This window comes from Osmia lignaria, unplaced genomic scaffold (assembly GCF_051020975.1).
Source record: "Osmia lignaria lignaria isolate PbOS001 unplaced genomic scaffold, iyOsmLign1 scaffold0011, whole genome shotgun sequence".
Taxonomy (NCBI): domain Eukaryota; kingdom Metazoa; phylum Arthropoda; class Insecta; order Hymenoptera; family Megachilidae; genus Osmia; species Osmia lignaria.
The window spans coordinates 3,126,750-3,270,928 of NW_027478165.1; positions in this window are offsets into that span (position 1 = coordinate 3,126,750).

The window sequence follows — 144,179 nt, forward strand, 5'->3', positions numbered from 1 at the left end:
CAAGAAGAAGAAATATCTCGAAATATGTCCGTTAGGCCCCTTCCCTTGAGATAAATCTGCAAATATCTCGGAAACGAAGCGAGCTATGGCAAAATGTTAAGAGACCTTTTTTGTAGAGAATTAAGTTTCCTACTTTTTATGTTGTATGATATTTTTTGATCAGAAGCGTAGTTTTCGAGATATATCGAGATATTTAAAAGTTCCGAAGCCGCACCAACATAATAGAGATACAGAAACACCCTGGCCCCTTTCTTTGAGATAACTCTGCACTAGTGCGAGCCGCAAATGCCACTTCCAGCTTAGCTGTGCAGAAGAAGAACAACAAGAAGAAGAAATATCTCGAAATATGTCCGTCAGGCCCCTTCCCTTGAGATAAATATGCAAATATCTCGGAAACGAAGCGAGCTGTGGCAAAATGTTAAGAGACCGTTGTTGTAGAGAATTAAGTTTCCTACTTTTTATGTTCTATGATATTTTTTGATCAGACGCGTAGTTCTCGAGATATATCAAGATATTTAAAAGTTCCGAAGCCGCACCAACATAATAGAGATACAGAAACACCGTGGCCCCTTTCTTTGAGATAACTCTGCACTATTGCGAGCTGCAAATGCCACTTCCAGCTTAGCTGTGCAGAAGAAGAACAACAAGAAGAAGAAATATCTCGAAATATGTCCGTCAGGCCCCTTCCCTTGAGATAAATCTGCAAATATCTCGGAAACGAAGAGAGCTATGGCAAAATGTTAAGAGACCTTTTTTGTAGAGAATTATGTTTCCTACAATTTATGTTCTATGATATTTTTTGATCAGAAGCGTAGTTTTCGAGATATATCGAGATATTTAAAAGTTCCGAAGCCGCACCAACATAATAGAGATACAGAAACACCGTGGCCCCTTTCTTTGAGATAACTCTGCACTAGTGCGAGCCGCAAATGCCACTTCCAGCTTAGCTGTGCAGAAGAAGAACAACAAGAAGAAGAAATATCTCGAAATATGTCCGTCAGGCCCCTTCCCTTGAGATAAATATGCAAATATCTCGGAAACGAAGCGAGCTGTGGCAAAATGTTAAGAGACCGTTGTTGTAGAGAATTAAGTTTCCTACTTTTTATGTTCTATGATATTTTTTGATCAGACGCGTAGTTCTCGAGATATATCAAGATATTTAAAAGTTCCGAAGCCGCACCAACATAATAGAGATACAGAAACACCGTGGCCCCTTTCTTTGAGATAACTCTGCACTATTGCGAGCTGCAAATGCCACTTCCAGCTTAGCTGTGCAGAAGAAGAACAACAAGAAGAAGAAATATCTCGAAATATGTCCGTCAGGCCCCTTCCCTTGAGATAAATCTGCAAATATCTCGGAAACGAAGAGAGCTATGGCAAAATGTTAAGAGACCTTTTTTGTAGAGAATTATGTTTCCTACAATTTATGTTCTATGATATTTTTTGATCAGAAGCGTAGTTTTCGAGATATATCGAGATATTTAAAAGTTCCGAAGCCGCACCAACATAATAGAGATACAGAAACACCGTGGCCCCTTTCTTTGAGATAACTCTGCACTATTGCGAGCTGTAAATGCCACTTCCAGCTTAGCTGTGCAGAAGAAGAACAACAAGAAGAAGAAATATCTCGAAATATGTCCGTCAGGCCCCTTCCCTTGAGATATATCTGCAAATATCTCGGAAACGAAGCGAGCTATGGCAAAATGTTAAGAGACCTTTTTTGTAGAGAATTAAGTTTCCTACTTTTTATGTTGTATGATATTTTTTGATCAGAAGCGTAGTTTTCGAGATATATCGAGATATTTAAAAGTTCCGAAGCCGCACCAACATAATAGAGATACAGAAACACCGTGGCCCCTTTCTTTGAGATAACTCTGCACTAGTGCGAGCCGCAAATGCCACTTCCAGCTTAGCTGTGCAGAAGAAGAACAACAAGAAGAAGAAATATCTCGAAATATGGCCGTCAGGCCCCTTCCCTTGAGATAAATATGCAAATATCTCGGAAACGAAGCGAGCTATGGCAAAACGTTGAGAGACCTTTTTTGTAGAGAATTAAGTTTCCTACTTTTTATGTTCTATGATATTTTTTGATCAGATGCGTAGTTCTCGAGATATATCAAGATATTTAAAAGTTCCGAAGCCGCACCAACATAATAGAGATACAGAAACACCGTGGCCCCTTTCTTTGAGATAACTCTGCACTATTGCGAGCTGGAAATGCCACTTCCAGTTTAGCTGTGCAGAAGAAGAACAACAAGAAGAAGAAATATCTCGAAATATGTCCGTTAGGCCCCTTCCCTTGAGATAAATCTGCAAATATCTCGGAAACGAAGCGAGCTATGGCAAAATGTTAAGAGACCTTTTTTGTAGAGAATTAAGTTTCCTACTTTTTATGTTGTATGATATTTTTTGATCAGAAGCGTAGTTTTCGAGATATATCGAGATATTTAAAAGTTCCGAAGCCGCACCAACATAATAGAGATACAGAAACACCGTGGCCCCTTTCTTTGAGATAACTCTGCACTAGTGCGAGCCGCAAATGCCACTTCCAGCTTAGCTGTGCAGAAGAAGAACAACAAGAAGAAGAAATATCTCGAAATATGGCCGTCAGGCCCCTTCCCTTGAGATAAATATGCAAATATCTCGGAAACGAAGCGAGCTATGGCAAAATGTTGAGAGACCTTTTTTGTAGAGAATTAAGTTTCCTACTTTTTATGTTCTATGATATTTTTTGATCAGAAGCGTAGTTTTCGAGATATATCGAGATATTTAAAAGTTCCGAAGCCGCACCAACATAATAGAGATACAGAAACACCGTGGCCCCTTTCTTTGAGATAACTCTGCACTAGTGCGAGCCGCAAATGCCACTTCCAGCTTAGCTGTGCAGAAGAAGAACAACAAGAAGAAGAAACATCTCGAAATATGTCCGTCAGGCCCCTTCCCTTGAGATAAATATGCAAATATCTCGGAAACGAAGCGAGCTATGGCAAAATGTTAAGAGACCTTTTTTGTAGAGAATTAACTTTCCTACTTTTTATGTTCTATGATATTTTTTGATCAGATGCGTAGTTCTCGAGATATATCAAGATATTTAAAAGTTCCGAAGCTGCACCAACATAATAGAGGTACAGAAACACCGTGGCCTCTTTCTTTGAGATAACTCTGCACTATTGCGAGCTGCAAATGCCACTTCGAGCTTAGCTGTGCAGAAGAAGAACAACAAGAAGAAGAAATATCTCGAAATATGTCCGTCAGACCCCTTCCCTTGAGATGAATCTGCAAATATCTCGGAAACGAAGCGAGCTATGGCAAAATGTTAAGAGACCTTTTTTGTAGAGAATTAAGTTTCCTACTTTTTATGTTCTATGATATTTTTTGATCAGAAGCGTAGTTTTCGAGATATATCGAGATATTTAAAAGTTCCGAAGCCGCACCAACATAATAGAGATACAGAAAGACCGTGGCCCCTTTCTTTGAGATAACTCTGCACTAGTGCGAGCCGCAAATGCCACTTCCAGCTTAGCTGTGCAGAAGAAGAACAACAAGAAGAAGAAATATCTCGAAATATGTCCGTCAGGCCCCTTTCCTTGAGATAAATATGCAAATATCTCGGAAACGAAGCGAGCTATGGCAAAATGTTAAGAGACCTTTTTTGTAGAGAATTAAGTTTCCTACCTTTTATGTTCTATGATATTTTTTGATCAGATGCGTAGTTCTCGAGATATATCAAGATATTTAAAAGTTCCGAAGCCGCACCAACATAATAGAGATACAGAAACACCGTGGCCCCTTTCTTTGAGATAACTCTGCACTATTGCGAGCTGTAAATGCCACTTCCAGCTTAGCTGTGCAGAAGAAGAACAACAAGAAGAAGAAATATCTCGAAATATGTCCGTCAGGCCCCTTCCCTTGAGATATATCTGCAAATATCTCGGAAACGAAGCGAGCTATGGCAAAATGTTAAGAGACCTTTTTTGTAGAGAATTATGTTTCCTACAATTTATGTTCTATGATATTTTTTGATCAGAAGCGTAGTTTTCGTGATATATCGAGATATTTAAAAGTTCCGAAGCCGCACCAACATAATAGAGATACAGAAACACCGTGGCCCCTTTCTTTGAGATAACTCTGCACTAGTGCGAGCCGCAAATGCCACTTCCAGCTTAGCTGTGCAGAAGAAGAACAACAAGAAGAAGAAATATCTCGAAATATGTCCGTCAGGCCCCTTCCCTTGAGATAAATATGCAAATATCTCGGAAACGAAGCGAGCTATGGCAAAATGTTAAGAGACCTTTTTTGTAGAGAATTACGTTTCCTACTTTTTATGTTCTATGATATTTTTTGATCAGATGCGTAGTTCTCGAGATATATCAAGATATTTAAAAGTTCCGAAGCCGCACCAACATAATAGAGGTACAGAAACACCGTGGCCCCTTTCTTTGAGATAACTCTGCACTATAGCGAGCTGCAAATGCCACTTCGAGCTTAGCTGTGCAGAAGAAGAACAACAAGAAGAAGAAATATCTCGAAATATGTCCGTCAGACCCCTTCCCTTGAGATGAATCTGCAAATATCTCGGAAACGAAGCGAGCTATGGCAAAATGTTAAGAGACCTTTTTTGTAGAGAATTATGTTTCCTACAATTTATGTTCTATGATATTTTTTGATCAGAAGCGTAGTTTTCGTGATATATCGAGATATTTAAAAGTTCCGAAGCCGCACCAACATAATAGAGATACAGAAACACCGTGGCCCCTTTCTTTGAGATAACTCTGCACTAGTGCGAGCCGCAAATGCCACTTCCAGCTTAGCTGTGCAGAAGAAGAACAACAAGAAGAAGAAATATCTCGAAATATGTCCGTCAGGCCCCTTCCCTTGAGATAAATATGCAAATATCTCGGACACGAAGCGAGCTATGGCAAAATGTTAAGAGACCTTTTTTGTAGAGAATTAAGTTTCCTACTTTTTATGTTCTATGATATTTTTTGATCAGAAGCGTAGTTTTCGAGATATATCGAGATATTTAAAAGTTCCGAAGCCGCACCAACATAATAGAGATACAGAAACACCGTGGCCCCTTTCTTTGAGATAACTCTGCACTAGTGCGAGCCGCAAATGCCACTTCCAGCTTAGCTGTGCAGAAGAAGAACAACAAGAAGAAGAAATATCTCGAAATATGTCCGTCAGGCCCCTTCCCTTGAGATATATCTGCACATATCTCGGAAACGAAGCGAGCTATGGCAAAATGTTAAGAGACCTTTTTTGTAGAGAATTATGTTTCCTACAATTTATGTTCTATGATATTTTTTGATCAGAAGCGTAGTTTTCGTGATATATCGAGATATTTAAAAGTTCCGAAGCTGCACCAACATAATAGAGGTACAGAAACACCGTGGCCTCTTTCTTTGAGATAACTCTGCACTATTGCGAGCTGCAAATGCCACTTCCAGCTTAGCTGTGCAGAAGAAGAACAACAAGAAGAAGAAATATCTCGAAATATGTCCGTCAGGCCCCTTCCCTTGAGATAAATATGCAAATATCTCGGAAACGAAGCGAGCTATGGCAAAATGTTAAGAGACCTTTTTTGTAGAGAATTAAGTTTCCTACTTTTTATGTTCTATGATATTTTTTGATCACAAGCGTAGTTTTCGAGATATATCGAGATATTTAAAAGTTCCGAAGCCGCACCAACATAATAGAGATACAGAAAGACCGTGGCCCCTTTCTTTGAGATAACTCTGCACTAGTGCGAGCCGCAAATGCCACTTCCAGCTTAGCTGTGCAGAAGAAGAACAACAAGAAGAAGAAATATCTCGAAATATGTCCGTCAGGCCCCTTCCCTTGAGATAAATATGCAAATATCTCGGACACGAAGCGAGCTATGGCAAAATGTTAAGAGACCTTTTTTGTAGAGAATTAAGTTTCCTACCTTTTATGTTCTATGATATTTTTTGATCAGATGCGTAGTTCTCGAGATATATCAAGATATTTAAAAGTTCCGAAGCCGCACCAACATAATAGAGATACAGAAACACCGTGGCCCCTTTCTTTGAGATAACTCTGCACTATTGCGAGCTGTAAATGCCACTTCCAGCTTAGCTGTGCAGAAGAAGAACAACAAGAAGAAGAAATATCTCGAAATATGTCCGTCAGGCCCCTTCCCTTGAGATATATCTGCACATATCTCGGAAACGAAGCGAGCTATGGCAAAATGTTAAGAGACCTTTTTTGTAGAGAATTATGTTTCCTACAATTTATGTTCTATGATATTTTTTGATCAGAAGCGTAGTTTTCGTGATATATCGAGATATTTAAAAGTTCCGAAGCCGCACCAACATAATAGGGATACAGAAACACCGTGGCCCCTTTCTTTGAGATAACTCTGCACTAGTGCGAGCCGCAAATGCCACTTCCAGCTTAGCTGTGCAGAAGAAGAACAACAAGAAGAAGAAATATCTCGAAATATGTCCGTCAGGCCCCTTCCCTTGAGATAAATATGCAAATATCTCGGAAACGAAGCGAGCTATGGCAAAATGTTAAGAGACCTTTTTTGTAGAGAATTAAGTTTCCTACTTTTTATGTTCTATGATATTTTTTGATCAGATGCGTAGTTCTCGAGATATATCAAGATATTTAAAAGTTCCGAAGCCGCACCAACATAATAAAGATACAGAAACACCGTGGCCCCTTTCTTTGAGATAACTCTGCACTATTGCGAGCTGGAAATGCCACTTCCAGTTTAGCTGTGCAGAAGAAGAACAACAAGAAGAAGAAATATCTCGAAATATGTCCGTTAGGCCCCTTCCCTTGAGATAAATCTGCAAATATCTCGGAAACGAAGCGAGCTATGGCAAAATGTTAAGGGACCTTTTTTGTAGAGAATTAAGTTTCCTACTTTTTATGTTGTATGATATTTTTTGATCAGAAGCGTAGTTTTCGAGATATATCGAGATATTTAAAAGTTCCGAAGCCGCACCAACATAATAGAGATACAGAAACACCGTGGCCCCTTTCTTTGAGATAACTCTGCACTAGTGCGAGCCGCAAATGCCACTTCCAGCTTAGCTGTGCAGAAGAAGAACAACAAGAAGAAGAAATATCTCGAAATATGGCCGTCAGGCCCCTTCCCTTGAGATAAGTATGCAAATATCTCGGAAACGAAGCGAGCTATGGCAAAATGTTGAGAGACCTTTTTTGTAGAGAATTAAGTTTCCTACTTTTTATGTTCTATGATATTTTTTGATCAGAAGCGTAGTTTTCGAGATATATCGAGATATTTAAAAGTTCCGAAGCCGCACCAACATAATAGAGATACAGAAACACCGTGGCCCCTTTCTTTGAGATAACTCTGCACTAGTGCGAGCCGCAAATGCCACTTCCAGCTTAGCTGTGCAGAAGAAGAACAACAAGAAGAAGAAATATCTCGAAATATGTCCGTCAGGCCAGTTCCTTTGAGCTGAATCTGCAAATATCTCGGAAACGAAGCGAGCTATGGCAAAATGTTAAGAGACCTTTTTTGTAGAGAATTAAGTTTCCTACTTTTTATGTTCAATGATATTTTTTGATCAGATGCGTAGTTCTCGAGATATATCAAGATATTTAAAAGTTCCGAAGCTGCACCAACATAATAGAGGTACAGAAACACCGTGGCCTCTTTCTTTGAGATAACTCTGCACTATTGCGAGCTGCAAATGCCACTTCGAGCTTAGCTGTGCAGAAGAAGAACAACAAGAAGAAGAAATATCTCGAAATATGTCCGTCAGACCCCTTCCCTTGAGATGAATCTGCAAATATCTCGGAAACGAAGCGAGCTATGGCAAAATGTTAAGAGACCTTTTTTGTAGAGAATTAAGTTTCCTACTTTTTATGTTCTATGATATTTTTTGATCAGAAGCGTAGTTTTCGAGATATATCGAGATATTTAAAAGTTCCGAAGCCGCACCAACATAATAGAGATACAGAAAGACCGTGGCCCCTTTCTTTGAGATAACTCTGCACTAGTGCGAGCCGCAAATGCCACTTCCAGCTTAGCTGTGCAGAAGAAGAACAACAAGAAGAAGAAATATCTCGAAATATGTCCGTCAGGCCCCTTCCCTTGAGATAAATATGCAAATATCTCGGAAACGAAGCGAGCTATGGCAAAATGTTAAGAGACCTTTTTTGTAGAGAATTAAGTTTCCTACCTTTTATGTTCTATGATATTTTTTGATCAGATGCGTAGTTCTCGAGATATATCAAGATATTTAAAAGTTCCGAAGCCGCACCAACATAATAGAGATACAGAAACACCGTGGCCCCTTTCTTTGAGATAACTCTGCACTATTGCGAGCTGTAAATGCCACTTCCAGCTTAGCTGTGCAGAAGAAGAACAACAAGAAGAAGAAATATCTCGAAATATGTCCGTCAGGCCCCTTCCCTTGAGATATATCTGCAAATATCTCGGAAACGAAGCGAGCTATGGCAAAATGTTAAGAGACCTTTTTTGTAGAGAATTATGTTTCCTACAATTTATGTTCTATGATATTTTTTGATCAGAAGCGTAGTTTTCGTGATATATCGAGATATTTAAAAGTTCCGAAGCCGCACCAACATAATAGAGATACAGAAACACCGTGGCCCCTTTCTTTGAGATAACTCTGCACTAGTGCGAGCCGCAAATGCCACTTCCAGCTTAGCTGTGCAGAAGAAGAACAACAAGAAGAAGAAATATCTCGAAATATGTCCGTCAGGCCCCTTCCCTTGAGATAAATATGCAAATATCTCGGAAACGAAGCGAGCTATGGCAAAATGTTAAGAGACCTTTTTTGTAGACAATTAAGTTTCCTACCTTTTATGTTCTATGATATTTTTTGATCAGATGCGTAGTTCTCGAGATATAGCAAGATATTTAAAAGTTCCGAAGCCGCACCAACATAATAGAGATACAGAAACACCGTGGCCCCTTTCTTTGAGATAACTCTGCACTATTGCGAGCTGCAAATGCCACTTCCAGCTTAGCCGTGTAGAGGAAGAACAACAAGAAGAAGAAATATCTCGAAATATGTCCGTCAGGCCCCTTCCCTTGAGATATATCTGCAAATATCTCGGAAACGAAGCGAGCTATGGCAAAATGTTAAGAGACCTTTTTTGTAGAGAGTTATGTTTCCTACAATTTATGTTCTATGATATTTTTTGATCAGAAGCGTAGTTCTCGAGATATATCGAGATATTTAAAAGTTCCGAAGCCGCACCAACATAATAGAGATACAGAAACACCGTGGCCCCTTTCTTTGAGATAACTCTGCACTAGTGCGAGCCGCAAATGCCACTTCCAGCTTAGCTGTGCAGAAGAAGAACAACAAGAAGAAGAAATATCTCGAAATATGTCCGTCCGGCCCCTTCCCTTGAGATAAATATGCAAATATCTCGGAAACGAAGCGAGCTATGGCAAAATGTTAAGAGACCTTTTTTGTAGAGAATTAAGTTTCCTACTTTTTATGTTCTATGATATTTTTTGATCAGATACGTAGTTCTCGAGATATATCAAGATATTTAAAAGTTCCGAAGCCGCACCAACATAATAGAGATACAGAAACACCGTGGCCCCTTTCTTTGAGATAACTCTGCACTATTGCGAGCTGGAAATGCCACTTCCAGTTTAGCTGTGCAGAGGAAGAACAACAAGAAGAAGAAATATCTCGAAATATGTCCGTCAGGCCCCTTCCCTTGAGATATATCTGCAAATATCTCGGAAACGAAGCGAGCTATGGCAAAATGTTAAGAGACATTTTTTGTAGAGAATTATGTTTCCTACAATTTATGTTCTATGATATTTTTTGATCAGAAGCGTAGTTTTCGAGATATATCGAGATATTTAAAAGTCCCGAAGCCGCACCAACATAATAGAGATACAGAAACACCGTGGCCCCTTTCTTTGAGATAACTCTGCACTAGTGCGAGCCGCAAATGCCACTTCCAGCTTAGCTGTGCAGAAGAAGAACAACAAGAAGAAGAAATATCTCGAAATATGTCCGTCAGGCCCCTTCCCTTGAGATAAATATGCAAATATCTCGGAAACGAAGCGAGCTATGGCAAAATGTTAAGAGACATTTTTTGTAGAGAATTATGTTTCCTACAATTTATGTTCTATGATATTTTTTGATCAGAAGCGTAGTTTTCGAGATATATCGAGATATTTAAAAGTCCCGAAGCCGCACCAACATAATAGAGATACAGAAACACCGTGGCCCCTTTCTTTGAGATAACTCTGCACTAGTGCGAGCCGCAAATGCCACTTCCAGCTTAGCTGTGCAGAAGAAGAACAACAAGAAGAAGAAATATCTCGAAATATGTCCGTCAGGCCCCTTCCCTTGAGATAAATATGCAAATATCTCGGAAACGAAGCGAGCTATGGCAAAATGTTAAGAGACCTTTTTTGTAGAGAATTAAGTTTCCTACTTTTTATGTTCTATGATATTTTTTGAGCAGATGCGTAGTTCTCGAGATATATCAAGATATTTAAAAGTTCCGAAGCCGCACCAACATAATAGAGATACAGAAACACCGTGGCCCCTTTCTTTGAGATAACTCTGCACTAGTGCGAGCCGCAAATGCCACTTCCAGCTTAGCTGTGCAGAAGAAGAACAACAAGAAGAAGAAATATCTCGAAATATGTCCGTCCGGCCCCTTCCCTTGAGATAAATATGCAAATATCTCGGAAACGAAGCGAGCTATGGCAAAATGTTAAGAGACCTTTTTTGTAGAGAATTAAGTTTCCTACTTTTTATGTTCTATGATATTTTTTGATCAGATACGTAGTTCTCGAGATATATCAAGATATTTAAAAGTTCCGAAGCCGCACCAACATAATAGAGATACAGAAACACCGTGGCCCCTTTCTTTGAGATAACTCTGCACTATTGCGAGCTGGAAATGCCACTTCCAGTTTAGCTGTGCAGAAGAAGAACAACAAGAAGAAGAAATATCTCGAAATATGTCCGTTAGGCCCCTTCCCTTGAGATAAATCTGCAAATATCTCGGAAACAAAGCGAGCTATGGCAAAATGTTAAGAGACCTTTTTTGTAGAGAATTAAGTTTCCTACTTTTTATGTTCTATGATATTTTTTGATCAGAAGCGTAGTTTTCGAGATATATCGAGATATTTAAAAGTTCCGAAGCCGCACCAACATAATAGAGATACAGAAACACCGTGGCCCCTTTCTTTGAGATAACTCTGCACTAGTGCGAGCCGCAAATGCCACTTCCAGCTTAGCTGTGCAGAAGAAGAACAACAAGAAGAAGAAATATCTCGAATTATGTCCGTCAGGCCCCTTCCCTTGAGATAAATATGCAAATATCTCGGAAACGAAGCGAGCTATGGCAAAATGTTAAGAGACCTTTTTTGTAGAGAATTAAGTTTCCTACTTTTTATGTTCTATGATATTTTTTGAGCAGATGCGTAGTTCTCGAGATATATCAAGATATTTAAAAGTTCCGAAGCCGCACCAACATAATAGAGATACAGAAACACCGTCGCCCCTTTCTTTGAGATAACTCTGCACTAGTGCGAGCCGCAAATGCCACTTCCAGCTTAGCTGTGCAGAAGAAGAACAACAAGAAGAAGAAATATCTCGAAATATGTCCGTCCGGCCCCTTCCCTTGAGATAAATATGCAAATATCTCGGAAACGAAGCGAGCTATGGCAAAATGTTAAGAGACCTTTTTTGTAGAGAATTAAGTTTCCTACTTTTTATGTTCTATGATATTTTTTGATCAGAAGCGTAGTTTTCGAGATATATCGAGATATTTAAAAGTTCCGAAGCCGCACCAACATAATAGAGATACAGAAACACCGTGGCCCCTTTCTTTGAGATAACTCTACACTATTGCGCGCTGCAAATGCCACTTCCAGCTTAGCTGTGCAGAAGAAGAACAACAAGAAGAAGAAATATCTCGAAATATGTCCGTCAGGCCCCTTCCCTCGAGATAAATCTGCAAATATCTCGGAAACGAAGCGAGCTATGGCAAAATGTTAAGAGACCTCTTTTGTAGAGAATTAAGTTTCCTACTTTTTATGTTGTATGATATTTTTCGATCAGATGCGTAGTTCTCGAGATATATCAAGATATTTAAAAGTTCCGAAGCCGCACCAACATAATAGAGATACAGAAACACCGTGGCCCCTTTCTTTGAGATAACTCTACACTATTGCGCGCTGCAAATGCCACTTCCAGCTTAGCTGTGCAGAAGAAGAACAACAAGAAGAAGAAATATCTCGAAATATGTCCGTCAGGCCCCTTCCCTCGAGATAAATCTGCAAATATCTCGGAAACGAAGCGAGCTATGGCAAAATGTTAAGAGACCTCTTTTGTAGAGAATTAAGTTTCCTACTTTTTATGTTGTATGATATTTTTCGATCAGATGCGTAGTTCTCGAGATATATCAAGATATTTAAAAGTTCCGAAGCCGCACCAACATAATAGAGATACAGAAACACCGTGGCCCCTTTCTTTGAGATAACTCTGCACTATTGCGAGCTGCAAATGCCACTTCCAGCTTAGCTGTGCAGAAGAAGAACAACAAGAAGAAGAAATATCTGGAAATATGTCCGTCAGGCCCCTTCCCTTGAGCTAAATCTGCAAATATCTCGGAAACGATGCCAGCTATGGGAAAATGTTAAGAGACCTTTTTTGTAGAGAATTAAGTTTCCTACTTTTTATGTTCTATGATATTTTTTGATCAGATGCGTAGTTCTCGAGGTATATCAAGATATTTAAAAGCTCCGAAGCTGCACCATCATAATAGAGGTACAGAAACACCGTGGCCCCTTTCTTTGAGATAACTTTGCACTATTGCGAGCTGCAAATGCCACTTCCAGCTTAGCTGTGCAGAAGAAGAACAACAAGAATAAGAAATATTTCGAAATATGTCCGTCAGGCCCCTTCCCTTGAGATAAATCTGCAAATATCTCGGAAACGAAGCGAGCTACGGCAAAATGTTAAGAGACCTTTTTTGTAGAAAATTAGGTTTCCTACTTTTTATGTTCTTTGATATTTTTTGATCAGATGCGTAGTTCTCGAGATATATCAAGATATTTAAAAGTTCCGAAGCCGCACCAACATAATAGAGATACAGAAACACCGTGGCCCCTTTCTTTGCGATAACTCTGCACTATTGCGAGCTGCAAATGCCACTTCCAGCTTAGCTGTGCAGAAGAAGAACAACAAGAAGAAGATATATCTCGAAATATGTCCGTCAGGCCCCTTCCCTTGAGATAAATCTGCAAATATCTCGGAAACGAAGCGAGCTATGGCAAAATGTTAAGAGACCTTTCTTGTAGAGAATTATGTTTCCTACAATTTATGTTCTATGATATTTTTTGATCAGAAGCGTAGTTTTCGAGATATATCAAGATATTTAAAAGTTCCGAAGCCGCACCAACATAATAGAGATACAGAAACACCGTGGCCCCTTTCTTTGAGATAACTCTGCACTATTGCGAGCTGCAAATGCCACTTCCCGCTTAGCTGTGCAGAAGAAGAACAACAAGAAGAAGAAATATCTCGAAATATGTCCGTCAGGCCCCTTCCCTTGAGATAAATCTGCAAATATCTCGGAAACGAAGCGAGCTACGGCAAAATGTTAAGAGACCTTTTTTGTAGAGAATTATGTTTCCTACAATTTATGTTCTATGATATTTTTTGATCAGAAGCGTAGTTTTCGAGATATATCGAGATATTTAAAAGATCCGAAGCCGCACCAACATAATAGAGATACAGAAACACCGTGGCCCCTTTCTTTGAGATAACTCTGCACTAGTGCGAGCCGCAAATGCCGCTTCCAGCTTAGCTGTGCAGAAGAAGAACAACAAGAAGAAGAAATATCTCGAAATATGTCCGTCAGGCCCCTTCCCTCGAGATAAATCTGCAAATATCTCGGAAACGAAGCGAGCTATGGCAAAATGTTAAGCGACCTTTTTTGTAGAGAATTAAGTTTCCTACTTTTTATGTTCTATGATATTTTTTGATCAGATGCGTAGTTCTCGAGATATATCAAGATATTTAAAAGTTCCGAATCCGCACCAACATAATGGAGATACAGAAACACCGTGGCCCCTTTCTTTGAGATAACTCTGCACTAGTGCGAGCCGCAAATGCCACTTCCAGCTTAGCTGTGCAGAAGAAGAACAACAAGAAGAAGAAATATCTCGAAATATGTCCGTCAGGCCCCTTCCCTTGAGATAAATCTGCAAATATCTCGGAAACGAAGCGAGCTATGGCAAAATGTTAAGAGACCTTTTTTGTAGAGAATTAAGTTTCCTACTTTTTATGTTCTATGATATTTTTCGATCAGATGCGTAGTTCTCGAGATATATCAAGATATTTAAAAGTTCCGAAGCCGCACCAACATAATAGAGATACAGAAACACCGTGGCCCCTTTCTTTGAGATAACTCTGCACTAGTGCGAGCCGCAAATGCCACTTCCAGCTTAGCTGTGCAGAGGAAGAACAACAAGAAGAAGAAATATCTCGAAATATGTCGGTCAGGCCAGTTCCTTTGAGCTGAATCTGCAAATATCTCGGAAACGAAGCGAGCTATGGCAAAATGTTGAGAGACGTTTTTTGTAGAGAATTATGTTTCCTACAATTTATGTTCTATGATATTTTTTGATCAGAAGCGTAGTTTTCGAGATATATCGAGATATTTAAAAGTTCCGAAGCCGCACCAACATAATAGGGATACAGAAACACCGTGGCCCCTTTCTTTGAGATAACTCTGCACTAGTGCGAGCCGCAAATGCGACTTCCAGCTTAGCTGTGGAGAAGAAGAACAACAAGAAGAAGAAATATCTCGAAATATGTCCGTCAGGCCCCTTCCCTTGAGATAAATCTGCAAATATCTCGGAAACGAAGCGAGCTACGGCAAAATGTTAAGAGACCTTTTTTGTAGAAAATTAGGTTTCCTACTTTTTATGTTCTTTGATATTTTTTGATCAGATGCGTAGTTCTCGAGATATATCAAGATATTTAAAAGTTCCGAAGCCGCACCAACATAATAGAGATACAGAAACACCGTGGCCCCTTTCTTTGCGATAACTCTGCACTATTGCGAGCTGCAAATGCCACTTCCAGCTTAGCTGTGCAGAAGAAGAACAACAAGAAGAAGATATATCTCGAAATATGTCCGTCAGGCCCCTTCCCTTGAGATAAATCTGCAAATATCTCGGAAACGAAGCGAGCTACTGCAAAATGTTAAGAGACCTTTTTTGTAGAAAATTAGGTTTCCTACTTTTTATGTTCTATGATATTTTTTGATCAGATGCGTAGTTCTCGAGATATATCAAGATATTTAAACGTTCCGAAGCCGCACCAACATAATAGAGATACAGAAACACCGTGGCCCCTTTCTTTGAGATAACTCTGCACTATTGCGAGCTGCAAATGCCACTTCCAGCTTAGCTGTGCAGAAGAGGAACAACAAGAAGAAGAAATATCTCGGAATATGTCCGTCAGGCCCCTTCCCTTGAGTTAAATCTGCAAATATCTCGGAAACGATGCCAGTTATGGGAAAATGTTAAGAGACCCTTTTTGTAGAGAATTAAGTTTCCTACTTTTTATGTTCTATGATATTTTTTGATCAGATGCGTAGTTCTCGAGATATATCAAGATATTTAAAAGTTCCGAAGCCGCACCAACATAATAGAGATACAGAAACACCGTGGCCCCTTTCTTTGAGATAACTCTGCACTATTGCGCGCTGCAAATGCCACTTCCAGCTTAGCTGTGCAGAAGAAGAACAACAAGAAGAAGAAATATCTCGAAATATGTCCGTCAGGCCCCTTCCCTTGAGATAAATCTGCAAATATCTCGGAAACGAAGCGAGCTACGGCAAAATGTTAAGAGACCTTTTTTGTAGAAAATTAGGTTTCCTACTTTTTATGTTCTATGATATTTTTTGATCGGATGCGTAGTTCTCGAGATATATCAAGATATTTAAAAGTTCCGAAGCCGCACCAACATAATAGAGATACAGAAACACCGTGGCCCCTTTCTTTGCGATAACTCTGCACTATTGCGAGCTGCAAATGCCACTTCCAGCTTAGCTGTGCAGAAGAAGAACAACAAGAAGAAGAAATATCTCGAAATATGTCCGTCAGGCCCCTTCCCTTGAGATAAATCTGCAAATATCTCGGAAACGAAGCGAGCTACTGCAAAATGTTAAGAGACCTTTTTTGTAGAAAATTAGGTTTCCTACTTTTTATGTTCTATGATATTTTTTGATCAGATGCGTAGTTCTCGAGATATATCAAGATATTTAAACGTTCCGAAGCCGCACCAACATAATAGAGATACAGAAACACCGTGGCCCCTTTCTTTGAGATAACTCTGCACTATTGCGAGCTGGAAATGCCACTTCCAGTTTAGCTGTGCAGAAGAAGAACAACAAGAAGAAGAAATATCTCGAAATATGTCCGTTAGGCCCCTTCCCTTGAGATAAATCTGCAAATATCTCGGAAACGAAGCGAGCTATGGCAAAATGTTAAGAGACCTTTTTTGTAGAGAATTAAGTTTCCTGCTTTTTATGTTCTATGATATTTTTTGATCAGAAGCGTAGTTTTCGAGATATATCGAGATATTTAAAAGTTCCGAAGCCGCACCAACATAATAAAGATACAGAAACACCGTGGCCCCTTTCTTTGAGATAACTCTGCACTAGTGCGAGCCGCAAATGCCACTTCCAGCTTAGCTGTGCAGAAGAAGAACAACAAGAAGAAGAAATATCTCGAAATATGTCCGTCAGGCCACTTCCCTTGAGATAAATCTGCAAATATCTCGGAAACGAAGCGAGCTATGGCAAAATGTTAAGAGACGTTTTTTGTAGAGAATTATATTTCCTACAATTTATGCTCTATGATATTTTTTGATCAGAAGCGTAGTTCTCGAGATAGATCAAGATACTTAAAAGTTCCGAAGCCGCACCAAACATAGTAGAGATACAGAAACACCGTGGCCCCTCTCTTTGAGATAACTCTGCACTATTGCGAGCGGCAAATGCCACTTCCAGCTTAGCTGTGCAGAAGAAGAACAACAAGAAGAAGAAATATCTCGAAATATGTCCGTCAGGCCCCTTCCCTTGAGATATATCTGCAAATATCTCGGGAAGGAAGCGAGCTATGGCAAAATGTTAAGAGACCTCTTTTGTAGAGAATTAAGTTTCCTACTTTTCATGTTCTATGATATTTTTTGATCAGATGCGTAGTTCTCGAGATATATCAAGATATTTAAAAGTTCCGAAGCCGCACCAACATAATAGAGATACAGAAACACCGTGGCCCCTTTCTTTGAGATAAGTCTGCACTAGTGCGAGCCGCAAATGCCACTTCCACCTTAGCTGTGCAGAAGAAGAACAACAAGAAGAAGAAATATCTCGAAATATGTCCGTCAGGCCCCTTCCCTTGAGATAAATCTGCAAATATCTCGGAAACGAAGCGAGCTATGGCAAAATGTTAAGAGACCTTTTTTGTAGAGAATTAAGTTTCCTGCTTTTTATGTTCTATGATATTTTTTGATCAGATGCGTAGTTCTCGAGATATATCAAGATATTTAAAAGTTCCGAAGCCGCACCAACATAATAGAGATACAGAAACACCGTGGCCCCTTTCTTTGAGATAACTCTGCACTATTCCGAGCTGTAAATGCCACTTCCAGCTTAGCTGTGCAGAAGAAGAACAACAAGAAGAAGAAATATCTCGAAATATGTCCGTCAGGCCCCTTCCCTTGAGATATATCTGCAAATATCTCGGAAACGAAGCGAGCTATGGCAAAATGTTAAGAGACCTTTTTTGTAGAGAATTATGTTTCCTACAATTTATGTTCTATGATATTTTTTGATCAGAAGCGTAGTTCTCGAGATATATCGAGATATTTAAAAGTTCCGAAGCCGCACCAACATAATAGGGATACAGAAACACCGTGGCCCCTTTCTTTGAGATAACTCTGCACTAGTGCGAGCCGCAAATGCCACTTCCAGCTTAGCTGTGCAGAAGAAGAACAACAAGAAGAAGAAATATCTCGAAATATGTCCGTCAGGCCCCTTCCCTTGAGATAAATCTGCAAATATCTCGGAAACGAAGCGAGCTATGGCAAAATGTTAAGAGACCTTTTTTGTACAGAATTATCTTTCCTACAATTTGCGTTCTCCGATATTTTTTGATCAGAAGCGTAGTTTTCGAGATATATCGAGATATTTAAAAGTTCCGAAGCCGCACCAACATAATAGAGATACAGAAACACCGTGGCCCCTTTCTTTGAGATAACTCTGCACTATTGCGACCTGCAAATGCCACTTCCAGCTTAGCTGTGCAGAAGAAGAACAACAAGAAGAAGAAATATCTCGAAATATGTCCGTCAGGCCCCTTCCCTTGAGATAAATCTGCAAATATCTCGGAAACGAAGCGAGCTATGGCAAAATGTTAAGAGACCATTTTTGTAGAGAATTATGTTTCCTACAATTTATATTCTATGATATTTTTTGATCAGAAGCGTAGTTTTCGAGATATATCGAGATATTTAAAAGTTCCGAAGCCGCACCAACATAATAGAGATACAGAAACAGCGTGGCCCCTTTCTTTGGGATAACTCTGCACTATTGCGAGCTGGAAATGCCACTTCCAGTTTAGCTGTGCAGAAGAAGAACAACAAGAAGAAGAAATATCTCGAAATATGTCCGTCAGGACCCCTCCCTTGAGATAAATCTGCAAATATCTCGGACACGAAGCGAGCTATTGCAAAACGTTAAGAGACCTTTTTTGTAAAGAATTAGGTTTCCTACTTTTTATGTTCTATGATATTTTTGGATCAGATGCGTAGTTCTCGAGATATATCAAGATATTTAAAAGTTCCGAAGCCGCACCAACATAATAGAGATACAGAAACACCGTGGCCCCTTTCGTTGAGATAACTCTGCACTAGTGCGAGCCGCAAATGCCACTTCCAGCTTAGCTGTGCAGAAGAAGAACGACAAGAAGAAGAAATATCTCGAAATATGTCCGTCAGGCCCCTTCCCTTGAGATAAATCTGCAAATATCTCGGAAACGAAGCGAGCTATGGCAAAATGTGAAGAGACGTTTTTTGTAGAGAATTATGTTTCCTACAATTTATGTTCTATGATATTTTTTGATCAGAAGCGTAGTTTTCGCGATATATCGAGATATTTAAAAGTTCCGAAGCCGCACCAACATAATAGAGATACAGAAACACCGTGGCCCCTTTCTTTGAGATAACTCTGCACTAGTGCGAGCCGCAAATGCCACTTCCAGCTTAGCTGTGCAGAAGAAGAACAACAAGAAGAAGAAATATCTCGAAATATGTCCGTCAGGCCCCTTCCCTTGAGATAAATCTGCAAATATCTCGGAAACGAAGCGAGCTATGGCGAAATGTTAAGAGACCTTTTTTGTAGAGAATCCAGTTTCCTACGTTTTATCTTCTATGATATTTTTTGATCAGATGCGTAGTTCTCGAGATATATCAAGATATTTAAAAGTTCCGAAGCCGCACCAACATAATAGAGATACAGAAATACCGTGGCCCCTCTCTTTGAGATAACTCTGCACTATTGCGAGCTGCAAATGCCACTTCCAGCTTAGCTGTGCAGAAGAAGAACAACAAGAAGAAGAAACATCTCGAAATATGTCCGTCAGGCCTCTTCCCTTGAGATAAATCTGCAAATATCTCGGAAACGAAGCGAGCTATGGCAAAATGTTAAGAGACCTTTTTTGTAGAGAATTAAGTTTCCTACTTTTTATGTTCTATGATATTTTTTGATCGGATGCGTAGTTCTCGAGATATATCAAGATATTTAAAAGTTCCGAAGCCGCACCAACATAATAGAGATACAGAAACACCGTGGCCCCTTTCTTTGAGATAACTCTGCACTATTGCGAGCTGTAAATGCCACTTCCAGCTCAGCTGTGCAGAGGAAGAACAACAAGAAGAAGAAATATCTCGAAATATGTCCGTCAGGCCAGTTCCTTTGAGCTGAATCTGCAAATATCTCGGAAACGAAGCGAGCTATGGCAAAATGTTAAGAGACATTTTTTGTAGAGAATTATGTTTCCTACAATTTATGTTCTATGATATTTTTTGATCAGAAGCGTAGTTTTCGAGATATATCGAGATATTTAAAAGTTCCGAAGCCGCACCAACATAATAGAGATACAGAAACACCGTGGCCCCTTTCTTTGAGATAACGCTGCACTAGTGCGAGCCGCAAATGCCACTTCCAGCTTAGCTGTGCAGAAGAAGAACAACAAGAAGAAGAAATATCTCGAAATATGTCCGTCAGGCCCCTTCCCTTGAGATAAATCTGCAAATATCTCGGAAACGAAGCGAGCTATGGCAAAATGTTAAGAGACCTTTTTTGTAGAGAATTAAGTTTCCTACTTTTTATGTTCTATGATATTTTTTGATCAGATGCGTAGTTCTCGAGATATATCAAGATATTTAAAAGTTCCGAAGCCGCACCAACATAATAGGGATACAGAAACACCGTGGCCCCTTTCTTTGAGATAACTCTGCACTAGTGCGAGCCGCAAATGCCACTTCCAGCTTAGCTGTACAGAAGAAGAACAACAAGAAGAAGAAATATCTCGAAAGATGTCCGTCAGGCCCCTTCCCTTGAGATAAATCTGCAAATATCTCGGAAACGAAGAGAGCTATGGCAAAATGTTAAGAGACCTTTTTTGTAGAGAATTAAGTTTCCTACTTTTCATGTTCTATGACATTTTCTGATCAGATGCGTAGTTCTCGAGATATATCAAGATATTTAAAAGTTCCGAAGCCGCACCAACATAATAGAGATACAGAAACACCGTGGCCCCTTTCGTTGAGATAACTCTGCACTAGTGCGAGCCGCAAATGCCACTTCCAGCTTAGCTGTGCAGAAGAAGAACGACAAGAAGAAGAAATATCTCGAAATATGTCCGTCAGGCCCCTTCCCTTGAGATAAATCTGCAAATATCTCGGAAACGAAGCGAGCTATGGCAAAATGTGAAGAGACGTTTTTTGTAGAGAATTATGTTTCCTACAATTTATGTTCTATGATATTTTTTGATCAGAAGCGTAGTTTTCGCGATATATCGAGATATTTAAAAGTTCCGAAGCCGCACCAACATAATAGAGATACAGAAACACCGTGGCCCCTTTCTTTGAGATAACTCTGCACTAGTGCGAGCCGCAAATGCCACTTCCAGCTTAGCTGTGCAGAAGAAGAACAACAAGAAGAAGAAATATCTCGAAATATGTCCGACAGGCCCCTTCCCTTGAGATAAATCTGCAAATATCTCGGAAACGAAGCGAGCTATGGCGAAATGTTAAGAGACCTTTTTTGTAGAGAATCCAGTTTCCTACGTTTTATCTTCTATGATATTTTTTGATCAGATGCGTAGTTCTCGAGATATATCAAGATATTTAAAAGTTCCGAAGCCGCACCAACATAATAGAGATACAGAAATACCGTGGCCCCTCTCTTTGAGATAACTCTGCACTATTGCGAGCTGCAAATGCCACTTCCAGCTTAGCTGTGCAGAAGAAGAACAACAAGAAGAAGAAACATCTCGAAATATGTCCGTCAGGCCTCTTCCCTTGAGATAAATCTGCAAATATCTCGGAAACGAAGCGAGCTATGGCAAAATGTTAAGAGACCTTTTTTGTAGAGAATTAAGTTTCCTACTTTTTATGTTCTATGATATTTTTTGATCGGATGCGTAGTTCTCGAGATATATCAAGATATTTAAAAGTTCCGAAGCCGCACCAACATAATAGAGATACAGAAACACCGTGGCCCCTTTCTTTGAGATAACTCTGCACTATTGCGAGCTGCAAATGCCACTTCCAGCTCAGCTGTGCAGAGGAAGAACAACAAGAAGAAGAAATATCTCGAAATATGTCCGTCAGTCCAGTTCCTTTGAGCTGAATCTGCAAATATCTCGGAAACGAAGCGAGCTATGGCAAAATGTTAAGAGACATTTTTTGTAGAGAATTATGTTTCCTACAATTTATGTTCTATGATATTTTTTGATCAGAAGCGTAGTTTTCGAGATATATCGAGATATTTAAAAGTTCCGAAGCCGCACCAACATAATAGAGATACAGAAACACCGTGGCCCCTTTCTTTGAGATAACGCTGCACTAGTGCGAGCCGCAAATGCCACTTCCAGCTTAGCTGTGCAGAAGAAGAACAACAAGAAGAAGAAATATCTCGAAATATGTCCGTCAGGCCCCTTCCCTTGAGATAAATCTGCAAATATCTCGGAAACGAAGCGAGCTATGGCAAAATGTTAAGAGACCTTTTTTGTAGAGAATTAAGTTTCCTACTTTTTATGTTCTATGATATTTTTTGATCAGATGCGTAGTTCTCGAGATATATCAAGATATTTAAAAGTTCCGAAGCCGCACCAACATAATAGGGATACAGAAACACCGTGGCCCCTTTCTTTGAGATAACTCTGCACTAGTGCGAGCCGCAAATGCCACTTCCAGCTTAGCTGTACAGAAGAAGAACAACAAGAAGAAGAAATATCTCGAAAGATGTCCGTCAGGCCCCTTCCCTTGAGATAAATCTGCAAATATCTCGGAAACGAAGAGAGCTATGGCAAAATGTTAAGAGACCTTTTTTGTAGAGAATTAAGTTTCCTACTTTTCATGTTCTATGACATTTTCTGATCAGATGCGTAGTTCTCGAGATATATCAAGATATTTAAAAGTTCCGAAGCCGCACCAACATAATAGAGATACAGAAACACCGTGGCCCCTTTCGTTGAGATAACTCTGCACTAGTGCGAGCCGCAAATGCCACTTCCAGCTTAGCTGTGCAGAAGAAGAACGACAAGAAGAAGAAATATCTCGAAATATGTCCGTCAGGCCCCTTCCCTTGAGATAAATCTGCAAATATCTCGGAAACGAAGCGAGCTATGGCAAAATGTGAAGAGACGTTTTTTGTAGAGAATTATGTTTCCTACAATTTATGTTCTATGATATTTTTTGATCAGAAGCGTAGTTTTCGCGATATATCGAGATATTTAAAAGTTCCGAAGCCGCACCAACATAATAGAGATACAGAAACACCGTGGCCCCTTTCTTTGAGATAACTCTGCACTAGTGCGAGCCGCAAATGCCACTTCCAGCTTAGCTGTGCAGAAGAAGAACAACAAGAAGAAGAAATATCTCGAAATATGTCCGACAGGCCCCTTCCCTTGAGATAAATCTGCAAATATCTCGGAAACGAAGCGAGCTATGGCGAAATGTTAAGAGACCTTTTTTGTAGAGAATCCAGTTTCCTACGTTTTATCTTCTATGATATTTTTTGATCAGATGCGTAGTTCTCGAGATATATCAAGATATTTAAAAGTTCCGAAGCCGCACCAACATAATAGAGATACAGAATCACCGTGGCCCCTTTCTTTGAGATAACTCTGCACTATTACGAGCTGCAAATGCCACTTCCAGCTTAGCTGTGCAGAAGAAGAACAACAAGAAGAAGAAATATCTCGAAATATGTCCGTCAGGCCCCTTCCCTTGAGATAAATCTGCAAATATCTCGGAAACGAAGAGAGCTATGGCAAAATGTTAAGAGACCTTTTTTGTAGAGAATTAAGTTTCCTACTTTTCATGTTCTATGACATTTTCTGATCAGATGCGTAGTTCTCGAGATATATCAAGATATTTAAAAGTTCCGAAGCCGCACCAACATAATAGAGATACAGAAACACCGTGGCCCCTTTCGTTGAGATAACTCTGCACTAGTGCGAGCCGCAAATGCCACTTCCAGCTTAGCTGTGCAGAAGAAGAACGACAAGAAGAAGAAATATCTCGAAATATGTCCGCCAGGCCCCTTCCCTTGAGATAAATCTGCAAATATCTCGGAAACGAAGCGAGCTATGGCAAAATGTGAAGAGACGTTTTTTGTAGAGAATTATGTTTCCTACAATTTATGTTCTATGATATTTTTTGATCAGAAGCGTAGTTTTCGCGATATATCGAGATATTTAAAAGTTCCGAAGCCGCACCAACATAATAGAGATACAGAAACACCGTGGCCCCTTTCTTTGAGATAACTCTGCACTAGTGCGAGCCGCAAATGCCACTTCCAGCTTAGCTGTGCAGAAGAAGAACAACAAGAAGAAGAAATATCTCGAAATATGTCCGACAGGCCCCTTCCCTTGAGATAAATCTGCAAATATCTCGGAAACGAAGCGAGCTATGGCGAAATGTTAAGAGACCTTTTTTGTAGAGAATCCAGTTTCCTACGTTTTATCTTCTATGATATTTTTTGATCAGATGCGTAGTTCTCGAGATATATCAAGATATTTAAAAGTACCGAAGCCGCACCAACATAATAGAGATACAGAAATACCGTGGCCCCTCTCTTTGAGATAACTCTGCACTATTGCGAGCTGCAAATGCCACTTCCAGCTTAGCTGTGCAGAAGAAGAACAACAAGAAGAAGAAACATCTCGAAATATGTCCGTCAGGCCCCTTCCCTTGAGATAAATCTGCAAATATCTCGGAAACGAAGCGAGCTATGGCAAAATGTTTAGAGACCTTTCTTGTAGAGAATTAAGTTTCCTACTTTTTATGTAGTATGATATTTTTTGATCAGATGCGTAGTTCTCGAGATATATCAAGATATTTAAAAGTTCCGAAGCCGCACCAACATAATAGAGATACAGAAACACCGTGGCCCCTTTCTTTGAGATAACTCTGCACTATTGCGCGCTGCAAATGCCACTTCCAGCTTAGCTGTGCAGAAGAAGAACAACAAGAAGAAGAAATATCTCGAAATATGTCCGTCAGGCCCCTTCCCTTGAGATAAATCTGCAAATATCTCGGAAACGAAGCGAGCTATGGCAAAATGTTAAGAGACCTTTTTTGTAGAGAATTATGTTTCCTACAATTTATCTTCTATGATATTTTTTGATCAGAAGCGTAGTTTTCGAGATATATCGAGATATTTAAAAGTTCCGAAGCCGCACCAACATAATAGAGATACAGAAACACCGTGGCCCCTTTCTTTGAGATAACTCTGCACTATTGCGAGCTGCAAATGCCACTTCCAGCTTAGCTGTGCAGAAGAAGAACAACAAGAAGAAGAAATATCTCGAAATATGTCTGTCAGGCCCCTTCCCTTGAGATATATCTGCAAATATCTCGGAAACGAAGCGAGCTATGGCAAAATGGTGAGAGACCTTTTTTGTAGAGAATTAAGTTTCCTACTTTCTATGTTCTATGATATTTTTTGATCGGATGCGTAGTTCTCGAGATATATCAAGATATTTAAAAGTTCCGAAGCCGCACCAACATAATAGAGATACAGAAACACCGTGGCCCCTTTCTTTGAGATAACTCTGCACTATTGCGCGCTGCAAATGCCACTTCCAGCTTAGCTGTGCAGAAGAAGAACAACAAGAAGAAGAAATATCTCGAAATATGCCCGTCAGGCCCCTTCCATTGAGATAAATCTGAAAATATCTCGGAAACGAAGCCAGCTATGGCAAAATGTTAAGAGACCTTTTTTGTAGAGAATTAAGTTTCCTACTTTTTATGTTCTATGATATTTTTTGATCAGATGCGTAGTTCTCGAGATATATCAAGATATTTAAAAGTTCCGAAACCGCACCAACATAATAGAGATACAGAAACACCGTGGCCCCTTTCTTTGAGATACCTCTGCACTACTGCGAGCTGCAAATGCCACTTCCAGCTTAGCTGTGCAGAAGAAGAACAACAAGAAGAAGAAATATCTCGAAATATGTTCGTCAGACCCCTTCCCTTGAGATAAATCTGCAAATATCTCGGAAACGAAGCGAGCTATGGCAAAATGTTAAGAGACCTTTTTTGTAGAGAATTAAGTTTCCTACTTTTTATGTTCTATGATATTTTTTGATCAGATGCGTAGTTCTCGAGATATATCAAGATATTTAAAAGCTCCGAAGCTGCACCAACATAATAGAGGTACAGAAACACCGTGGCCCCTTTCTTTGAGATAACTCTGCACGATTGCGAGCTGGAAATGCCACTTCCAGTTTAGCTGTGCAGAAGAAGAACAACAAGAAGAAGAAATATCTCGAAATATGTCCATCAGGACCCTTCCCTTGAGATAAATCTGCAAATATCTCGGAAACGAAGCGAGCTATTGCAAAACGTTAAGAGACCTTTTTTGTAGAGAATTAGGTTTCCTACTTTTTATGTTCTATGATATTTTTTGATCAGATGCGTAGTTCTCGAGATATATCAAGATATTTAAAAGCTCCGAAGCTGCACCAACATAATAGAGGTACAGAAACACCGTGGCCCCTTTCTTTGAGATAACTCTGCACTATTGCGAGCTGCAAATGCCACTTCCAGCTTAGCTGTGCAGAAGAAGAACAACAAGAAGAAGAAATATCTCGAAATATGTCCGTCAGGCCCCTTCCCTTGAGATAAATCTGCAAATATCTCGGAAACGAAGCGAGCTATGGCAAAATGTTAAGAGACCTTTTTTGTAGAGAATTATCTTTCCTACAATTTACGTTCTCTGATATTTTTTGATCAGAAGCGTAGTTTTCGAGATATATCGAGATATTTAAAAGTTCCGAAGCCGCACCAACATAATAGAGATACAGAAACACCGTGGCCCCTTTCTTTGAGATAACTCTGCACTATTGCGACCTGCAAATGCCACTTCCAGCTTAGCTGTGCAGAAGAAGAACAACAAGAAGAAGAAATATCTCGAAATATGTCCGTCAGGCCCCTTCCCTTGAGATAAATCTGCAAATATCTCGGAAACGAAGCGAGCTATGGCAAAATGGTAAGAGACCTTATTTGTAGAGAATTAAGTTTCCTACTTTTTATGTTCTATGATATTTTTCGATCAGAGGCGTAGTTTCCGAGATATATCAAGATATTTAAAAGTTCCGAAGCCGCACCAACATAATAGAGATACAGAAACACCGTGGCCCCTTTCTTTGAGATAACTCTGCACGATTGCGAGCTGGAAATGCCACTTCCAGTTTAGCTGTGCAGAAGAAGAACAACAAGAAGAAGAAATATCTCGAAATATGTCCATCAGGACCCTTCCCTTGAGATAAATCTGCAAATATCTCGGAAACGAAGCGAGCTATGGCAAAATGTTAAGAGACCTTTTTTGTAGAGAATTATGTTTCCTACAATTTATGTTCTATGATATTTTTTGATCAGAAGCGTAGTTTTCGAGATATATCGAGATATTTAAAAGTTCCGAAGCCGCACCAACATAATAGAGATACAGAAACAGCGTGGCCCCTTTCTTTGGGATAACTCTGCACTATTGCGAGCTGGAAATGCCACTTCCAGTTTAGCTGTGCAGAAGAAGAAGAACAAGAAGAAGAAATATCTCGAAATATGTCCGTCAGGACCCCTCCCTTGAGATAAATCTGCAAATATCTCGGAAACGAAGCGAGCTATTGCAAAACGTTAAGAGACCTTTTTTGTAGAGAATTAGGTTTCCTACTTTTTATGTTCTATGATATTTTTTGATCAGATGCGTAGTTCTCGAGATATATCAAGATATTTAAAAGCTCCGAAGCTGCACCAACATAATAGAGGTACAGAAACACCGTGGCCCCTTTCTTTGAGATAACTCTGCACTATTGCGAGCTGCAAATGCCACTTCCAGCTTAGCTGTGCAGAAGAAGAACAACAAGAAGAAGAAATATCTCGAAATATGTCCGTCAGGCCCCTTCCCTTGAGATAAATCTGCAAATATCTCGGAAACGAAGCGAGCTATGGCAAAATGTTAAGAGACCTTTTCTGTAGAGAATTAAGTTTTCTACTTTTTATGTTCCATGATATTTTTTGATCAAATGCGTAGTTCTCGAGATATATCAAGATATTTAAAAGTCCTGAAGCTGCACCAACTTAATAGAGATACAGAAACACCGTGGCCCCTTTCTTTGAGATAACTCTGCACTAGTGCGAGCCGCAAATGCCACTTCCAGCTTAGCTGTGCAGAAGAAGAACAACAAGAAGAAGAAATATCTCGAAATATGTCCGTCAGGCCCCTTCCCTTGAAATATATCTGCAAATATCTCGGAAACGAAGCGAGCTATGGCAAAATGTTAAGAAACCGTTTTTGTAGAGAATTAAGTTTCCTACTTTTTATGTTCTATGATATTTTTTGATCGGACGCGTAGTTCTCGAGATATATCAAGATATTTAAAAGTTCCGAAGCCGCACCAACATAATAGAGATACAGAAACACCGTGGCCCCTTTCGTTGAGATAACTCTGCACTAGTGCGAGCCGCAAATGCCACTTCCAGCTTAACTGTGCAGAAGAAGAACAACAAGAAGAAGAAATATCTCGAAATATGTCCGTCAGGCCCCTTCCCTTGAGATAAATCTGCAAATATCTCGGAAACGAAGCGAGCTATGGCAAAATGTTAAGAGACCTTTTTTGTAGAGAATTAAGTTTCCTACTTTTTATGTTCTATCATATTTTTTGATCAGATGCGTAGTTCTCGAGATATATCAAGATATTTAAAAGTTCCGAAGCCGCACCAACATAATAGAGATACAGAAACACCGTGGCCCCTTTCTTTGAGATAACTCTGCACTATTGCGAGCTGCAAATGCCACTTCCAGCTTAGCTGTGCAGAGGAAGAACAACAAGAAGAAGAAATATCTCGAAATATGTCCGTCAGGCCAGTTCCTTTGAGTTGAATCTGCAAATATCTCGGAAACGAAGCGAGCTATGGCAAAATGTTAAGAGACGTTTTTTGTAGAGAATTATGTTTCCTACTTTTTATGTTCTATGATATTTTTTGATCCGACGCGTAGTTCTCGAGATATATCAAGATATTTAAAAGTTCCGAAGCCGCACCAACATAATAGAGATACAGAAACACCGTGGCCCCTTTCTTTGAGATAACTCTGCACTATTGCGAGCTGCAAATGCCACTTCCAGCTTAGCTGTGCAGAAGAAGGACAACAAGAAGAAGAAATATCTCGAAATATGTCCGTCAGGCCCCTTCCCTTGAGATAAATCTGCAAATATCTCGGAAACGAAGAGAGCTATGGCAAAATGTTAAGCGACCTTTTTTGTAGAGAATTAAGTTTCCTACTTTTTATGTTCTATGATATTTTTTGATCAGATGCGTAGTTCTCGAGATATATCAAGATATTTAAAAGTTCCGAAGCCGCACCAACATAATAGAGATACAGAAACACCGTGGCCCCTTTCTTTGAGATAACTCTGCACTATTGCGAGCTGGAAATGCCACTTCCAGTTTAGCTGTGCACAAGAAGAACAACAAGAAGAAGAAATATCTCGAAATATGTCCGTTAGGCCCCTTCCCTTGAGATAAATCTGCAAATATCTCGGAAACGAAGCGAGCTATGGCAAAATGTTAAGAGACCTTTTTTGTAGAGAATTAAGTTTCCTACTTTTTATGTTCTATGATATTTTTTGATCAGATGCGTAGTTCTCGAGATATACCAAGATATTTAAAAGTTCCGAAGCAGCACCAACATAATAGAGATACAGAAACACTGTGGCCCCTTTCTTTGAGATAACTCTGCACTATTGCGAGCTGCAAATGCCACTTCCAGCTTAGCTGTGCAGAGGAAGAACAACAAGAAGAAGAAATATCTCGAAATATGTCCGTCAGGCCAGTTCCTTTGAGCTGAATCTGCAAATATCTCGGAAACGAAGCGAGCTATGGCAAAATGTTAAGAGACGTTTTTTGTAGAGAATTATGTTTCCTACAATTTATGTTCTATGATATTTTTTGATCAGAAGCGTAGTTTTCGAGATATATCGAGATATTTAAAAGTTCCGAAGCCGCACCAACATAATAGGGATACAGAAACACCGTGGCCCCTTTCTTTGAGATAACTCTGCACTAGTGCGAGCCGCAAATGCCACTTCCAGCTTAGCTGTGCAGAAGAAGAACAACAAGAAGAAGAAATATCTCGAAATATGTCCGTCAGGCCCCTTCCCTTGAGATAAATCTGCAAATATCTCGGAAACGAAGCGAGCTATGGCAAAATGTTAAGAGACGTTTTTTGTAGAGAATTATGTTTCCTACAATTTATGTTCTATGATATTTTTTGATCAGAAGCTTAGTTTTCGCGATATATCGAGATATTTAAAAGTTCCGAAGCCGCACCAACATAATAGAGATACGGAAACACCGTGGCCCCTTTCTTTGAGATAACTCTGCACTAGTGCGAGCCGCAAATGCCACTTCCAGCTTAGCTGTGCAGAGGAAGAACAACAAGAAGAAGAAATATCTCGAAATATGTCCGTCAGGCCAGTTCCTTTGAGCTGAATCTGCAAATATCTCGGAAACGAAGCGAGCTATGGCAAAATGTTAAGAGACGTTTTTTGTAGAGAATTATGTTTCCTACAATTTATGTTCTATGATATTTTTTGATCAGAAGCGTAGTTTTCGAGATATATCGAGATATTTAAAAGTTCCGAAGCCGCACCAACATAATAGGGATACAGAAACACCGTGGCCCCTGTCTTTGAGATAACTCTGCACTAGTGCGAGCCGCAAATGCCACTTCCAGCTTAGCTGTGCAGAAGAAGAACAACAAGAAGAAGAAATATCTCGAAATATGTCCGTCAGGCCCCTTCCCTTGAGATAAATCTGCAAATATCTCGGAAACGAAGCGAGCTATGGCTAAATGTTAAGAGACGTTTTTTGTAGAGAATTATGTTTCCTACAATTTATGTTCTATGATATTTTTTGATCAGATGCGTAGTTCTCGAGATATATGCAGATATTTAAAAGTTCCGAAGCCGCACCAACATAATAGAGATACAGAAACACCGTGGCCCCTTTCTTTGAGATAACTCTGCACTATTGCGACCTGCAAATGCCACTTCCAGCTTAGCTGTGCAGAAGAAGAACAACAAGAAGAAGAAATATCTCGAAATATGTCCGTCAGGCCCCTTCCCTTGAGATAAATCTGCAAATATCTCGGAAACGAAGCGAGCTATGGCAAAATGTTAAGAGACCTTTTTTGTAGAGAATTAAGTTTCCTACTTTTTATGTTCTATGATATTTTTCGATCGGAGGCGTAGTTCCCGAGATATATCAAGATATTTAAAAGTTCCGAAGCCGCACCAACATAATAGAGATACAGAAACACCGTGGCCCCTTTCTTTGCGATAACTCTGCACTATTGCGAGCTGCAAATGCCACTTCCAGCTTAGCTGTGCAGGAGAAGAACAACAAGAAGAAGAAATATCTCGAAATATGTCCGTCAGGCCCCTTCCCTTGAGATAATTCTGCAAATATCTCGGAAACGAAGCGAGCTATGCCAAAATGTTAAGAGACCTTATTTGTAGAGAATTAAGTTTCCTACTTTTTATATTCTATGATATTTTTTGATCAGATGCGTAGTTCTCGAGATATATCGAGATAATTAAAAGTTCCGAAGCCGCACCAACATAATAGAGATACAGAAACACCGTGGCCCCTTTCTTTGAGATAACTCTGCACAATTGCGAGCTGCAAATGCCACTTCCAGCTTAGCTGTGCAGAAGAAGAACAACAAGAAGAAGAAATATCTCGAAATATGTCCGTCAGGCCCCTTCCCTTGAGATAAATCGGCAAGTATCTCGGAAACGAAGCGAGCTATGGCAAAATGTTAAGAGACCTTTTCTGTAGAGAATTAAGTTTTCTACTTTTTATGTTCCATGATATTTTTTGATCAGATGCGTAGTTCTCGAGATATATCAAGATATTTAAAAGTTCCGAAGCCGCACCAACATAATAGAGATACAGAAACACCGTGGCCCCTTTCTTTGAGATAACTCTGCACTATTGCGAGCTGCAAATGCCACTTCCAGCTTAGCTGTGCAGAAGAAGAACAACAAGAAGAAGAAATATCTCGAAATATGTCCGTCAGGCCCCTTCCCTTGAGATAAATCTGCAAATATCTCGGAAACGAAGCGAGCTATGGCAAAATGATAAGAGACGTTTTTTGTAGAGAATTATGTTTCCTACAATTTATGTTCTATGATATTTTTTGATCAGAAGCGTAGTTTTCGAGATATATCGAGATATTTAAAAGTTCCGAAGCCGCACCAACATAATAGGGATACAGAAACACCGTGGCCCCTTTCTTTGAGATAACTCTGCACTAGTGCGAGCCGCAAATGCCACTTCCAGCTTAGCTGTGCAGAAGAAGAACAACAAGAAGAAGAAATATCTCGAAATATGTCCGTCAGGCCCCTTCCCTTGAGATAAATCTGCAAATATCTCGGAAACGAAGCGAGCTATGGCAAAATGTTAAGAGACGTTTTTTGTAGAGAATTATGTTTCCTACAATTTATGTTCTATGATATTTTTTGATCAGAAGCGTAGTTCTCGAGATATATGCAGATATTTAAAAGTTCCGAAGCCGCACCAACATAATAGAGATACAGAAACACCGTGGCCCCTTTCTTTGAGATAACTCTGCACTATTGCGACCTGCAAATGCCACTTCCAGCTTAGCTGTGCAGAAGAAGAACAACAAGAAGAAGAAATATCTCGAAATATGTCCGTCAGGCCCCTTCCCTTGAGATAAATCTGCAAATATCTCGGAAACGAAGCGAGCTATGGCAAAATGTTAAGAGACCTTTTTTGTAGAGAATTAAGTTTCCTACTTTTTATGTTCTATGATATTTTTCGATCGGAGGCGTAGTTCCCGAGATATATCAAGATATTTAAAAGTTCCGAAGCCGCACCAACATAATAGAGATACAGAAACACCGTGGCCCCTTTCTTTGCGATAACTCTGCACTATTGCGAGCTGCAAATGCCACTTCCAGCTTAGCTGTGCAGGAGAAGAACAACAAGAAGAAGAAATATCTCGAAATATGTCCGTCAGGCCCCTTCCCTTGAGATAAATCTGCAAATATCTCGGAAACGAAGCGAGCTATGCCAAAATGTTAAGAGACCTTATTTGTAGAGAATTAAGTTTCCTACTTTTTATGTTCTATGATATTTTTTGATCAGATGCGTAGTTCTCGAGATATATCGAGATATTTAAAAGTTCCGAAGCCGCACCAACATAATAGAGATACAGAAACACCGTGGCCCCTTTCTTTGAGATAACTCTGCACAATTGCGAGCTGCAAATGCCACTTCCAGCTTAGCTGTGCAGAAGAAGAACAACAAGAAGAAGAAATATCTCGAAATATGTCCGTCAGGCCCCTTCCCTTGAGATAAATCGGCAAGTATCTCGGAAACGAAGCGAGCTATGGCAAAATGTTAAGAGACCTTTTCTGTAGAGAATTAAGTTTTCTACTTTTTATGTTCCATGATATTTTTTGATCAGATGCGTAGTTCTCGAGATATATCAAGATATTTAAAAGTTCCGAAGCCGCACCAACATAATAGAGATACAGAAACACCGTGGCCCCTTTCTTTGAGATAACTCTGCACTATTGCGAGCTGCAAATGCCACTTCCAGCTTAGCTGTGCAGAAGAAGAACAACAAGAAGAAGAAATATCTCGAAATATGTCCGTCAGGCCCCTTCCCTTGAGATAAATCTGCAAATATCTCGGAAACGAAGCGAGCTATGGCAAAATGATAAGAGACCTTTTCTGTAGAGAATTAAGTTTTCTACTTTTTATGTTCCATGATATTTTTTGATCAGATGCGTAGTTCTCGAGATATATCAAGATATTTAAAAGTCCTGAAGCTGCACCAACTTAATAGAGATACAGAAACACCGTGGCCCCTTTCTTTGAGATAACTCTGCACTAGTGCGAGCCGCAAATGCCACTTCCAGCTTAGCTGTGCAGAAGAAGAACAACAAGAAGAAGAAATATCTGGAAATATGTCCGTTAGGCCCCTTCCCTTGAGATAAATCTGCAAATATCTCGGAAACGAAGCGAGCTATGGCAAAATGTTAAGAGACCTTTTTTGTAGAGAATTATGTTTCCTACTTTTTATGTTCTATGATATTTTTCGATCAGACGCGTAGTTCTCGAGATATATCAAGATATTTAAAAGTTCCGAAGCCGCACCAACATAATAGAGCTACAGAAACACCGTGGCCCCTTTCTTTGAGATATCTCTGCACTATTGCGAGCTGCAAATGCCACTTCCAGCTTAGCTGTGCAGAGGAAGAACAACAAGAAGAAGAAATATCTCGAAATATGTCCGTCAGGCCAGTTCCTTTGAGTTGAATCTGCAAATATCTCGGAAACGAAGCGAGCTATGGCAAAATGTTAAGAGACGTTTTTTGTAGAGAATTATGTTTCCTACAATTTATGTTCTATGATATTTTTTGATCAGAAGCGTAGTTTTCGAGATATATCGAGATATTTAAAAGTTCCGAAGCCGCACCAACATAATAGGGATACAGAAACACCGTGGCCCCTTTCTTTGAGATAACTCTGCACTAGTGCGAGCCGCAAATGCCACTTCCAGCTTAGCTGTGCAGAAGAAGAACAACAAGAAGAAAAAATATCTCGAAATATGTCCGTCAGGCCCCTTCCCTTGAGATAAATCGGCAAGTATCTCGGAAACGAAGCGAGCTATGGCAAAATGTTAAGAGACCTTTTCTGTAGAGAATTAAGTTTTCTACTTTTTATGTTCCATGATATTTTTTGATCAGATGCGTAGTTCTCGAGATATATCAAGATATTTAAAAGTTCCGAAGCCGCACCAACATAATAGAGATACAGAAACACCGTGGCCCCTTTCTTTGAGATAACTCTGCACTATTGCGAGCTGCAAATGCCACTTCCAGCTTAGCTGTGCAGAAGAAGAACAACAAGAAAAAGAAATATCTCGAAATATGTCCGTCAGGCCCCTTCCCTTGAGATAAATCTGCAAATATCTCGGAAACGAAGCGAGCTATGGCAAAATGATAAGAGACCTTTTCTGTAGAGAATTAAGTTTTCTACTTTTTATGTTCCATGATATTTTTTGATCAGATGCGTAGTTCTCGAGATATATCAAGATATTTAAAAGTCCTGAAGCTGCACCAACTTAATAGAGATACAGAAACACCGTGGCCCCTTTCTTTGAGATAACTCTGCACTAGTGCGAGCCGCAAATGCCACTTCCAGCTTAGCTGTGCAGAAGAAGAACAACAAGAAGAAGAAATATCTGGAAATATGTCCGTTAGGCCCCTTCCCTTGAGATAAATCTGCAAATATCTCGGAAACGAAGCGAGCTATGGCAAAATGTTAAGAGACCTTTTTTGTAGAGAATTATGGTTCCTACTTTTTATGTTCTATGATATTTTTCGATCAGACGCGTAGTTCTCGAGATATATCAAGATATTTAAAAGTTCCGAAGCCGCACCAACATAATAGAGCTACAGAAACACCGTGGCCCCTTTCTTTGAGATATCTCTGCACTATTGCGAGCTGCAAATGCCACTTCCAGCTTAGCTGTGCAGAGGAAGAACAACAAGAAGAAGAAATATCTCGAAATATGTCCGTCAGGCCAGTTCCTTTGAGTTGAATCTGCAAATATCTCGGAAACGAAGCGAGCTATGGCAAAATGTTAAGAGACGTTTTTTGTAGAGAATTATGTTTCCTACAATTTATGTTCTATGATATTTTTTGATCAGAAGCGTAGTTTTCGAGATATATCGAGATATTTAAAAGTTCCGAAGCCGCACCAACATAATAGGGATACAGAAACACCGTGGCCCCTTTCTTTGAGATAACTCTGCACTAGTGCGAGCCGCAAATGCCACTTCCAGCTTAGCTGTGCAGAAGAAGAAGAACAAGAAGAAGAAATATCTCGAAATATGTCCGTCAGGCCCCTTCCCTTGAGATAAATCTGCAAATATCTCGGAAACGAAGCGAGCTATGGCAAAATGTTAAGAGACCTTTTTTGTAGAGAATTAAGTTTCCTACTTTTTATGTTCTATGATATTTTTTGATCAGATGCGTAGTTCTCGAGATATACCAAGATATTTAAAAGTTCCGAAGCCGCACCAACATAATAGAGATACAGAAACACTGTGGCCCCTTTCTTTGAGATAACTCTGCACTATTGCGAGCTGCAAATGCCACTCCCAGCTTAGCTGTGCAGAGGAAGAACAACAAGAAGAAGAAATATCTCGAAATATGTCCGTCAGGCCAGTTCCTTTGAGCTGAATCTGCAAATATCTCGGAAACGAAGCGAGCTATGGCAAAATGTTAAGAGACGTTTTTTGTAGAGAATTATGTTTCCTACAATTTATGTTCTATGATATTTTTTGATCAGAAGCTTAGTTTTCGCGATATATCGAGATATTTAAAAGTTCCGAAGCCGCACCAACATAATAGAGATACGGAAACACCGTGGCCCCTTTCTTTGAGATAACTCTGCACTAGTGCGAGCCGCAAATGCCACTTCCAGCTTAGCTGTGCAGAGGAAGAACAACAAGAAGAAGAAATATCTCGAAATATGTCCGTCAGGCCAGTTCCTTTGAGCTGAATCTGCAAATATCTCGGAAACGAAGCGAGCTATGGCAAAATGTTAAGAGACGTTTTTTGTAGAGAATTATGTTTCCTACAATTTATGTTCTATGATATTTTTTGATCAGAAGCGTAGTTTTCGAGATATATCGAGATATTTAAAAGTTCCGAAGCCGCACCAACATAATAGGGATACAGAAACACCGTGGCCCCTTTCTTTGAGATAACTCTGCACTAGTGCGAGCCGCAAATGCCACTTCCAGCTTAGCTGTGCAGAAGAAGAACAACAAGAAGAAGAAATATCTCGAAATATGTCCGTCAGGCCCCTTCCCTTGAGATAAATCTGCAAATATCTCGGAAACGAAGCGAGCTATGGCAAAATGTTAAGAGACGTTTTTTGTAGAGAATTATGTTTCCTACAATTTATGTTCTATGATATTTTTTGATCAGAAGCTTAGTTTTCGCGATATATCGAGATATTTAAAAGTTCCGAAGCCGCACCAACATAATAGAGATACAGAAACACCGTGGCCCCTTTCTTTGAGATAACTCTGCACTAGTGCGAGCCGCAAATGCCACTTCCAGCTTAGCTGTGCAGAAGAAGAACAACAAGAAGAAGAAATATCTCGAAATATGTCCGACAGGCCCCTTCCCTTGAGATAAATCTGCAAATATCTCGGAAACGAAGCGAGCTATGGCGAAATGTTAAGAGACCTTTTTTGTAGAGAATTAAGTTTCCTACTTTTTATGTTCTATGATATTTTTTGATCAGACGCGTAGTTCTCGAGATATATCAAGATATTTAAAAGTTCCGAAGCCGCACCAACATAATAGAGATACAGAAACACCGTGGCCCCTTTCTTTGAGATATCTCTGCACTATTGCGAGCTGCAAATGCCACTTCCAGCTTAGCTGTGCAGAAGATGAACAACAAGAAGAAGAAATATCTCGAAATATGTCCGTGAGGCCCCTTCCCTTGAGATAAATCTGCAAATATCTCGGAAACGAAGCGAGCTATGGCAAAATGATAAAAGACCTTTTTTGTAGACAATTATGTTTCCTACAATTTATGTTCTATGATATTTTTTGATCAGAGGCGTAGTTCTCGAGATATATCGAGATATTTAAAAGTTCCGAAGCCGCACCAACATAATAGAGATACAGAAACACCGTGGCCCCTTTCTTTGAGATAACTCTGCACTAGTGCGAGCCGCAAATGCCACTTCCAGCTTAGCTGTGCAGAAGAAGAAGAACAAGAAGAAGAAATATCTCGAAATATGTCCGTCAGGCCCCTTCCCTTGAGATATATCTGCAAATATCTCGGAAACGAAGCGAGCTATGGCAAAATGTTAAGAGACCTTTTTTGTAGAGAATTATGTTTCCTACTTTTTATGTTCTATGATATTTTTTGATCCGACGCGTAGTTCTCGAGATATATCAAGATATTTAAAAGTTCCGAAGCCGCACCAACATAATAGAGATACAGAAACACCGTGGCCCCTTTCTTTGAGATAACTCTGCACTATTGCGAGCTGCAAATGCCACTTCCAGCTTAGCTGTGCAGAAGAAGGACAACAAGAAGAAGAAATATCTCGAAATATGTCCGTCAGGCCCCTTCCCTTGAGATAAATCTGCAAATATCTCGGAAACGAAGAGAGCTATGGCAAAATGTTAAGCGACCTTTTTTGTAGAGAATAAAGTTTCCTACTTTTTATGTTCTATGATATTTTTTGATCAGATGCGTAGTTCTCGAGATATATCAAGATATTTAAAAGTTCCGAAGCCGCACCAACATAATAGAGATACAGAAACACCGTGGCCCCTTTCTTTGAGATAACTCTGCACTATTGCGAGCTGGAAATGCCACTTCCAGTTTAGCTGTGCACAAGAAGAACAACAAGAAGAAGAAATATCTCGAAATATGTCCGTTAGGCCCCTTCCCTTGAGATAAATCTGCAAATATCTCGGAAACGAAGCGAGCTATGGCAAAATGTTAAGAGACCTTTTTTGTAGAGAATTAAGTTTCCTACTTTTTATGTTCTATGATATTTTTTGATCAGATGCGTAGTTCTCGAGATATACCAAGATATTTAAAAGTTCCGAAGCCGCACCAACATAATAGAGATACAGAAACACTGTGGCCCCTTTCTTTGAGATAACTCTGCACTATTGCGAGCTGCAAATGCCACTTCCAGCTTAGCTGTGCAGAGGAAGAACAACAAGAAGAAGAAATATCTCGAAATATGTCCGTCAGGCCAGTTCCTTTGAGCTGAATCTGCAAATATCTCGGAAACGAAGCTAGCTATGGCAAAATGTTAAGAGACGTTTTTTGTAGAGAATTATGTTTCCTACTTTTTATGTAGTATGATATTTTTTGATCAGATGCGTAGTTCTCGAGATATATCAAGATATTTAAAAGTTCCGAAGCCGCACCAACATAATAGAGATACAGAAACACCGTGGCCCCTTTCTTTGAGATAACTCTGCACTATTGCGCGCTGCAAATGCCACTTCCAGCTTAGCTGTGCAGAAGAAGAACAACAAGAAGAAGAAATATCTCGAAATATGTCCGTCAGGCCCCTTCCCTTGAGATAAATCTGCAAATATCTCGGAAACGAAGCGAGCTATGGCAAAATGTTAAGAGACCTTTTTTGTAGAGAATTAAGTTTCCTACTTTTTATGTTCTATGATATTTTTTGATCAGACGCGTAGTTCTCGAGATATATCAAGATATTTAAAAGTTCCGAAGCCGCACCAACATAATAGGGATACAGAAACACCGTGGCCCCTTTCTTTGAGATAACTCTGCACTAGTGCGAGCCGCAAATGCCACTTCCAGCTTAGCTGTGCAGAAGAAGAACAACAAGAAGAAGAAATATCTCGAAATATGTCCGTCAGGCCCCTTCCCTTGAGATAAATCTGCAAATATCTCGGAAACGAAGCGAGCTATGGCAAAATGTTAAGAGACGTTTTTTGTAGAGAATTATGTTTCCTACAATTTATGTTCTATGATATTTTTTGATCAGAAGCTTAGTTTTCGCGATATATCGAGATATTTAAAAGATCCGAAGCCGCACCAACATAATAGAGATACGGAAACACCGTGGCCCCTTTCTTTGAGATAACTCTGCACTAGTGCGAGCCGCAAATGCCACTTCCAGCTTAGCTGTGCAGAGGAAGAACAACAAGAAGAAGAAATATCTCGAAATATGTCCGTCAGGCCAGTTCCTTTGAGCTGAATCTGCAAATATCTCGGAAACGAAGCGAGCTATGGCAAAATGTTAACAGACGTTTTTTGTAGAGAATTATGTTTCCTACAATTTATGTTCTATGATATTTTTTGATCAGAAGCGTAGTTTTCGAGATATATCGAGATATTTAAAAGTTCCGAAGCCGCACCAACATAACAGAGATACAGAAACACCGTGGCCCCTTTCTTTGAGATAACTCTGCACTATTGCGAGCTGCAAATGCCACTTCCAGCTTAGCTGTGCAGAAGAAGAACAACAAGAAGAAGAAATATCTCGAAATATGCCCGTCAGGCCCCTTCCCTTGAAATATATCTGCAAATATCTCGGAAACGAAGCGAGCTATGGCAAAATGTTAAGAGACCGTTTTTGTAGAGAATTAAGTTTCCTACTTTTTATGTTCTATGATATTTTTTGATCAGACGCGTAGTTCTCGAGATATATCAAGATATTTAAAAGTTCCGAAGCCGCACCAACATAATAGAGATACAGAAACACCGTGGCCCCTTTCGTTGAGATAACTCTGCACTAGTGCGAGCCGCAAATGCCACTTCCAGCTTAGCTGTGCAGAAGAAGAACAACAAGAAGAAGAAATATCTCGAAATATGTCCGTCAGGCCCCTTCCCTTGAGATAAATCTGCAAATATCTCGGAAACGAAGCGAGCTATGGCAAAATGTTAAGAGACCTTTTTTGTAGAGAATTATGTTGCTTACTTTTTATGTTCTATGATATTTTTTGATCAGACGCGTAGTTCTCGAGATATATCAAGATATTTAAAAGTTCCGAAGCCGCACCAACATAATAGAGATACCGAAACACCGTGGCCCCTTTCTTTGAGATATCTCTGCACTATTGCGAGCTGCAAATGCCACTTCCAGCTTAGCTGTGCAGAAGAAGAACAACAAGAAGAAGAAATATCTCGAAATATGTCCGTCAGGCCACTTCCCTTGAGATAAATCTGCAAATATCTCGGAAACGAAGCGAGCTATGGCAAAATGTTAAGAGACCTTTTTTGTAGAGAATTAAGTTTCCTACTTTTTATGTTCGATGATATTTTTTGATCAGATGCGTAGTTCTCGAGATATATCAAGATATTTAAAAGTTCCGAAGCTGCACCAACATAATAGAGGTACAGAAACACCGTGGCCTCTTTCTTTGAGATAACTCTGCACTATTGCGAGCTGCAAATGCCACTTCGAGCTTAGCTGTGCAGAAGAAGAACAACAAGAAGAAGAAATATCTCGAAATATGTCCGTCAGACCCCTTCCCTTGAGATGAATCTGCAAATATCTCGGAAACGAAGCGAGCTATGGCAAAATGTTAAGAGACGTTTTTTGTAGAGAATTATGTTTCCTACAATTTACGTTCTATGATATTTTTTGATCAGAAGCGTAGTTCTCGAGATATATCAAGATATTTAAAAGATCCGAAGCCGCACCAACATAATAGAGATACAGAAACACCGTGGCCCCTTTCTTTGAGATAACTCTGCACTAGTGCGAGCCGCAAATGCCACTTCCAGCTTAGCTGTGCAGAAGAAGAACAACAAGAAGAAGAAATATCTCGAAATATGTCCGTCAGGCCCCTTCCCTTGAGATAAATATGCAAATATCTCGGAAACGAAGCGAGCTATGGCAAAATGTTAAGAGACCGTTGTTGTAGAGAATTAAGTTTGCTACTTTTTATGTTCTATGATATTTTTTGATCAGACGCGTAGTTCTCGAGATATATCAAGATATTTATAAGTTCCGATGCCGCACCAACATAATAGAGATACAGAAACACCGTGGCCCCTTTCTTTGAGATAACTCTGCACTATTGCGAGCTGCAAATGCCACTTCCAGCTTAGCTGTGCAGAAGAAGAACAACAAGAAGAAGAAATATCTCGAAATATGTCCGTCAGGCCCCTTCCCTTGAGATAAATCTGCAAATATCTCGGAAACGAAGAGAGCTATGGCAAAATGTTAAGAGACCTTTTTTGTAGAGAATTATGTTTCCTACAATTTATGTTCTATGATATTTTTTGATCAGAAGCGTAGTTTTCGAGATATATCGAGATATTTAAAAGTTCCGAAGCCGCACCAACATAATAGAGATACAGAAACACCGTGGCCCCTTTCTTTGAGATAACTCTGCACTAGTGCGAGCCGCAAATGCCACTTCCAGCTTAGCTGTGCAGAAGAAGAACAACAAGAAGAAGAAATATCTCGAAATATGTCCGTCAGGCCCCTTCCCTTGAGATAAATATGCAAATATCTCGGAAACGAAGCGAGCTGTGGCAAAATGTTAAGAGACCGTTGTTGTAGAGAATTAAGTTTCCTACTTTTTATGTTCTATGATATTTTTTGATCAGACGCGTAGTTCTCGAGATATACCAAGATATTTAAAAGTTCCGAAGCCGCACCAACATAATAGAGATACAGAAACACTGTGGCCCCTTTCTTTGAGATAACTCTGCACTATTGCGAGCTGCAAATGCCACTTCCAGCTTAGCTGTGCAGAGGAAGAACAACAAGAAGAAGAAATATCTCGAAATATGTCCGTCAGGCCAGTTCCTTTGAGCTGAATCTGCAAATATCTCGGAAACGAAGCTAGCTATGGCAAAATGTTAAGAGACGTTTTTTGTAGAGAATTATGTTTCCTACTTTTTATGTAGTATGATATTTTTTGATCAGATGCGTAGTTCTCGAGATATATCAAGATATTTAAAAGTTCCGAAGCCGCACCAACATAATAGAGATACAGAAACACCGTGGCCCCTTTCTTTGAGATAACTCTGCACTATTGCGCGCTGCAAATGCCACTTCCAGCTTAGCTGTGCAGAAGAAGAACAACAAGAAGAAGAAATATCTCGAAATATGTCCGTCAGGCCCCTTCCCTTGAGATAAATCTGCAAATATCTCGGAAACGAAGCGAGCTATGGCAAAATGTTAAGAGACCTTTTTTGTAGAGAATTAAGTTTCCTACTTTTTATGTTCTATGATATTTTTTGATCAGACGCGTAGTTCTCGAGATATATCAAGATATTTAAAAGTTCCGAAGCCGCACCAACATAATAGGGATACAGAAACACCGTGGCCCCTTTCTTTGAGATAACTCTGCACTAGTGCGAGCCGCAAATGCCACTTCCAGCTTAGCTGTGCAGAAGAAGAACAACAAGAAGAAGAAATATCTCGAAATATGTCCGTCAGGCCCCTTCCCTTGAGATAAATCTGCAAATATCTCGGAAACGAAGCGAGCTATGGCAAAATGTTAAGAGACGTTTTTTGTAGAGAATTATGTTTCCTACAATTTATGTTCTATGATATTTTTTGATCAGAAGCTTAGTTTTCGCGATATATCGAGATATTTAAAAGATCCGAAGCCGCACCAACATAATAGAGATACGGAAACACCGTGGCCCCTTTCTTTGAGATAACTCTGCACTAGTGCGAGCCGCAAATGCCACTTCCAGCTTAGCTGTGCAGAGGAAGAACAACAAGAAGAAGAAATATCTCGAAATATGTCCGTCAGGCCAGTTCCTTTGAGCTGAATCTGCAAATATCTCGGAAACGAAGCGAGCTATGGCAAAATGTTAACAGACGTTTTTTGTAGAGAATTATGTTTCCTACAATTTATGTTCTATGATATTTTTTGATCAGAAGCGTAGTTTTCGAGATATATCGAGATATTTAAAAGTTCCGAAGCCGCACCAACATAACAGAGATACAGAAACACCGTGGCCCCTTTCTTTGAGATAACTCTGCACTATTGCGAGCTGCAAATGCCACTTCCAGCTTAGCTGTGCAGAAGAAGAACAACAAGAAGAAGAAATATCTCGAAATATGCCCGTCAGGCCCCTTCCCTTGAAATATATCTGCAAATATCTCGGAAACGAAGCGAGCTATGGCAAAATGTTAAGAGACCGTTTTTGTAGAGAATTAAGTTTCCTACTTTTTATGTTCTATGATATTTTTTGATCAGACGCGTAGTTCTCGAGATATATCAAGATATTTAAAAGTTCCGAAGCCGCACCAACATAATAGAGATACAGAAACACCGTGGCCCCTTTCGTTGAGATAACTCTGCACTAGTGCGAGCCGCAAATGCCACTTCCAGCTTAGCTGTGCAGAAGAAGAACAACAAGAAGAAGAAATATCTCGAAATATGTCCGTCAGGCCCCTTCCCTTGAGATAAATCTGCAAATATCTCGGAAACGAAGCGAGCTATGGCAAAATGTTAAGAGACCTTTTTTGTAGAGAATTATGTTGCTTACTTTTTATGTTCTATGATATTTTTTGATCAGACGCGTAGTTCTCGAGATATATCAAGATATTTAAAAGTTCCGAAGCCGCACCAACATAATAGAGATACCGAAACACCGTGGCCCCTTTCTTTGAGATATCTCTGCACTATTGCGAGCTGCAAATGCCACTTCCAGCTTAGCTGTGCAGAAGAAGAACAACAAGAAGAAGAAATATCTCGAAATATGTCCGTCAGGCCACTTCCCTTGAGATAAATCTGCAAATATCTCGGAAACGAAGCGAGCTATGGCAAAATGTTAAGAGACCTTTTTTGTAGAGAATTAAGTTTCCTACTTTTTATGTTCGATGATATTTTTTGATCAGATGCGTAGTTCTCGAGATATATCAAGATATTTAAAAGTTCCGAAGCTGCACCAACATAATAGAGGTACAGAAACACCGTGGCCTCTTTCTTTGAGATAACTCTGCACTATTGCGAGCTGCAAATGCCACTTCGAGCTTAGCTGTGCAGAAGAAGAACAACAAGAAGAAGAAATATCTCGAAATATGTCCGTCAGACCCCTTCCCTTGAGATGAATCTGCAAATATCTCGGAAACGAAGCGAGCTATGGCAAAATGTTAAGAGACCTTTTTTGTAGAGAATAATGTTTCCTACAATTTACGTTCTATGATATTTTTTGATCAGAAGCGTAGTTTTCGAGATATATCGAGATATTTAAAAGTTCCGAAGACGCACCAACATAATAGAGATACAGAAACACCGTGGCCCCTTTCTTTGAGATAACTGTGCACTAGTGCGAGCCGCAAATGCCACTTCCAGCTTAGCTGTGCAGAAGAAGAACAACAAGAAGAAGAAATATCTCGAAATATGCCCGTCAGGCCCCTTCCCTTGAAATATATCTGCAAATATCTCGGAAACGAAGCGAGCTATGGCAAAATGTTAAGAGACCGTTTTTGTAGAGAATTAAGTTTCCTACTTTTTATGTTCTATGATATTTTTTGATCAGACGCGTAGTTCTCGAGATATATCAAGATATTTAAAAGTTCCGAAGCCGCACCAACATAATAGAGATACAGAAACACCGTGGCCCCTTTCGTTGAGATAACTCTGCACTAGTGCGAGCCGCAAATGCCACTTCCAGCTTAGCTGTGCAGAAGAAGAACAACAAGAAGAAGAAATATCTCGAAATATGTCCGCCAGGCCCCTTCCCTTGAGATAAATCTGCAAATATCTCGGAAACGAAGAGAGCTATGGCAAAATGTTAAGAGACCTGTTTTGTAGAGAATTAAGTTTCCTACTTTTTATGTTCTATGATATTTTTTGATCAGACGCGTAGTTCTCGAGATATATCAAGATATTTAAAAGTTCCGAAGCCGCACCAACATAATAGAGATACAGAAACACCGTGGCCCCTTTCGTTGAGATAACTCTGCACTAGTGCGAGCCGCAAATGCCACTTCCAGCTTAGCTGTGCAGAAGAAGAACAACAAGAAGAAGAAATATCTCGAAATATGTCCGCCAGGCCCCTTCCCTTGAGATAAATCTGCAAATATCTCGGAAACGAAGAGAGCTATGGCAAAATGTTAAGAGACCTGTTTTGTAGAGAATTAAGTTTCCTACTTTTCATGTTCTATGATATTTTTTGATCAGATGCGTAGTTCTCGAGATATATCAAGATATTTAAAAGTTCCGAAGCCGCACCAACATAATAGAGATACAGAAACACCGTGGCCCCTTTCTTTGAGATAACTCTGCACTGTTGCGAGCTGTAAATGCCACTTCCAGCTTAGCTGTGCAGAAGAAGAACAACAAGAAGAAGAAATATCTCGAAATATGTCCGTCAGGCCAGTTCCTTTGAGCTGAATCTGCAAATATCTCGGAAACGAAGCGAGCTATGGCAAAATGTTAAGAGACGTTTTTTGTAGAGAATTATGTTTCCTACAATTTACGTTCTATGATATTTTTTGATCAGAAGCGTAGTTCTCGAGATATATCAAGATATTTAAAAGATCCGAAGCCGCACCAACATAATAGAGATACAGAAACACCGTGGCCCCTTTCTTTGAGATAACTCTGCACTAGTGCGAGCCGCAAATGCCACTTCCAGCTTAGCTGTGCAGAAGAAGAACAACAAGAAGAAGAAATATCTCGAAATATGTCCGTCAGGCCCCTTCCCTTGAGATAAATATGCAAATATCTCGGAAACGAAGCGAGCTATGGCAAAATGTTAAGAGACCGTTGTTGTAGAGAATTAAGTTTGCTACTTTTTATGTTCTATGATATTTTTTGATCAGACGCGTAGTTCTCGAGATATATCAAGATATTTATAAGTTCCGATGCCGCACCAACATAATAGAGATACAGAAACACCGTGGCCCCTTTCTTTGAGATAACTCTGCACTATTGCGAGCTGCAAATGCCACTTCCAGCTTAGCTGTGCAGAAGAAGAACAACAAGAAGAAGAAATATCTCGAAATATGTCCGTCAGGCCCCTTCCCTTGAGATAAATATGCAAATATCTCGGAAACGAAGCGAGCTATGGCAAAATGTTAAGAGACCTTTTTTGTAGAGAATTAAGTTTCCTACTTTTTATGTTCTATGATATTTTTTGATCAGAAGCGTAGTTTTCGAGATATATCGAGATATTTGAAAGTTCCGAAGCCGCACCAACATAATAGAGATACAGAAACACCGTGGCCCCTTTATTTGAGATAACTCTGCACTAGTGCGAGCCGCAAATGCCACTTCCAGCTTAGCTGTGCAGAAGAAGAACAACAAGAAGAAGAAATATCTCGAAATATGTCCGTCAGGCCCCTTCCCTTGAGATAAATATGCAAATATCTCGGAAACGAAGCGAGCTATGGCAAAATGTTAAGAGACCTTTTTTGTAGAGAATTAAGTTTCCTACCTTTTATGTTCTATGATATTTTTTGATCAGATGCGTAATTCTCGAGATATATCAAGATATTTAAAAGTTCCGAAGCCGCACCAACATAATAGAGATAAAGAAACACCGTGGCCCCTTTCTTTGAGATAACTCTGCACTATTGCGCGCTGCAAATGCCACTTCCAGCTTAGCTGTGCAGAAGAAGAACAACAAAAAGAAGAAATATCTCGAAATATGTCCGTCAGGCCCCTTCCCTTGAGATAAATCTGCAAATATCTCGGAAACGAAGCGAGCTATGGCAAAATGTTAAGAGACCTTTTTTGTAGAGAATTATGTTTCTTACTTTTTATGTTCTATGATATTTTTTGATCAGACGCGTAGTTCTCGAGATATATCAAGATATTTAAAAGTTCCGAAGCCGCACCAACATAATAGAGATACAGAAACACCGTGGCCCCTTTCTTTGAGATATCTCTGCACTATTGCGAGCTGCAAATGCCACTTCCAGCTTAGCTGTGCAGAAGAAGAACAACAAGAAGAAGAAATATCTCGAAATATGCCCGTCAGGCCACTTCCCTTGAGATAAATCTGCAAATATCTCGGAAACGAAGCGAGCTATGGCAAAATGTTAAGAGACCTTTTTTGTAGAGAATTAAGTTTCCTACTTTTTATGTTCGATGATATTTTTTGATCAGATGCGTAGTTCTCGAGATATATCAAGATATTTAAAAGTTCCGAAGCTGCACCAACATAATAGAGGTACAGAAACACCGTGGCCTCTTTCTTTGAGATAACTCTGCACTATTGCGAGCTGCAAATGCCACTTCGAGCTTAGCTGTGCAGAAGAAGAACAACAAGAAGAAGAAATATCTCGAAATATGTCCGTCAGACCCCTTCCCTTGAGATGAATCTGCAAATATCTCGGAAACGAAGCGAGCTATGGCAAAATGTTAAGAGACCTTTTTTGTAGAGAATTATGTTTCCTACAATTTATGTTCTATGATATTTTTTGATCAGAAGCGTAGTTTTCGAGATATATCGAGATATTTAAAAGCTCCGAAGACGCACCAACATAATAGAGATACAGAAACACCGTGGCCCCTTTCTTTGAGATAACTGTGCACTAGTGCGAGCCGCAAATGCCACTTCCAGCTTAGCTGTGCAGAAGAAGAACAACAAGAAGAAGAAATATCTCGAAATATGTCCGTCAGGCCCCTTCCCTTGAGATAAATCTGCAAATATCTCGGAAACGAAGAGAGCTATGGCAAAATGTTAAGAGACCTGTTTTGTAGAGAATTAAGTTTCCTACTTTTCATCTTCTATGATATTTTTTGATCAGATGCGTAGTTCTCGAGATATATCAAGATATTTAAAAGTTCCGAAGCCGCACCAACATAATAGAGATACAGAAACACCGTGGCCCCTTTCTTTGAGATAACTCTGCACTATTGCGCGCTGCAAATGCCACTTCCAGCTTAGCTGTGCAGAAGAAGAACAACAAAAAGAAGAAATATCTCGAAATATGTCCGTCAGGCCCCTTCCCTTGAGATAAATCTGCAAATATCTCGGAAACGAAGCGAGCTATGGCAAAATGTTGAGAGACCTTTTTTGTAGAGAATTAAGTTTCCTACTTTTTATGTTCTATGATATTTTTCGATCAGAGGCGTAGTTCTCGAGATATATCAAGATATTTAAAAGTTCCGAAGCCGCACCAACATAATAGAGATACAGAAACACCATGGCCCCTTTCTTTGAGATAACTCTGCACGATTGCGAGCTGGAAATGCCACTTCCAGTTTAGCTGTGCAGAAGAAGAACAACAAGAAGAAGAAATATCTCGAAATATGTCCATCAGGACCCTTCCCTTGAGATAAATCTGCAAATATCTCGGAAACGAAGCGAGCTATGGCAAAATGTTAAGAGACCTTTTTTGTAAAGAATTATGTTTCCTACAATTTATGTTCTATGATATTTTTTGATCAGAAGCGTAGTTTTCGAGATATATCGAGATATTTAAAAGTTCCGAAGCCGCACCAACATAATAGAGATACAGAAACACCGTGGCCCCTTTCGTTGGGATAACTCTGCACTATTGCGAGCTGCAAATGCCACTTCCAGCTTAGCTGTGCAGAAGAAGAACAACAAGAAGAAGAAATATCTCGAAATATGTCCGTCAGGCCAGTTCCTTTGAGCTGAATCTGCAAATATCTCGGAAACGAAGCGAGCTATGGCAAAATGTTAAGAGACGTTTTTTGTAGAGAATTATGTTTCCTACAATTTACGTTCTATGATATTTTTTGATCAGAAGCGTAGTTCTCGAGATATATCAAGATATTTAAAAGATCCGAAGCCGCACCAACATAATAGAGATACAGAAACACCGTGGCCCCTTTCTTTGAGATAACTCTGCACTAGTGCGAGCCGCAAATGCCACTTGCAGCTTAGCTGTGCAGAAGAAGAACAACAAGAAGAAGAAATATCTCGAAATATGTCCGTCAGGCCCCTTCCCTTGAGATAAATCTGCAAATATCTCGGAAACGAAGCGAGCTATGGCAAAATGTTAAGAGACCGTTGTTGTAGAGAATTAAGTTTGCTACTTTTTATGTTCTATGATATTTTTTGATCAGACGCGTAGTTCTCGAGATATATCAAGATATTTAAAAGTTCCGATGCCGCACCAACATAATAGAGATACAGAAACACCGTGGCCCCTTTCTTTGAGATAACTCTGCACTATTGCGAGCTGCAAATGCCACTTCCAGCTTAGCTGTGCAGAAGAAGAACAACAAGAAGAAGAAATATCTCGAAATATGTCCGTCAGGCCCCTTCCCTTGAGATAAATCTGCAAATATCTCGGAAACGAAGAGAGCTATGGCAAAATGTTAAGAGACCTTTTTTGTAGAGAATTATGTTTCCTACAATTTATGTTCTATGATATTTTTTGATCAGAAGCGTAGTTTTCGAGATATATCGAGATATTTAAAAGTTCCGAAGCCGCACCAACATAATAGAGATACAGAAACACCGTGGCCCCTTACTTTGAGATAACTCTGCACTAGTGCGAGCCGCAAATGCCACTTCCAGCTTAGCTGTGCAGAAGAAGAACAACAAGAAGAAGAAATATCTCGAAATATGTCCGTCAGACCCCTTCCCTTGAGATGAATCTGCAAATATCTCGGAAACGAAGCGAGCTATGGCAAAATGTTAAGAGACCTTTTTTGTAGAGAATAATGTTTCCTACAATTTACGTTCTATGATATTTTTTGATCAGAAGCGTAGTTTTCGAGATATATCGAGATATTTAAAAGTTCCGAAGACGCACCAACATAATAGAGATACAGAAACACCGTGGCCCCTTTCTTTGAGATAACTGTGCGCTAGTGCGAGCCGCAAATGCCACTTCCAGCTTAGCTGTGCAGAAGAAGAACAACAAGAAGAAGAAATATCTCGAAATATGTCCGTCAGGCCCCTTCCCTTGAGATATATCTGCAAATATCTCGGAAACGAAGCGAGCTATGGCAAAATGTTAAGAGACCTTTTTTGTAGAGAATTAAGTTTCCTACTTTTCATGTTCTATGATATTTTTTGATCAGATGCGTAGTTCTCGAGATATATCAAGATATTTAAAAGTTCCGAAGCCGCACCAACATAATAGAGATACAGAAACACCGTGGCCCCTTTCTTTGAGATAACTCTGAACTATTGCGAGCTGCAAATGCCACTTCCAGCTTAGCTGTGCAGAAGAAGAACAACAAGAAGAAGAAATATCTCGAAATATGTCCGCCAGGCCCCTTCCCTTGAGATAAATCTGCAAATATCTCGGAAACGAAGAGGGCTATGGCAAAATGTTAAGAGACCTGTTTTGTAGAGAATTAAGTTTCCTACTTTTCATGTTCTATGATATTTTTTGATCAGATGCGTAGTTCTCGAGATATATCAAGATATTTAAAAGTTCCGAAGCCGCACCAACATAATAGAGATACAGAAACACCGTGGCTCCTTTCTTTGAGATAACTCTGCACTATTGCGCGCTGCAAATGCCACTTCCAGCTTAGCTGTGCAGAAGAAGAACAACAAAAAGAAGAAATATCTCGAAATATGTCCGTCAGGCCCCTTCCCTTGAGATAAATCTGCAAATATCTCGGAAACGAAGCGAGCTATGGCAAAATGTTAAGAGACCTTTTTTGTAGAGAATTAAGTTTCCTACTTTTTATGTTCTATGATATTTTTCGATCAGAGGCGTAGTTCTCGAGATATATCAAGATATTTAAAAGTTCCGAAGCCGCACCAACATAATAGAGATACAGAAACACCATGGCCCCTTTCTTTGAGATAACTCTGCACGATTGCGAGCTCGAAATGCCACTTCCAGTTTAGCTGTGCAGAAGAAGAACAACAAGAAGAAGAAATATCTCGAAATATGTCCATCAGGACCCTTCCCTTGAGATAAATCTGCAAATATCTCGGAAACGAAGCGAGCTATGGCAAAATGTTAAGAGACCTTTTTTGTAAAGAATTATGTTTCCTACAATTTATGTTCTATGATATTTTTTGATCAGAAGCGTAGTTTTCGAGATATATCGAGATATTTAAAAGTTCCGAAGCCGCACCAACATAATAGAGATACAGAAACACCGTGGCCCCTTTCTTTGGGATAACTCTGCACTATTGCGAGCTGCAAATGCCACTTCCAGCTTAGCTGTGCAGAAGAAGAACAACAAGAAGAAGAAATATCTCGAAATATGTCCGTCAGGCCCCTTCCCTTGAGATAAATCTGCAAATATCTCGGAAACGAAGCGAGCTATGGCAAAATGTTAAGAGACCTTTTTTGTAGAGAATTAAGTTTCCTACTTTTTACGTTCGATGATATTTTTTGATCAGATGCGTAGTTCTCGAGATATATCAAGATATTTAAAAGTTCCGAAGCTGCACCAACATAATAGAGGTACAGAAACACCGTGGCCTCTTTCTTTGAGATAACTCTGCACTATTGCGAGCTGCAAATGCCACTTCGAGCTTAGCTGTGCAGAAGAAGAACAACAAGAAGAAGAAATATCTCGAAATATGTCCGTCAGACCCCTTCCCTTGAGATGAATCTGCAAATATCTCGGAAACGAAGCGAGCTATGGCAAAATGTTAAGAGACCTTTTTTGTAGAGAATAATGTTTCCTACAATTTACGTTCTATGATATTTTTTGATCAGAAGCGTAGTTCTCGAGATATATCAAGATATTTAAAAGATCCGAAGCCGCACCAACATAATAGAGATACAGAAACACCGTGGCCCCTTTCTTTGAGATAACTCTGCACTACTGCGAGCCGCAAATGCCACTTCCAGCTTAGCTGTGCAGAAGAAGAACAACAAGAAGAAGAAATATCTCGAAATATGTCCGTCAGGCCCCTTCCCTTGAGATAAATATGCAAATATCTCGGAAACGAAGCGAGCTATGGCAAAATGTTAAGAGACCGTTGTTGTAGAGAATTAAGTTTGCTACTTTTTATGTTCTATGATATTTTTTGATCAGACGCGTAGTTCTCGAGATATATCAAGATATTTAAAAGTTCCGATGCCGCACCAACATAATAGAGATACAGAAACACCGTGGCCCCTTTCTTTGAGATAACTCTGCACTATTGCGAGCTGCAAATGCCACTTCCAGCTTAGCTGTGCAGAAGAAGAACAACAAGAAGAAGAAATATCTCGAAATATGTCCGTCAGGCCCCTTCCCTTGAGATAAATCTGCAAATATCTCGGAAACGAAGAGAGCTATGGCAAAATGTTAAGAGACCTTTTTTGTAGAGAATTATGTTTCCTACAATTTATGTTCTATGATATTTTTTGATCAGAAGCGTAGTTTTCGAGATATATCGAGATATTTAAAAGTTCCGAAGCCGCACCAACATAATAGAGATACAGAAACACCGTGGCCCCTTTCTTTGAGATAACTCTGCACTAGTGCGAGCCGCAAATGCCACTTCCAGCTTAGCTGTGCAGAAGAAGAACAACAAGAAGAAGAAATATCTCGAAATATGTCCGTCAGGCCCCTTCCCTTGAGATAAATCTGCAAATATCTCGGAAACGAAGAGAGCTATGGCAAAATGTTAAGAGACCTGTTTTGTAGAGAATTAAGTTTCCTACTTTTCATGTTCTATGATGTTTTTTGATCAGATGCGTAGTTCTCGAGATACATCAAGATATTTAAAAGTTCCGAAGCCGCACCAACATAATAGAGATACAGAAACACCGTGGCCCCTTTCTTTGAGATAACTCTGCACTATTGCGCGCTGCAAATGCCACTTCCAGCTTAGCTGTGCAGAAGAAGAACAACAAAAAGAAGAAATATCTCGAAATATGTCCGTCAGGCCCCTTCCCTTGAGATAAATCTGCAAATATCTCGGAAACGAAGCGAGCTATGGCAAAATGTTAAGAGACCTTTTTTGTAGAGAATTAAGTTTCCTACTTTTTATGTTCGATGATATTTTTTTATCAGAAGCGTAGTTCTCGAGATATATCAAGATATTTAAAAGATCCGAAGCCGCACCAACATAATAGAGATACAGAAACACCGTGGCCCCTTTCTTTGAGATAACTCTGCACTAGTGCGAGCCGCAAATGCCACTTCCAGCTTAGCTGTGCAGAAGAAGAACAACAAGAAGAAGAAATATCTCGAAATATGTCCGTCAGGCCCCTTCCCTTGAGATAAATATGCAAATATCTCGGAAACGAAGCGAGCTGTGGCAAAATGTTAAGAGACCGTTGTTGTAGAGAATTAAGTTTCCTACTTTTTATGTTCTATGATATTTTTTGATCAGACGCGTAGTTCTCGAGATATATCAAGATATTTAAAAGTTCCGAAGCCGCACCAACATAATAGAGATACAGAAACACCGTGGCCCCTTTCTTTGAGATAACTCTGCACTATTGCGAGCTGCAAATGCCACTTCCAGCTTAGCTGTGCAGAGGAAGAACAACAAGAAGAAGAAATATCTCGAAATATGTCCGTCAGGCCAGTTCCTTTGAGCTGAATCTGCAAATATCTCGGAAACGAAGCGAGCTATGGCAAAATGGTAAGAGACCTTTTTTGTAGAGAATTAAGTTTCCTACTTTTTATGTTCGATGATACTTTTTGATCAGATGCGTAGTTCTCGAGATATATCAAGATATTTAAAAGTTCCGAAGCTGCACCAACATAATAGAGGTACAGAAACACCGTGGCCTCTTTCTGTGAGATAACACTGCACTATTGCGAGCTGCAAATGCCACTTCGAGCTTAGCTGTGCAGAAGAAGAACAACAAGAAGAAGAAATATCTCGAAATATGTCCGTCAGACCCCTTCCCTTGAGATGAATCTGCAAATATCTCGGAAACGAAGCGAGCTATGGCAAAATGTTAAGAGACCTTTTTTGTAGAGAATTAAGTTTCCTACTTTTTATGTTCTATAATATTTTTTGATCAGAAGCGTAGTTTTCGAGATATATCGAGATATTTGAAAGTTCCGAAGCCGCACCAACATAATAGAGATACAGAAACACCGTGGCCCCTTTCTTTGAGATAACTCTGCACTAGTGCGAGCCGCAAATGCCACTTCCAGCTTAGCTGTGCAGAAGAAGAACAACAAGAAGAAGAAATATCTCGAAATATGTCCGTCAGGCCCCTTCCCTTGAGATAAATATGCAAATATCTCGGAAACGAAGCGAGCTATGGCAAAATGTTAAGAGACCTTTTTTGTAGAGAATTAAGTTTCCTACCTTTTATGTTCTATGATATTTTTTGATCAGATGCGTAGTTCTCGAGATATATCAAGATATTTAAAAGTTCCGAAGCCGCACCAACATAATAGAGATACAGAAACACCGTGGCCCCTTTCTTTGAGATAACTCTGCACTATTGCGAGCTGCAAATGCCACTTCCAGCTTAGCTGTGCAGAAGAAGAACAACAAGAAGAAGAAATATCTCGAAATATGTCCGTCAGGCCCCTTCCCTTGAGATAAATATGCAAATATCTCGGAAACGAAGCGAGCTATGGCAAAATGTTAGGAGACCTTTTTTGTAGAGAATTAAGTTTCCTACTTTTTATGTTGTATGATATTTTTTGATCAGATGCGTAGTTCTCGAGATATATCAAGATATTTAAAAGTTCCGAAGCCGCACCAACATAATAGAGATACAGAAACACCGTGGCCCCTTTCTTTGAGATAACTCTGCACTATTGCGAGCTGCAAATGCCACTTCCAGCTTAGCTGTGCAGAGGAAGAACAACAAGAAGAAGAAATATCTCGAAATATGTCCGTCAGGCCCCTTCCCTTGAGATATATCTGCAAATATCTCGGAAACGAAGCGAGCTATGGCAAAATGTTAAGAGACCTTTTTTGTAGAGAATTATGTTTCCTACAATTTATGTTCTATGATATTTTTTGATCAGAAGCGTAGTTTTCGAGATATATCGAGATATTTGAAAGTTCCGAAGCCGCACCAACATAATAGAGATACAGAAACACCGTGGCCCCTTTCTTTGAGATAACTCTGCACTATTGCGAGCTGCAAATGCCACTTCCAGCTTAGCTGTGCAGAGGAAGAACAACAAGAAGAAGAAATATCTCGAAATATGTCCGTCAGGCCCCTTCCCTTGAGATATATCTGCAAATATCTCGGAAACGAAGCGAGCTATGGCAAAATGTTAAGAGACCTTTTTTGTAGAGAATTATGTTTCCTACAATTTATGTTCTATGATATTTTTTGATCAGAAGCGTAGTTTTCGAGATATATCGAGATATTTAAAAGTTCCGAAGCTGCACCAACATAATAGAGGTACAGAAACACCGTGGCCTCTTTCTGTGAGATAACACTGCACTATTGCGAGCTGCAAATGCCACTTCGAGCTTAGCTGTGCAGAAGAAGAACAACAAGAAGAAGAAATATCTCGAAATATGTCCGTCAGACCCCTTCCCTTGAGATGAATCTGCAAATATCTCGGAAACGAAGCGAGCTATGGCAAAATGTTAAGAGACCTTTTTTGTAGAGAATTAAGTTTCCTACTTTTTATGTTCTATGATATTTTTTGATCAGAAGCGTAGTTTTCGAGATATATCGAGATATTTGAAAGTTCCGAAGCCGCACCAACATAATAGAGATACAGAAACACCGTGGCCCCTTTCTTTGAGATAACTCTGCACTATTGCGAGCTGCAAATGCCACTTCCAGCTTAGCTGTGCAGAGGAAGAACAACAAGAAGAAGAAATATCTCGAAATATGTCCGTCAGGCCCCTTCCCTTGAGATATATCTGCAAATATCTCGGAAACGAAGCGAGCTATGGCAAAATGTTAAGAGACCTTTTTTGTAGAGAATTATGTTTCCTACAATTTATGTTCTATGATATTTTTTGATCAGAAGCGTAGTTTTCGAGATATATCGAGATATTTAAAAGTTCCGAAGCTGCACCAACATAATAGAGGTACAGAAACACCGTGGCCTCTTTCTGTGAGATAACACTGCACTATTGCGAGCTGCAAATGCCACTTCGAGCTTAGCTGTGCAGAAGAAGAACAACAAGAAGAAGAAATATCTCGAAATATGTCCGTCAGACCCCTTCCCTTGAGATGAATCTGCAAATATCTCGGAAACGAAGCGAGCTATGGCAAAATGTTAAGAGACCTTTTTTGTAGAGAATTAAGTTTCCTACTTTTTATGTTCTATGATATTTTTTGATCAGAAGCGTAGTTTTCGAGATATATCGAGATATTTGAAAGTTCCGAAGCCGCACCAACATAATAGAGATACAGAAACACCGTGGCCCCTTTCTTTGAGATAACTCTGCACTATTGCGAGCTGCAAATGCCACTTCCAGCTTAGCTGTGCAGAGGAAGAACAACAAGAAGAAGAAATATCTCGAAATATGTCCGTCAGGCCCCTTCCCTTGAGATATATCTGCAAATATCTTGGAAACGAAGCGAGCTATGGCAAAATGTTAAGAGACCTTTTTTGTAGAGAATTATGTTTCCTACAATTTATGTTCTATGATATTTTTTGATCAGAAGCGTAGTTTTCGAGATATATCGAGATATTTAAAAGTTCCTAAGCCGCACCAACATAATAGAGATACAGAAACACCGTGGCCCCTTTCTTTGAGATAACTCTGCACTAGTGCGAGCCGCAAATGCCACTTCCAGCTTAGCTGTGTAGAAGAAGAACAACAAGAAGAAGAAATATCTCGAAATATGTCCGTCAGGCCCCTTCCCTTGAGATAAATATGCAAATATCTCGGAAACGAAGCGAGCTATGGCAAAATGTTAAGAGACCTTTTTTGTAGAGAATTAAGTTTCCTACTTTTTATGTTCTATGATATTTTTTGATCAGATGCGTAGTTCTCGAGATATATCAAGATATTTAAAAGTTCCGAAGCCGCACCAACATAATAGAGATACAGAAACACCGTGGCCCCTTTCTTTGAGATAACTCTGCACTATTGCGAGCTGCAAATGCCACTTCCAGCTTAGCTGTGCAGAAGAAGAACAACAAGATGAAGAAATATCTCGAAATATGTCCGTCAGGCCCCTTCCCTTGAGATATATCTGCAAATATCTGGGAAACGAAGAGAGCTATGGCAAAATGTTAAGAGACCTTTTTTGTAGAGAATTATGTTTCCTACAATTTATGTTCTATGATATTTTTTGATCAGAAGCGTAGTTTTCGAGATATATCGAGATATTTAAAAGTTCCGAAGCCGCACCAACATAATAGAGATACAGAAACACCGTGGCCCCTTTCTTTGAGATAACTCTGCACTAGTGCGAGCCGCAAATGCCACTTCCAGCTTAGCTGTGCAGAAGAAGAACAACAAGAAGAAGAAATATCTCGAAATATGTCCGTCAGGCCCCTTCCCTTGAGATAAATATGCAAATATCTCGGAAACGAAGCGAGCTATGGCAAAATGTTAAGAGACCGTTGTTGTAGAGAATTAAGTTTGCTACTTTTTACGTTCTATGATATTTTTTGATCAGACGCGTAGTTCTCGAGATATATCAAGATATTTAAAAGTTCCGAAGCCGCACCAACATAATAGAGATACAGAAACACCGTGGCCCCTTTCTTTGAGATAACTCTGAACTATTGCGAGCTGCAAATGCCACTTCCAGCTTAGCTGTGCAGAAGAAGAACAACAAGAAGAAGAAATATCTCGAAATATGTCCGCCAGGCCCCTTCCCTTGAGATAAATCTGCAAATATCTCGGAAACGAAGAGAGCTATGGCAAAATGTTAAGAGACCTGTTTTGTAGAGAATTAAGTTTCCTACTTTTCATGTTCTATGATATTTTTTGATCAGATGCGTAGTTCTCGAGATATATCAAGATATTTAAAAGTTCCGAAGCCGCACCAACATAATAGAGATACAGAAACACCGTGGCCCCTTTCTTTGAGATAACTCTGCACTATTGCGAGCTGCAAATGCCACTTCCAGCTTAGCTGTGCAGAAGAAGAACAACAAGAAGAAGAAATATCTCGAAATATGTCCGTCAGGCCCCTTCCCTTGAGATAAATCTGCAAATATCTCGGAAACGAAGAGAGCTATGGCAAAATGTTAAGAGACCTTTTTTGTAGAGAATTATGTTTCCTACAATTTATGTTCTATGATATTTTTTGATCAGAAGCGTAGTTTTCGAGATATATCGAGATATTTAAAAGTTCCGAAGCCGCACCAACATAATAGAGATACAGAAACACCGTGGCCCCTTTCTTTGAGATAACTCTGCACTAGTGCGAGCCGCAAATGCCACTTCCAGCTTAGCTGTGCAGAAGAAGAACAACAAGAAGAAGAAATATCTCGAAATATGTCCGTCAGGCCCCTTCCCTTGAGATAAATATGCAAATATCTCGGAAACGAAGCGAGCTGTGGCAAAATGTTAAGAGACCGTTGTTGTAGAGAATTAAGTTTCCTACTTTTTATGTTCTATGATATTTTTTGATCAGACGCGCAGTTCTCGAGATATATCAAGATATTTAAAAGTTCCGAAGCCGCACCAACATAATAGAGATACAGAAACACCGTGGCCCCTTTCTTTGAGATAACTCTGCACTAGTGCGAGCCGCAAATGCCACTTCCAGCTTAGCTGTGCAGAAGAAGAACAACAAGAAGAAGAAATATCTCGAAATATGTCCGTCAGGCCCCTTCCCTTGAGATAAATATGCAAATATCTCGGAAACGAAGCGAGCTGTGGCAAAATGTTAAGAGACCGTTGTTGTAGAGAATTAAGTTTCCTACTTTTTATGTTCTATGATATTTTTTGATCAGACGCGCAGTTCTCGAGATATATCAAGATATTTAAAAGTTCCGAAGCCGCACCAACATAATAGAGATACAGAAACACCGTGGCCCCTTTCTTTGAGATAACTCTGCACTATTGCGAGCTGCAAATGCCACTTCCAGCTTAGCTGTGCAGAAGAAGAACAACAAGAAGAAGAAATATCTCGAAATATGTCCGTCAGGCCCCTTCCCTTGAGATAAATCTGCAAATATCTCGGAAACGAAGAGAGCTATGGCAAAATGTTAAGAGACCTTTTTTGTAGAGAATTATGTTTCCTACAATTTATGTTCTATGATATTTTTTGATCAGAAGCGTAGTTTTCGAGATATATCGAGATATTTAAAAGTTCCGAAGCCGCACCAACATAATGGAGATACAGAAACACCGTGGCCCCTTTCTGTGAGATAACTCTGCAATATTGCGAGCTGCAAATGCCACTTCCAGCTTAGCTGTGCAGAGGAAGAACAACAAGAAGAAGAAATATCTCGAAATATGTCCGTCAGGCCAGTTCCTTTGAGCTGAATCTGCAAATATCTCGGAAACGAAGCGAGCTATGGCAAAATGGTAAGAGACCTTTTTTGTAGAGAATTAAGTTTCCTACTTTTTATGTTCGATGATATTTTTTGATCAGATGCGTAGTTCTCGAGATATATCAAGATATTTAAAAGTTCCGAAGCTGCACGAACATAATAGAGGTACAGAAACACCGTGGCCTCTTTCTGTGAGATAACACTGCACTATTGCGAGCTGCAAATGCCACTTCGAGCTTAGCTGTGCAGAAGAAGAACAACAAGAAGAAGAAATATCTCGAAATATGTCCGTCAGACCCCTTCCCTTGAGATGAATCTGCAAATATCTCGGAAACGAAGCGAGCTATGGCAAAATGTTAAGAGACCTTTTTTGTAGAGAATTAAGTTTCCTACTTTTTATGTTCTATGATATTTTTTGATCAGAAGCGTAGTTTTCGAGATATATCGAGATATTTGAAAGTTCCGAAGCCGCACCAACATAATAGAGATACAGAAACACCGTGGCCCCTTTATTTGAGATAACTCTGCACTAGTGCGAGCCGCAAATGCCACTTCCAGCTTAGCTGTGCAGAAGAAGAACAACAAGAAGAAGAAATATCTCGAAATATGTCCGTCAGGCCCCTTCCCTTGAGATAAATATGCAAATATCTCGGAAACGAAGCGAGCTATGGCAAAATGTTAAGAGACCTTTTTTGTAGAGAATTAAGTTTCCTACCTTTTATGTTCTATGATATTTTTTGATCAGATGCGTAATTCTCGAGATATATCAAGATATTTAAAAGTTCCGAAGCCGCACCAACATAATAGTGATAAAGAAACACCGTGGCCCCTTCCTTTGAGATAACTCTGCACTATTGCGCGCTGCAAATGCCACTTCCAGCTTAGCTGTGCAGAAGAAGAACAACAAAAAGAAGAAATATCTCGAAATATGTCCGTCAGGCCCCTTCCCTTTAGATAAATCTGCAAATATCTCGGAAACGAAGCGAGCTATGGCAAAATGTTAAGAGACCTTTTTTGTAGAGAATTAAGTTTCCTACTTTTTATGTTCGATGATATTTTTTGATCAGATGCGTAGTTCTCGAGATATATCAAGATATTTAAAAGTTCCGAAGCTGCACCAACATAATAGAGGTACAGAAACACCGTGGCCTCTTTCTTTGAGATAACTCTGCACTATTGCGAGCTGCAAATGCCACTTCGAGCTTAGCTGTGCAGAAGAAGAACAACAAGAAGAAGAAATATCTCGAAATATGTCCGTCAGACCCCTTCCCTTGAGATGAATCTGCAAATATCTCGGAAACGAAGCGAGCTATGGCAAAATGTTAAGAGACCTTTTTTGTAGAGAATAATGTTTCCTACAATTTACGTTCTATGATATTTTTTGATCAGAAGCGTAGTTTTCGAGATATATCGAGATATTTAAAAGTTCCGAAGACGCACCAACATAATAGAGATACAGAAACACCGTGGCCCCTTTCTTTGAGATAACTGTGCGCTAGTGCGAGCCGCAAATGCCACTTCCAGCTTAGCTGTGCAGAAGAAGAACAACAAGAAGAAGAAGTATCTCGAAATATGTCCGTCAGGCCCCTTCCCTTGAGATATATCTGCAAATATCTCGGAAACGAAGTGAGCTATGGCAAAATGTTAAGAGACCGTTTTTGTAGAGAATTAAGTTTCCTACTTTTTATGCTCTATGATATTTTTTGATCAGACGCGTAGTTCTCGAGATATATCAAGATATTTAAAAGTTCCGAAGCCGCACCAACATAATAGAGATACAGAAACACCGTGGCCCCTTTCGTTGAGATAACTCTGCACTAGTGCGAGCCGCAAATGCCACTTCCAGCTTAGCTGTGCAGAAGAAGAACAACAAGAAGAAGAAATATCTCGAAATATGTCCGTCAGGCCCCTTCCCTTGAGATAAATCTGCAAATATCTCGGAAACGAAGAGAGCTATGGCAAAATGTTAAGAGACCTTTTTTGTAGAGAATTAAGTTTCCTACTTTTCATGTTCTATGATATTTTTCGATCAGAGGCGTAGTTCTCGAGATATATCAAGATATTTAAAAGTTCCGAAGCCGCACCAACATAATAGAGATACAGAAACACCATGGCCCCTTTCTTTGAGATAACTCTGCACGATTGCGAGCTGGAAATGCCACTTCCAGTTTAGCTGTGCAGAAGAAGAACAACAAGAAGAAGAAATATCTCGAAATATGTCCATCAGGACCCTTCCCTTGAGATAAATCTGCAAATATCTCGGAAACGAAGCGAGCTATGGCAAAATGTTAAGAGACCTTTTTTGTAAAGAATTATGTTTCCTACAATTTATGTTCTATGATATTTTTTGATCAGACGCGTAGTTTTCGAGATATATCGAGATATTTAAAAGTTCCGAAGCCGCACCAACATAATAGAGATACAGAAACACCGTGGCCCCTTTCTTTGGGATAACTCTGCACTATTGCGAGCTGCAAATGCCACTTCCAGCTTAGCTGTGCAGAAGAAGAACAACAAGAAGAAGAAATATCTCGAAATATGTCCGTCAGGCCCCTTCCCTTGAGATAAATATGCAAATATCTCGGAAACGAAGCGAGCTATGGCAAAATGTTAAGAGACCGTTGTTGTAGAGAATTAAGTTTGCTACTTTTTATGTTCTATGATATTTTTTGATCAGACGCGTAGTTCTCGAGATATATCAAGATATTTAAAAGTTCCGATGCCGCACCAACATAATAGAGATACAGAAACACCGTGGCCCCTTTCTTTGAGATAACTCTGCACTATTGCGAGCTGCAAATGCCACTTCCAGCTTAGCTGTGCAGAAGAAGAACAACAAGAAGAAGAAATATCTCGAAATATGTCCGTCAGGCCCCTTCCCTTGAGATAAATCTGCAAATATCTCGGAAACGAAGAGAGCTATGGCAAAATGTTAAGAGACCTTTTTTGTAGAGAATTATGTTTCCTACAATTTATGTTCTATGATATTTTTTGATCAGAAGCGTAGTTTTCGAGATATATCGAGATATTTAAAAGTTTCGAAGCCGCACCAACATAATAGAGATACAGAAACACCGTGGCCCCTTTCTTTGAGATAACTCTGCACTAGTGCGAGCCGCAAATGCCACTTCCAGCTTAGCTGTGCAGAAGAAGAACAACAAGAAGAAGAAATATCTCGAAATATGTCCGTCAGGCCCCTTCCCTTGAGATAAATATGCAAATATCTCGGAAACGAAGCGAGCTGTGGCAAAATGTTAAGAGACCGTTGTTGTAGAGAATTAAGTTTCCTACTTTTTATGTTCTATGATATTTTTTGATCAGACGCGTAGTTCTCGAGATATATCAAGATATTTAAAAGTTCCGAAGCCGCACCAACATAATAGAGATACAGAAACACCGTGGCCCCTTTCTTTGAGATAACTCTGCACTATTGCGAGCTGCAAATGCCACTTCCAGCTTAGCTGTGCAGAAGAAGAACAACAAGAAGAAGAAATATCTCGAAATATGTCCGTCAGGCCCCTTCCCTTGAGATAAATCTGCAAATATCTCGGAAACGAAGAGAGCTATGGCAAAATGTTAAGAGACCGTTTTTGTAGAGAATTAAGTTTCCTACTTTTTATGCTCAATGATATTTTTTGATCAGACGCGTAGTTCTCGAGATATATCAAGATATTTAAAAGTTCCGAAGCCGCACCAACATAATAGAGATACAGAAACACCGTGGCCCCTTTCGTTGAGATAACTCTGCACTAGTGCGAGCCGCAAATGCCACTTCCAGCTTAGCTGTGCAGAAGAAGAACAACAAGAAGAAGAAATATCTCGAAATATGTCCGTCAGGCCCCTTCCCTTGAGATAAATCTGCAAATATCTCGGAAACGAAGAGAGCTATGGCAAAATGTTAAGAGACCTTTTTTGTAGAGAATTAAGTTTCCTACTTTTCATGTTCTATGATATTTTTCGATCAGAGGCGTAGTTCTCGAGATATATCAAGATATTTAAAAGTTCCGAAGCCGCACCAACATAATAGAGATACAGAAACACCATGGCCCCTTTCTTTGAGATAACTCTGCACGATTGCGAGCTGCAAATGCCACTTCCAGCTTAGCTGTGCAGAAGAAGAACAACAAGAAGAAGAAATATCTCGAAATATGTCCGTCAGGCCACTTCCCTTGAGATAAATCTGCAAATATCTCGGAAACGAAGCGAGCTATGGCAAAATGTTAAGAGACCTTTTTTGTAGAGAATTAAGTTTCCTACTTTTTACGTTCGATGATATTTTTTGATCAGATGCGTAGTTCTCGAGATATATCAAGATATTTAAAAGTTCCGAAGCTGCACCAACATAATAGAGGTACAGAAACACCGTGGCCTCTTTCTTTGAGATAACTCTGCACTATTGCGAGCTGTAAATGCCACTTCGAGCTTAGCTGTGCAGAAGAAGAACAACAAGAAGAAGAAATATCTCGAAATATGTCCGTCAGACCCCTTCCCTTGAGATGAATCTGCAAATATCTCGGAAACGAAGCGAGCTATGGCAAAATGTTAAGAGACCTTTTTTGTAGAGAATAATGTTTCCTACAATTTACGTTCTATGATATTTTTTGATCAGAAGCGTAGTTCTCGAGATATATCAAGATATTTAAAAGATCCGAAGCCGCACCAACATAATAGAGATACAGAAACACCGTGGCCCCTTTCTTTGAGATAACTCTGCACTAGTGCGAGCCGCAAATGCCACTTCCAGCTTAGCTGTGCAGAAGAAGAACAACAAGAAGAAGAAATATCTCGAAATATGTCCGTCAGGCCCCTTCCCTTGAGATAAATATGCAAATATCTCGGAAACGAAGCGAGCTATGGCAAAATGTTAAGAGACCGTTGTTGTAGAGAATTAAGTTTGCTACTTTTTATGTTCTATGATATTTTTTGATCAGACGCGTAGTTCTCGAGATATATCAAGATATTTAAAAGTTCCGATGCCGCACCAACATAATAGAGATACAGAAACACCGTGGCCCCTTTCTTTGAGATAACTCTGCACTATTGCGAGCTGCAAATGCCACTTCCAGCTTAGCTGTGCAGAAGAAGAACAACAAGAAGAAGAAATATCTCGAAATATGTCCGTCAGGCCCCTTCCCTTGAGATAAATCTGCAAATATCTCGGAAACGAAGAGAGCTATGGCAAAATGTTAAGAGACCTTTTTTGTAGAGAATTATGTTTCCTACAATTTATGTTCTATGATATTTTTTGATCAGAAGCGTAGTTTTCGAGATATATCGAGATATTTAAAAGTTCCGAAGCCGCACCAACATAATAGAGATACAGAAACACCGTGGCCCCTTTCTTTGAGATAACTCTGCACTAGTGCGAGCCGCAAATGCCACTTCCAGCTTAGCTGTGCAGAAGAAGAACAACAAGAAGAAGAAATATCTCGAAATATGTCCGTCAGGCCCCTTCCCTTGAGATAAATATGCAAATATCTCGGAAACGAAGCGAGCTGTGGCAAAATGTTAAGAGACCGTTGTTGTAGAGAATTAAGTTTCCTACTTTTTATGTTCTATGATATTTTTTGATCAGACGCGTAGTTCTCGAGATATATCAAGATATTTAAAAGTTCCGAAGCCGCACCAACATAATAGAGATACAGAAACACCGTGGCCCCTTTCTTTGAGATAACTCTGCACTATTGCGAGCTGCAAATGCCACTTCCAGCTTAGCTGTGCAGAAGAAGAACAACAAGAAGAAGAAATATCTCGAAATATGTCCGTCAGGCCCCTTCCCTTGAGATAAATCTGCAAATATCTCGGAAACGAAGAGAGCTATGGCAAAATGTTAAGAGACCTTTTTTGTAGAGAATTATGTTTCCTACAATTTATGTTCTATGATATTTTTTGATCAGAAGCGTAGTTTTCGAGATATATCGAGATATTTAAAAGTTCCGAAGCCGCACCAACATAATAGAGATACAGAAACACCGTGGCCCCTTTCTTTGAGATAACTCTGCACTAGTGCGAGCCGCAAATGCCACTTCCAGCTTAGCTGTGCAGAAGAAGAACAACAAGAAGAAGAAATATCTCGAAATATGTCCGTCAGGCCCCTTCCCTTGAGATAAATATGCAAATATCTCGGAAACGAAGCGAGCTGTGGCAAAATGTTAAGAGACCGTTGTTGTAGAGAATTAAGTTTCCTACTTTTTATGTTCTATGATATTTTTTGATCAGACGCGTAGTTCTCGAGATATATCAAGATATTTAAAAGTTCCGAAGCCGCACCAACATAATAGAGATACAGAAACACCGTGGCCCCTTTCTTTGAGATAACTCTGCACTATTGCGAGCTGCAAATGCCACTTCCAGCTTAGCTGTGCAGAAGAAGAACAACAAGAAGAAGAAATATCTCGAAATATGTCCGTCAGGCCCCTTCCCTTGAGATAAATCTGCAAATATCTCGGAAACGAAGAGAGCTATGGCAAAATGTTAAGAGACCTTTTTTGTAGAGAATTATGTTTCCTACAATTTATGTTCTATGATATTTTTTGATCAGAAGCGTAGTTTTCGAGATATATCGAGATATTTAAAAGTTCCGAAGCCGCACCAACATAATAGAGATACAGAAACACCGTGGCCCCTTTCTTTGAGATAACTCTGCACTAGTGCGAGCCGCAAATGCCACTTCCAGCTTAGCTGTGCAGAAGAAGAACAACAAGAAGAAGAAATATCTCGAAATATGTCCGTCAGGCCCCTTCCCTTGAGATAAATATGCAAATATCTCGGAAACGAAGCGAGCTGTGGCAAAATGTTAAGAGACCGTTGTTGTAGAGAATTAAGTTTCCTACTTTTTATGTTCTATGATATTTTTTGATCAGACGCGTAGTTCTCGAGATATATCAAGATATTTAAAAGTTCCGAAGCCGCACCAACATAATAGAGATACAGAAACACCGTGGCCCCTTTCTTTGAGATAACTCTGCACTATTGCGAGCTGCAAATGCCACTTCCAGCTTAGCTGTGCAGAAGAAGAACAACAAGAAGAAGAAATATCTCGAAATATGTCCGTCAGGCCCCTTCCCTTGAGATAAATCTGCAAATATCTCGGAAACGAAGAGAGCTATGGCAAAATGTTAAGAGACCTTTTTTGTAGAGAATTATGTTTCCTACAATTTATGTTCTATGATATTTTTTGATCAGAAGCGTAGTTTTCGAGATATATCGAGATATTTAAAAGTTCCGAAGCCGCACCAACATAATAGAGATACAGAAACACCGTGGCCCCTTTCTTTGAGATAACTCTGCACTAGTGCGAGCCGCAAATGCCACTTCCAGCTTAGCTGTGCAGAAGAAGAACAACAAGAAGAAGAAATATCTCGAAATATGTCCGTCAGGCCCCTTCCCTTGAGATAAATATGCAAATATCTCGGAAACGAAGCGAGCTGTGGCAAAATGTTAAGAGACCGTTGTTGTAGAGAATTAAGTTTCCTACTTTTTATGTTCTATGATATTTTTTGATCAGACGCGTAGTTCTCGAGATATATCAAGATATTTAAAAGTTCCGAAGCCGCACCAACATAATAGAGATACAGAAACACCGTGGCCCCTTTCTTTGAGATAACTCTGCACTAGTGCGAGCCGCAAATGCCACTTCCAGCTTAGCTGTGCAGAAGAAGAACAACAAGAAGAAGAAATATCTCGAAATATGTCCGTCAGGCCCCTTCCCTTGAGATAAATATGCAAATATCTCGGAAACGAAGAGAGCTATGGCAAAATGTTAAGAGACCTTTTTTGTAGAGAATTATGTTTCCTACAATTTATGTTCTATGATATTTTTTGATCAGAAGCGTAGTTTTCGAGATATATCGAGATATTTAAAAGTTCCGAAGCCGCACCAACATAATAGAGATACAGAAACACCGTGGCCCCTTTCTGTGAGATAACTCTGCAATATTGCGAGCTGCAAATGCCACTTCCAGCTTAGCTGTGCAGAGGAAGAACAACAAGAAGAAGAAATATCTCGAAATATGTCCGTCAGGCCAGTTCCTTTGAGCTGAATCTGCAAATATCTCGGAAACGAAGCGAGCTATGGCAAAATGGTAAGAGACCTTTTTTGTAGAGAATTAAGTTTCCTACTTTTTATGTTCGATGATATTTTTTGATCAGATGCGTAGTTCTCGAGATATATCAAGATATTTAAAAGTTCCGAAGCTGCACCAACATAATAGAGGTACAGAAACACCGTGGCCTCTTTCTGTGAGATAACACTGCACTATTGCGAGCTGCAAATGCCACTTCGAGCTTAGCTGTGCAGAAGAAGAACAACAAGAAGAAGAAATATCTCGAAATATGTCCGTCAGACCCCTTCCCTTGAGATGAATCTGCAAATATCTCGGAAACGAAGCGAGCTATGGCAAAATGTTAAGAGACCTTTTTTGTAGAGAATTAAGTTTCCTACCTTTTATGTTCTATGATATTTTTTGATCAGATGCGTAATTCTCGAGATATATCAAGATATTTAAAAGTTCCGAAGCCGCACCAACATAATAGAGATAAAGAAACACCGTGGCCCCTTTCTTTGAGATAACTCTGCACTATTGCGCGCTGCAAATGCCACTTCCAGCTTAGCTGTGCAGAAGAAGAACAACAAAAAGAAGAAATATCTCGAAATATGTCCGTCAGGCCCCTTCCCTTGAGATAAATCTGCAAATATCTCGGAAACGAAGCGAGCTATGGCAAAATGTTAAGAGACCTTTTTTGTAGAGAATTATGTTTCCTACAATTTATGTTCTATGATATTTTTTGATCAGAAGCGTAGTTTTCGAGATATATCGAGATATTTAAAAGTTCCGAAGCCGCACCAACATAATAGAGATACAGAAACACCGTGGCCCCTTTCTTTGAGATAACTCTGCACTAGTGCGAGCCGCAAATGCCACTTCCAGCTTAGCTGTGCAGAAGAAGAACAACAAGAAGAAGAAATATCTCGAAATATGTCCGTCAGGCCCCTTCCCTTGAGATAAATATGCAAATATCTCGGAAACGAAGCGAGCTATGGCAAAATGTTAACAGACCTTTTTTGTAGAGAATTAAGTTTCCTACTTTTTATGTTCTATGATATTTTTTGATCAGATGCGTAGTTCTCGAGATATATCAAGATATTTAAAAGTTCCGAAGCCGCACCAACATAATAGAGATACAGAAACACCGTGGCCCCTTTCTTTGAGATAACTCTGCACTATTGCGAGCTGCAAATGCCACTTCCAGCTTAGCTGTGCAGAAGAAGAACAACAAGAAGAAGAAATATCTCGAAATATGTCCGTCAGGCCCCTTCCCTTGAGATAAATATGCAAATATCTCGGAAACGAAGCGAGCTATGGCAAAATGTTAGGAGACCTTTTTTGTAGAGAATTAAGTTTCCTGCTTTTTATGTTGTATGATATTTTTTGATCAGATGCGTAGTTCTCGAGATATATCAAGATATTTAAAAGTTCCGAAGCCGCACCAACATAATAGAGATACAGAAACACCGTGGCCCCTTTCTTTGAGATAACTCTGCACTATTGCGAGCTGCAAATGCCACTTCCAGCTTAGCTGTGCAGAGGAAGAACAACAAGAAGAAGAAATATCTCGAAATATGTCCGTCAGGCCCCTTCCCTTGAGATATATCTGCAAATATCTCGGAAACGAAGCGAGCTATGGCAAAATGTTAAGAGACCTTTTTTGTAGAGAATTATGTTTCCTACAATTTATGTTCTATGATATTTTTTGATCAGAAGCGTAGTTTTCGAGATATATCGAGATATTTAAAAGTTCCGAAGCCGCACCAACATAATAGAGATACAGAAACACCGTGGCCCCTTTCTTTGAGATAACTCTGCACTAGTGCGAGCCGCAAATGCCACTTCCAGCTTAGCTGTGCAGAAGAAGAACAACAAGAAGAAGAAATATCTCGAAATATGTCCGCCAGGCCCCTTACCTTGAGATAAATATGCAAATATCTCGGAAACAAAGCGAGCTATGGCAAAATGTTAAGAGACCTTTTTTGTAGAGAATTAAGTTTCCTACCTTTTATGTTCTATGATATTTTTTGATCAGATGCGTAGTTCTCGAGATATATCAAGATATTTAAAAGTTCCGAAGCCGCACCAACATAATAGAGATACAGAAACACCGTGGCCCCTTTCTTTGAGATAACTCTGCACTATTGCGAGCTGTAAATGCCACTTCCAGCTTAGCTGTGCAGAAGAAGAACAACAAGAAGAAGAAATATCTCGAAATATGTCCGTCAGGCCCCTTCCCTTGAGATATATCTGCAAATATCTCGGAAACGAAGCGAGCTATGGCAAAATGTTAAGAGACCTTTTTTGTAGAGAATTATGTTTCCTACAATTTATGTTCTATGATATTTTTTGATCAGAAGCGTAGTTTTGGTGATATATCGAGATATTTAAAAGTTCCGAAGCCGCACCAACATAATAGAGATACAGAAACACCGTGGCCCCTTTCTTTGAGATAACTCTGCACTAGTGCGAGCCGCAAATGCCACTTCCAGCTTAGCTGTGCAGAAGAAGAACAACAAGAAGAAGAAATATCTCGAAATATGTCCGTCAGGCCCCTTCCCTTGAGATAAATATGCAAATATCTCGGAAACGAAGCGAGCTATGGCAAAATGTTAAGAGACCTTTTTTGTAGAGAATTAAGTTTCCTACTTTTTATGTTCTATGATATTTTTTGATCAGATGCGTAGTTCTCGAGATATATCAAGATATTTAAAAGTTCCGAAGCCGCACCAACATAATAGAGATACAGAAACACCGTGGCCCCTTTCTTTGAGATAACTCTGCACTATTGCGAGCTGGAAATGCCACTTCCAGTTTAGCTGTGCAGAAGAAGAACAACAAGAAGAAGAAATATCTCGAAATATGTCCGTTAGGCCCCTTCCCTTGAGATAAATCTGCAAATATCTCGGAAACGAAGCGAGCTATGGCAAAATGTTAAGAGACCTTTTTTGTAGAGAATTAAGTTTCCTACTTTTTATGTTGTATGATATTTTTTGATCAGAAGCGTAGTTTTCGAGATATATCGAGATATTTAAAAGTTCCGAAGCCGCACCAACATAATAGAGATACAGAAACACCGTGGCCCCTTTCTTTGAGATAACTCTGCACTAGTGCGAGCCGCAAATGCCACTTCCAGCTTAGCTGTGCAGAAGAAGAACAACAAGAAGAAGAAATATCTCGAAATATGGCCGTCAGGCCCCTTCCCTTGAGATAAATATGCAAATATCTCGGAAACGAAGCGAGCTATGGCAAAATGTTGAGAGACCTTTTTTGTAGAGAATTAAGTTTCCTACTTTTTATGTTCTATGATATTTTTTGATCAGATGCGTAGTTCTCGAGATATATCAAGATATTTAAAAGTTCCGAAGCCGCACCAACATAATAGAGATACAGAAACACCGTGGCCCCTTTCTTTGAGATAACTGTGCACTATTGCGAGCTGGAAATGCCACTTCCAGTTTAGCTGTGCAGAAGAAGAACAACAAGAAGAAGAAATATCTCGAAATATGTCCGTTAGGCCCCTTCCCTTGAGATAAATCTGCAAATATCTCGGAAACGAAGCGAGCTATGGCAAAATGTTAAGAGACCTTTTTTGTAGAGAATTAAGTTTCCTACTTTTTATGTTGTATGATATTTTTTGATCAGAAGCGTAGTTTTCGAGATATATCGAGATATTTAAAAGTTCCGAAGCCGCACCAACATAATAGAGATACAGAAACACCGTGGCCCCTTTCTTTGAGATAACTCTGCACTAGTGCGAGCCGCAAATGCCACTTCCAGCTTAGCTGTGCAGAAGAAGAACAACAAGAAGAAGAAATATCTCGAAATATGGCCGTCAGGCCCCTTCCCTTGAGATAAATATGCAAATATCTCGGAAACGAAGCGAGCTATGGCAAAATGTTGAGAGACCTTTTTTGTAGAGAATTAAGTTTCCTACTTTTTATGTTCTATGATATTTTTTGATCAGAAGCGTAGTTTTCGAGATATATCGAGATATTTAAAAGTTCCGAAGCCGCACCAACATAATAGAGATACAGAAACACCGTGGCCCCTTTCTTTGAGATAACTCTGCACTAGTGCGAGCCGCAAATGCCACTTCCAGCTTAGCTGTGCAGAAGAAGAACAACAAGAAGAAGAAATATCTCGAAATATGTCCGTCAGGCCCCTTCCCTTGAGATAAATATGCAAATATCTCGGAAACGAAGCGAGCTATGGAAAAATGTTAACAGACCTTTTTTGTAGAGAATTAAGTTTCCTACTTTTTATGTTCTATGATATTTTTTGATCAGATGCGTAGTTCTCGAGATATATCAAGATATTTAAAAGTTCCGAAGCCGCACCAACATAATAGAGATACAGAAACACCGTGGCCCCTTTCTTTGAGATAACTCTGCACTATTGCGAGCTGCAAATGCCACTTCCAGCTTAGCTGTGCAGAAGAAGAACAACAAGAAGAAGAAATATCTCGAAATATGTCCGTCAGGCCCCTTCCCTTGAGATAAATATGCAAATATCTCGGAAACGAAGCGAGCTATGGCAAAATGTTAGGAGACCTTTTTTGTAGAGAATTAAGTTTCCTGCTTTTTATGTTGTATGATATTTTTTGATCAGATGCGTAGTTCTCGAGATATATCAAGATATTTAAAAGTTCCGAAGCCGCACCAACATAATAGAGATACAGAAACACCGTGGCCCCTTTCTTTGAGATAACTCTGCACTATTGCGAGCTGCAAATGCCACTTCCAGCTTAGCTGTGCAGAAGAAGAACAACAAGAAGAAGAAATATCTCGAAATATGTCCGTCAGGCCCCTTCCCTTGAGATAAATATGCAAATATCTCGGAAACGAAGCGAGCTATGGCAAAATGTTAGGAGACCTTTTTTGTAGAGAATTAAGTTTCCTGCTTTTTATGTTGTATGATATTTTTTGATCAGATGCGTAGTTCTCGAGATATATCAAGATATTTAAAAGTTCCGAAGCCGCACCAACATAATAGAGATACAGAAACACCGTGGCCCCTTTCTTTGAGATAACTCTGCACTATTGCGAGCTGCAAATGCCACTTCCAGCTTAGCTGTGCAGAGGAAGAACAACAAGAAGAAGAAATATCTCGAAATATGTCCGTCAGGCCCCTTCCCTTGAGATATATCTGCAAATATCTCGGAAACGAAGCGAGCTATGGCAAAATGTTAAGAGACCTTTTTTGTAGAGAATTATGTTTCCTACAATTTATGTTCTATGATATTTTTTGATCAGAAGCGTAGTTTTCGAGATATATCGAGATATTTAAAAGTTCCGAAGCCGCACCAACATAATAGAGATACAGAAACACCGTGGCCCCTTTCTTTGAGATAACTCTGCACTAGTGCGAGCCGCAAATGCCACTTCCAGCTTAGCTGTGCAGAAGAAGAACAACAAGAAGAAGAAATATCTCGAAATATGTCCGCCAGGCCCCTTCCCTTGAGATAAATATGCAAATATCTCGGAAACAAAGCGAGCTATGGCAAAATGTTAAGAGACCTTTTTTGTAGAGAATTAAGTTTCCTACCTTTTATGTTCTATGATATTTTTTGATCAGATGCGTAGTTCTCGAGATATATCAAGATATTTAAAAGTTCCGAAGCCGCACCAACATAATAGAGATACAGAAACACCGTGGCCCCTTTCTTTGAGATAACTCTGCACTATTGCGAGCTGTAAATGCCACTTCCAGCTTAGCTGTGCAGAAGAAGAACAACAAGAAGAAGAAATATCTCGAAATATGTCCGTCAGGCCCCTTCCCTTGAGATATATCTGCAAATATCTCGGAAACGAAGCGAGCTATGGCAAAATGTTAAGAGACCTTTTTTGTAGAGAATTATGTTTCCTACAATTTATGTTCTATGATATTTTTTGATCAGAAGCGTAGTTTTCGTGATATATCGAGATATTTAAAAGTTCCGAAGCCGCACCAACATAATAGAGATACAGAAACACCGTGGCCCCTTTCTTTGAGATAACTCTGCACTAGTGCGAGCCGCAAATGCCACTTCCAGCTTAGCTGTGCAGAAGAAGAACAACAAGAAGAAGAAATATCTCGAAATATGTCCGTCAGGCCCCTTCCCTTGAGATAAATATGCAAATATCTCGGAAACGAAGCGAGCTATGGCAAAATGTTAAGAGACCTTTTTTGTAGAGAATTAAGTTTCCTACTTTTTATGTTCTATGATATTTTTTGATCAGATGCGTAGTTCTCGAGATATATCAAGATATTTAAAAGTTCCGAAGCCGCACCAACGTAATAGAGATACAGAAACACCGTGGCCCCGTTCTTTGAGATAACTCTGCACTATTGCGAGCTGGAAATGCCACTTCCAGTTTAGCTGTGCAGAAGAAGAACAACAAGAAGAAGAAATATCTCGAAATATGTCCGTTAGGCCCCTTCCCTTGAGATAAATCTGCAAATATCTCGGAAACGAAGCGAGCTATGGCAAAATGTTCAGAGACCTTTTTTGTAGAGAATTAAGTTTCCTACTTTTTATGTTGTATGATATTTTTTGATCAGAAGCGTAGTTTTCGAGATATATCGAGATATTTAAAAGTTCCGAAGCCGCACCAACATAATAGAGATACAGAAACACCGTGGCCCCTTTCTTTGAGATAACTCTGCACTAGTGCGAGCCGCAAATGCCACTTCCAGCTTAGCTGTGCAGAAGAAGAACAACAAGAAGAAGAAATATCTCGAAATATGGCCGTCAGGCCCCTTCCCTTGAGATAAATATGCAAATATCTCGGAAACGAAGCGAGCTATGGCAAAATGTTGAGAGACCTTTTTTGTAGAGAATTAAGTTTCCTACTTTTTATGTTCTATGATATTTTTTGATCAGAAGCGTAGTTTTCGAGATATATCGAGATATTTAAAAGTTCCGAAGCCGCACCAACATAATAGAGATACAGAAACACCGTGGCCCCTTTCTTTGAGATAACTCTGCACTAGTGCGAGCCGCAAATGCCACTTCCAGCTTAGCTGTGCAGAAGAAGAACAACAAGAAGAAGAAATATCTCGAAATATGTCCGTCAGGCCCCTTCCCTTGAGATAAATATGCAAATATCTCGGAAACGAAGCGAGCTATGGCAAAATGTTAAGAGACCTTTTTTGTAGAGAATTAAGTTTCCTACTTTTTATGTTCTATGATATTTTTTGATCAGATGCGTAGTTCTCGAGATATATCAAGATATTTAAAAGTTCCGAAGCTGCACCAACATAATAGAGGTACAGAAACACCGTGGCCTCTTTCTTTGAGATAACTCTGCACTATTGCGAGCTGCAAATGCCACTTCGAGCTTAGCTGTGCAGAAGAAGAACAACAAGAAGAAGAAATATCTCGAAATATGTCCGTCAGACCCCTTCCCTTGAGATGAATCTGCAAATATCTCGGAAACGAAGCGAGCTATGGCAAAATGTTAAGAGACCTTTTTTGTAGAGAATTAAGTTTCCTACTTTTTATGTTCTATGATATTTTTTGATCAGAAGCGTAGTTTTCGAGATATATCGAGATATTTAAAAGTTCCGAAGCCGCACCAACATAATAGAGATACAGAAAGACCGTGGCCCCTTTCTTTGAGATAACTCTGCACTAGTGCGAGCCGCAAATGCCACTTCCAGCTTAGCTGTGCAGAAGAAGAACAACAAGAAGAAGAAATATCTCGAAATATGTCCGTCAGGCCCCTTCCCTTGAGATAAATATGCAAATATCTCGGAAACGAAGCGAGCTATGGCAAAATGTTAAGAGACCTTTTTTGTAGAGAATTAAGTTTCCTACCTTTTATGTTCTATGATATTTTTTGATCAGATGCGTAGTTCTCGAGATATATCAAGATATTTAAAAGTTCCGAAGCCGCACCAACATAATAGAGATACAGAAACACCGTGGCCCCTTTCTTTGAGATAACTCTGCACTATTGCGAGCTGTAAATGCCACTTCCAGCTTAGCTGTGCAGAAGAAGAACAACAAGAAGAAGAAATATCTCGAAATATGTCCGTCAGGCCCCTTCCCTTGAGATATATCTGCAAATATCTCGGAAACGAAGCGAGCTATGGCAAAATGTTAAGAGACCTTTTTTGTAGAGAATTATGTTTCCTACAATTTATGTTCTATGATATTTTTTGATCAGAAGCGTAGTTTTCGTGATATATCGAGATATTTAAAAGTTCCGAAGCCGCACCAACATAATAGAGATACAGAAACACCGTGGCCCCTTTCTTTGAGATAACTCTGCACTAGTGCGAGCCGCAAATGCCACTTCCAGCTTAGCTGTGCAGAAGAAGAACAACAAGAAGAAGAAATATCTCGAAATATGTCCGTCAGGCCCCTTCCCTTGAGATAAATATGCAAATATCTCGGAAACGAAGCGAGCTATGGCAAAATGTTAAGAGACCTTTTTTGTAGAGAATTACGTTTCCTACTTTTTATGTTCTATGATATTTTTTGATCAGATGCGTAGTTCTCGAGATATATCAAGATATTTAAAAGTTCCGAAGCCGCACCAACATAATAGAGGTACAGAAACACCGTGGCCCCTTTCTTTGAGATAACTCTGCACTATAGCGAGCTGCAAATGCCACTTCGAGCTTAGCTGTGCAGAAGAAGAACAACAAGAAGAAGAAATATCTCGAAATATGTCCGTCAGACCCCTTCCCTTGAGATGAATCTGCAAATATCTCGGAAACGAAGCGAGCTATGGCAAAATGTTAAGAGACCTTTTTTGTAGAGAATTATGTTTCCTACAATTTATGTTCTATGATATTTTTTGATCAGAAGCGTAGTTTTCGTGATATATCGAGATATTTAAAAGTTCCGAAGCCGCACCAACATAATAGAGATACAGAAACACCGTGGCCCCTTTCTTTGAGATAACTCTGCACTAGTGCGAGCCGCAAATGCCACTTCCAGCTTAGCTGTGCAGAAGAAGAACAACAAGAAGAAGAAATATCTCGAAATATGTCCGTCAGGCCCCTTCCCTTGAGATAAATATGCAAATATCTCGGACACGAAGCGAGCTATGGCAAAATGTTAAGAGACCTTTTTTGTAGAGAATTAAGTTTCCTACTTTTTATGTTCTATGATATTTTTTGATCAGAAGCGTAGTTTTCGAGATATATCGAGATATTTAAAAGTTCCGAAGCCGCACCAACATAATAGAGATACAGAAACACCGTGGCCCCTTTCTTTGAGATAACTCTGCACTAGTGCGAGCCGCAAATGCCACTTCCAGCTTAGCTGTGCAGAAGAAGAACAACAAGAAGAAGAAATATCTCGAAATATGTCCGTCAGGCCCCTTCCCTTGAGATATATCTGCACATATCTCGGAAACGAAGCGAGCTATGGCAAAATGTTAAGAGACCTTTTTTGTAGAGAATTATGTTTCCTACAATTTATGTTCTATGATATTTTTTGATCAGAAGCGTAGTTTTCGTGATATATCGAGATATTTAAAAGTTCCGAAGCTGCACCAACATAATAGAGGTACAGAAACACCGTGGCCTCTTTCTTTGAGATAACTCTGCACTATTGCGAGCTGCAAATGCCACTTCCAGCTTAGCTGTGCAGAAGAAGAACAACAAGAAGAAGAAATATCTCGAAATATGTCCGTCAGGCCCCTTCCCTTGAGATAAATATGCAAATATCTCGGAAACGAAGCGAGCTATGGCAAAATGTTAAGAGACCTTTTTTGTAGAGAATTAAGTTTCCTACTTTTTATGTTCTATGATATTTTTTGATCACAAGCGTAGTTTTCGAGATATATCGAGATATTTAAAAGTTCCGAAGCCGCACCAACATAATAGAGATACAGAAAGACCGTGGCCCCTTTCTTTGAGATATCTCTGCACTAGTGCGAGCCGCAAATGCCACTTCCAGCTTAGCTGTGCAGAAGAAGAACAACAAGAAGAAGAAATATCTCGAAATATGTCCGTCAGGCCCCTTCCCTTGAGATAAATATGCAAATATCTCGGACACGAAGCGAGCTATGGCAAAATGTTAAGAGACCTTTTTTGTAGAGAATTAAGTTTCCTACCTTTTATGTTCTATGATATTTTTTGATCAGATGCGTAGTTCTCGAGATATATCAAGATATTTAAAAGTTCCGAAGCCGCACCAACATAATAGAGATACAGAAACACCGTGGCCCCTTTCTTTGAGATAACTCTGCACTATTGCGAGCTGTAAATGCCACTTCCAGCTTAGCTGTGCAGAAGAAGAACAACAAGAAGAAGAAATATCTCGAAATATGTCCGTCAGGCCCCTTCCCTTGAGATATATCTGCACATATCTCGGAAACGAAGCGAGCTATGGCAAAATGTTAAGAGACCTTTTTTGTAGAGAATTAAGTTTCCTACTTTTTATGTTGTATGATATTTTTTGATCAGAAGCGTAGTTTTCGAGACATATCGAGATATTTAAAAGTTCCGAAGCCGCACCAACATAATAGAGATACAGAAACACCGTGGCCCCTTTCTTTGAGATAACTCTGCACTAGTGCGAGCCGCAAATGCCACTTCCAGCTTAGCTGTGCAGAAGAAGAACAACAAGAAGAAGAAATATCTCGAAATATGGCCGTCAGGCCCCTTCCCTTGAGATAAATATGCAAATATCTCGGAAACGAAGCGAGCTATGGCAAAATGTTGAGAGACCTTTTTTGTAGAGAATTAAGTTTCCTACTTTTTATGTTCTATGATATTTTTTGATCAGAAGCGTAGTTTTCGAGATATATCGAGATATTTAAAAGTTCCGAAGCCGCACCAACATAATAGAGATACAGAAACACCGTGGCCCCTTTCTTTGAGATAACTCTGCACTAGTGCGAGCCGCAAATGCCACTTCCAGCTTAGCTGTGCAGAAGAAGAACAACAAGAAGAAGAAATATCTCGAAATATGTCCGTCAGGCCCCTTCCCTTGAGATAAATATGCAAATATCTCGGAAACGAAGCGAGCTATGGCAAAATGTTAAGAGACCTTTTTTGTAGAGAATTAAGTTTCCTACCTTTTATGTTCTATGATATTTTTTGATCAGATGCGTAGTTCTCGAGATATATCAAGATATTTAAAAGTTCCGAAGCCGCACCAACATAATAGAGATACAGAAACACCGTGGCCCCTTTCTTTGAGATAATTCTGCACTATTGCGAGCTGTAAATGCCACTTCCAGCTTAGCTGTGCAGAAGAAGAACAACAAGAAGAAGAAATATCTCGAAATATGTCCGTCAGGCCCCTTCCCTTGAGATATATCTGCAAATATCTCGGAAACGAAGCGAGCTATGGCAAAATGTTAAGAGACCTTTTTTGTAGAGAATTATGTTTCCTACAATTTATGTTCTATGATATTTTTTGATCAGAAGCGTAGTTTTCGTGATATATCGAGATATTTAAAAGTTCCGAAGCCGCACCAACATAATAGAGATACAGAAACACCGTGGCCCCTTTCTTTGAGATAACTCTGCACTAGTGCGAGCCGCAAATGCCACTTCCAGCTTAGCTGTGCAGAAGAAGAACAACAAGAAGAAGAAATATCTCGAAATATGTCCGTCAGGCCCCTTCCCTTGAGATAAATATGCAAATATCTCGGAAACGAAGCGAGCTATGGCAAAATGTTAAGAGACCTTTTTTGTAGAGAATTAAGTTTCCTACTTTTTATGTTGTATGATATTTTTTGATCAGAAGCGTAGTTTTCGAGATATATCGAGATATTTAAAAGTTCCGAAGCCGCACCAACATAATAGAGATACAGAAACACCGTGGCCCCTTTCTTTGAGATAACTCTGCACTAGTGCGAGCCGCAAATGCCACTTCCAGCTTAGCTGTGCAGAAGAAGAACAACAAGAAGAAGAAATATCTCGAAATATGGCCGTCAGGCCCCTTCCCTTGAGATAAATATGCAAATATCTCGGAAACGAAGCGAGCTATGGCAAAATGTTGAGAGACCTTTTTTGTAGAGAATTAAGTTTCCTACTTTTTATGTTCTATGATATTTTTTGATCAGAAGCGTAGTTTTCGAGATATATCGAGATATTTAAAAGTTCCGAAGCCGCACCAACATAATAGAGATACAGAAACACCGTGGCCCCTTTCTTTGAGATAACTCTGCACTAGTGCGAGCCGCAAATGCCACTTCCAGCTTAGCTGTGCAGAAGAAGAACAACAAGAAGAAGAAATATCTCGAAATATGTCCGTCAGGCCCCTTCCCTTGAGATAAATATGCAAATATCTCGGAAACGAAGCGAGCTATGGCAAAATGTTAAGAGACCTTTTTTGTAGAGAATTAACTTTCCTACTTTTTATGTTCTATGATATTTTTTGATCAGATGCGTAGTTCTCGAGATATATCAAGATATTTAAAAGTTCCGAAGCCGCACCAACATAATAGAGATACAGAAACACCGTGGCCCCTTTCTTTGAGATAACTCTGCACTGTTGCGAGCTGCAAATGCCACTTCCAGCTTAGCTGTGCAGAGGAAGAACAACAAGAAGAAGAAATATCTCGAAATATGTCCGTTAGGCCCCTTCCCTTGAGATAAATCTGCAAATATCTCGGAAACGAAGCGAGCTATGGCAAAATGTTAAGAGACCTTTTTTGTAGAGAATTAAGTTTCCTACTTTTTATGTTGTATGATATTTTTTGATCAGAAGCGTAGTTTTCGAGATATATCGAGATATTTAAAAGTTCCGAAGCCGCACCAACATAATAGAGATACAGAAACACCGTGGCCCCGTTCTTTGAGATAACTCTGCACTAGTGCGAGCCGCAAATGCCACTTCCAGCTTAGCTGTGCAGAAGAAGAACAACAAGAAGAAGAAATATCTCGAAATATGGCCGTCAGGCCCCTTCCCTTGAGATAAATATGCAAATATCTCGGAAACGAAGCGAGCTATGGCAAAATGTTGAGAGACCTTTTTTGTAGAGAATTAAGTTTCCTACTTTTTATGTTCTATGATATTTTTTGATCAGAAGCGTAGTTTTCGAGATATATCGAGATATTTAAAAGTTCCGAAGCCGCACCAACATAATAGAGATACAGAAACACCGTGGCCCCTTTCTTTGAGATAACTCTGCACTAGTGCGAGCCGCAAATGCCACTTCCAGCTTAGCTGTGCAGAAGAAGAACAACAAGAAGAAGAAATATCTCGAAATATGTCCGTCAGGCCCCTTCCCTTGAGATAAATATGCAAATATCTCGGAAACGAAGCGAGCTATGGCAAAATGTTAAGAGACCTTTTTTGTAGAGAATTAACTTTCCTACTTTTTATGTTCTATGATATTTTTTGATCAGATGCGTAGTTCTCGAGATATATCAAGATATTTAAAAGTTCCGAAGCCGCACCAACATAATAGAGATACAGAAACACCGTGGCCCCTTTCTTTGAGATAACTCTGCACTGTTGCGAGCTGCAAATGCCACTTCCAGCTTAGCTGTGCAGAGGAAGAACAACAAGAAGAAGAAATATCTCGAAATATGTCCGTCAGGGCCCTTCCCTTGAGATATATCTGCAAATATCTCGGAAACGAAGCGAGCTATGGCAAAATGTTAAGAGACCTTTTTTGTAGACAATTAAGTTTCCTACCTTTTATGTTCTATGATATTTTTTGATCAGATGCGTAGTTCTCGAGATATAGCAAGATATTTAAAAGTTCCGAAGCCGCACCAACATAATAGAGATACAGAAACACCGTGGCCCCTTTCTTTGAGATAACTCTGCACTATTGCGAGCTGCAAATGCCACTTCCAGCTTAGCCGTGTAGAGGAAGAACAACAAGAAGAAGAAATATCTCGAAATATGTCCGTCAGGCCCCTTCCCTTGAGATATATCTGCAAATATCTCGGAAACGAAGCGAGCTATGGCAAAATGTTAAGAGACCTTTTTTGTAGAGAATTATGTTTCCTACAATTTATGTTCTATGATATTTTTTGATCAGAAGCGTAGTTCTCGAGATATATCGAGATATTTAAAAGTTCCGAAGCCGCACCAACATAATAGAGATACAGAAACACCGTGGCCCCTTTCTTTGAGATAACTCTGCACTAGTGCGAGCCGCAAATGCCACTTCCAGTTTAGCTGTGCAGAGGAAGAACAACAAGAAGAAGAAATATCTCGAAATATGTCCGTCAGGCCCCTTCCCTTGAGATATATCTGCAAATATCTCGGAAACGAAGCGAGCTATGGCAAAATGTTAAGAGACATTTTTTGTAGAGAATTATGTTTCCTACAATTTATGTTCTATGATATTTTTTGATCAGAAGCGTAGTTTTCGAGATATATCGAGATATTTAAAAGTTCCGAAGCCGCACCAACATAATAGAGATACAGAAACACCGTGGCCCCTTTCTTTGAGATAACTCTGCACTAGTGCGAGCCGCAAATGCCACTTCCAGCTTAGCTGTGCAGAAGAAGAACAACAAGAAGAAGAAATATCTCGAAATATGTCCGTCAGGCCCCTTCCCTTGAGATAAATATGCAAATATCTCGGAAACGAAGCGAGCTATGGCAAAATGTTAAGAGACCTTTTTTGTAGAGAATTAAGTTTCCTACTTTTTATGTTCTATGATATTTTTTGAGCAGATGCGTAGTTCTCGAGATATATCAAGATATTTAAAAGTTCCGAAGCCGCACCAACATAATAGAGATACAGAAACACCGTGGCCCCTTTCTTTGAGATAACTCTGCACTAGTGCGAGCCGCAAATGCCACTTCCAGCTTAGCTGTGCAGAAGAAGAACAACAAGAAGAAGAAATATCTCGAAATATGTCCGTCCGGCCCCTTCCCTTGAGATAAATATGCAAATATCTCGGAAACGAAGCGAGCTATGGCAAAATGTTAAGAGACCTTTTTTGTAGAGAATTAAGTTTCCTACTTTTTATGTTCTATGATATTTTTTGATCAGATACGTAGTTCTCGAGATATATCAAGATATTTAAAAGTTCCGAAGCCGCACCAACATAATAGAGATACAGAAACACCGTGGCCCCTTTCTTTGAGATAACTCTGCACTATTGCGAGCTGGAAATGCCACTTCCAGTTTAGCTGTGCAGAAGAAGAACAACAAGAAGAAGAAATATCTCGAAATATGTCCGTTAGGCCCCTTCCCTTGAGATAAATCTGCAAATATCTCGGAAACAAAGCGAGCTATGGCAAAATGTTAAGAGACCTTTTTTGTAGAGAATTAAGTTTCCTACTTTTTATGTTCTATGATATTTTTTGATCAGAAGCGTAGTTTTCGAGATATATCGAGATATTTAAAAGTTCCGAAGCCGCACCAACATAATAGAGATACAGAAACACCGTGGCCCCTTTCTTTGAGATAACTCTGCACTAGTGCGAGCCGCAAATGCCACTTCCAGCTTAGCTGTGCAGAAGAAGAACAACAAGAAGAAGAAATATCTCGAATTATGTCCGTCAGGCCCCTTCCCTTGAGATAAATATGCAAATATCTCGGAAACGAAGCGAGCTATGGCAAAATGTTAAGAGACCTTTTTTGTAGAGAATTAAGTTTCCTACTTTTTATGTTCTATGATATTTTTTGAGCAGATGCGTAGTTCTCGAGATATATCAAGATATTTAAAAGTTCCGAAGCCGCACCAACATAATAGAGATACAGAAACACCGTCGCCCCTTTCTTTGAGATAACTCTGCACTAGTGCGAGCCGCAAATGCCACTTCCAGCTTAGCTGTGCAGAAGAAGAACAACAAGAAGAAGAAATATCTCGAAATATGTCCGTCCGGCCCCTTCCCTTGAGATAAATATGCAAATATCTCGGAAACGAAGCGAGCTATGGCAAAATGTTAAGAGACCTTTTTTGTAGAGAATTAAGTTTCCTACTTTTTATGTTCTATGATATTTTTTGATCAGATACGTAGTTCTCGAGATATATCAAGATATTTAAAAGTTCCGAAGCCGCACCAACATAATAGAGATACAGAAACACCGTGGCCCCTTTCTTTGAGATAACTCTGCACTATTGCGAGCTGGAAATGCCACTTCCAGTTTAGCTGTGCAGAAGAAGAACAACAAGAAGAAGAAATATCTCGAAATATGTCCGTTAGGCCCCTTCCCTTGAGATAAATCTGCAAATATCTCGGAAACAAAGCGAGCTATGGCAAAATGTTAAGAGACCTTTTTTGTAGAGAATTAAGTTTCCTACTTTTTATGTTCTATGATATTTTTTGATCAGAAGCGTAGTTTTCGAGATATATCGAGATATTTAAAAGTTCCGAAGCCGCACCAACATAATAGAGATACAGAAACACCGTGGCCCCTTTCTTTGAGATAACTCTGCACTAGTGCGAGCCGCAAATGCCACTTCCAGCTTAGCTGTGCAGAAGAAGAACAACAAGAAGAAGAAATATCTCGAAATATGTCCGTCAGGCCCCTTCCCTTGAGATAAATATGCAAATATCTCGGAAACGAAGCGAGCTATGGCAAAATGTTAAGAGACCTTTTTTGTAGAGAATTAAGTTTCCTACTTTTTATGTTCTATGATATTTTTTGATCAGATGCGTAGTTCTCGAGATATATCAAGATATTTAAAAGTTCCGAAGCCGCACCAACATAATAGAGATACAGAAACACCGTGGCCCCTTTCTTTGAGATAACTCTGCACTATTGCGAGCTGCAAATGCCACTTCCAGCTTAGCTGTGCAGAGGAAGAACAACAAGAAGAAGAAATATCTCGAAATATGTCCGTCAGGCCCCTTCCCTTGAGATATATCTGCAAATATCTCGGAAACGAAGCGAGCTATGGCAAAATGTTAAGAGACATTTTTTGTAGAGAATTATGTTTCCTACAATTTATGTTCTATGATATTTTTTGATCAGAAGCGTAGTTTTCGAGATATATCGAGATATTTAAAAGTTCCGAAGCCGCACCAACATAATAGAGATACAGAAACACCGTGGCCCCTTTCTTTGAGATAACTCTGCACTAGTGCGAGCCGCAAATGCCACTTCCAGCTTAGCTGTGCAGAAGAAGAACAACAAGAAGAAGAAATATCTCGAAATATGTCCGTCAGGCCCCTTCCCTTGAGATATATATGCAAATATCTCGGAAACGAAGCGAGCTATGGCAAAATGTTAAGAGACCTTTTTTGTAGAGAATTAAGTTTCCTACTTTTTATGTTCTATGATATTTTTTGAGCAGATGCGTAGTTCTCGAGATATATCAAGATATTTAAAAGTTCCGAAGCCGCACCAACATAATAGAGATACAGAAACACCGTCGCCCCTTTCTTTGAGATAACTCTGCACTAGTGCGAGCCGCAAATGCCACTTCCAGCTTAGCTGTGCAGAAGAAGAACAACAAGAAGAAGAAATATCTCGAAATATGTCCGTCCGGCCCCTTCCCTTGAGATAAATATGCAAATATCTCGGAAACGAAGCGAGCTATGGCAAAATGTTAAGAGACCTTTTTTGTAGAGAATTAAGTTTCCTACTTTTTATGTTCTATGATATTTTTTGATCAGATACGTAGTTCTCGAGATATATCAAGATATTTAAAAGTTCCGAAGCCGCACCAACATAATAGAGATACAGAAACACCGTGGCCCCTTTCTTTGAGATAACTCTGCACTATTGCGAGCTGGAAATGCCACTTCCAGTTTAGCTGTGCAGAAGAAGAACAACAAGAAGAAGAAATATCTCGAAATATGTCCGTTAGGCCCCTTCCCTTGAGATAAATATGCAAATATCTCGGACACGAAGCGAGCTATGGCAAAATGTTAAGAGACCTTTTTTGTAGAGAATTAAGTTTCCTACCTTTTATGTTCTATGATATTTTTTGAGCAGATGCGTAGTTCTCGAGATATATCAAGATATTTAAAAGTTCCGAAGCCGCACCAACATAATAGAGATACAGAAACACCGTCGCCCCTTTCTTTGAGATAACTCTGCACTAGTGCGAGCCGCAAATGCCACTTCCAGCTTAGCTGTGCAGAAGAAGAACAACAAGAAGAAGAAATATCTCGAAATATGTCCGTCCGGCCCCTTCCCTTGAGATAAATATGCAAATATCTCGGAAACGAAGCGAGCTATGGCAAAATGTTAAGAGACCTTTTTTGTAGAGAATTAAGTTTCCTACTTTTTATGTTCTATGATATTTTTTGATCAGATACGTAGTTCTCGAGATATATCAAGATATTTAAAAGTTCCGAAGCCGCACCAACATAATAGAGATACAGAAACACCGTGGCCCCTTTCTTTGAGATAACTCTGCACTATTGCGAGCTGGAAATGCCACTTCCAGTTTAGCTGTGCAGAGGAAGAACAACAAGAAGAAGAAATATCTCGAAATATGTCCGTCAGGCCCCTTCCCTTGAGATATATCTGCAAATATCTCGGAAACGAAGCGAGCTATGGCAAAATGTTAAGAGACATTTTTTGTAGAGAATTATGTTTCCTACAATTTATGTTCTATGATATTTTTTGATCAGAAGCGTAGTTTTCGAGATATATCGAGATATTTAAAAGTTCCGAAGCCGCACCAACATAATAGAGATACAGAAACACCGTGGCCCCTTTCTTTGAGATAACTCTGCACTAGTGCGAGCCGCAAATGCCACTTCCAGCTTAGCTGTGCAGAAGAAGAACAACAAGAAGAAGAAATATCTCGAAATATGTCCGTCAGGCCCCTTCCCTTGAGATAAATATGCAAATATCTCGGAAACGAAGCGAGCTATGGCAAAATGTTAAGAGACCTTTTTTGTAGAGAATTAAGTTTCCTACTTTTTATGTTCTATGATATTTTTTGAGCAGATGCGTAGTTCTCGAGATATATCAAGATATTTAAAAGTTCCGAAGCCGCACCAACATAATAGAGATACAGAAACACCGTGGCCCCTTTCTTTGAGATAACTCTGCACTAGTGCGAGCCGCAAATGCCACTTCCAGCTTAGCTGTGCAGAAGAAGAACAACAAGAAGAAGAAATATCTCGAAATATGTCCGTCCGGCCCCTTCCCTTGAGATAAATATGCAAATATCTCGGAAACGAAGCGAGCTATGGCAAAATGTTAAGAGACCTTTTTTGTAGAGAATTAAGTTTCCTACTTTTTATGTTCTATGATATTTTTTGATCAGATACGTAGTTCTCGAGATATATCAAGATATTTAAAAGTTCCGAAGCCGCACCAACATAATAGAGATACAGAAACACCGTGGCCCCTGTCTTTGAGATAACTCTGCACTATTGCGAGCTGGAAATGCCACTTCCAGTTTAGCTGTGCAGAAGAAGAACAACAAGAAGAAGAAATATCTCGAAATATGTCCGTTAGGCCCCTTCCCTTGAGATAAATCTGCAAATATCTCGGAAACAAAGCGAGCTATGGCAAAATGTTAAGAGACCTTTTTTGTAGAGAATTAAGTTTCCTACTTTTTATGTTCTATGATATTTTTTGATCAGAAGCGTAGTTTTCGAGATATATCGAGATATTTAAAAGTTCCGAAGCCGCACCAACATAATAGAGATACAGAAACACCGTGGCCCCTTTCTTTGAGATAACTCTGCACTAGTGCGAGCCGCAAATGCCACTTCCAGCTTAGCTGTGCAGAAGAAGAACAACATGAAGAAGAAATATCTCGAAATATGTCCGTCAGGCCCCTTCCCTTGAGATAAATCTGCAAATATCTCGGAAACGAAGCGAGCTATGGCAAAATGTTAAGAGACCTTATTTGTAGAGAATTAAGTTTCCTACTTTTTACGTTCTATGATATTTTTTGATCAGATGCGTAGTTCTCGAGATATATCAAGATATTTAAAAGTTCCGAAACCGCACCAACATAATAGAGATACAGAAACACCGTGGCCCCTTTCTTTGAGATATCTCTGCACTATTGCGAGCTGCAAATGCCACTTCCAGCTTAGCTGTGCAGAAGAAGAACAACAAGAAGAAGAAATATCTCGAAATATGTCCGTCAGGCCCCTTCCCTTGACATAAATCTGCAAATATCTCGGAAACGAAGCGAGCTATGGCAAAATGTTAAGAGACCTTATTTGTAGAGAATTAAGTTTCCTACTTTTTACGTTCTATGATATTTTTTGATCAGATGCGTAGTTCTCGAGATATATCAAGATATTTAAAAGTTCCGAAGCCGCACCAACATAATAGAGATACAGAAATACCGTGGCCCCTTTCTTTGAGATAACTCTGCACTATTGCGAGCTGTAAATGCCACTTCCAGCTTAGCGGTGCAGAAGAAGAACAACAAGAAGAAGAAATATCTCGAAATATGTCCGTCAGGCCCCTTCCCTTGAGATATATCTGCAAATATCTCGGAAACGAAGCGAGCTATGGCAAAATGTTAAGAGACCTTTTTTGTAGAGAATTAAGTTTCCTACAATTTATGTTCTATGATATTTTTTGATCAGATGCGTAGTTTTCGAGATATATCGAGATATTTAAAAGTTCCGAAGCCGCACCAACATAATAAAGATACAGAAACACCGTGGCCCCTTTCTTTGAGATAACTGTGCACTAGTGCGAGCCGCAAATGCCACTTCCAGCTTAGCTGTGCAGAAGAAGAACAACAAGAAGAAGAAATATCTCGAAATATGTCCGTCAGGCCCCTTCCCTTGAGATAAATATGCAAATATCTCGGAAACGAAGCGAGCTATGGCAAAATGTTAAGAGACCTTTTTTGTAGAGAATTAAGTTTCCTACTTTTTATGTTCTATGATATTTTTTGATCAGATACGTAGTTCTCGAGATATATCAAGATATTTAAAAGTTCCGAAGCCGCACCAACATAATAGAGATACAGAAACACCGTGGCCCCTTTCTTTGAGATAACTCTGCACTAGTGCGAGCCGCAAATGCCACTTCCAGCTTAGCTGTGCAGAAGAAGAACAACAAGAAGAAGAAATATCTCGAAATATGTCCGTCAGGCCCCTTCCCTTGACATAAATCTGCAAATATCTCGGAAACGAAGCGAGCTATGGCAAAATGTTAAGAGACCTTTTTTGTAGAGAATTAAGTTTCCTACAATTTATGTTCTATGATATTTTTTGATCAGATGCGTAGTTTTCGAGATATATCGAGATATTTAAAAGTTCCGAAGCCGCACCAACATAATAAAGATACAGAAACACCGTGGCCCCTTTCTTTGAGATAACTGTGCACTAGTGCGAGCCGCAAATGCCACTTCCAGCTTAGCTGTGCAGAAGAAGAACAACAAGAAGAAGAAATATCTCGAAATATGTCCGTCAGGCCCCTTCCCTTGAGATAAATATGCAAATATCTCGGAAACGAAGCGAGCTATGGCAAAATGTTAAGAGACCTTTTTTGTAGAGAATTAAGTTTCCTACTTTTTATGTTCTATGATATTTTTTGATCAGATACGTAGTTCTCGAGATATATCAAGATATTTAAAAGTTCCGAAGCCGCACCAACATAATAGAGATACAGAAACACCGTGGCCCCTTTCTTTGAGATAACTCTGCACTAGTGCGAGCCGCAAATGCCACTTCCAGCTTAGCTGTGCAGAAGAAGAACAACAAGAAGAAGAAATATCTCGAAATATGTCCGTCAGGCCCCTTCCCTTGACATAAATCTGCAAATATCTCGGAAACGAAGCGAGCTATGGCAAAATGTTAAGAGACCTTTTTTGTAGAGAATTAAGTTTCCTACTTTTTATGTTCTATGATATTTTTTGATCAGATACGTAGTTCTCGAGATATATCAAGATATTTAAAAGTTCCGAAGCCGCACCAACATAATAGAGATACAGAAACACCGTGGCCCCTTTCTTTGAGATAACTCTGCACTAGTGCGAGCCGCAAATGCCACTTCCAGCTTAGCTGTGCAGAAGAAGAACAACAAGAAGAAGAAATATCTCGAAATATGTCCGTCAGGCCCCTTCCCTTGAGATAAATATGCAAATATCTCGGAAACGAAGCGAGCTATGGCAAAATGTTAAGAGACCTTTTTTGTAGAGAATTAAGTTTCCTACTTTTTATGTTCTATGATATTTTTTGATCAGATACGTAGTTCTCGAGATATATCAAGATATTTAAAAGTTCCGAAGCCGCACCAACATAATAGAGATACAGAAACACCGTGGCCCCTTTCTTTGAGATAACTCTGCACTATTGCGAGCTGGAAATGCCACTTCCAGTTTAGCTGTGCAGAGGAAGAACAACAAGAAGAAGAAATATCTCGAAATATGTCCGTCAGGCCCCTTCCCTTGAGATATATCTGCAAATATCTCGGAAACGAAGCGAGCTATGGCAAAATGTTAAGAGACATTTTTTGTAGAGAATTATGTTTCCTACAATTTATGTTCTATGATATTTTTTGATCAGAAGCGTAGTTTTCGAGATATATCGAGATATTTAAAAGTTCCGAAGCCGCACCAACATAATAGAGATACAGAAACACCGTGGCCCCTTTCTTTGAGATAACTCTGCACTAGTGCGAGCCGCAAATGCCACTTCCAGCTTAGCTGTGCAGAAGAAGAACAACAAGAAGAAGAAATATCTCGAAATATGTCCGTCAGGCCCCTTCCCTTGAGATAAATATGCAAATATCTCGGAAACGAAGCGAGCTATGGCAAAATGTTAAGAGACCTTTTTTGTAGAGAATTAAGTTTCCTACTTTTTATGTTCTATGATATTTTTTGAGCAGATGCGTAGTTCTCGAGATATATCAAGATATTTAAAAGTTCCGAAGCCGCACCAACATAATAGAGATACAGAAACACCGTGGCCCCTTTCTTTGAGATAACTCTGCACTAGTGCGAGCCGCAAATGCCACTTCCAGCTTAGCTGTGCAGAAGAAGAACAACAAGAAGAAGAAATATCTCGAAATATGTCCGTCCGGCCCCTTCCCTTGAGATAAATATGCAAATATCTCGGAAACGAAGCGAGCTATGGCAAAATGTTAAGAGACCTTTTTTGTAGAGAATTAAGTTTCCTACAATTTATGTTCTATGATATTTTTTGATCAGATGCGTAGTTTTCGAGATATATCGAGATATTTAAAAGTTCCGAAGCCGCACCAACATAATAAAGATACAGAAACACCGTGGCCCCTTTCTTTGAGATAACTGTGCACTAGTGCGAGCCGCAAATGCCACTTCCAGCTTAGCTGTGCAGAAGAAGAACAACAAGAAGAAGAAATATCTCGAAATATGTCCGTCAGGCCCCTTCCCTTGAGATAAATATGCAAATATCTCGGAAACGAAGCGAGCTATGGCAAAATGTTAAGAGACCTTTTTTGTAGAGAATTAAGTTTCCTACTTTTTATGTTCTATGATATTTTTTGATCAGATACGTAGTTCTCGAGATATATCAAGATATTTAAAAGTTCCGAAGCCGCACCAACATAATAGAGATACAGAAACACCGTGGCCCCTTTCTTTGAGATAACTCTGCACTATTGCGAGCTGGAAATGCCACTTCCAGTTTAGCTGTGCAGAAGAAGAACAACAAGAAGAAGAAATATCTCGAAATATGTCCGTTAGGCCCCTTCCCTTGAGATAAATCTGCAAATATCTCGGAAACAAAGCGAGCTATGGCAAAATGTTAAGAGACCTTTTTTGTAGAGAATTAAGTTTCCTACTTTTTATGTTCTATGATATTTTTTGATCAGAAGCGTAGTTTTCGAGATATATCGTGATATTTAAAAGTTCCGAAGCCGCACCAACATAATAGAGATACAGAAACACCGTGGCCCCTTTCTTTGAGATAACTCTGCACTAGTGCGAGCCGCAAATGCCACTTCCAGCTTAGCTGTGCAGAAGAAGAACAACAAGAAGAAGAAATATCTCGAAATATGTCCGTCAGGCCCCTTCCCTTGAGATAAATATGCAAATATCTCGGAAACGAAGCGAGCTATGGCAAAATGTTAAGAGACCTTTTTTGTAGAGAATTAAGTTTCCTACTTTTTATGTTCTATGATATTTTTTGATCAGATACGTAGTTCTCGAGATATATCAAGATATTTAAAAGTTCCGAAGCCGCACCAACATAATAGAGATACAGAAACACCGTGGCCCCTTTCTTTGAGATAACTCTGCACTATTGCGAGCTGGAAATGCCACTTCCAGTTTAGCTGTGCAGAGGAAGAACAACAAGAAGAAGAAATATCTCGAAATATGTCCGTCAGGCCCCTTCCCTTGAGATATATCTGCAAATATCTCGGAAACGAAGCGAGCTATGGCAAAATGTTAAGAGACATTTTTTGTAGAGAATTATGTTTCCTACAATTTATGTTCTATGATATTTTTTGATCAGAAGCGTAGTTTTCGAGATATATCGAGATATTTAAAAGTTCCGAAGCCGCACCAACATAATAGAGATACAGAAACACCGTGGCCCCTTTCTTTGAGATAACTCTGCACTAGTGCGAGCCGCAAATGCCACTTCCAGCTTAGCTGTGCAGAAGAAGAACAACAAGAAGAAGAAATATCTCGAAATATGTCCGTCAGGCCCCTTCCCTTGAGATAAATATGCAAATATCTCGGAAACGAAGCGAGCTATGGCAAAATGTTAAGAGACCTTTTTTGTAGAGAATTAAGTTTCCTACTTTTTATGTTCTATGATATTTTTTGAGCAGATGCGTAGTTCTCGAGATATATCAAGATATTTAAAAGTTCCGAAGCCGCACCAACATAATAGAGATACAGAAACACCGTGGCCCCTTTCTTTGAGATAACTCTGCACTAGTGCGAGCCGCAAATGCCACTTCCAGCTTAGCTGTGCAGAAGAAGAACAACAAGAAGAAGAAATATCTCGAAATATGTCCGTCCGGCCCCTTCCCTTGAGATAAATATGCAAATATCTCGGAAACGAAGCGAGCTATGGCAAAATGTTAAGAGACCTTTTTTGTAGAGAATTAAGTTTCCTACTTTTTATGTTCTATGATATTTTTTGATCAGATACGTAGTTCTCGAGATATATCAAGATATTTAAAAGTTCCGAAGCCGCACCAACATAATAGAGATACAGAAACACCGTGGCCCCTGTCTTTGAGATAACTCTGCACTATTGCGAGCTGGAAATGCCACTTCCAGTTTAGCTGTGCAGAAGAAGAACAACAAGAAGAAGAAATATCTCGAAATATGTCCGTTAGGCCCCTTCCCTTGAGATAAATCTGCAAATATCTCGGAAACAAAGCGAGCTATGGCAAAATGTTAAGAGACCTTTTTTGTAGAGAATTAAGTTTCCTACTTTTTATGTTCTATGATATTTTTTGATCAGAAGCGTAGTTTTCGAGATATATCGAGATATTTAAAAGTTCCGAAGCCGCACCAACATAATAGAGATACAGAAACACCGTGGCCCCTTTCTTTGAGATAACTCTGCACTAGTGCGAGCCGCAAATGCCACTTCCAGCTTAGCTGTGCAGAAGAAGAACAACATGAAGAAGAAATATCTCGAAATATGTCCGTCAGGCCCCTTCCCTTGAGATAAATCTGCAAATATCTCGGAAACGAAGCGAGCTATGGCAAAATGTTAAGAGACCTTATTTGTAGAGAATTAAGTTTCCTACTTTTTACGTTCTATGATATTTTTTGATCAGATGCGTAGTTCTCGAGATATATCAAGATATTTAAAAGTTCCGAAACCGCACCAACATAATAGAGATACAGAAACACCGTGGCCCCTTTCTTTGAGATATCTCTGCACTATTGCGAGCTGCAAATGCCACTTCCAGCTTAGCTGTGCAGAAGAAGAACAACAAGAAGAAGAAATATCTCGAAATATGTCCGTCAGGCCCCTTCCCTTGACATAAATCTGCAAATATCTCGGAAACGAAGCGAGCTATGGCAAAATGTTAAGAGACCTTATTTGTAGAGAATTAAGTTTCCTACTTTTTACGTTCTATGATATTTTTTGATCAGATGCGTAGTTCTCGAGATATATCAAGATATTTAAAAGTTCCGAAGCCGCACCAACATAATAGAGATACAGAAATACCGTGGCCCCTTTCTTTGAGATAACTCTGCACTATTGCGAGCTGTAAATGCCACTTCCAGCTTAGCGGTGCAGAAGAAGAACAACAAGAAGAAGAAATATCTCGAAATATGTCCGTCAGGCCCCTTCCCTTGAGATATATCTGCAAATATCTCGGAAACGAAGCGAGCTATGGCAAAATGTTAAGAGACCTTTTTTGTAGAGAATTAAGTTTCCTACAATTTATGTTCTATGATATTTTTTGATCAGATGCGTAGTTTTCGAGATATATCGAGATATTTAAAAGTTCCGAAGCCGCACCAACATAATAAAGATACAGAAACACCGTGGCCCCTTTCTTTGAGATAACTGTGCACTAGTGCGAGCCGCAAATGCCACTTCCAGCTTAGCTGTGCAGAAGAAGAACAACAAGAAGAAGAAATATCTCGAAATATGTCCGTCAGGCCCCTTCCATTGAGATAAATCTGCAAATATCTCGGAAACGAAGCGAGCTATGGCAAAATGTTAAGAGACCGTTTTTGTAGAGAATTAAGTTTCCTACTTTTTATGTTCTATGATATTTTTTGATGAGACGCGTAGTTCTCGAGATATATCAAGATATTTAAAAGTTCCGAAGCCGCACCAACATAATAGAGATACAGAAACACCGTGGCCCCTTTCTTTGAGATAACTCTGCACTATTGCGAGCTGCAAATGCCACTTCCAGCTTAGCTGTGCAGAAGGAGAACAACAAGAAGAAGAAATATCTCGAAATATGTCCGTCAGGCCCCTTCCCTTGAGATATATCTGCAAATATCTCGGAAACGAAGAGAGCTATGGCAAAATGTTAAGAGACCTTTTTTGTAGAGAATTAAGTTTCCTACTTTTCATGTTCTATGATATTTTTTGATCAGATGCGTAGTTCTCGAGATATATCAAGATATTTAAAAGTTCCGAAGCCGCACCAACATAATAGAGATACAGAAACACTGTGGCCCCTTTCTTTGAGATAACTCTGCACTAGTGCGAGCCGCAAATGCCACTTCCAGCTTAGCTGTGCAGAAGAAGAACAACAAGAAGAAGAAATATCTCGAAATATGTCCGTCAGGCCCCTTCCCTTGAGATAAATCTGCAAATATCTCGGAAACGAAGCGAGCTATGGCAAAATGGTAAGAGACCTTTTTTGTAGAGAATTATGTTTCCTACTTTTTATGTTCTATGATATTTTTTGATCAGACCCGTAGTTCTCGAGATATATCAAGATATTTAAAAGTTCCGAAGCCGCACCAACATAATAGAGATACAGAAACACCGTGGCCCCTTTCTTTGAGATATCTCTGCACTATTGCGAGCTGCAAATGCCACTTCCAGCTTATCTGTGCAGAAGAAGAACAACAAGAAGAAGAAATATCTCGAAATATGTCCGTCAGGCCCCTTCCCTTGACATAAATCTGCAAATATCTCGGAAACGAAGCGAGCTATGGCAAAATGTTAAGAGACCTTATTTGTAGAGAATTAAGTTTCCTACTTTTTACGTTCTATGATATTTTTTGATCAGATGCGTAGTTCTCGAGATATATCAAGATATTTAAAAGTTCCGAAACCGCACCAACATAATAGAGATACAGAAACACCGTGGCCCCTTTCTTTGAGATATCTCTGCACTATTGCGAGCTGCAAATGCCACTTCCAGCTTAGCTGTGCAGAAGAAGAACAACAAGAAGAAGAAATATCTCGAAATATGTCCGTCAGGCCCCTTCCCTTGACATAAATCTGCAAATATCTCGGAAACGAAGCGAGCTATGGCAAAATGTTAAGAGACCTTATTTGTAGAGAATTAAGTTTCCTACTTTTTACGTTCTATGATATTTTTTGATCAGATGCGTGGTTCTCGAGATATATCAAGATATTTAAAAGTTCCGAAGCCGCACCAACATAATAGAGATACAGAAACACCGTGGCCCCTTTCTTTGAGATAACTCTGCACTATTGCGAGCTGCAAATGCCACTTCCAGCTTAGCTGTGCAGAAGAAGAACAACAAGAAGAAGAAATATCTCATAATATGTCCGTCAGGCCCCTTCCCTTGAGATAAATCTGCAAATATCTCGGAAACGAAGCGAGCTATGGCAAAATGTTAAGAGACCGTTTTTGTAGAGAATTAAGTTTCCTACTTTTTATGTTCTATGATATTTTTTGATCAGACGCGTAGTTTTCGAGATATATCGAGATATTTAAAAGTTCCGAAGCCGCACCAACATAATAAAGATACAGAAACACCGTGGCCCCTTTCTTTGAGATAACTGTGCACTAGTGCGAGCCGCAAATGCCACTTCCAGCTTAGCTGTGCAGAAGAAGAACAACAAGAAGAAGAAATATCTCGAAATATGTCCGTCAGGCCCCTTCCATTGAGATAAATCTGCAAATATCTCGGAAACGAAGCGAGCTATGGCAAAATGTTAAGAGACCGTTTTTGTAGAGAATTAAGTTTCCTACTTTTTATGTTCTATGATATTTTTTGATGAGACGCGTAGTTCTCGAGATATATCAAGATATTTAAAAGTTCCGAAGCCGCACCAACATAATAGAGATACAGAAACACCGTGGCCCCTTTCTTTGAGATAACTCTGCACTATTGCGAGCTGCAAATGCCACTTCCAGCTTAGCTGTGCAGAAGGAGAACAACAAGAAGAAGAAATATCTCGAAATATGTCCGTCAGGCCCCTTCCCTTGAGATATATCTGCAAATATCTCGGAAACGAAGAGAGCTATGGCAAAATGTTAAGAGACCTTTTTTGTAGAGAATTAAGTTTCCTACTTTTCATGTTCTATGATATTTTTTGATCAGATGCGTAGTTCTCGAGATATATCAAGATATTTAAAAGTTCCGAAGCCGCACCAACATAATAGAGATACAGAAACACTGTGGCCCCTTTCTTTGAGATAACTCTGCACTAGTGCGAGCCGCAAATGCCACTTCCAGCTTAGCTGTGCAGAAGAAGAACAACAAGAAGAAGAAATATCTCGAAATATGTCCGTCAGGCCCCTTCCCTTGAGATAAATCTGCAAATATCTCGGAAACGAAGCGAGCTATGGCAAAATGGTAAGAGACCTTTTTTGTAGAGAATTATGTTTCCTACTTTTTATGTTCTATGATATTTTTTGATCAGATGCGTAGTTCTCGAGATATATCAAGATATTTAAAAGTTCCGAAGCCGCACCAACATAATAGAGATACAGAAACACCGTGGCCCCTTTCTTTGAGATAACTCTGCACTATTGCGAGCTGCAAATGCCACTTCCAGCTTAGCTGTGCAGAAGAAGAACAACAAGAAGAAGAAATATCTCGAAATATGTCCGTCAGGCCCCTTCCCTTGAGATAAATCTGCAAATCTCTCGGAAACGAAGAGAGCTATGGCAAAATGTTAAGAGACCTTTTTTGTAGAGAATTAAGTTTCCTACTTTTTATGTTCTATGATATTTTTTGATCAGATGCGTAGTTCTCGAGATATATCAAGATATTCAAAAGTTCCGAAGCCGCACCAACATAATAGAGATACAGAAACACCGTGGCCCCTTTCTTTCAGATAACTATGCACTATTGCGAGCTGCAAATGCCACTTCCAGTTTAGCTGTGCAGAAGAAGAACAACAAGAAGAAGAAATATCTCGAAATATGTCCGTTAGGCCCCTTCCCTTGAGATAAATCTGCAAATATCTCGGAAACGAAGCGAGCTATGGCAAAATCTTAAGAGACCTTTTTTGTAGAGAATTAAGTTTCCTACTTTTTATGTTCTATGATATTTTTTGATCAGATGCGTAGTTCTCGAGATATATCAAGATATTTAAAAGTTCCGAAGCCGCACCAACATAATAGAGATACAGAAACACCGTGGCCCCTTTCTTTGAGATAACTCTGCACTATTGCGAGCTGCAAATGCCACTTCCAGCTTAGCTGTGCAGAAGAAGAACAACAAGAAGAAGAAATATCTCGAAATATATCCGTTAGGCCCCTTCCCTTGAGATAAATCTGCAAATATCTCGGAAACGAAGCGAGCTATGGCAAAATGTTAAGAGACCTTTTTTGTAGGGAATTAAGTTTCCTACTTTTTATGTTCTATGATATTTTTTGATCAGATGCGTAGTTCTCGAGATATATCAAGATATTTAAAAGTTCCGAAGCCGCACCAACATAATAGAGATACAGAAACACCGTGGCCCCTTTCTTTGAGATAACTCTGCACTATTGCGAGCTGTAAATGCCACTTCCAGCTTAGCTGTGCAGAAGAAGAACAACAAGAAGAAGAAATATCTCGAAATATGTCCGTCAGGCCCCTTCCCTTGAGATATATCTGCAAATATCTCGGAAACGAAGCGAGCTATGGCAAAATGTTAAGAGACCTTTTTTGTAGAGAATTATGTTTCCTACAATTTATGTTCTATGATATTTTTTGATCAGAAGCGTAGTTTTCGAGATACATCGAGATATTTAAAAGTTCCGAAGCCGCACCAACATAATAGAGATACAGAAACACCGTGGCCCCTTTCTTTGAGATAACTCTGCACTAGTGCGAGCCGCAAATGCCACTTCCAGTTTAGCTGTGCAGAAGAAGAACAACAAGAAGAAGAAATATCTCGAAATATGTCCGTTAGGCCCCTTCCCGTGAGATAAATCTGCAAATATCTCGGAAACGAAGCGAGCTATGGCAAAATGTTAAGAGACCTCTTTTGTAGAGAATTAAGTTTCCTACTTTTTATGTTCTATGATATTTTTTGATCAGATGCGTAGTTCTCGAGATATATCAAGATATTTAAAAGTTCCGAAGCCGCACCAACATAATAGAGATACAGAAACACCGTGGCCCCTTTCTTTGAGATAACTCTGCACTATTGCGAGCTGCAAATGCCACTTCCAGCTTAGCTGTGCAGAAGAAGAACAACAAGAAGAAGAAATATCTCGAAATATGTCCGTCAGGCCCCTTCCCTTGAGATAAATCTGCAAATCTCTCGGAAACGAAGAGAGCTATGGCAAAATGTTAAGAGACCTTTTTTGTAGAGAATTAAGTTTCCTACTTTTTATGTTCTATGATATTTTTTGATCAGATGCGTAGTTCTCGAGATATATCAAGATATTCAAAAGTTCCGAAGCCGCACCAACATAATAGAGATACAGAAACACCGTGGCCCCTTTCTTTCAGATAACTATGCACTATTCCGAGCTGCAAATGCCACTTCCAGTTTAGCTGTGCAGAAGAAGAACAACAAGAAGAAGAAATATCTCGAAATATGTCCGTTAGGCCCCTTCCCTTGAGATATATCTGCAAATATCTCGGAAACGAAGCGAGCTATGGCAAAATGTTAAGAGACCTTTTTTGTAGAGAATTATGTTTCCTACAATTTATGTTCTATGATATTTTTTGATCAGAAGCGTAGTTTTCGAGATACATCGAGATATTTAAAAGTTCCGAAGCCGCACCAACATAATAGAGATACAGAAACACCGTGGCCCCTTTCTTTGAGATAACTCTGCACTAGTGCGAGCCGCAAATGCCACTTCCAGCTTAGCTGTGCAGAAGAAGAACAACAAGAAGAAGAAACATCTCGAAATATGTCCGTCAGGCCCCTTCCCTTGAGATAAATCTGCAAATATCTCGGAAACGAAGCGAGCTATGGCAAAATGTTAAGAGACCTTTTTTGTAGAGAATTAAGTTTCCTACTTTTTATGTTCTATGATATTTTTTGATCAGAAGCGTAGTTTTCGAGATATATCGAGATATTTAAAAGTTCCGAAGCCGCACCAACATAATAGGGATACAGAAACACCGTGGCCCCTTTCTTTGAGATAACTCTGCACTATCGCGAGCTGGAAATGCCACTTCCAGTTTAGCTGTGCAGAAGAAGAACAACAAGAAGAAGAAATATCTCGAAATATGTCCGTTAGGCCCCTTCCCGTGAGATAAATCTGCAAATATCTCGGAAACGAAGCGAGCTATGGCAAAATGTTAAGAGACCTCTTTTGTAGAGAATTAAGTTTCCTACTTTTTATGTTCTATGATATTTTTTGATCAGATGCGTAGTTCTCGAGATATATCAAGATATTTAAAAGTTCCGAAGCCGCACCAACATAATAGAGATACAGAAACATCGTGGCCCCTTTCTTTGAGATAACTCTGCACTATTGCGAGCTGCAAATGCCACTTCCAGCTTAGCTGTGCAGAAGAAGAACAACAAGAAGAAGAAATATCTCGAAATATGTCCGTCAGGCCCCTTCCCTTGAGATAAATCTGCAAATATCTCGGAAACGAAGAGAGCTATGGCAAAATGTTAAGAGACCTTTTTTGTAGAGAATTAAGTTTCCTACTTTTTATGTTCTATGATATTTTTTGATCAGATGCGTAGTTCTCGAGATATATCAAGATATTCAAAAGTTCCGAAGCCGCACCAACATAATAGAGATACAGAAACACCGTGGCCCCTTTCTTTCAGATAACTATGCACTATTGCGAGCTGCAAATGCCACTTCCAGTTTAGCTGTGCAGAAGAAGAACAACAAGAAGAAGAAATATCTCGAAATATGTCCGTTAGGCCCCTTCCCTTGAGATAAATCTGCAAATATCTCGGAAACGAAGCGAGCTATGGCAAAATCTTAAGAGACCTTTTTTGTAGAGAATTAAGTTTCCTACTTTTTATGTTCTATGATATTTTTTGATCAGATGCGTAGTTCTCGAGATATATCAAGATATTTAAAAGTTCCGAAGCCGCACCAACATAATAGAGATACAGAAACACCGTGGCCCCTTTCTTTGAGATAACTCTGCACTATTGCGAGCTGCAAATGCCACTTCCAGCTTAGCTGTGCAGAAGAAGAACAACAAGAAGAAGAAATATCTCGAAATATATCCGTTAGGCCCCTTCCCTTGAGATAAATCTGCAAATATCTCGGAAACGAAGCGAGCTATGGCAAAATGTTAAGAGACCTTTTTTGTAGGGAATTAAGTTTCCTACTTTTTATGTTCTATGATATTTTTTGATCAGATGCGTAGTTCTCGAGATATATCAAGATATTTAAAAGTTCCGAAGCCGCACCAACATAATAGAGATACAGAAACACCGTGGCCCCTTTCTTTGAGATAACTCTGCACTATTGCGAGCTGTAAATGCCACTTCCAGCTTAGCTGTGCAGAAGAAGAACAACAAGAAGAAGAAATATCTCGAAATATGTCCGTCAGGCCCCTTCCCTTGAGATATATCTGCAAATATCTCGGAAACGAAGCGAGCTATGGCAAAATGTTAAGAGACCTTTTTTGTAGAGAATTATGTTTCCTACAATTTATGTTCTATGATATTTTTTGATCAGAAGCGTAGTTTTCGAGATACATCGAGATATTTAAAAGTTCCGAAGCCGCACCAACATAATAGAGATACAGAAACACCGTGGCCCCTTTCTTTGAGATAACTCTGCACTAGTGCGAGCCGCAAATGCCACTTCCAGCTTAGCTGTGCAGAAGAAGAACAACAAGAAGAAGAAATATCTCGAAATATGTCCGTCAGGCCCCTTCCCTTGAGATAAATCTGCAAATATCTCGGAAACGAAGCGAGCTATGGCAAAATGTTAAGAGACCTTTTTTGTAGAGAATTAAGTTTCCTACTTTTTATGTTCTATGATATTTTTTGATCAGATGCGTAGTTCTCGAGATATATCGAGAGATTTAAAAGTTCCGAAGCCGCACCAACATAATAGGGATACAGAAACACCGTGGCCCCTTTCTTTGAGATAACTCTGCACTATTGCGAGCTGGAAATGCCACTTCCAGTTTAGCTGTGCAGAAGAAGAACAACAAGAAGAAGAAATATCTCGAAATATGTCCGTCAGGCCCCTTCCCTTGAGATAAATCTGCAAATATCTCGGAAACGAAGCGAGCTATGGCAAAATGTTAAGAGACCTTGTTTGTAGGGAATTAAGTTTCCTACTTTTTATGTTCTATGATATTTTTTGATCAGATACGTAGTTCTCGAGATATATCAAGATATTTAAAAGTTCCGAAGCCGCACCAACATAGTAGAGATACAGAAACACCGTGGCCCCTTTCTTTGAGATAACTCTGCATGATTGCGAGCTGGAAATGCCACTTCCAGTTTAGCTGTGCAGAAGAAGAACAACAAGAAGAAGAAATATCTCGAAATATGTCCATCAGGACCCTTCCCTTGAGATAAATCTGCAAATATCTCGGAAACGAAGCGAGCTATGGCAAAATATTAAGAGACCTTTTTTGTAGAGAATTATGTTTCCTACAATTTATGTTCTATGATATTTTTTGATCAGAAGCGTAGTTTTCGAGATATATCGAGATATTTAAAAGTTCCGAAGCCGCACCAACATAATAGAGATACAGAAACACCGTGACCCCTTTCTTTGAGATAACTCTGCACTATTGCGAGCTGGAAATGCCACTTCCAGTTTAGCTGTGCAGAAGAAGAACAACAAGAAGAAGAAATATCTCGAAATATGTCCGTTAGGCCCCTTCCCTTGAGATAAATCCGCAAATATCTCGGAAACGAAGCGAGATATGGCAAAATGTTAAGAGACCTTTTTTGTAGAGAATTAAGTTTCCTACTTTTTATGTTCTATGATATTTTTTGATCAGCTGCGTAGTTCTCGAGATATATCAAGATATTTAAAAGTTCCGAAGCCGCACCAACATAATAGAGATACAGAAACACCGTGGCCCCTTTCTTTGAGATAACTCTGCACTATTGCGAGCTGCAAATGCCACTTCCAGCTTAGCTGTGCAGAGGAAGAACAACAAGAAGAAGAAATATCTCGAAATATGTCCGTCAGGCCAGTTCCTTTGAGCTGAATCTGCAAATATCTCGGAAACGAAGCGAGCTATGGCAAAATGTTAAGAGACGTTTTTTGTAGAGAATTATGTTTCCTACAATTTATGTTCTATGATATTTTTTGATCAGAAGCGTAGTTTTCGAGATATATCGAGATATTTAAAAGTTCCGAAGACGCACCAACATAATAGAGATACAGAAACACCGTGGCCCCTTTCTTTGGGATAACTGTGCACTAGTGCGAGCCGCAAATGCCACTTCCAGCTTAGCTGTGCAGAAGAAGAACAACAAGAAGAAGAAATATCTCGAAATATGTCCGTCAGGCCCCTTCCCTTGAGATAAATCTGCAAATATCTCGGAAACGAAGCGAGCTATGGCAAAATGTTAAGAGACCTTTTTTGTAGAGAATTAAGTTTCCTACTTTTTATGTTCTATGATATTTTTCGATCAGAGGCGTAGTTCTCGAGATATATCAAGATATTTAAAAGTTCCGAAGCCGCACCAACATAATAGAGATACAGAAACACCGTGGCCCCTTTCTTTGAGATAACTCTGCACGATTGCGAGCTGGAAATGCCACTTCCAGTTTAGCTGTGCAGAAGAAGAACAACAAGAAGAAGAAATATCTCGAAATATGTCCATCAGGACCCTTCCCTTGAGGTAAATCTGCAAATATCTCGGAAACGAAGCGAGCTATGGCAAAATGTTAAGAGACCTTTTTTGTAGAGAATTAAGTTTCCTACTTTTTATATTGTATGATATTTTTTGATCAGATGCGTAGTTCTCGCGATATATCAAGATATTTAAAAGTTCCGAAGCCGCACCAACATAATAGAGATACAGAAACACCGTGGCCCCTTTCTTTGAGATAACTCTGCACTATTGCGAGCTGCAAATGCCACTTCCAGCTTAGCTGTGCAGAAGAAGAACAACAAGAAGAAGAAATATCTCGAAATATGTCCGTCAGGCCCCTTCCCTTGAGATAAATCTGCAAATATCTCGGAAACGAAGAGAGCTATGGCAAAATGTTAAGAGACCTTTTGTGTAGAGAATTAAGTTTCCTACTTTTTATGTTCTATGATATTTTTTGATCAGATGCGTAGTTCTCGAGATATATCAAGATATTTAAAAGTTCCGAAGCCGCACCAACATAATAGAGATACAGAAACACCGTGGCCCCTTTCTTTGAGATAACTCTGCACTATTGCGAGCTGGAAATGCCACTTCCAGTTTAGCTGTGCAGAAGAAGAACAACAAGAGGAAGAAATATCTCGAAATATGTCCGTTAGGCCCCTTCCCTTGAGATAAATGTGCAAATATCTCGGAAACGAAGCGAGCTATGGCAAAATGTTAAGAGACCTTTTTTGTAGAGAATTAAGTTTCCTACTTTCTATGTTCTATGATATTTTTTGATCAGATGCGTAGTTCTCGAGATATATCAAGATATTTAAAAGTTCCGAAGCCGCACCAACATAATAGAGATACAGAAACACCGTGGCCCCTTTCTTTGGGATAACTCTGCACTATTGCGAGCTGCAAATGCCACTTCCAGCTTAGCTGTGCAGAAGAAGAACAACAAGAAGAAGAAATATCTCGAAATATGTCCGTCAGGCCACTTCCCTTGAGATAAATCTGCAAATATCTCGGAAACGAAGCGAGCTATGGCAAAATGTTAAGAGACCTGTTTTGTAGAGAATTATGTTTCCTACTTTTCATGTTCGATGATATTTTTTGATCAGAAGCGTAGTTTTCGAGATATATCGAGATATTTAAAAGTTCCGAAGCCGCACCAACATAATAGAGATACAGAAACACCGTGGCCCCTTTCTTTGAGATAACTCTGCACTATTGCGAGCTGCAAATGCCACTTCGAACTTAGCTGTGCAGAAGAAGAACAACAAGAAGAAGAAATATCTCGAAATATGTCCGTCAGACCCCTTCCCTTGAGATGAATCTGCAAATATCTCGGAAACGAAGCGAGCTATGGCAAAATGTTAAGAGACCTTTTTTGTAGAGAATTATGTTTGCTACAATTTACGTTCTATGATATTTTTTGATCAGAAGCGTAGTTCTCGAGATATATCAAGATATTTATAAGTTCCGAAGACGCACCAACATAATAGAGATACAGAAACACCGTGGCCCCTTTCTTTGAAATAACTCTGCACTATTGCGAGCTGTAAATGCCACTTCCAGCTTAGCTGTGCAGAAGAAGAACAACAAGAAGAAGACATATCTCGAAATATGTCCGTCAGGCCCCTTCCCTTGAGATATATCTGCAAATATCTCGGAAACGAAGCGAGCTATGGCAAAATGTTAAGAGACCTTTTTTGTAGAGAATTATGTTTCCTACAATTTATGTTCTATGATATTTTTTGATCAGAAGCGTAGTTTTCGAGATATATCGAGATATTTAAAAGTTCCAAAGCCGCACCAACATAATAGAGATACAGAAACACCGTGGCCCCTTTCTTTGAGATAACTCTGCACTAGTGCGAGCCGCCAATGCCACTTCCAGCTTAGCTGTGCCGAAGAAGAACAACAAGAAGAAGAAATATCTCGAAATATGTCCGTCAGGCCCCTTCCCTTGAGATAAATCTGCAAATATCTCGGAAACGAAGCGTGCTATGGTAAAATGTGAAGAGACCTTTTTTGTAGAGAATTAAGTTTCCTACTTTTTATGTTCTATGATATTTTTTGATCAGATGCGTAGTTCTCGAGATATATCAAGATATTTAAAAGTTCCGAAGCCGCACCAACATAATAGAGATACAGAAACACCGTGGCCCCTTTCTTACAGATAACTCTGCACTATCGCGAGCTGCAAATGCCACTTCCAGCTTAGCTGTGCAGAGGAAGAACAACAAGAAGAAGAAATATCTCGAAATATGTCCGTCAGGCCAGTTCCTTTGAGCTGAATCTGCAAATATCTCGGAAACGAAGCGAGCTATGGCAAAATGTTATGAGACGTTTTTTGTAGAGAATTATGTTTCCTACAATTTATGTTTTATGATATTTTTTGATCAGAAGCGTAGTTTTCGAGATATATCGAGATATTTAAAAGTTCCGAAGCCGCACCAACATAATAGGGATACAGAAACACCGTGGCCCTTTTCTTTGAGATAACTCTGCACTAGTGCGAGCCGCAAATGCCACTTCCAGCTTAGCTGTGCAGAAGAAGAACAACAAGAAGAAGAAATATCTCGAAATATGTCCGTCAGGCCCCTTCCCTTGAGATATATGTGCAAATATCTCGGAAACGAAGCGAGCTATGGCAAAATGTTTAGAGACCGCTTTTGTAGAGAATTAAGTTTCCTACTTTTTATGTTCTATGATATTTTTCGATCAGAGGCGTAGTTCTCGAGATATATCAAGATATTTAAAAGTTCCGAAGCCGCACCAACATAATAGAGATACAGAAACACCGTGGCCCCTTTCTTTGAGATAACTCTGCACGATTGCGAGCTGGAAATGCCACTTCCAGTTTAGCTGTGCAGAAGAAGAACAACAAGAAGAAGAAATATCTCGAAATATGTCCATCAGGACCCTTCCCTTGAGGTAAATCTGCAAATATCTCGGAAACGAAGCGAGCTATGGCAAAATGTTAAGAGACCTTTTTTGTAGAGAATTAAGTTTCCTACTTTTTATATTGTATGATATTTTTTGATCAGATGCGTAGTTCTCGCGATATATCAAGATATTTAAAAGTTCCGAAGCCGCACCAACATAATAGAGATACCGAAACACCGTGGCCCCTTTCTTTGAGATAACTCTGCACTATTGCGAGCTGCAAATGCCACTTCCAGCTTAGCTGTGCAGAAGAAGAACAACAAGAAGAAGAAATATCTCGAAATATGTCCGTCAGGCCCCTTCCCTTGAGATAAATCTGCAAATATCTCGGAAACGAAGAGAGCTATGGCAAAATGTTAAGAGACCTTTTGTGTAGAGAATTAAGTTTCCTACTTTTTATGTTCTATGATATTTTTTGATCAGATGCGTAGTTCTCGAGATATATCAAGATATTTAAAAGTTCCGAAGCCGCACCAACATAATAGAGATACAGAAACACCGTGGCCCCTTTCTTTGAGATAACTCTGCACTATTGCGAGCTGGAAATGCCACTTCCAGTTTAGCTGTGCAGAAGAAGAACAACAAGAGGAAGAAATATCTCGAAATATGTCCGTTAGGCCCCTTCCCTTGAGATAAATGTGCAAATATCTCGGAAACGAAGCGAGCTATGGCAAAATGTTAAGAGACCTTTTTTGTAGAGAATTAAGTTTCCTACTTTCTATGTTCTATGATATTTTTTGATCAGATGCGTAGTTCTCGAGATATATCAAGATATTTAAAAGTTCCGAAGCCGCACCAACATAATAGAGATACAGAAACACCGTGGCCCCTTTCTTTGGGATAACTCTGCACTATTGCGAGCTGCAAATGCCACTTCCAGCTTAGCTGTGCAGAAGAAGAACAACAAGAAGAAGAAATATCTCGAAATATGTCCGTCAGACCCCTTCCCTTGAGATGAATCTGCAAATATCTCGGAAACGAAGCGAGCTATGGCAAAATGTTAAGAGACCTTTTTTGTAGAGAATTATGTTTCCTACAATTTACGTTCTATGATATTTTTTGATCAGAAGCGTAGTTCTCGAGATATATCAAGATATTTAAAAGTTCCGAAGACGCACCAACATAATAGAGATACAGAAACACCGTGGCCCCTTTCTTTGAAATAACTCTGCACTATTGCGAGCTGTAAATGCCACTTCCAGCTTAGCTGTGCAGAAGAAGAACAACAAGAAGAAGACATATCTCGAAATATGTCCGTCAGGCCCCTTCCCTTGAGATATATCTGCAAATATCTCGGAAACGAAGCGAGCTATGGCAAAATGTTAAGAGACCTTTTTTGTAGAGAATTATGTTTCCTACAATTTATGTTCTATGATATTTTTTGATCAGAAGCGTAGTTTTCGAGATATATCGAGATATTTAAAAGTTCCAAAGCCGCACCAACATAATAGAGATACAGAAACACCGTGGCCCCTTTCTTTGAGATAACTCTGCACTAGTGCGAGCCGCCAATGCCACTTCCAGCTTAGCTGTGCCGAAGAAGAACAACAAGAAGAAGAAATATCTCGAAATATGTCCGTCAGGCCCCTTCCCTTGAGATAAATCTGCAAATATCTCGGAAACGAAGCGTGCTATGGTAAAATGTGAAGAGACCTTTTTTGTAGAGAATTAAGTTTCCTACTTTTTATGTTCTATGATATTTTTTGATCAGATGCGTAGTTCTCGAGATATATCAAGATATTTAAAAGTTCCGAAGCCGCACCAACATAATAGAGATACAGAAACACCGTGGCCCCTTTCTTACAGATAACTCTGCACTATTGCGAGCTGCAAATGCCACTTCCAGCTTAGCTGTGCAGAGGAAGAACAACAAGAAGAAGAAATATCTCGAAATATGTCCGTCAGGCCAGTTCCTTTGAGCTGAATCTGCAAATATCTCGGAAACGAAGCGAGCTATGGCAAAATGTTATGAGACGTTTTTTGTAGAGAATTATGTTTCCTACAATTTATGTTTTATGATATTTTTTGATCAGAAGCGTAGTTTTCGAGATATATCGAGATATTTAAAAGTTCCGAAGCCGCACCAACATAATAGGGATACAGAAACACCGTGGCCCTTTTCTTTGAGATAACTCTGCACTAGTGCGAGCCGCAAATGCCACTTCCAGCTTAGCTGTGCAGAAGAAGAACAACAAGAAGAAGAAATATCTCGAAATATGTCCGTCAGGCCAGTTCCTTTGAGCTGAATCTGCAAATATCTCGGAAACGAAGCGAGCTATGGCAAAATGTTAAGAGACGTTTTTTATAGAGAATTATGGTTCCTACAATTTATGTTCTATGATATTTTTTGATCAGAAGCGTAGTTTTCGAGATATATCGAGATATTTAAAAGTTCCGAAGCCGCACCAACATAATAGGGATACAGAAACACCGTGGCCCCTTTCTTTGAGATAACTCTGCACTAGTGCGAGCCGCAAATGCCACTTCCAGCTTAGCTGTGCAGAAGAAGAACATCAAGAAGAAGAAATGTCTCGAAATATGTCCGTCAGGCCCCTTCCCCTGAGATAAATCTGCAAATATCTCGGAAACGAAGAGAGCTATGGCAAAATGTTAAGAGACCTTTTTTGTAGAGAATTAAGTTTCCTACTTTTTATGTTCTATGATATTTTTTGATCTGATGCGTAGTTCTCGAGATATATCAAGATATTTAAAAGTTCCGAAGCCGCACCAACATAATAGAGATACAGAAACACTGTGGCCCCTTTCTTTGAGATAACTCTGCACTATTGCGAGCTGTAAATGCCACTTCCAGCTTAGCTGTGCAGAAGAAGAACAACAAGAAGAAGACATATCTCGAAATATGTCCGTCAGGCCCCTTCCCTTGAGATATATCTGCAAATATCTCGGAAACGAAGCGAGCTATGGCATAATGTTAAGAGACCTTTTTTGTAGAGAATTATGTTTCCTACAATTTATGTTCTATGATATTTTTTGATCAGAAGCGTAGTTTTCGAGATACATCGAGATATTTAAAAGTTCCGAAGCCACACCAACATAATAGAGATACAGAAACACCGTGGCCCCTTTCTTTGAGATAACTCTGCACTAGTGCAAGCCGCAAATGCCAGTTCCAGCTTAGCTGTGCAGAAGAAGAACAACAAGAAGAAGAAATATCTCGAAATATGTCCGTCAGGCCCCTTCCCTTGAGATATATCTGCAAATATCTCGGAAACGAAGCGAGCTATGGCAAAATGTTAAGAGACCTTTTTTGTAGAGAATTATGTTTCCTACAATTTATGTTCTATGATATTTTTTGATCAGAAGCGTAGTTTTCGAGATATATCGAGATATTTAAAAGTTCCGAAGCCGCACCAACATAATAGAGATACAGAAACACCGTGGCCCCTCTCTTTGAGATAACTCTGCACTACTGCGAGCTGGAAATGCCGCTTCCAGTTTAGCTGTGCAGAAGAAGAACAACAAGAAGAAGAAATATCTCGAAATATGTCCGTTAGGCCCCTTCCCTTGAGATAAATCTGCAAATATCTCGGAAACGAAGCGAGCTATGGCAAAATGTTAAGAGACCTCTTTTGTAGAGAATTAAGCTTCCTACTTTTTATGTTCTCTGATATTTTTTGATCAGATGCGTAGTTCTCGAGATATATCAAGATATTTAAAAGTTCCGAAGCTGCACCAACATAATAGAGATACAGAAACACCGTGGCCCCTTTCTTTGAGATAACTCTGCACTATTGCGCGCTGTAAATGCCACTTCCAGCTTAGCTGTGCAGAAGAAGAACAACAAGAAGAAGAAATATCCCGAAATATGTCCGTCAGGCCCCTTCCCTTGAGATATATCTGCAAATATCTCGGAAACGAAGCGAGCTATGACAAAATGTTCAGAGACCTTTTTTGTAGAGAATTATGTTTCCTACAATTTATGTTCTATGATATTTTTTGATCAGAAGCGTAGTTTTCGAGATATATCGAGATATTTAAAAGTTCCGAAGCCGCACCAACATAATAGAGATACAGAAACACCGTGGCCCCTTTCTTTGAGATAACTCTGCACTAGTGCGAGCCGCAAATGCCACTTCCAGCTTAGCTGTGCAGAAGAAGAACAACAAGAAGAAGAAATATCTCGAAATATGTCCGTCAGGCCCCTTCCCTTGAGATAAATCTGCAAATATCTCGGAAACGAAGCGAGCTATGGCAAAATGTTAAGAGACCTTTTTTGTAGAGAATTAAGTTTCCTACTTTTTATGTTCTATGATATTTTTTGATCAGATGCGTAGTTCTCGAGATATATCAAGATATTTAAAAGTTCCGAAGCCGCACCAACATAATAGAGATACAGAAACACCGTGGCCCCTTTCTTTGAGATAACTCTGCACTATTGCGAGCTGCAAATGCCACTTCCAGCTTAGCTGTGCAGAGGAAGAACAACAAGAAGAAGAAATATCTCGAAATATGTCCGTCAGGCCAGTTCCTTTGAGCTGAATCGGCAAATATCTCGGAAACGAAGCGAGCTATGGCAAAATGTTAAGAGACGTTTTTTGTAGAGAATTATGTTTCCTACAATTTATGTTCTATGATATTTTTTGATCAGAAGCGTAGTTTTCGAGATATATCGAGATATTTAAAAGTTCCGAAGCCGCACCAACATAATAGGGATACAGAAACACCGTGGCCCCTTTCTTTGAGATAACTCTGCACTAGTGCGAGCCGCAAATGCCACTTCCAGCTTAGCTGTGCAGAAGAAGAACAACAAGAAGAAGAAATATCTCGAAATATGTCCGTCAGGCCCATTCCCTTGAGATAAATCTGCAAATATCTCGGAAACGAAGCGAGCTATGGCAAAATGTTAAGAGACCTTTTTTGTAGAGAATTAAGCTTCCTACTTTTTATGTTCTATGATATTTTTTGATCAGATGCGTAGTTCTCGAGATATATCAAGATATTTAAAAGTTCCGAAGCCGCACCAACATAATAGAGATACAGAAACACCGTGGCCCCTTTCTTTGAGATAACTCTGCACTATTGCGAGCTGTAAATGCCACTTCCAGCTTAGCTGTGCAGAAGAAGAACAACAAGAAGAAGAAATATCTCGAAATATGTCCGTCAGGCCCCTTCCCTTGAGATATATCTGCAAATATCTCGGAAAAGAAGCGAGCTATGGCAAAATGTTAGGAGACCTTTTTTGTAGAGAATTATGTTTCCTACAATTTATGTTCTATGATATTTTTTGATCAGAAGCGTAGTTTTCGAGATACATCGAGATATTTAAAAGTTCCGAAGCCACACCAACATAATAGAGATACAGAAACACCGTGGCCCCTTTCTTTGAGATAACTCTGCACTAGTGCGAGCCGCAAATGCCAGTTCCAGCTTAGCTGTGCAGAAGAAGAACAACAAGAAGAAGAAATATCTCGAAATATGTCCGTCAGGCCCCTTCCCTTGAGATATATCTGCAAATATCTCGGAAACGAAGCGAGCTATGGCAAAATGTTAAGAGACCTTTTTTGTAGAGAATTATGTTTCCTACAATTTATGTTCTATGATATTTTTTGATCAGAAGCGTAGTTTTCGAGATATATCGAGATATGTAAAAGTTCCGAAGCCGCACCAACATAATAGAGATACAGAAACACCGTGGCCCCTCTCTTTGAGATAACTCTGCACTACTGCGAGCTGGAAATGCCGCTTCCAGTTTAGCTGTGCAGAAGAAGAACAACAAGAAGAAGAAATATCTCGAAATATGTCCGTTAGGCCCCTTCCCTTGAGATAAATCTGCAAATATCTCGGAAACGAAGCGAGCTATGGCAAAATGTTAAGAGACCTCTTTTGTAGAGAATTAAGCTTCCTACTTTTTATGTTCTATGATATTTTTTGATCAGATGCGTAGTTCTCGAGATATATCAAGATATTTAAAAGTTCCGAAGCTGCACCAACATAATAGAGATACAGAAACACCGTGGCCCCTTTCTTTGAGATAACACTGCACTATTGCGCGCTGTAAATGCCACTTCCAGCTTAGCTGTGCAGAAGAAGAACAACAAGAAGAAGAAATATCCCGAAATATGTCCGTCAGGCCCCTTCCCTTGAGATATATCTGCAAATATCTCGGAAACGAAGCGAGCTATGGCGAAATGTTAAGAGACCTTTTTTGTAGAGAATTAAGTTTCCTACTTTTTATGTTCTATGATATTTTTTGATCAGATGCGTAGTTCTCGAGATATATCAAGATATTTAAAAGTTCCGAAGCCGCACCAACATAATAGAGATACAGAAACACCGTGGCCCCTTTCTTTGAGATAACTCTGCACTATTGCGAGCTGCAAATGCCACTTCCAGCTTAGCTGTGCAGAGGAAGAACAACAAGAAGAAGAAATATCTCGAAATATGTCCGTCAGGCCAGTTCCTTTGAGCTGAATCTGCAAATATCTCGGAAACGAAGCGAGCTATGGCAAAATGTTAAGAGACGTTTTTTGTAGAGAATTATGTTTCCTACAATTTATGTTCTATGATATTTTTTGATCAGAAGCGTAGTTTTCGAGATATATCGAGATATTTAAAAGTTCCGAAGCCGCACCAACATAATAGGGATACAGAAACACCGTGGCCCCTTTCTTTGAGATAACTCTGCACTAGTGCGAGCTGCAAATGCCACTTCCAGCTTAGCTGTGCAGAGGAAGAACAACAAGAAGAAGAAATATCTCGAAATATGTCCGTCAGGCCAGTTCCTTTGAGCTGAATCTGCAAATATCTCGGAAACGAAGCGAGCTATGGCAAAATGTTAAGAGACGTTTTTTGTAGAGAATTATGCTTCCTACAATTTATGTTCTATGATATTTTTTGATCAGAAGCGTAGTTTTCGAGATACATCGAGATATTTAAAAGTTCCGAAGCCGCACCAACATAATAGAGATACAGAAACACCCTGGCCCCTTTCTTTGAGATAACTCTGCACTATTGCGAGCTGTAAATGCCACTTCCAGCTTAGCTGTGCAGAAGAAGAACAACAAGAAGAAGAAATATCTCGAAATATGTCCGTCAGGCCCCTTCCCTTGAGATATATCTGCAAATATCTCGGAAAAGAAGCGAGCTATGGCAAAATGTTATGAGACCTTTTTTGTACAGAATTATGCTTCGTACAATTTATGTTCTATGATATTTTTTGATCAGAAGCGTAGTTTTCGAGATACATCGAGATATTTAAAAGTTCCGAAGCCACACCAACATAATAGAGATACAGAAACACCGTGGCCCCTTTCTTTGAGATAACTCTGCACTAGTGCGAGCCGCAAATGCCAGTTCCAGCTTAGCTGTGCAGAAGAAGAACAACAAGAAGAAGAAATATCTCGAAATATGTCCGTCAGGCCCCTTCCCTTGAGATAAATCTGCAAATATCTCGGAAACGAAGCGAGCTATGGCAAAATGTTAAGAGACCTTTTTTGTAGAGAATTAAGTTTCCTACTTTTTATGTTGTATGATATTTTTTGATCAGATGCGTAGTTCTCGAGATATATCAAGATATTTAAAAGTTCCGAAGCCGCACCAACATAATAGAGATACAGAAACACCGTGGCCCCTTTCTTTGAGATAACTCTGCACTATTGCGAGCTGCAAATGCCACTTCCAGCTTAGCTGTGCAGAGGAAGAACAACAAGAAGAAGAAATATCTCGAAATATGTCCGTCAGGCCAGTTCCTTTGAGCTGAATCGGCAAATATCTCGGAAACGAAGCGAGCTATGGCAAAATGTTAAGCGACGTTTTTTGTAGAGAATTATGTTTCCTACAATTTATGTTCTATGATATTTTTTGATCAGAAGCGTAGTTTTCGAGATATATCGAGATATTTAAAAGTTCCGAAGCCGCACCAACATAATAGGGATACAGAAACACCGTGGCCCCTTTCTTTGAGATAACTCTGCACTAGTGCGAGCTGCAAATGCCACTTCCAGCTTAGCTGTGCAGAGGAAGAACAACAAGAAGAAGAAATATCTCGAAATATGTCCGTCAGGCCCCTTCCCTTGAGATATATCTGCAAATATCTCGGAAACGAAGCGAGCTATGGCAAAATGTTAAGAGACCTTTTTTGTAGAGAATTATGCTTCCTACAATTTATGTTCTATGATATTTTTTGATCAGAAGCGTAGTTTTCGAGATACATCGAGATATTTAAAAGTTCCGAAGCCGCACCAACATAATAGAGATACAGAAACACCCTGGCCCCTTTCTTTGAGATAACTCTGCACTATTGCGAGCTGTAAATGCCACTTCCAGCTTAGCTGTGCAGAAGAAGAACAACAAGAAGAAGAAATATCTCGAAATATGTCCGTCAGGCCCCTTCCCTTGAGATATATCTGCAAATATCTCGGAAAAGAAGCGAGCTATGGCAAAATGTTATGAGACCTTTTTTGTACAGAATTATGCTTCGTACAATTTATGTTCTATGATATTTTTTGATCAGAAGCGTAGTTTTCGAGATACATCGAGATATTTAAAAGTTCCGAAGCCACACCAACATAATAGAGATACAGAAACACCGTGGCCCCTTTCTTTGAGATAACTCTGCACTAGTGCGAGCCGCAAATGCCAGTTCCAGCTTAGCTGTGCAGAAGAAGAACAACAAGAAGAAGAAATATCTCGAAATATGTCCGTCAGGCCCCTTCCCTTGAGATAAATCTGCAAATATCTCGGAAACGAAGCGAGCTATGGCAAAATGTTAAGAGACCTTTTTTGTAGAGAATTAAGTTTCCTACTTTTTATGTTGTATGATATTTTGTGATCAGATGCGTAGTTCTCGAGATATATCAAGATATTTAAAAGTTCCGAAGCCGCACCAACATAATAGAGATACAGAAACACCGTGGCCCCTTTCTTTGAGATAACTCTGCACTATTGCGAGCTGCAAATGCCACTTCCAGCTTAGCTGTGCAGAGGAAGAACAACAAGAAGAAGAAATATCTCGAAATATGTCCGTCAGGCCAGTTCCTTTGAGCTGAATCTGCAAATATCTCGGAAACGAAGCGAGCTATGGCAAAATGTTAAGAGACGTTTTTTGTAGAGAATTATGTTTCCTACAATTTATGTTCTATGATATTTTTTGATCAGAAGCGTAGTTTTCGAGATATATCGAGATATTTAAAAGTTCCGAAGCCGCACCAACATAATAGGGATACAGAAACACCGTGGCCCCTTTCTTTGAGATAACTCTGCACTATTGCGAGCTGTAAATGCCACTTCCAGCTTAGCTGTGCAGAAGAAGAACAACAAGAAGAAGAAATATCTCGAAATATGTCCGTCAGGCCAGTTCCTTTGAGCTGAATCGGCAAATATCTCGGAAACGAAGCGAGCTATTGCAAAATGTTAAGAGACGTTTTTTGTAGAGAATTATGTTTCCTACAATTTATGTTCTATGATATTTTTTGATCAGAAGCGTAGTTTTCGAGATATATCGAGATATTTAAAAGTTCCGAAGCCGCACCAACATAATAGGGATACAGAAACACCGTGGCCCCTTTCTTTGAGATAACTCTGCACTAGTGCGAGCCGCAAATGCCACTTCCAGCTTAGCTGTGCAGAAGAAGAACAACAAGAAGAAGAAATATCTCGAAATATGTCCGTCAGGCCCATTCCCTTGAGATAAATCTGCAAATATCTCGGAAACGAAGCGAGCTATGGCAAAATGTTAAGAGACCTTTTTTGTAGAGAATTAAGTTTCCTACTTTTTATGTTGTATGATATTTTTTGATCAGATGCGTAGTTCTGGAGATATATCAAGATATTTAAAAGTTCCGAAGCCGCACCAACATAATAGAGATACAGAAACACCGTGGCCCCTTTCTTTGAGATAACTCTGCACTATTGCGAGCTGTAAATGCCACTTCCAGCTTAGCTGTGCAGAAGAAGAACAACAAGAAGAAGAAATATCTCGAAATATGTCCGTCAGGCCCCTTCCCTTGAGATATATCTGCAAATATCTCGGAAAAGAAGCGAGCTATGGCAAAATGTTATGAGACCTTTTTTGTAGAGAATTATGCTTCCTACAATTTATGTTCTATGATATTTTTTGATCAGAAGCGTAGTTTTCGAGATACATCGAGATATTTAAAAGTTCCGAAGCCACACCAACATAATAGAGATACAGAAACACCGTGGCCCCTTTCTTTGAGATAACTCTGCACTAGTGCGAGCCGCAAATGCCAGTTCCAGCTTAGCTGTGCAGAAGAAGAACAACAAGAAGAAGAAATATCTCGAAATATGTCCGTCAGGCCCCTTCCCTTGAGATAAATCTGCAAATATCTCGGAAACGAAGCGAGCTATGGCAAAATGTTAAGAGACCTTTTTTGTAGAGAATTAAGTTTCCTACTTTTTATGTTGTATGATATTTTTTGATCAGATGCGTAGTTCTCGAGATATATCAAGATATTTAAAAGTTCCGAAGCCGCACCAACATAATAGAGATACAGAAACACCGTGGCCCCTTTCTTTTAGATAACTCTGCACTATTGCGAGCTGCAAATGCCACTTCCAGCTTAGCTGTGCAGAGGAAGAACAACAAGAACAAGAAATATCTCGAAATATGTCCGTCAGGCCAGTTCCTTTGAGCTGAATCTGCAAATATCTCGGAAACGAAGCGAGCTATGGCAAAATGTTAAGAGACGTTTTTTGTAGAGAATTATGTTTCCTACAATTTATGTTCTATGATATTTTTTGATCAGAAGCGTAGTTTTCGAGATATATCGAGATATTTAAAAGTTCCGAAGCCGCACCAACATAATAGGGATACAGAAACACCGTGGCCCCTTTCTTTGAGATAACTCTGCACTAGTGCGAGCCGCAAATGCCACTTCCAGCTTAGCTGTGCAGAAGAAGAACAACAAGAAGAAGAAATATCTCGAAATATGTCCGTCAGGCCCCTTCCCTTGAGATAAATCTGCAAATATCTCGGAAACGAAGCGAGCTATGGCGAAATGTTAAGAGACCTTTTTTGTAGATAATTAAGTTTCCTACTTTTCATGTTCTATGATATTTTTTGATCAGATGCGTAGTTCTCGAGATATATCAAGATATTTAAAAGTTCCGAAGCCGCACCAACATAATAGAGATACAGAAACACCGTGGCCCCTTTCTTTGAGATAACTCTGCACGATTGCGAGCTGTAAATGCCACTTCCAGCTTAGCTGTGCAGAAGAAGGACAACAAGAAGAAGAAATATCTCGAAATATGTCCGTCAGGCCCCTTCCCTTGAGATAAATCTGCAAATATCTCGGAAACGAAGCGAGCTATGGCGAAATGTTAAGAGACCTTTTTTGTAGAGAATTAAGTTTCCTACTTTTTATGTTCTATGATATTTTTTGATCAGATGCGTAGTTCTCGAGATATATCAAGATATTTAAAAGTTCCGAAGCCGCACCAACATAATAGAGATACAGAAACACCGTGGCCCCTTTCTTTGAGATAACTCTGCACTATTGCGAGCTGCAAATGCCACTTCCAGCTTAGCTGTGCAGAGGAAGAACAACAAGAAGAAGAAATATCTCGAAATATGTCCGTCAGGCCAGTTCCTTTGAGCTGAATCTGCAAATATCTCGGAAACGAAGCGAGCTATGGCAAAATGTTAAGAGACGTTTTTTGTAGAGAATTATGTTTCCTACAATTTATGTTCTATGATATTTTTTGATCAGAAGCGTAGTTTTCGAGATATATCGAGATATTTAAAAGTTCCGAAGCCGCACCAACATAATAGGGATACAGAAACACCGTGGCCCCTTTCTTTGAGATAACTCTGCACTAGTGCGAGCTGCAAATGCCACTTCCAGCTTAGCTGTGCAGAGGAAGAACAACAAGAAGAAGAAATATCTCGAAATATGTCCGTCAGGCCCCTTCCCTTGAGATATATCTGCAAATATCTCGGAAACGAAGCGAGCTATGGCAAAATGTTAAGAGACTTTTTTGTAGAGAATTATGCTTCCTACAATTTATGTTCTATGATATTTTTTGATCAGAAGCGTAGTTTTCGAGATATATCGAGATATTTAAAAGTTCCGAAGCCGCACCAACATAATAGAGATACAGAAACACCGTGGCCCCTTTCTTTGAGATAACTCTGCACTAGTGCGAGCCGCAAATGCCACTTCCAGCTTGGCTGTGCAGAAGAAGAACAACAAGAAGAAGAAATATCTCGAAATATGTCCGTCAGGCCCCTTCCCTTGAGATAAATCTGCAAATATCTCGGAAACGAAGCGAGCTATGGCAAAATGTTAAGAGACCTTTTTTGTAGAGAATTAAGTTTCCTACTTTTTATGTTCTATGATATTTTTTGATCGGATGCGTAGTTTTCGAGATATATCGAGATATTTAAAAGTTCCGAAGCCGCACCAACATAATAGGGATACAGAAACACCGTGGCCCCTTTCTTTGAGATAACTCTGCACTATTGCGAGCTGGAAATGCCACTTCCAGTTTAGCTGTGCAGAAGAAGGACAACAAGAAGAAGAAATATCTCGAAATATGTCCGTTAGGCCCCTTCCCTTGAGATAAATCTGCAAATATCTCGGAAACGAAGCGACCTATCGCAAAATGTTAAGAGACCTTTTTTGTAGAGAATTATGTTTCCTACAATTTATGTTCTATGATATTTTTTGATCAGAAGCGTAGTTTTCGAGATATATCGAGATATTTAAAAGTTCCGAAGCCGCACCAACATAATAGGGATACAGAAACACCGTGGCCCCTTTCTTTGAGATAACTCTGCACTATTGCGAGCTGGAAATGCCACTTCCAGTTTAGCTGTGCAGAAGAAGGACAACAAGAAGAAGAAATATCTCGAAATATGTCCGTTAGGCCCCTTCCCTTGAGATAAATCTGCAAATATCTCGGAAACGAAGCGACCTATCGCAAAATGTTAAGAGACCTTTTTTGTAGAGAATTAAGTTTCCTACTTTTTATGTTCTGTGATATTTTTTGATCAGATGCGTAGTTCTCGAGATATATCAAGATATTTAAAAGTTCCGAAGCCGCACCAACATAATAGAGATACAGAAACACCGTGGCCCCTTTCTTTGAGATAACTCTGCACTATTGCGAGCTGCAAATGCCACTTCCAGCTTAGCTGTGCAGAGGAAGAACAACAAGACGAAGAAATATCTCGAAATATGTCCGTCAGGCCAGTTCCTTTGAGATGAATCTGCAAATATCTCGGAAACGAAGCGAGCTATGGCAAAATGTTAAGAGACGTTTTTTATAGAGAATTATGTTTCCTACAATTTATGTTCTATGATATTTTTTGATCAGAAGCGTAGTTTTCGAGATACATCGAGATATTTAAAAGTTCCGAAGCCGCACCAACATAATAGAGATACAGAAACACCGCGGCCCCTTTCTTTGAGATAACTCTGCACTAGTGCGAGCCGCAAATGCCACTTCCAGCTTAGCTGTGCAGAAGAAGAACAACAAGAAGAAGAAATATCTCGAAATATGTCCGTCAGGCCCCTTCCCTTGAGATAAATCTGCAAATATCTCGGAAACGAAGAGAGCTATGGCAAAATGTTAAGAGACCTTTTTTGTAGAGAGTTAAGTTTCCTACTTTTTATGTTCTATGATATTTTTTGATCAGATGCGTAGTTCTCGAGATATATCAAGATATTTGAAAGTTCCGAAGCCGCACCAACATAATAGAGATACAGAAACACCGTGGCCCCTTTCTTTGAGATAACTCTGCACTATTGCGAGCTGTAAATGCCACTTCCAGCTTAGCTGTGCAGAAGAAGAACAACAAGAAGAAGAAATATCTCGAAATATGTCCGTCAGGCCCCTTCCCTTGAGATATATCTGCAAATATCTCGGAAACGAAGCGACCTATGGCAAAATGTTAAGAGACCTTTTTTGTAGAGAATTAGGTTTCCTACTTTTTATGTTCTATGATATTTTTTGATCAGATGCGTAGTTCTCGAGATATATCATGATATTTAAAAGTTCCGAAGCCGCACCAACATAATAGAGATACAGAAACACCGTGGCCCCTTTCTTTGAGATAACTCTGCACTATTGCGAGCTGTAAATGCCACTTCCAGCTTAGCTGTGCAGAAGAAGAACAACAAGAAGAAGAAATATCTCGAAATATGTCCGTCAGGCCCCTTCCGTTGAGATAAATCTGCAAATCTCTCGGAAACGAAGCGAGCTATGGCAAAATGTTAAGAGACCTTTTTTGTAGAGAATTAAGTTTCCTACTTTTTATGTTCTATGATATTTTTTAATCAGATGCGTAGTTCTCGAGATATATCAAGATATTTAAAAGTTCCGAAGCCGCACCAACATAATAGAGATACAGAAACACCGTGGCCCCTTTCTTTGAGATAACTCTGCACTATTGCGAGCTGCAAATGCCACTTCCAGCTTAGCTGTGCAGAGGAAGAACAACAAGAAGAAGAAGTATCTCGAAATATGTCCGTCAGGCCCGTTCCTTTGAGATGAATCTGCAAATATCTCGGAATCGAAGCGAGCTATGGCAAAATGTTAAGAGACGTTTTTTGTAGAGAATTATCTTTCCTACAATTTATGTTCTATGATATTTTTTGATCAGAAGCGTAGTTTTCGAGATATATCGAGATATTTAAAAGTTCCGAAGCCGCACCAACATAATAGAGATACAGAAACACCGTGGCCCCTTTCTTTGAGATAACTCTGCACTAGTGCGAGCCGCAAATGCCACTTCCAGCTTAGCTGTGCAGAAGAAGAACAACAAGAAGAAGAAATATCTCGAAATATGTCCGTCAGGCCCCTTCCCTTGAGATAAATCTGCAAATATCTCGGAAACCAAGCGAGCTATGGCAAAATGTTAAGAGACCTTTTTTGTAGAGAATTAAGTTTGTTACTTTTTATGTTCTATGATATTTTTTGATCAGATGCGTAGTTCTCGAGATATATCAAGATATTTAAAAGTTCCGAAGCCGCACCAACATAATAGAGATACAGAAACACCGTGGCCCCTTTCTTTGAGATAACTCTGCACTAGTGCGAGCCGCAAATGCCACTTCCAGCTTAGCTGTGCAGAAGAAGAACAACAAGAAGAAGAAATATCTCGAAATATGTCCGTCAGGCCCCTTCCCTTGAGATAAATCTGCAAATATCTCGGAAACCAAGCGAGCTATGGCAAAATGTTAACAGACCTTTTTTGTAGAGAATTATGTTTTCTACAATTTATGTTCTATGATATTTTTTGATCAGAAGCGTAGTTTTCGAGATATATCGAGATATTTAAAAGTTCCGAAGCCGCACCAACATAATAGAGATACAGAAACACCGTGGCCCCTTTCTTTGAGATAACTCTGCACTAGTGCGAGCCGCAAATGCCACTTCCAGCTTAGCTGTGCAGAAGAAGAACAACAAGAAGAAGAAATATCTCGAAATATGTCCGTCAGGCCCCTTCCCTTGAGATAAATCTGCAAATATCTCGGAAACGAAGCGAGCTATGGCAAAATGTTAAGAGACCTTTTTTGTAGAGAATTAAGTTTCCTACTTTTTATGTTCTATGATATTTTTTGATCGGATGCGTAGTTTTCGAGATATATCGAGATATTTAAAAGTTCCGAAGCCGCACCAACATAATAGGGATACAGAAACACCGTGGCCCCTTTCTTTGAGATAACTCTGCACTATTGCGAGCTGGAAATGCCACTTCCAGTTTAGCTGTGCAGAAGAAGGACAACAAGAAGAAGAAATATCTCGAAATATGTCCGTTAGGCCCCTTCCCTTGAGATAAATCTGCAAATATCTCGGAAACGAAGCGACCTATCGCAAAATGTTAAGAGACCTTTTTTGTAGAGAATTATGTTTCCTACAATTTATGTTCTATGATATTTTTTGATCAGAAGCGTAGTTTTCGAGATATATCGAGATATTTAAAAGTTCCGAAGCCGCACCAACATAATAGGGATACAGAAACACCGTGGCCCCTTTCTTTGAGATAACTCTGCACTAGTGCGAGCCGCAAATGCCACTTCCAGCTTAGCTGTGCAGAAGAAGAACAACCAGAAGAAGAAATATCTCGAAATATGTCCGTCAGGCCCCTTCCCTTGAGATAAATCTGCAAATATCTCGGAAACGAAGCGAGCTATGGCAAAATGTTAAGAGACCTTTTTTGTAGAGAATTAAGTTTCCTACTTTTTATGTTCTATGATATTTTTTGATCAGATGCGTAGTTCTCGAGATATATCAAGATATTTAAAAGTTCCGAAGCCGCACCAACATAATAGAGATACAGAAACACCGTGGCCCCTTTCTTTGAGATAACTCTGCACTATTGCGAGCTGCAAATGCCACTTCCAGCTTAGCTGTGCAGAGGAAGAACAACAAGAAGAAGAAGTATCTCGAAATATGTCCGTCAGGCCCGTTCCTTTGAGCTGAATCTGCAAATATCTCGGAAACGAAGCGAGCTATGGCAAAATGTTAAGAGACGTTTTTTGTAGAGAATTATCTTTCCTACAATTTATGTTCTATGATATTTTTTGATCAGAAGCGTAGTTTTCGAGATATATCGAGATATTTAAAAGTTCCGAAGCCGCACCAACATAATAGAGATACAGAAACACCGTGGCCCCTTTCTTTGAGATAACTCTGCACTAGTGCGAGCCGCAAATGCCACTTCCAGCTTAGCTGTGCAGAAGAAGAACAACAAGAAGAAGAAATATCTCGAAATATGTCCGTCAGGCCCCTTCCATTGAGATAAATCTGCAAATATCTCGGAAACCAAGCGAGCTATGGCAAAATGTTAAGAGACCTTTTTTGTAGAGAATTAAGTTTCCTACTTTTTATGTTCTATGATATTTTTTGATCAGATGCGTAGTTCTCGAGATATATCAAGATATTTAAAAGTGCCGAAGCCGCACCAACATAATAGAGATACAGAAACACCGTGGCCCCTTTCTTTGAGATAACTCTGCACTATTGCGAGCTGTAAATGCCACTTCCAGCTTAGCTGTGCAGAAGAAGAACAACAAGAAGAAGAAATATCTCGAAATATGTCCGTCAGGCCCCTTCCCTTGAGATATATCTGCAAATATCTCGGAAACGAAGCGAGCTATGGCAAAATGTTAACAGACCTTTTTTGTAGAGAATTATGTTTTCTACAATTTATGTTCTATGATATTTTTTGATCAGAAGCGTAGTTTTCGAGATATATCGAGATATTTAAAAGTTCCGAAGCCGCACCAACATAATAGAGATACAGAAACACCGTGGCCCCTTTCTTTGAGATAACTCTGCACTAGTGCGAGCCGCAAATGCCACTTCCAGCTTAGCTGTGCAGAAGAAGAACAACAAGAAGAAGAAATATCTCGAAATATGTCCGTCAGGCCCCTTCCCTTGAGATAAATCTGCAAATATCTCGGAAACGAAGCGAGCTATGGCAAAATGTTAAGAGACCTTTTTTGTAGAGAATTAAGTTTCCTACTTTTTATGTTCTATGATATTTTTTGATCGGATGCGTAGTTTTCGAGATATATCGAGATATTTAAAAGTTCCGAAGCCGCACCAACATAATAGGGATACAGAAACACCGTGGCCCCTTTCTTTGAGATAACTCTGCACTATTGCGAGCTGGAAATACCACTTCCAGTTTAGCTGTGCAGAAGAAGGACAACAAGAAGAAGAAATATCTCGAAATATGTCCGTTAGGCCCCTTCCCTTGAGATAAATCTGCAAATATCTCGGAAACGAAGCGACCTATCGCAAAATGTTAAGAGACCTTTTTTGTAGAGAATTATGTTTCCTACAATTTATGTTCTATGATATTTTTTGATCAGAAGCGTAGTTTTCGAGATATATCGAGATATTTAAAAGTTCCGAAGCCGCACCAACATAATAGGGATACAGAAACACCGTGGCCCCTTTCTTTGAGATAACTCTGCACTAGTGCGAGCCGCAAATGCCACTTCCAGCTTAGCTGTGCAGAAGAAGAACAACCAGAAGAAGAAATATCTCGAAATATGTCCGTCAGGCCCCTTCCCTTGAGATAAATCTGCAAATATCTCGGAAACGAAGCGAGCTATGGCAAAATGTTAAGAGACCTTTTTTGTAGAGAATTAAGTATCCTACTTTTTATGTTCTATGATATTTTTTGATCAGATGCGTAGTTTTCGAGATATATCGAGATATTTAAAAGTTCCGAAGCCGCACCAACATAATAGGGATACAGAAACACCGTGGCCCCTTTCTTTGAGATAACTCTGCACTAGTGCGAGCCGCAAATGCCACTTCCAGCTTAGCTGTGCAGAAGAAGAACAACCAGAAGAAGAAATATCTCGAAATATTTCCGTTAGGCTCCTTCCCTTGAGATAAATCTGCAAATATCTCGGAAACGAAGCGAGCTATGGCAAAATGTTAAGAGACCTTTTTTGTAGAGAATTAAGTTTCCTACTTTTTATGTTCTATGATATTTTTTGATCAGATGCGTAGTTTTCGAGATATATCGAGATATTTAAAAGTTCCAAAGCCGCACCAACATAATAGGGATACAGAAACACCGTGGCCCCTTTCTTTGAGATAACTCTGCACTATTGCGAGCTGGAAATGCCACTTCCAGTTTAGCTGTGCAGAAGAAGGACAACAAGAAGAAGAAATATCTCGAAATATGTCCGTTAGGCCCCTTCCCTTGAGATAAATCTGCAAATATCTCGGAAACGAAGCGACCTATCGCAAAATGTTAAGAGACCTTTTTTGTAGAGAATTAAGTTTCCTACTTTTTATGTTCTGTGATATTTTTTGATCAGATGCGTAGTTCTCGAGATATATCAAGATATTTAAAAGTTCCGAAGCCGCACCAACATAATAGAGATACAGAAACACCGTGGCTCCTTTCTTTGAGATAACTCTGCACTATTGCGAGCTGCAAATGCCACTTCCAGCTTAGCTGTGCAGAGGAAGAACAACAAGAAGAAGAAGTATCTCGAAATATGTCCGTCAGGCCCGTTCCTTTGAGCTGAATCTGCAAATATCTCGGAAACGAAGCGAGCTATGGCAAAATGTTAAGAGACGTTTTTTGTAGAGAATTATCTTTCCTACAATTTATGTTCTATGATATTTTTTGATCAGAAGCGTAGTTTTCGAGATATATCGAGATATTTAAAAGTTCCGAAGCCGCACCAACATAATAGAGATACAGAAACACCGTGGCCCCTTTCTTTGAGATAACTCTGCACTAGTGCGAGCCGCAAATGCCACTTCCAGCTTAGCTGTGCAGAAGAAGAACAACAAGAAGAAGAAATATCTCGAAATATGTCCGTCAGGCCCCTTCCCTTGAGATAAATCTGCAAATATCTCGGAAACCAAGCGAGCTATGGCAAAATGTTGAGAGACCTTTTTTGTAGAGAATTAAGTTTCCTACTTTTTATGTTCTATGATATTTTTTGATCAGATGCGTAGTTCTCGAGATATATCAAGATATTTAAAAGTTCCGAAGCCGCACCAACATAATAGAGATACAGAAACACCGTGGCCCCTTTCTTTGAGATAACTCTGCACTATTGCGAGCTGTAAATGCCACTTCCAGCTTAGCTGTGCAGAAGAAGAACAACAAGAAGAAGAAATATCTCGAAATATGTCCGTCAGGCCCCTTCCCTTGAGATATATCTGCAAATATCTCGGAAACGAAGCGAGCTATGGCAAAATGTTAACAGACCTTTTTTGTAGAGAATTATGTTTTCTACAATTTATGTTCTATGATATTTTTTGATCAGAAGCGTAGTTTTCGAGATATATCGAGATATTTAAAAGTTCCGAAGCCGCACCAACATAATAGAGATACAGAAACACCGTGGCCCCTTTCTTTGAGATAACTCTGCACTAGTGCGAGCCGCAAATGCCACTTCCAGCTTAGCTGTGCAGAAGAAGAACAACAAGAAGAAGAAATATCTCGAAATATGTCCGTCAGGCCCCTTCCCTTGAGATAAATCTGCAAATATCTCGGAAACGAAGCGAGCTATGGCAAAATGTTAAGAGACCTTTTTTGTAGAGAATTAAGTTTCCTACTTTTTATGTTCTATGATATTTTTTGATCAGATGCGTAGTTCTCGAGATATATCAAGATATTTAAAAGTTCCGAAGCCGCACCAACATAATAGAGATACAGAAACACCGTGGCCCCTTTCTTTGAGATAACTCTGCACTATTGCGAGCTGCAAATGCCACTTCCAGCTTAGCTGTGCAGAGGAAGAACAACAAGAAGAAGAAGTATCTCGAAATATGTCCGTCAGGCCCGTTCCTTTGAGCTGAATCTGCAAATATCTCGGAAACGAAGCGAGCTATGGCAAAATGTTAAGAGACGTTTTTTGTAGAGAATTATCTTTCCTACAATTTATCTTCTATGATATTTTTTGATCAGATGCGTAGTTTTCGAGATATATCGAGATATTTAAAAGATCCGATGCCGCACCAACATAATAGGGATACAGAAACACCGTGGCCCCTTTCTTTGAGATAACTCTGCACTAGTGCGAGCCGCAAATGCCACTTCCAGCTTAGCTGTGCAGAAGAAGAACAACCAGAAGAAGAAATATCTCGAAATATTTCCGTTAGGCTCCTTCCCTTGAGATAAATCTGCAAATATCTCGGAAACGAAGCGACCTATGGCAAAATGTTCAGAGACCTTTTTTGTAGAGAATTAAGTTTCCTACTTTTTATGTTCTATGATATTTTTTGATCAGATGCGTAGTTCTCGAGATATATCAAGATATTTAAAAGTTCCGAAGCCGCACCAACATAATAGAGATACAGAAACACCGTGGCCCCTTTCTTTGAGATAACTCTGCACTATTGCGAGCTGTAAATGCCACTTCCATCTTAGCTGTGCAGAAGAAGAACAACAAGAAGAAGAAATATCTCGAAATATGTCCGTCAGGCCCCTTCCCTTGAGATAATTCTGCAAATATCTCGGAAACGAAGCGAGCTATGGCAAAATGTTAAGAGACCTTTTTTGTAGAGAATTATGTTTCCTACAATTTATGTTCTATGATATTTTTTGATCAGAAGCGTAGTTTTCGAGATATATCGAGATATTTAAAAGTTCCGAAGCCGCACCAACATAATAGAGATACAGAAACACCGTGGCCCCTTTCTTTGAGATAACTCTGCACTAGTGCGAGCCGCAAATGCCACTTCCAGCTTAGCTGTGCAGAAGAAGAACAACAAGAAGAAGAAATATCTCGAAATATGTCCGTCAGGCCCCTTCCCTTGAGATAAATCTGCAAATATCTCGGAAACGAAGCGAGCTATGGCAAAATGTTAAGAGACCTTTTTTGTAGAGAATTAAGTTTCCTACTTTTTATGTTCTATGATATTTTTTGATCAGATGCGTAGTTCTCGAGATATATCAAGATATTTAAAAGTTCCGAAGCCGCACCAACATAATAGAGATACAGAAACACCGTGGCCCCTTTCTTTGAGATAACTCTGCACTATTGCGAGCTGCAAATGCCACTTCCAGCTTAGCTGTGCAGAGGAAGAACAACAAGAAGAAGAAGTATCTCGAAATATGTCCGTCAGGCCCGTTCCTTTGAGCTGAATCTGCAAATATCTCGGAAACGAAGCGAGCTATGGCAAAATGTTAAGAGACGTTTTTTGTAGAGAATTATCTTTCCTACAATTTATGTTCTATGATATTTTTTGATCAGAAGCGTAGTTTTCGAGATATATCGAGATATTTAAAAGTTCCGAAGCCGCACCAACATAATAGAGATACAGAAACACCGTGGCCCCTTGCTTTGAGATAACTCTGCACTAGTGCGAGCCGCAAATGCCACTTCCAGCTTAGCTGTGCAGAAGAAGAACAACCAGAAGAAGAAATATCTCGAAATATTTCCGTTAGGCTCCTTCCCTTGAGATAAATCTGCAAATATCTCGGAAACGAAGCGACCTATGGCAAAATGTTCAGAGACCTTTTTTGTAGAGAATTAAGTTTCCTACTTTTTATGTTCTATGATATTTTTTGATCAGATGCGTAGTTCTCGAGATATATCAAGATATTTAAAAGTTCCGAAGCCGCACCAACATAATAGAGATACAGAAACACCGTGGCCCCTTTCTTTGAGATAACTCTGCACTATTGCGAGCTGCAAATGCCACTTCCAGCTTAGCTGTGCAGAGGAAGAACAACAAGAAGAAGAAGTATCTCGAAATATGTCCGTCAGGCCCGTTCCTTTGAGCTGAATCTGCAAATATCTCGGAAACGAAGCGAGCTATGGCAAAATGTTAAGAGACGTTTTTTGTAGAGAATTATCTTTCCTACAATTTATGTTCTATGATATTTTTTGATCAGATGCGTAGTTTTCGAGATATATCGAGATATTTAAAAGATCCGAAGCCGCACCAACATAATAGGGATACAGAAACACCGTGGCCCCTTTCTTTGAGATAACTCTGCACTAGTGCGAGCCGCAAATGCCACTTCCAGCTTAGCTGTGCAGAAGAAGAACAACCAGAAGAAGAAATATCTCGAAATATTTCCGTTAGGCTCCTTCCCTTGAGATAAATCTGCAAATATCTCGGAAACGAAGCGACCTATGGCAAAATGTTCAGAGACCTTTTTTGTAGAGAATTAAGTTTCCTACTTTTTATGTTCTATGATATTTTTTGATCAGATGCGCAGTTCTCGAGATATATCAAGATATTTAAAAGTTCCGAAGCCGCACCAACATAATAGAGATACAGAAACACCGTGGCCCCTTTCTTTGAGATAACTCTGCACTATTGCGAGCTGTAAATGCCACTTCCATCTTAGCTGTGCAGAAGAAGAACAACAAGAAGAAGAAATATCTCGAAATATGTCCGTCAGGCCCCTTCCCTTGAGATAATTCTGCAAATATCTCGGAAACGAAGCGAGCTATGGCAAAATGTTAAGAGACCTTTTTTGTAGAGAATTATGTTTCCTACAATTTATGTTCTATGATATTTTTTGATCAGAAGCGTAGTTTTCGAGATATATCGAGATATTTAAAAGTTCCGAAGCCGCACCAACATAATAGAGATACAGAAACACCGTGGCCCCTTTCTTTGAGATAACTCTGCACTAGTGCGAGCTGCAAATGCCACTTCCAGCTTAGCTGTGCAGAAGAAGAACAACAAGAAGAAGAAGTATCTCGAAATATGTCCGTCAGGCCCGTTCCTTTGAGCTGAATCTGCAAATATCTCGGAAACGAAGCGAGCTATGGCAAAATGTTAAGAGACGTTTTTTGTAGAGAATTATGTTTCCTACAATTTATGTTCTATGATATTTTTTGATCAGAAGCGTAGTTTTCGAGATATATCGAGATATTTAAAAGTTCCGAAGCCGCACCAACATAATAGAGATACAGAAACACCGTGGCCCCTTTCTTTGAGATAACTCTGCACTAGTGCGAGCCGCAAATGCCACTTCCAGCTTAGCTGTGCAGAAGAAGAACAACAAGAAGAAGAAATATCTCGAAATATGTCCGACAGGCCCCTTCCCTTGAGATAAATCTGCAAATATCTCGGAAACGAAGCGAGCTATGGCGAAATGTTAAGAGACCTTTTTTGTAGAGAATTAAGTTTCCTACTTTTTATCTTCTATGATATTTTTTGATCAGATGCGTAGTTCTCGAGATATATCAAGATATTTAAAAGTTCCGAAGCCGCACCAACATAATAGAGATACAGAAACACCGTGGCCCCTCTCTTTGAGATAACTCTGCACTATTGCGAGCTGCAAATGCCACTTCCAGCTTAGCTGTGCAGAAGAAGAACAACAAGAAAAAGAAATATCTCGAAATATGTCCGTCAGGCCAGTTCCTTTGAGCTGAATCTGCAAATATCTCGGAAACGAAGCGAGCTATGGCAAAATGTTAAGAGACCTTTTTTGTAGAGAATTATGTTTCCTACAATTTATGTTCCATGATATTTTTTGATCAGAAGCGTAGTTTTCGAGATATATCGAGATATTTAAAAGTTCCGAAGCCGCACCAACATAATAGAGATACAGAAACACCGTGGCCCCTTTCTTTGAGATAACTCTGCACTAGTGCGAGCTGCAAATGCCACTTCCAGCTTAGCTGTGCAGAAGAAGAACAACAAGAAGAAGAAGTATCTCGAAATATGTCCGTCAGGCCAGTTCCTTTGAGCTGAATCTGCAAATATCTCGGAAACGAAGCGAGCTATGGCAAAATGTTAAGAGACCTTTTTTGTAGAGAATTATGTTTCCTACAATTTATGTTCTATGATATTTTTTGATCAGAAGCGTAGTTTTCGAGATATATCGAGATATTTAAAAGTTCCGAAGCCGCACCAACATAATAGAGATACAGAAACACCGTGGCCCCTTTCTTTGAGATAACTCTGCACTAGTGCGAGCCGCAAATGCCACTTCCAGCTTAGCTGTGCAGAAGAAGAACAACCAGAAGAAGAAATATCTCGAAATATTTCCGTTAGGCCCCTTCCCTTGAGATAAATCTGCAAATATCTCGGAAACGAAGCGACCTATGGCAAAATGTTCAGAGACCTTTTTTGTAGAGAATTAAGTTTCCTACTTTTTATCTTCTATGATATTTTTTGATCAGATGCGTAGTTCTCGAGATATATCAAGATATTTAAAAGTTCCGAAGCCGCACCAACATAATAGAGATACAGAAACACCGTGGCCCCTCTCTTTGAGATAACTCTGCACTATTGCGAGCTGCAAATGCCACTTCCAGCTTAGCTGTGCAGAAGAAGAACAACAAGAAAAAGAAATATCTCGAAATATGTCCGTCAGGCCAGTTCCTTTGAGCTGAATCTGCAAATATCTCGGAAACGAAGCGAGCTATGGCAAAATGTTAAGAGACCTTTTTTGTAGAGAATTATGTTTCCTACAATTTATGTTCTATGATATTTTTTGATCAGAAGCGTAGTTTTCGAGATATATCGAGATATTTAAAAGTTCCGAAGCCGCACCAACATAATAGAGATACAGAAACACCGTGGCCCCTTTCTTTGAGATAACTCTGCACTAGTGCGAGCCGCCAATGCCACTTCCAGCTTAGCTGTGCAGAAGAAGAACAACCAGAAGAAGAAATATCTCGAAATATTTCCGTTAGGCTCCTTCCCTTGAGATAAATCTGCAAATATCTCGGAAACGAAGCGACCTATGGCAAAATGTTCAGAGACCTTTTTTGTAGAGAATTAAGTTTCCTACTTTTTATCTTCTATGATATTTTTTGATCAGATGCGTAGTTCTCGAGATATATCAAGATATTTAAAAGTTCCGAAGCCGCACCAACATAATAGAGATACAGAAACACCGTGGCCCCTCTCTTTGAGATAACTCTGCACTATTGCGAGCTGCAAATGCCACTTCCAGCTTAGCTGTGCAGAAGAAGAACAACAAGAAGAAGAAATATCTCGAAATATGTCCGTCAGGCCCATTCCCTTGAGATAAATCTGCAAATATCTCGGAAACGAAGCGAGCTATGGCAAAATGTTAAGAGACCTTTTTTGTAGAGAATTATGTTTCCTACTTTTTATGTTCTATGATATTTTTTGATCAGATGCGTAGTTCTCGAGATATATCAAGATATTTAAAAGTTCCGAAGCCGCACCAACATCATAGAGATACAGAAACACCGTGGCCCCTTTCTTTGAGATAACTCTGCACTATTGCGAGCTGTAAATGCCACTTCCAGCTTAGCTGTGCAGAAGAAGAACAACAAGAAGAAGAAATATCTCGAAATATGTCCGTCAGGCCCCTTCCCTTGAGATAAATCTGCAAATATCTCGGAAACGAAGCGAGCTATGGCAAAATGTTCAGAGACCTTTTTTGTAGAGAATTAAGTTTCCTACTTTTTATGTTCTATGATATTTTTTGATCAGATGCGTAGTTCTCGAGATATATCAAGATATTTAAAAGTTCCGAAGCCGCACCAACATAATAGAGATACAGAAACACCGTGGCCCCTTTCTTTGAGATAACTCTGCACTATTGCGAGCTGTAAATGCCACTTCCAGCTTAGCTGTGCAGAAGAAGAACAACAAGAAGAAGAAATATCTCGAAATATGTCCGTCAGGCCCCTTCCCTTGAGATATATCTGCAAATATCTCGGAAACGAAGCGAGCTATGGCAAAATGTTAACAGACCTTTTTTGTAGAGAATTATGTTTTCTACAATTTATGTTCTATGATATTTTTTGATCAGAAGCGTAGTTTTCGAGATATATCGAGATATTTAAAAGTTCCGAAGCCGCACCAACATAATAGAGATACAGAAACACCGTGGCCCCTTTCTTTGAGATAACTCTGCACTAGTGCGAGCCGCAAATGCCACTTCCAGCTTAGCTGTGCAGAAGAAGAACAACAAGAAGAAGAAATATCTCGAAATATGTCCGTCAGGCCCCTTCCCTTGAGATAAATCTGCAAATATCTCGGAAACGAAGCGAGCTATGGCAAAATGTTAAGAGACCTTTTTTGTAGAGAATTAAGTTTCCTACTTTTTATGTTCTATGATATTTTTTGATCGGATGCGTAGTTTTCGAGATATATCGAGATATTTAAAAGTTCCGAAGCCATACCAACATAATAGGGATACAGAAACACCGTGGCCCCTTTCTTTGAGATAACTCTGCACTATTGCGAGCTGGAAATGCCACTTCCAGTTTAGCTGTGCAGAAGAAGGACAACAAGAAGAAGAAATATCTCGAAATATGTCCGTTAGGCCCCTTCCCTTGAGATAAATCTGCAAATATCTCGGAAACGAAGCGACCTATCGCAAAATGTTAAGAGACCTTTTTTGTAGAGAATTATGTTTCCTACAATTTATGTTCTATGATATTTTTTGATCAGAAGCGTAGTTTTCGAGATATATCGAGATATTTAAAAGTTCCGAAGCCGCACCAACATAATAGGGATACAGAAACACCGTGGCCCCTTTCTTTGAGATAACTCTGCACTAGTGCGAGCCGCAAATGCCACTTCCAGCTTAGCTGTGCAGAAGAAGAACAACCAGAAGAAGAAATATCTCGAAATATGTCCGTCAGGCCCCTTCCCTTGAGATAAATCTGCAAATATCTCGGAAACCAAGCGAGCTATGGCAAAATGTTAAGAGACCTTTTTTGTAGAGAATTAAGTTTCCTACTTTTTATGTTCTATGATATTTTTTGATCAGATGCGTAGTTCTCGAGATATATCGAGATATTTAAAAGTTCCGAAGCCGCACCAACATAATAGGGATACAGAAACACCGTGGCCCCTTTCTTTGAGATAACTCTGCACTATTGCGAGCTGTAAATGCCACTTCCAGCTTAGCTGTGCAGAAGAAGAACAACAAGAAGAAGAAATATCTCGAAATATGTCCGTCAGGCCCCTTCCCTTGGTATATATCTGCAAATATCTCGGAAACGAAGCGAGCTATGGCAAAATGTTAACAGACCTTTTTTGTAGAGAATTATGTTTTCTACAATTTATGTTCTATGATATTTTTTGATCAGAAGCGTAGTTTTCGAGATATATCGAGATATTTAAAAGTTCCGAAGCCGCACCAACATAATAGAGATACAGAAACACCGTGGCCCCTTTCTTTGAGATAACTCTGCACTAGTGCGAGCCGCAAATGCCACTTCCAGCTTAGCTGTGCAGAAGAAGAACAACAAGAAGAAGAAATATCTCGAAATATGTCCGTCAGGCCCCTTCCCTTGAGATAAATCTGCAAATATCTCGGAAACGAAGCGAGCTATGGCAAAATGTTAAGAGACCTTTTTTGTAGAGAATTAAGTTTCCTACTTTTTATGTTCTATGATATTTTTTGATCAGATGCGTAGTTCTCGAGATATATCAAGATATTTAAAAGTTCCGAAGCCGCACCAACATAATAGGGATACAGAAACACCGTGGCCCCTTTCTTTGAGATAACTCTGCACTAGTGCGAGCCGCAAATGCCACTTCCAGCTTAGCTGTGCAGAAGAAGAACAACAAGAAGAAGAAATATCTCGAAATATGTCCGTCAGGCCCCTTCCCTTGAGATAAATCTGCAAATATCTCGGAAACCAAGCGAGCTATGGCAAAATGTTAAGAGACCTTTTTTGTAGAGAATTAAGTTTCCTACTTTTTATGTTCTATGATATTTTTTGATCAGATGCGTAGTTCTCGAGATATATCAAGATATTTAAAAGTTCCGAAGCCGCACCAACATAATAGAGATACAGAAACACCGTGGCCCCTTTCTTTGAGATAACTCTGCACTATTGCGAGCTGCAAATGCCACTTCCAGCTTAGCTGTGCAGAGGAAGAACGACAAGAAGAAGAAGTATCTCGAAATATGTCCGTCAGGCCCGTTCCTTTGAGCTGAATCTGCAAATATCTCGGAAACGAAGCGAGCTATGGCAAAATGTTAAGAGACGTTTTTTGTAGAGAATTATCTTTCCTACAATTTATGTTCTATGATATTTTTTGATCAGAAGCGTAGTTTTCGAGATATATCGAGATATTTAAAAGTTCCGAAGCCGCACCAACATAATAGAGATACAGAAACACCGTGGCCCCTTGCTTTGAGATAACTCTGCACTAGTGCGAGCCGCAAATGCCACTTCCAGCTTAGCTGTGCAGAAGAAGAACAACCAGAAGAAGAAATATCTCGAAATATTTCCGTTAGGCTCCTTCCCTTGAGATAAATCTGCAAATATCTCGGAAACGAAGCGACCTATGGCAAAATGTTCAGAGACCTTTTTTGTAGAGAATTAAGTTTCCTACTTTTTATGTTCTATGATATTTTTTGATCAGATGCGTAGTTCTCGAGATATATCAAGATATTTAAAAGTTCCGAAGCCGCACCAACATAATAGAGATACAGAAACACCGTGGCCCCTTTCTTTGAGATAACTCTGCACTATTGCGAGCTGCAAATGCCACTTCCAGCTTAGCTGTGCAGAGAAAGAACAACAAGAAGAAGAAGTATCTCGAAATATGTCCGTCAGGCCCGTTCCTTTGAGCTGAATCTGCAAATATCTCGGAAACGAAGCGAGCTATGGCAAAATGTTAAGAGACGTTTTTTGTAGAGAATTATCTTTCCTACAATTTATGTTCTATGATATTTTTTGATCAGATGCGTAGTTTTCGAGATATATCGAGATATTTAAAAGATCCGAAGCCGCACCAACATAATAGGGATACAGAAACACCGTGGCCCCTTTCTTTGAGATAACTCTGCACTAGTGCGAGCCGCAAATGCCACTTCCAGCTTAGCTGTGCAGAAGAAGAACAACAAGAAGAAGAAATATCTCGAAATATGTCCGTCAGGCCCCTTCCCTTGAGATAAATCTGCAAATATCTCGGAAACCAAGCGAGCTATGGCAAAATGTTAAGAGACCTTTTTTGTAGAGAATTAAGTTTCCTACTTTTTATGTTCTATGATATTTTTTGATCAGATGCGTAGTTCTCGAGATATATCAAGATATTTAAAAGTTCCGAAGCCGCACCAACATAATAGAGATACAGAAACACCGTGGCCCCTTTCTTTGAGATAACTCTGCACTATTGCGAGCTGTAAATGCCACTTCCAGCTTAGCTGTGCAGAAGAAGAACAACAAGAAGAAGAAATATCTCGAAATATGTCCGTCAGGCCCCTTCCCTTGAGATATATCTGCAAATATCTCGGAAACGAAGCGAGCTATGGCAAAATGTTAACAGACCTTTTTTGTAGAGAATTATGTTTTCTACAATTTATGTTCTATGATATTTTTTGATCAGAAGCGTAGTTTTCGAGATATATCGAGATATTTAAAAGTTCCGAAGCCGCACCAACATAATAGAGATACAGAAACACCGTGGCCCCTTTCTTTGAGATAACTCTGCACTAGTGCGAGCCGCAAATGCCACTTCCAGCTTAGCTGTGCAGAAGAAGAACAACAAGAAGAAGAAATATCTCGAAATATGTCCGTCAGGCCCCTTCCCTTGAGATAAATCTGCAAATATCTCGGAAACGAAGCGAGCTATGGCAAAATGTTAAGAGACCTTTTTTGTAGAGAATTAAGTTTCCTACTTTTTATGTTCTATGATATTTTTTGATCAGATGCGTAGTTCTCGAGATATATCAAGATATTTAAAAGTTCCGAAGCCGCACCAACATAATAGAGATACAGAAACACCGTGGCCCCTTTCTTTGAGATAACTCTGCACTATTGCGAGCTGCAAATGCCACTTCCAGCTTAGCTGTGCAGAGGAAGAACAACAAGAAGAAGAAGTATCTCGAAATATGTCCGTCAGGCCCGTTCCTTTGAGCTGAATCTGCAAATATCTCGGAAACGAAGCGAGCTATGGCAAAATGTTAAGAGACGTTTTTTGTAGACAATTATCTTTCCTACAATTTATGTTCTATGATATTTTTTGATCAGAAGCGTAGTTTTCGAGATATATCGAGATATTTAAAAGTTCCGAAGCCGCACCAACATAATAGAGATACAGAAACACCGTGGCCCCTTTCTTTGAGATAACTCTGCACTAGTGCGAGCCGCAAATGCCACTTCCAGCTTAGCTGTGCAGAAGAAGAACAACAAGAAGAAGAAATATCTCGAAATATGTCCGTCAGGCCCCTTCCCTTGAGATAAATCTGCAAATATCTCGGAAACGAAGCGAGCTATGGCAAAATGTTAAGAGACCTTTTTTGTAGAGAATTAAGTTTCCTACTTTTTATGTTCTATGATATTTTTTGATCAGATGCGTAGTTCTCGAGATATATCAAGATATTTAAAAGTTCCGAAGCCGCACCAACATAATAGAGATACAGAAACACCGTGGCCCCTTTCTTTGAGATAACTCTGCACTATTGCGAGCTGCAAATGCCACTTCCAGCTTAGCTGTGCAGAGGAAGAACAACAAGAAGAAGAAGTATCTCGAAATATGTCCGTCAGGCCCGTTCCTTTGAGCTGAATCTGCAAATATCTCGGAAACGAAGCGAGCTATGGCAAAATGTTAAGAGACGTTTTTTGTAGACAATTATCTTTCCTACAATTTATGTTCTATGATATTTTTTGATCAGAAGCGTAGTTTTCGAGATATATCGAGATATTTAAAAGTTCCGAAGCCGCACCAACATAATAGAGATACAGAAACACCGTGGCCCCTTGCTTTGAGATAACTCTGCACTAGTGCGAGCCGCAAATGCCACTTCCAGCTTAGCTGTGCAGAAGAAGAACAACCAGAAGAAGAAATATCTCGAAATATTTCCGTTAGGCTCCTTCCCTTGAGATAAATCTGCAAATATCTCGGAAACGAAGCGACCTATGGCAAAATGTTCAGAGACCTTTTTTGTAGAGAATTAAGTTTCCTACTTTTTATGTTCTATGATATTTTTTGATCAGATGCGTAGTTCTCGAGATATATCAAGATATTTAAAAGTTCCGAAGCCGCACCAACATAATAGAGATACAGAAACACCGTGGCCCCTTTCTTTGAGATAACTCTGCACTATTGCGAGCTGGAAATGCCACTTCCAGTTTAGCTGTGCAGAAGAAGGACAACAAGAAGAAGAAATATCTCGAAATATGTCCGTTAGGCCCCTTCCCTTGAGATAAATCTGCAAATATCTCGGAAACGAAGCGACCTATCGCAAAATGTTAAGAGACCTTTTTTGTAGAGAATTAAGTTTCCTACTTTTTATGTTCTGTGATATTTTTTGATCAGATGCGTAGTTCTCGAGATATATCAAGATATTTAAAAGTTCCGAAGCCGCACCAACATAATAGAGATACAGAAACACCGTGGCCCCTTTCTTTGAGATAACTCTGCACTATTGCGAGCTGTAAATGCCACTTCCAGCTTAGCTGTGCAGAAGAAGAACAACAAGAAGAAGAAATATCTCGAAATATGTCCGTCAGGCCCCTTCCCTTGAGATAAATCTGCAAATATCTCGGAAACGAAGCGAGCTATGGCAAAATGTTAAGAGACCTTTGTTGTAGAGAATTAAGTTTCCTACTTTTTATGTTCTATGATATTTTTTGATCAGATGCGTAGTTCTCGAGATATATCAAGATATTTAAAAGTTCCGAAGCCGCACCAACATAATAGAGATACAGAAACACCGTGGCTCCTTTCTTTGAGATAACTCTGCACTATTGCGAGCTGCAAATGCCACTTCCAGCTTAGCTGTGCAGAGGAAGAACAACAAGAAGAAGAAGTATCTCGAAATATGTCCGTCAGGCCCGTTCCTTTGAGCTGAATCTGCAAATATCTCGGAAACGAAGCGAGCTATGGCAAAATGTTAAGAGACGTTTTTTGTAGAGAATTATCTTTCCTACAATTTATGTTCTATGATATTTTTTGATCAGAAGCGTAGTTTTCGAGATATATCGAGATATTTAAAAGTTCCGAAGCCGCACCAACATAATAGAGATACAGAAACACCGTGGCCCCTTTCTTTGAGATAACTCTGCACTAGTGCGAGCCGCAAATGCCACTTCCAGCTTAGCTGTGCAGAAGAAGAACAACAAGAAGAAGAAATATCTCGAAATATGTCCGTCAGGCCCCTTCCCTTGAGATAAATCTGCAAATATCTCGGAAACCAAGCGAGCTATGGCAAAATGTTAAGAGACCTTTTTTGTAGAGAATTAAGTTTCCTACTTTTTATGTTCTATGATATTTTTTGATCAGATGCGTAGTTCTCGAGATATATCAAGATATTTAAAAGTTCCGAAGCCGCACCAACATAATAGAGATACAGAAACACCGTGGCCCCTTTCTTTGAGATAACTCTGCACTATTGCGAGCTGTAAATGCCACTTCCAGCTTAGCTGTGCAGAAGAAGAACAACAAGAAGAAGAAATATCTCGAAATATGTCCGTCAGGCCCCTTCCCTTGAGATATATCTGCAAATATCTCGGAAACGAAGCGAGCTATGGCAAAATGTTAACAGACCTTTTTTGTAGAGAATTATGTTTTCTACAATTTATGTTCTATGATATTTTTTGATCAGAAGCGTAGTTTTCGAGATATATCGAGATATTTAAAAGTTCCGAAGCCGCACCAACATAATAGAGATACAGAAACACCGTGGCCCCTTTCTTTGAGATAACTCTGCACTAGTGCGAGCCGCAAATGCCACTTCCAGCTTAGCTGTGCAGAAGAAGAACAACAAGAAGAAGAAATATCTCGAAATATGTCCGTCAGGCCCCTTCCCTTGAGATAAATCTGCAAATATCTCGGAAACGAAGCGAGCTATGGCAAAATGTTAAGAGACCTTTTTTGTAGAGAATTAAGTTTCCTACTTTTTATGTTCTATGATATTTTTTGATCAGATGCGTAGTTCTCGAGATATATCAAGATATTTAAAAGTTCCGAAGCCGCACCAACATAATAGAGATACAGAAACACCGTGGCCCCTTTCTTTGAGATAACTCTGCACTATTGCGAGCTGCAAATGCCACTTCCAGCTTAGCTGTGCAGAGGAAGAACAACAAGAAGAAGAAGTATCTCGAAATATGTCCGTCAGGCCCGTTCCTTTGAGCTGAATCTGCAAATATCTCGGAAACGAAGCGAGCTATGGCAAAATGTTAAGAGACGTTTTTTGTAGAGAATTATCTTTCCTACAATTTATGTTCTATGATATTTTTTGATCAGAAGCGTAGTTTTCGAGATATATCGAGATATTTAGAAGTTCCGAAGCCGCACCAACATAATAGAGATACAGAAACACCGTGGCCCCTTGCTTTGAGATAACTCTGCACTAGTGCAAGCCGCAAATGCCACTTCCAGCTTAGCTGTGCAGAAGAAGAACAACCAGAAGAAGAAATATCTCGAAATATTTCCGTTAGGCTCCTTCCCTTGAGATAAATCTGCAAATATCTCGGAAACGAAGCGACCTATGGCAAAATGTTCAGAGACCTTTTTTGTAGAGAATTAAGTTTCCTACTTTTTATGTTCTATGATATTTTTTGATCAGATGCGTAGTTCTCGAGATATATCAAGATATTTAAAAGTTCCGAAGCCGCACCAACATAATAGAGATACAGAAACACCGTGGCCCCTTTCTTTGAGATAACTCTGCACTATTGCGAGCTGCAAATGCCACTTCCAGCTTAGCTGTGCAGAGGAAGAACAACAAGAAGAAGAAGTATCTCGAAATATGTCCGTCAGGCCCGTTCCTTTGAGCTGAATCTGCAAATATCTCGGAAACGAAGCGAGCTATGGCAAAATGTTAAGAGACGTTTTTTGTAGAGAATTATCTTTCCTACAATTTATGTTCTATGATATTTTTTGATCAGATGCGTAGTTTTCGAGATATATCGAGATATTTAAAAGATCCGAAGCCGCACCAACATAATAGGGATACAGAAACACCGTGGCCCCTTTCTTTGAGATAACTCTGCACTAGTGCGAGCCGCAAATGCCACTTCCAGCTTAGCTGTGCAGAAGAAGAACAACCAGAAGAAGAAATATCTCGAAATATGTCCGTCAGGCCCCTTCCCTTGAGATAATTCTGCAAATATCTCGGAAACGAAGCGAGCTATGGCAAAATGTTAAGAGACCTTTTTTGTAGAGAATTATGTTTCCTACAATTTATGTTCTATGATATTTTTTGATCAGAAGCGTAGTTTTCGAGATATATCGAGATATTTAAAAGTTCCGAAGCCGCACCAACATAATAGAGATACAGAAACACCGTGGCCCCTTTCTTTGAGATAACTCTGCACTAGTGCGAGCCGCAAATGCCACTTCCAGCTTAGCTGTGCAGAAGAAGAACAACAAGAAGAAGAAATATCTCGAAATATGTCCGTCAGGCCCCTTCCCTTGAGATAAATCTGCAAATATCTCGGAAACGAAGCGAGCTATGGCAAAATGTTAAGAGACCTTTTTTGTAGAGAATTAAGTTTCCTACTTTTTATGTTCTATGATATTTTTTGATCAGATGCGTAGTTCTCGAGATATATCAAGATATTTAAAAGTTCCGAAGCCGCACCAACATAATAGAGATACAGAAACACCGTGGCCCCTTTCTTTGAGATAACTCTGCACTATTGCGAGCTGCAAATGCCACTTCCAGCTTAGCTGTGCAGAGGAAGAACAACAAGAAGAAGAAGTATCTCGAAATATGTCCGTCAGGCCCGTTCCTTTGAGCTGAATCTGCAAATATCTCGGAAACGAAGCGAGCTATGGCAAAATGTTAAGAGACGTTTTTTGTAGAGAATTATCTTTCCTACAATTTATGTTCTATGATATTTTTTGATCAGAAGCGTAGTTTTCGAGATATATCGAGATATTTAAAAGTTCCGAAGCCGCACCAACATAATAGAGATACAGAAACACCGTGGCCCCTTGCTTTGAGATAACTCTGCACTAGTGCGAGCCGCAAATGCCACTTCCAGCTTAGCTGTGCAGAAGAAGAACAACCAGAAGAAGAAATATCTCGAAATATTTCCGTTAGGCTCCTTCCCTTGAGATAAATCTGCAAATATCTCGGAAACGAAGCGACCTATGGCAAAATGTTCAGAGACCTTTTTTGTAGAGAATTAAGTTTCCTACTTTTTATGTTCTACGATATTTTTTGATCAGATGCGTAGTTCTCGAGATATATCAAGATATTTAAAAGTTCCGAAGCCGCACCAACATAATAGAGATACAGAAACACCGTGGCCCCTTTCTTTGAGATAACTCTGCACTATTGCGAGCTGCAAATGCCACTTCCAGCTTAGCTGTGCAGAGGAAGAACAACAAGAAGAAGAAGTATCTCGAAATATGTCCGTCAGGCCCGTTCCTTTGAGCTGAATCTGCAAATATCTCGGAAACGAAGCGAGCTATGGCAAAATGTTAAGAGACGTTTTTTGTAGAGAATTATCTTTCCTACAATTTATGTTCTATGATATTTTTTGATCAGATGCGTAGTTTTCGAGATATATCGAGATATTTAAAAGATCCGAAGCCGCACCAACATAATAGGGATACAGAAACACCGTGGCCCCTTTCTTTGAGATAACTCTGCACTAGTGCGAGCCGCAAATGCCACTTCCAGCTTAGCTGTGCAGAAGAAGAACAACCAGAAGAAGAAATATCTCGAAATATTTCCGTTAGGCTCCTTCCCTTGAGATAAATCTGCAAATATCTCGGAAACGAAGCGACCTATGGCAAAATGTTCAGAGACCTTTTTTGTAGAGAATTAAGTTTCCTACTTCTTATGTTCTATGATATTGTTTGATCAGATGCGTAGTTCTCGAGATATATCAAGATATTTAAAAGTTCCGAAGCCGCACCAACATAATAGAGATACAGAAACACCGTGGCCCCTTTCTTTGAGATAACTCTGCACTATTGCGAGCTGTAAATGCCACTTCCATCTTAGCTGTGCAGAAGAAGAACAACAAGAAGAAGAAATATCTCGAAATATGTCCGTCAGGCCCCTTCCCTTGAGATAATTCTGCAAATATCTCGGAAACGAAGCGAGCTATGGCAAAATGTTAAGAGACCTTTTTTGTAGAGAATTATGTTTCCTACAATTTATGTTCTATGATATTTTTTGATCAGAAGCGTAGTTTTCGAGATATATCGAGATATTTAAAAGTTCCGAAGCCGCACCAACATAATAGAGATACAGAAACACCGTGGCCCCTTTCTTTGAGATAACTCTGCAGTAGTGCGAGCTGCAAATGCCACTTCCAGCTTAGCTGTGCAGAAGAAGAACAACAAGAAGAAGAAGTATCTCGAAATATGTCCGTCAGGCCCGTTCCTTTGAGCTGAATCTGCAAATATCTCGGAAACGAAGCGAGCTATGGCAAAATGTTCAGAGACGTTTTTTGTAGAGAATTATGTTTCCTACAATTTATGTTCTATGATATTTTTTGATCAGAAGCGTAGTTTTCGAGATATATCGAGATATTTAAAAGTTCCGAAGCCGCACCAACATAATAGAGATACAGAAACACCGTGGCCCCTTTCTTTGAGATAACTCTGCACTAGTGCGAGCCGCAAATGCCACTTCCAGCTTAGCTGTGCAGAAGAAGAACAACAAGAAGAAGAAATATCTCGAAATATGTCCGACAGGCCCCTTCCCTTGAGATAAATCTGCAAATATCTCGGAAACGAAGCGAGCTATGGCGAAATGTTAAGAGACCTTTTTTGTAGAGAATTAAGTTTCCTACTTTTTATCTTCTATGATATTTTTTGATCAGATGCGTAGTTCTCGAGATATATCAAGATATTTAAAAGTTCCGAAGCCGCACCAACATAATAGAGATACAGAAACACCGTGGCCCCTCTCTTTGAGATAACTCTGCACTATTGCGAGCTGCAAATGCCACTTCCAGCTTAGCTGTGCAGAAGAAGAACAACAAGAAAAAGAAATATCTCGAAATATGTCCGTCAGGCCAGTTCCTTTGAGCTGAATCTGCAAATATCTCGGAAACGAAGCGAGCTATGGCAAAATGTTAAGAGACCTTTTTTGTAGAGAATTATGTTTCCTACAATTTATGTTCTATGATATTTTTTGATCAGAAGCGTAGTTTTCGAGATATATCGAGATATTTAAAAGTTCCGAAGCCGCACCAACATAATAGAGATACAGAAACACCGTGGCCCCTTTCTTTGAGATAACTCTGCACTAGTGCGAGCCGCAAATGCCACTTCCAGCTTAGCTGTGCAGAAGAAGAACAACAAGAAGAAGAAATATCTCGAAATATGTCCGACAGGCCCCTTCCCTTGAGATAAATCTGCAAATATCTCGGAAACGAAGCGAGCTATGGCGAAATGTTAAGAGACCTTTTTTGTAGAGAATTAAGTTTCCTACTTTTTATCTTCTATGATATTTTTTGATCAGATGCGTAGTTCTCGAGATATATCAAGATATTTAAAAGTTCCGAAGCCGCACCAACATAATAGAGATACAGAAACACCGTGGCCCCTCTCTTTGAGATAACTCTGCACTATTGCGAGCTGCAAATGCCACTTCCAGCTTAGCTGTGCAGAAGAAGAACAACAAGAAAAAGAAATATCTCGAAATATGTCCGTCAGGCCAGTTCCTTTGAGCTGAATCTGCAAATATCTCGGAAACGAAGCGAGCTATGGCAAAATGTTAAGAGACCTTTTTTGTAGAGAATTATGTTTCCTACAATTTATGTTCCATGATATTTTTTGATCAGAAGCGTAGTTTTCGAGATATATCGAGATATTTAAAAGTTCCGAAGCCGCACCAACATAATAGAGATACAGAAACACCGTGGC